This window comes from Coregonus lavaretus (assembly GCF_964263955.1).
Source record: "Coregonus lavaretus genome assembly, chromosome: 33".
In the NCBI taxonomy this organism is placed as follows: Eukaryota; Metazoa; Chordata; class Actinopteri; order Salmoniformes; family Salmonidae; genus Coregonus; species Coregonus lavaretus.
In genome coordinates, this window is record NC_140020.1 from 33528418 (window position 1) to 33647056 (window position 118639).

The window sequence follows — 118639 nt, forward strand, 5'->3', positions numbered from 1 at the left end:
CCATTCCCCAGCACCTCCGACCCTACCCCCATGGAGCTCGGAGGTGCTGCGCTTAGTGAGACCAGGAGAGGGGCCGTCCCCTGCACCAACTGTGGCCGCAGAGGACACACTGCTGGTCGGTGCTGGGGAGGGTCCCCAGGGAGTCGAGGCAGTAGGCAGAGCACTGGTCGACCGTCTCAGGTGAGTAAGCACCCGACTCACCCAGAGCTCCCTGTTGCTCATATGTGTATTGAAGTTGTTTTCCCAGAGTTTTCTCCTCATTCCCAGCATAAATCGCTAGTAAATTCAGGCGCAGCTGGGAATTTTATTGATCGTCAGTATTCACTTAGTTTAGGGATTCCCACTGTACGTGTTGATGTGCCCTTCCCTGTACATGCATTAGACAGTCGCCCGTTAGGGTCAGGCCTAATCAGGGAGGTCACCGCTCCACTCTTATTGAGGACGCAGGGGGGTCATGAGGAGAGGATTAGTCTCTATCTTATTGATTCTCCTGCGTATCCTCATGACCCCACTATTTCATGGCAACAGAGGGCTCTAAAAGGATGGTCCAGTCAGTGCTCAGGGAGGTGTGTAGGGGTTTCCTTAGGGGCTACTACAGTGGAGTGTCCAAACCAGGTCTCCACCATGCACATTCCCTCCGAGTATGCCGATTTGTCTCTCGCCTTCAGTAAAAAGAGGGCGACTAAATTACCACCCCATCGTCCGGGGGATTGTGCAATAAATCTCCAGGTGGGCGCTGCACTTCCCCGGAGTCACGTGTATCCTCTGTCACAGGGGGAAAAGGCGGCTATGGAAACATGTCTCTGAATCTCTGAGACAGGGATACATTCGGCCTTCCACTTCACCTGTTTCCTCAAGTTTCTTTTTCGTGAAGAAGAAGGATGGTGGGTTACGCCCGTGCATTGATTACCGTGGTCTTAATCAGATCACCGTCAAGTACAGCTATCCACTACCTCTGATAGCTTGTATGACGGAGTCAATGCACGGGGCGCGCTTCTTCACGAAATTGGATCTCAGGAGCGCGTACAACCTGGTGCGTATCCGGGAGGGAGATGAGTGGAAAACGGCATTCAGTACCACCTCAGGACACTATGAGTACCTCGTCATGCCATACGGGTTGATGAATGCTCCATCAGTCTTCCAATCCTTTGTCGATGAGATTTTCAGTGACCTGCACGGACAAGGTGTAGTGGTGTATATTGATGACATTCTCATATACTCTGCTACACGGGCTGATCATGTGTCCCTGGTGCGTAAGGTGCTTGGACGACTGTTGGAGCATGACCTGTATGCCAAGGCAGAAAAATGCCTGTTCTTTCAGGAGTCCATCTCCTTCCTAGGGTACCACATGTCCACGTCTGGGGTGAGGATGGAGAGTGACCGCATTTCGGCCGTGCGTAATTGGTCGACTCCAACCACGGTGAAGGAGGTGCAGCGATTCTTGGGGTTTGCCAACTACTACCGGAGGTTTATCCGGGGCTTTGGGCAGGTAGCTGAAGGGGGGACCGGTGCATCTGCGGTGGTCAGCTGAGGCGGACAGGGCTTTTAGTCACCTGAAGAACCTGTTTACCTCGGCTCCAGTGCTGGCTCATCCGGATCCCTCCTTGGCTTTCACGGTTGAGGTGGACGCGTCGGAGGCTAGGATAGGCGCTGTACTTTCCCAGCGCTCGGGCACACCACCCAAACTCCGCCCCTGTGCGTTCTTTTCGAAGAAGCTCAGCCCGGCGGAGCGCAACTATGATGTGGGGGACCGGGAGCTGTTGGCTGTTGTCCAAGCCCTGAAAGCGTGGAGACATTGGCTTGAGGGGGCTAAACACCCTTTTCTCATTTTGACTGACCACCGCAATCTGGAGTACATCCGGGCGGCGAGGAGATTAAACCCTTGCCAGGCAAGGTGGTCCATGTTTCTCACCCATTTTGTTTTCACCCTTTCTTACAGGCCAGGTTCCCAGAACGCTAAGGCAGATGCTCTGTCCCGACTGTATGACACGGAGGAGAGTTCCGTGGAGCCCACTCCCATACTTATGGCGTCGTGTCTGGTGGCACCGGTGGTGTGGGAGGTTGACGTGGACATAGAGCGGGCGTTGTGTAACGAACCCACTCCTTCCCAGTGTCCAGAGGGTCGTGTGTACGTCCCGCTGGAGGTCCACGAACGTTTGATCTATTGGGCTCACACGTCACCCTCCTCTGGTCATCCTGGCATCGGTCGGACAGTGCATTGTCTTAGTGGGAAGTACTGGTGGCCCACCTTAGCTAAGGACGTGAGGGTTTATGTTTCCTACTGTTCGGTGTGCGCCCAGTGTAAGGCTCCTAGACACCTGCCCAGAGGGAAATTGCAACCCCTACCCGTTCCACAACGACCGTGGTCCCACCTATCGGTGGATTTCGTGACGGATCTTTTCCCCTCACAAGGGAACACCACGATCCTGGTCGTTGTGGATCAGTTTTCTAAGTCCTGCTGCCTCATTCCTCTGCCCGGTCTCCCTACGGCCCTACAGACTCCTGAGGCCCTATTTACACACTTCTTCCGGCACTATGGGGTACCTGAGGATATAGTGTCTGATCGGGTTCCCAGTTCACCTCAAGGATCTGGAGGGCGTTCATGGAACGTCTGGGAGTCTCGGTCAGCCTTACCTCAGGGTTTCACCCCGAGAGTAACGGGCAGGTGGAGAGAGTCAACCAGGAGGTGGGTAGGTTTCTAAGGTCGTACTGCCTGGACCGGCGGGGGGAGTGGTCGGTTTTCCTCCCCTGGGCAGAGATGGCCCAGAACTCACTCCGCCACTCCTCCACTAACCTTACTCCATTCCAGTGTGTATTAGGTTATCAGCCGGTTCTGGCACCTTGGCATCAGAGCCAGATCGAGGCACCTGCGGTGGATGAATGGTTTCGGCGCTCGCAGGAGACCTGGAACGCTGCCCATGTGCGCCTGCAGTGGGCCATCGGGCAGCAAAAGGCAAGCGCCGACCGCCACCTCTCGACCCGAAACCTACCCCTTCGCCTGCCCTTCCGGAAGCTGGGTCGGCGGTTTGTGGGGCCATTCAAAGTCCTGAGGAGATTGAACAAGGTATGTTATAGGTTACAGCTTCCTCCTGAGTATCGTATTAACCCCTCGTTCCATGTGTCTCTCCTCAGGCCGGTGGTAGCTGGTCCACTCCAGGAGTCTGAGATACAGGAGGTTCCTCCGCCCCCACTGGACATCGAGGGGGCACCGGCGTACTCGGTCCGTTCCATCCTGGATTCGAGGCATCGGGTGGGGGGCCTGCAGTATCTCGTGGAGTGGGAGGGGTACGGTCCGGAGGAACGGTGCTGGGTCCCTAGGAGGGAGCATCCTCGATACTTCCATGTTGAGGGATTTCCACCGCAGTCATCCGACTCGCCGCGTGTCGGGGGGGGGGGGGGGGGTACTGTCACGGATTCTGCCGAGGCTGCCCCTCCTCCTTGCTCGGGCAGGCTTCGGCGTTCGTCGTCACCGGAGTACTAGCTGCTGCCGATCTATTTTCTATGTTCTACCTGTTGTCTGATTGTCTCACACCTGTTTCCCATTGGGCAATTACTCCTTCCCTATTTAAGCCAGTGGCTCCCATTGTGTTTTGTGCGTGTTTGTTATTTCGTTTCGTGTGTTGTTTGGTGAGCGGGTTTACTCCTCCCTGTGTGGAGGTATTTGTTTCTTTACTTGTTAGTAAAGTACGTTTTCATTGAGTTCTGTGTCCTGCGCCTGACTTCGATCCACCGCCTTACACTGACACACGTGACAAAAGGTTAGACATTTTAGTAACAAGTAGGCTATTGTTACTAAAATAATTTTAGGTGAACAAAAAAAGTCAATACCAGAGGTGGTCAACTTCGCTCCTCTGATACCTGATCTACTGGGTGAGCAGGCTTTTGTTCCAGCCCAGCAAAAGCACACTTGATTATTAACTAATTAGGTTTGACGCATTGAATCAGGTGTGTTAGTACTGGCCTGGAACAGAAGCCTGCACACCCAGCAGGGTTGCCCTGCTCCAGTTGTGCTAAGTCTATACATTGTGTGACTTTTAAACTGTATTTTTGTTAACAACATTTGCTAACATAATCCATGGTATACAATGATGTATCCTTATTCTCTTGGGACATTCATTGGGACCTCTTCATCTTCAGACAGGGTTTGATGGCTCTCTGTATCTGAGGACAGAAAACACAAAGAAACAGGCTGCATTATACTCAAGTTAGACAGCCCTGAATATTATGTTGCAATATCTCTCTGTCCTCTGTTTTTCTCACAAGGGACTGGAACTGGAGAATAGTTTCATGACATCCTCCCACAAAGTTACTTGCCCTATCCAGAGTAGACTACTCTCTCTTCTCTGACAGCTGGAGGTGCTAGCTAATCATTTCACCCTCTTCCATGGCTGTTAGCTAGCTGCCAACCTAGCTACAAATGCATTTGGAGTTACAATAATGAATACATCAAGATAGCTAACTAGCTAATATGAAGTTAGCAAGTTGGTGATATTTAATTCACGTAGCTAGCTAGCTATACAGTATGTATAGTTAGCTAACTAGCGAACATTACGTTAGCAGCTCATTTGAGTTAGCCTGCATGCTAGCTACGTTTCTGTACATGCTAGCTAATAACACATTGTTTTTGTTATCACTTTCAACATATTTACTTACTTGAATAGGTTCTCCCATTGCCTCCTTTTTCTGGGTCTTTAGAAAAACAAAATAATGGGCAATCTTCCCAAAGTTTCTGGTGGTAGCAAAATGCAGCCAGCCATGTGGACGATTGGAGGAATTTCAACAGACTGAGTCTGGTCTTCCAACATGGCACTGAGTCTGGTCTTCCAACATGGTCTTCCAACAAGGCTTTTTTCCATGGCGACCTTTGTGCCGCTAAAAAGCAGGGAGGTAATATTTCTCTAACCCGCTTTTCCCTATACCTGCAAAGTGACTGAGTGGGTCAGCACACTGTTCGTGCCTTCAGTTTGCCCCGGGGTCCTCCTGGGTACCTTGGTACCCAAACCCCACCTTTATGCCTAGGGTCAGCGGCAACTGTGTTGTTGCGCCCTGGAGCTTGTGGTTACACTCCACCGTTTGTGTCCAGCATGCGCCTTGCACAGTTGCTTGGATGAAAGCAAGAGTATTGTGCTAGAGCGGCAATGACCCCTGCATTTTTTGGGAGGCCCCATAACTCGTTAATGGCTATCTTTGTGAGGGGAGGCCCCCTACCTCGTTAATGGCTATTTTTGGATAGTGGAGGCTATTGTATTGGAAAATATAATAGCAAGGGTTACAGCCCTGAAGGGCTCGTTCCACCAGAGGTATGGCTACCTCTTGGGCACTGTTCTAAGGCATCTCCTAATGGGAGATTTGCATTTTGGCTTGTGGGGCCACCCGTCATACTCTTATGAGGTTTTTACCGACTGGTTGTCCCTGCACCTTTTATTGGGGCATACTCAATTAGTGTCAGAGCCTCTGTTGTGTGATGCTGTTGGAACTACCCTGGCCTCAGAGAGCATGTCTGCGTTACGGGAGTTGGCCATATCCCAGAGTGAGACATCGAAACGAGTATTTGAAATAGAACTGAAATAGAACCAGTTCTATGAGAATATGAGTGAGAGCGCAAGGAAGAGAGGCATGCTCGAGAAGGACCAGTTGGCGAGCGAGTGGCTCCCTTTATGGAGGAGAGGGGCTCACCTCATTCGCTACTCAACCTGTGTGATTGGTTACTTTGAGCTTGTGGATTCGCCCAGGTGTATCCAATAGTAATACATCTCACTCATATTCTCATAAAAGTTTCATGCAGTCAACAGAAATTATTACTGTGCAAAATCAAAAGATACTTCACTGCATGTTAATTCAAACATGCTTTATTGCTGTGTGAGGAATGTTAATTTTAACATAATTATGCATTATCCAGTTATGGGTTTATTTAAGTAAATAAGACTGAATTGGAAGCAAGCATACCTGATGTGTGAATTTACCTACTAATTTGTTAACTTACATTATTATTTTACTCCCCTGAAATTCAGCAGTTAGTTAGTTAGTTAACTAGGAGTTATCTGTAAAGAAGGCTCTGATTTGCAAAAGGATGATGGCGGTGCAGGGTGTGTTCTGAGGAAAGCCTCTCCCAGATCTGCAAAAGAAAAGGACTTGGCCCAGATGCAGGCAACAATGTTAACTTTGAGTGGCCCCTGTGCCTTGAGCGTGGTGCGCCCCCCTACGACCCTCACACACCCATGCTGCCCCCTCCTCCCTTCTCCCTCTTCCCAAGCCCCCAGGTTGCCTTTGCATGACATCATCGTAAAAGTATGCCCCCCATACCCATGTGAATCTGAGCTGTCACAATCGGCGGCTCCCCCCATTAAACTGTACCGCACTTATTTTTCTTCTCCCTTTTTTTCCTTCTCTCTTTCACGCTCTCTCTCTTTCTCTCTCTCCTCCAACCCTATCAATCTCCTCCCTTCTTCTTCTTCTTCTTCTTCTTCTTCTTCTTCTTCTTCTTCTTCTTCTTCTTCTTCTTCTTCTTCTTCTTCTTCTTCTTCTTCTTCTTCTTCTTCTTCTTCTTCTTCTTCTTCTTCTTCTTCTTCTTCTTCTTCTTCTTCTTTAACCCCCAGAAAAAGCATTGTTTGAGGAAGGGCTTGATCAAAAAACTGTTGCCCTCCAACTGCCGTGCTTTCTGTAAATTCAATAAGGCCATCTTAAAGATTTTCCTAATTAATGGATGACATCTTTAGCTGGGGGAGAGGCAAGGCATTCTGCTCCGGCTCGCTCTTTGTTAACCTCCTAATTAACTTTCGTAGGTCACTCAGGTCCCAGAAACCTGAGAGTGAAGAGCCCCCATTGAGGAGGGAGTTGTAAACTTACTTTTTTCCCTCTCTGCACTTAAAAGGGGAAAGCAACTATAGGGAACAGAAAATATCCTATTTAAGTCCTTTGTGACTGAACTGCCTGCACATGTTCCATTAAAGGAAGTCTTCTAAATAAGCTGGCGTCTTGCTCTCCTCCGCTCCCCCTCACCTCCCTCTCTCTCTCTCTCTCTCTCTCTCTCTCTCTCACTCTCTCTCTCTTTCTCGCTCTCTCTTTACTGCACCTCTTTCTCTCAGGCCACAGAAAGGTTATGAATCATAGTTCTTGGTTGAGGCAGGGGCATAAGGGCTAAAGGACAGCATTTGTGTGTTGTTTGATTGTTTGCATCTGAAACTTTAGTGGGGGAATTAAAGGATGGGAAAGACACTGCATGACCTGAAAAAAGAGGTGAACTTTAGAAAGAAAGACGTACCTATTTGCCAACATTATTGTTTAGAATTTTTAAAAGGACGAAGCCCACCCAATCCCTTACCCCCTGCCCCATTCCTCCTTCCTATAAAAAAATGTGAAGTAGTCGTAAAACAAATCATCATCACAGTGCTTTCGCTCTAAAAAAATGCTGGATTAAAAACAACCCAGTTTGGGTTATTTTGACCCAGCCAGTTGGGTTGAGTGAATAACCCAACATGTTGGGTTGTTTGGATTACCCAAACTGGTTAATTTAACCATCAATTGGGTTTTTATTCACTTTCATGGGTTGACACAACAGCTGTTTAAAATTTTTTTTTAAATACATAAATCATTTTCAGGAGGCGTAGCTTTCAGATAGTTATTTTTGGTCACCCGTGTAAGTAAATGTCATTCCTGTTCATTATGTTTTTTTGATTTAACCTTTATTTAACTAGGCAAGTCAGTTAAGAACAAATTCTTATTTACAATGATGGCCTACACCAGCCAAACCCGGACGACGCTGGGCCAATTGTGCGCCGCCCTATGGGACTCCCAATCACTGCCGATTGTGATACAGCCTGGAATCGAACCAGGGGGTCTGTAGTGACGCCTCAAGCACTGAGATGTGGTGCCTTAGACCGCGGCGCCACTCGGGAGCCCAAATGTTACATTTGTACACTGCAAATTTCAATTTTCCTTGAATATGTTTGCACATTACATATTTTATTATAAAAAGAATAACATTATTATTTTATTGCAACAAAGGGGTAACTATCCCAACATTGGGATATGCATAGCCTGTTGAGGAACTCATACACTTGTTTAAGCCTTATTAAAACTACAAAAGTGTAAGTGTTCAATCTTAACTTGTGATAAAAAAATACAACAGAACAGATTACTTTTACTCTCGCGGGTGACCAAAAAGAACTAGCTAAAAGCCACACCCCTACTAAGCCATGCCTCCACTCTTCTGATCTGACCCGCTGGGTCATATCTCAACAACCCAGCATCAATAAACCAGAATCAAAAACCCAACCTTGCTCTTTTTAAAGAAAACAACCCAACTAAGTGACCCAATGCCTGCAACCCAGCAGTTGGGTCATCCAAACAACCCATCAATTTTTTTAGTGTAGTGCAGACGACACCACACTCCATAATTGAAAAGGCACCACACTCCATGATCTCTGTTGCCTGCAGTTATTGCAAATGTCTCCATTTTTCTTGGAGGTTGCATTGGCCTAACAACATACCGGTCAAAGAGAGGACAGTCCTGAGTCCCCACAACAACACAACCAGTGTGTTTCTTTTCTGAAAGACAATAGCATTAACCTCACTATCCCTACTGACCCTGTGGCCCCCTAGTCAGACAATAAGCCTCCCTCACATAATGACCGGGGTGTGATCTTCCCACATTAGCCTACACACATCGTCAACAACACAGAGCCCACGTCACAATGTCACGATTCATCTTTCACTATCGAAAAGATTTGAATTCAATATGCTTTTTACCTCATCCTTTATTGTTTTAACAGTATCTAGAATATACATTTTTGGTTGAAATGTATGTGGTTTATGAGTTATTTTTTATTTATTTAATTGTTATATAATATTGATTTGCATAATTGCACACATGGGTTGTGGAAATTATAATTTAATGTTGAGTAAAGGGATGGGGTGGAGTTAAAATAACAACACAACAAAATGACTTTACTGTATGCTGATGAATTTGTAGGTAACTTAAAAGAGTGACTACGTTTTGTGCTTTTGAAATGAAATCTCATTTTCTATTTCCTCAGATTTAGACCAGCAATCACTGAGCATCCAGCAGCGAGAATCTAGGCAAGGTAAGGACTGTTTGATGCTGTAATATTTAAAAAAAGAATAGTTCACACATGTAGCAACCAAAAAAGTGTTAAACAAATCAAAAAGTATTTTATATTTGAGATTCTTCAAATAGCCACCCTTTGCCTTGATTTACATTTTAGTCATTTAGCAGACGCTCTTATCCAGAGCGACTTACAGTTAGTGAGTGCATACATAAAAAATTAAAATAAAATCATACTGGTCCCCCGTGGGAAACTAACCCACAACCCTGGCGTTGCAAACGCCATGCTCTACCAACTGAGCTACACGGGACTTGATGACATTCTCTCAACCAGCTTCATGAGGTAGTCACCTGGAATGCATTTCAATTAACAGGTGTGCCTTCTTAAAAGTTAATTTGTGGAATTTCTTTCCTTCTTAATGCGTTTGAGCCAACCAGTTGTGTTGTGACAAGGTAGGGGTGGTATACAGAAGATAGCCCTATTTTGTAAAAGACCAAGTCCATATTATGGCAAGAACAGCTCAAATAAGCAAAGAGAAACGACAGTCCATCATTACTTTAAGGTCAGTCAATATGGAACATTTCAAGAACTTTGAAAGTTTCTTCAAGTGCAGTTGCAAAAACCATCAAGCGCCACAGGAATGGAAGACACAGTAAATGCTTTGGAGAGTTCAAGTCACAGACACATCTCAACATCAACTGTTCAGAGGGGACTGTGTGAATCAGGCCTTCATGGTCGAATTGCTGCTCCTTTGGTCTGGAGTCCAAATTGGAGATTTTTGGTTCCAACCACCGTGTCTTTGTGAGACGTGGTGTGGGTGAACGCATAATCTCTGCATGTGTATTTCCCACCGTAAAGCACGGAGGAGGAGGTGTTATGGTGTGGGGGAGCTTTGCTGGTGACACTGTCTGTGATTTATTTAGAGTTCAAGGCACACTAACCAGCATGGTTACCACAGCATTCTGCAGCGATACGCCATCCTATCTGGTTTGGGCTTAGTGGGACTATCATTTGTTTTTCAACAGGACAATGACCCAACACACCTCCAGGCTGTGTAAGGGCTATTTTACCAAGAAGGAGAGTGATGGAGTGCTGCATCAGATGACCTGGCCTCCACAATCCCCTGACCTCAACCCAATTGAGATGGTTTGGGATGAGTCGGACGGCAGAGTGAAGGAAAGCAGCCAACAAGTGCTCAGCATATGTGGGAACTGCTTCAAGACTGTTTGAAAAGCTTTCCAGGTGAAGCTGGTTGAGAGAATGCCAAGACTTTGCAAAGCTGTCATCAAGGCAAAGGGTGGCTATTTGAAGAATCTCAAATATACAATACATTTTGATTTGTTTAATACTTTTTCGGTTACTACATGATTCCATATGTGTTATTTCATAGTTTTGATGTCTTCACTATTATTCTACAATGTAGAAAATAGTAAAAATTATGAAAAACCCTTGAATGAGTAGGTGTGTCCAAACTTTTGACGGGTACTGTATAGCGTAGTTCCATGCATGGTGGAAAACAAATATTTGAAAAAGAAGATACTCCAGCACACTGGTATTTCTAGACTACTCCACAAGCGATGGAATGGATCTTGTTTGTGAGTATTCAAGAAAACCAGTGTGCAGGAGCTTTTTCTTTTTCAGAACCTTTCACATCCCCAGCAATAGTAAGAGGAGGAACAGCAACAGCAGTGATTGTCTGTCTGCAGAGCCCAGACCCCAGTAACACCCAGCCATCTGGTCTGCTCTGTATTAAGACACACTAAGTGTCTTAATACAATGCTGTAGGGTTAAATGGGGTTAATGACAGGCAGGATCAGGACCCCAAGTTATGACAGTTTAATCTGGGCAGTGTCCGAAATGGCAGACTATTTACTATACTGTATAGTGCACTACCTGTGGGCCCTGGTCAAAAGTAGTGCACTATACAGTATAGGGACTAGGATGCCATTTCGTACGCAGGCCTGGTCAGCCAAGTTGGGCATGGACCTCTGCTGCACCTGAGGGTCGACCGTGACTTTAAACTGATTGTCTGAGGACTGCAACCACAACAAAATGAGTGGTTTGAGTATAATGATTCTCACTCTACCATGATGACTGCAGATGAACTCAGAGATGACCGCAACCATTGTTGTGGTCAAACCTAATGATAACCATTGTTTAACTAATCCACAGACATGATAGAACGGCAGTGATGGCATTTAGACTGTGTGTGTGTGTGTGTGTGTGTGTGTGTGTGTGTGTGTGTGTGTGTGTGTGTGTGTGTGTATATGTGTGTATATATGTTTGTGTTTCATTGTACACTTTTCTTTAATGCTATTTTGTCTTGAGCCTGAAATTAATTTTCAGATACTGTGCAACTACTCAATATAGTTATTGTACTTCTTTAGAATATAGTATTTCACCCTGCTTTTATTAAAGACTTTGAACTCAGAACATTAAGGAATCCAAAATGTATAACATAAGCCTCTGCTTAGTGTCAATTCTACTTATCATAATCATAACCAAATGCCTCATTGTATAGTTTTAGCAGGCTCTATAACTGTGTATATACAGTAGACAGATTGTTGTGTACACAGTAGATGTGTGGATGGACGTATAGATAGATAGATCAATGAAGTCATGCAGCAGCTATAAGCAGCCAGCCCAACAGTGCTCCCTGCTCTGCTATACTGCAGCCTGCTCTCCTGCCTCCTGGGCTCTGACGTGTTTGTCTTTGCAGTGTGAACGGCCTAAGCCTCTCTACTCAGCTGTCATGATTTGTTAACGAGCGAAGACGGGAAAAAATTAAGAAGGGGTTCTTCACAAGTGACTGAAAGCAAAGGTCGGTCCAGAGGGAACCCAGGGGCGACATCAGACCGATTTCAGAGCGGCCCGTGATGGCATCTCTGTAGCTATATATTAATATTAATGGACCGTGGGCCGCAAAGCTGCAGGCTGCAGGCCTAAGCCTCCAACAGGTGCCTTACAGCTCCACTTCACTCTGAAAACCCCAGCTGAGAGTCCTTCAGATCAGGGAGGGGGTATAGAACCTTCCCACTACCCACCATGGACCTTCAGATAGACACCCTAAATAAAGAAGAGAGAGAAGAAGAAGGGGGAAAAATTAGAAAAGTTGAAGAAGTTAGCGGAGTTAGTCATTCCTGGCAAATAATGTTTTGAGTCACTTTCTGGAGTGGAGAGGGTAACACGGCCCGGGTCGATATTTTTTTCCCCCTTGAGAAAGAGATTGACTTTTGTTTGGAGTTTGTGAGAAGTGGGAATCAGGAGGTGGACAATGGGACTCCCCACAGTTAGGGCCCGAGAGGAGCCATCTCAAATCAGTCAGCCAGGGGACGGACTAATCCGCCCATTGTCCCTCCCCAGCCACCGGCCGCACATCAACACATTCAACCCCATTGTCCCCACCCTCATGCAGCAGGATTTGCTCTCCTCAACAGCCAGTTTTGTCTGAGGCAGTTCGAGCGGAAGTTTCTCACTGACAATTTGCCCTAAATAGATTTGTCAGAGAATCCTATCGCACCGACCACACCACACGGTACCGACTTGTGGCAGGTTTGGGTTCTGGCATGATGAGCTGTTTGAAGGTGCCTTTTAGGTGAATTTGATGTGTCTGGGGGAGAGGAGATGTGCCTGTGTGTGCTGTGTGCATGTGTGTTCGACCAGGGAGTCTATGAGAGGCTGGGTGTTTCTTCCTCTTTGTACCAATCCCAAAGACCCAGACAGAGAGAGGGATGCCCTGGGTTGACCCCCTGACAGGCCAGGTTTGGTGGAGGGAGGTGGGTGGAGTGGTGGTTCAGGGATGGTTGGGTGGAGAGGGGTAGGGGGGAGGAATGGAGGGTGGTGGGCCAAGGATGGCAGTCTGGCCACCCATCATTCAACAGGTCAAGGGGGCCATCCCTCTGGCTGTCTGGGATCAGTAGTGGTAAGGAAACTGGGACACTGGCATGGACTAGTGATAGCAGAATAGTAGCAGAGCCAGTGGTAAGCCCAGACCAATGCCCTAAAATGTAACAATGGCACCCATCCATAGGGGCATGTTAATGTAGCGCCACAAATATGGGTGGGGCAAAAATGTGGGGCCACAGGACTATAGTGGATGGTAAATGTATGATGACGTTTTGAGGTTGCTGTTTATTAAAAAATGTTAATCATTCCAACTTTGTTTTCCAGGTAAGACCTTCAAGACAATGAATACAGTCCCCCACACTTCACTAAATCAACATTGTGAACACAGGACAAGGTCTGGGTGATTTCCCCTACCCTCAGCCCTCATCCCAACCCAAAGTCCGTCCTCAACGCCAGGTATCTGTTTCTCATGTTTTGTCAACTCTTCACCGTCCATGGTGATGAAATTTGACCTGTTTACTACTGTAGTCTATGTTAGCCATCCGTTATTGACTCTAATTTGTGATGCTGATTGTACAATTTGAGATTTGCATATTTCAAAACTAGAAAATTAGAACTTATTCACCTTTAATTAATGTTTAATAGCCCATACCTTTTTCACAGACTTTTGTTTCCTGTTCATGATTTATTTAGTCATGTTTATGCCTACACTCAAAAAATTAGGGGTTCAACAAGGGTTTTTCTAAGATCCTCAAAGTTCTTTGAAGAACCGTAGGGTTCTTGGCACTGGAAATTGCCCCCAAAAGGTTCTTCCAAGAACCCTATAGGAGGTGGGGTTCATCAAGGTTCTTTCAGGAACCTAACTGCCCAACTGAAACATCTGGATTAGAATTTGAAAGGACAGCAGGTGCAGGCACTTAACTGAACATTTTTAAGATCTCCTCAATTTAAGGTAATGTTTGTGTCACGGATCCCCTCGGTACTGCTGCTCAGTCCGTTCACCAGTTCCGGAGGTCTACGTCACCGGCTTTCTAGGCGTCACTGACATGGATCATTACCACCAACACCGGACTGTCTTGTCCTCTGTAGTGGTCCTCTGTAGCTCAATTGGTAGAGCATGGCGCTTGTAACGCCAGGGTAGTGGGTTCAATCCCTGGGACCACCCATACGTAAAAATGTATGCACACATGACTGTAAGTCGCTTTGGATAAAAGCGTCTGCTAAATGGCATATTATTATTGTCTCATTACGCACACCTGGTTCCCATTCCCCCTGATTAGTATGTGTCTATATGTGCCCTCTGTTCCCCATTGTCCTTGTCAATTATTGTCCCATGTCCGTTGGTCTCGTGAGTACTGTGTATTGTGCTCTGGTTGTTTACGGGTCTTGTCCCGTGTATTGTGAAGAGGTTACACCTCGCTCTTTGTTTGGGTTACATCCCTTTCGTATATACAGTGAGGGAAAAAAGTATTTGATCCCCTGCTGATTTTGTACGTTTGCCCACTGACAAAGAAATGATCAGTCTTCAATTTTAATGGTAGGTTTATTTGAACAGTGAGAGACAGAAGAACAACTAAAAAATCCAGAAAAACACATGTCAAAAATGTTATAAATTGATTTGCATTTTAATGAGGGAAATAAGTATTTGACCCCTCTGCAAAACATGACTTAGTATTTGGTGGCAAAACCCTTGTTGGCAATCACAGAGGTCAGACATTTCTTGTAGATGGCCACCAGGTTTGCACACATCTCAGGAGGGATTTTGTCCCACTGCTCTTTGTAGATCTTCTCCAAGTCATTAAGGTTTCGAGGCTGACGTTTGGCAACTCGAACCTTCAGCTCCCTCCACAGATTTTCTATGGGATTAAGGTCTGGAGACTGGCTAGGCCACTCCAGGACCTTAATGTGCTTCTTCTTGAGCCACTCCTTTGATGCCTTGGCCATGTGTTTTGGGTCATTGTCATGCTGGAATACCCATTCACGACCAATTTTCAATGCCCTGGCTGAGGGAAGGAGGTTCTCACCCAAGATTTGACGGTACATGCCCCCGTCCATCGTCCCTTTGATGCGGTGAAGTTGTCCTGTCCCCTTAGCAGAAAAACACCCCCAAAGCATAATGTTTCCACCTCCATGTTTGACGGTGGGGATGGTGTTCTTGAGGTCATAGGCAGCATTCCTCCTACTCCAAACACGGCGAGTTGAGTTGATGCCAAAGAGCTCGATTTTGGTCTCATCTCACCACAACACTTTCACCCATTTCTCCTCTGAATCATTCAGATGTTCATTGGCAAACTTCAGATGGCCCTGTATATGTGCTTTCTTGAGCAGGGGGACCTTGCGGCGCTGCAGGATTCCAGTCCTTCACGGCATAGTGTGTTACCAATTGTTTTCTTGGTGACTATGGTCCAGCTGCCTTGAGATCATTGACAAGATCCTCCCGTGTAGTTCTGGGCTGATTCCTCACTGTTCTCATGATCATTGCAACTCCACGAGGTGAGATCTTGGATGGAGCCCCAGGCCGAGGAAGATTGACAGGTCTTTTGTGTTTCTTCCATTTGCGAATAATCACACCAACTGTTGTCACCTTCTCACCAAGCTGCTTGGCGATGGTCTTGTAGCCCATTCCAGCCTTGTGTAGGTCTACAATCTTGTCCCTGACATCCTTGGAGAGCTCTTTGGTCTTGGCCATGGTGGAGAGTTTGGAATCTGATTGATTGATTGCTTCTGTGGACAGGTGTCTTTTATACAGGTAACAAACTGAGATTAGGAGCACTCCCTTTAAGAGTGTGCTCCTAATCTCAGCTCATTACCTGTATAAAAGACACCTGGGAGCCAGAAATCTTTCTGATTGAGAGGGGGTCAAATACTTATTTCCCTCATTAAAATGCAAATCAATTTATAACATGCGCTTTTCTAGATTTTTTTGTTGTTATTCTGTCTCTCACTGTTCAAATAAACCTACCATTAAAATTATAGACTAATCATTTCTTTGTCAGTGGGCAAACGTACAAAATCAGCAGGGGATCAAATACTTTTTTCCCTCACTGTATATATACGTGTTTGTGTTGGGTGGAGTAATAAAACCCCTAATACGTATTCCTGTGCCTGTCTTCTAATCATTAGACAACGTGAAAGAATAATCGACCCATAAATATGGAGACAGCAGGAAAGGCTGAACTGGCGACCATCGTAGAGACAGTCCAGCATCACGAGGACTATCTCTCCAGACTCGGCAGTGCCATGGATAGCGTGCTGGCAACCATCCTGCAGTTGGAGGGGAAAGTGCAGTCCAGTCTCCAGCACTGGTTCCGGCACCAGCCCCCACACCACCACTACCTGCCTCCATTCCATCTGAGCCGGTCAGCGGAATACCCCTGTCCCTCCCGGAGCACTTTGACGGTGCGCCAGCGAGATGCAAGGGATTAATTTTGCAATGCAACCTGTACCTCGCTCGCTACGCCAAGGCTGTCTCCGGGAGAGACAAGGTTGTCACAGTCATCTCGGCACTGACCGGACGGGCCATGGACTGGGGTGCAGCGGTTTGGGAAACGGGCGGACCCGAGGTCGAGTCCTACGAGCGCTTCACCCTCCTATTCCGCTCGGTGTTTGATCATCCTGTGGAAGGCAGAGAGGGGAGTGAGCGTCTACTCCGACTACACCAGGGATCTAGAACCGCCTCGGAGTTCGCCCTGGAGTTCCGGACCATAGCGGCCTCCACCGGATGGAATGAGTTGGCTCTGGTCACCGTGTTCCGCAGCGGATTGCAGGAGGAGGTACAGATGGAGTTAGCCTGCCGTGATGACAACCTGTCACTCGACCAGCTCATCAGAATGGCGGTCCAGTTGGACAACCTCCTGCGGTCCCGACGAAGACCTGGTGGAATCCAGAGGCCATGGCTACACCTGCTCCGTGGTCAGAGCCGATGGAGGTGGCCTTTGCACGTTTGCCCGAGGCAGAGCGTAGGAGAAGGAGGAATCTGGGCCTCTGCTCCTATGGTGGAGAAAGGGGTCATTTCTCACCGTCCTGCCCTCTATCCACTAATAGGCGAGGAGGAGACATGCCAGGGAATTCCCCTGCTTCAACCAAGGCAGATGAGGCATGAAGAGGAGACACTCATCATCCCTCCGTTCCGTATCATCACACCAGTGGTGTGGGACGTGGACGCCGACATACGGCAGGCCCTGCGTACGGAACCCGCACCTGCACAGTGCCCGGAGAACCGCGCCTACGTGCCCACGGGTGTGCGGGACCGCCTCCTTTCCTGGACGTACACACCGCCTGTGTCGGGTCATCCTTGGATAGGCCATACCATTACCTGCATGACGGAGAAGTACTGGTCATGACTGAGAAGTACTGGTAGCCCACCTTGGCTAGGGACGTCCGGGTTTACGTCTCTTCCTGCTCCATCTGTGCCCAGCCTAAGACAGCCAGACATCTCCCTTATGGAAAGCTCCTTCCCCTGCAGGTTCCACAACGACCCTGGTCTCACCTCTCGGTGGACCTTGTCACTGACCTTCCCCCCTCCCAGGGGAACACCACTGTTCTCGTCGTTGTGGACCGGTTTTCCAAAGCTTGTCGCCTCCTTCTTATGCTTGGGCTCCCGTCGGCCATGCAAACCGCGGAGGCTCTTTTTACGCACATCTTCCGTCACTACGGGATCCCAGAGGACATTGTGTCAGACTGTGGTCTTTAGTTCACCTCACGCGTATGGAAAGCGTTCATGGAACGCCTGGGGGTCACGGTCAGTCTCACCTCTGGGTACTGTCCTGAAGCTAATGGGCAGGTGGAGAGGGTCAATCAGGAAGTGGGCAGGTTCCTGAGATGTTACTGTCAGGACCGGCCGGAGGAGTGTGCGGATTTTCTACCTTGGGCTGAGTATACGCAGAATTCCCTCCGCCACTCCGTCACTAACCTCACTCCTTTCCAGTGCGTGTTGGGGTATCAGCCGGCCCTGGCACCTTGACATCCGAGCCAGACCGAGGCCCCTGTGGTGGACGAGTGGTTTCGGTGCGCTGAGGAGATCTGGAACGCTGCACACACTCGTCTCCAGCGGGCCATGCATCGGCACAAGGAGGCGCCTGTTTTCTCTCCAGGGGACCGGATCTGGCTCTCCACCCGGAAATTGTCACGGATCCCCCCGGTACTGCTGCTCAGTCCGTTCACCAGTTCCATGTCCCATGTCCGTTGGTCTCGTGAGTACCGTGTATTATGCTCTGGTTGTTTACGGGTCTCGTCCCGTGTATTGTGTAGAGGTTACACCTCGCTCTTTGTTTGGGTTACATCCCTTTTGTGTATATATATATACAGTGGGGGAAAAAAGTATTTAGTCAGCCACCAATTGTGCAAGTTCTCCCACTTAAAAAGATGAGAGAGGCCTGTAATTTTCATCATAGGTACACGTCAACTATGACAGACAAATTGAGAAAAGAAATTCCAGAAAATCACATTGTAGGATTTTTTATGAATTTATTTGCAAATTATGGTGGAAAATAAGTATTTGGTCACCTACAAACAAGCAAGATTTCTGGCTCTCACAGACCTGTAACTTCTTCTTTAAGAGGCTCCTCTGTCCTCCACTCATTACCTGTATTAATGGCACCTGTTTGAACTTGTTATCAGTATAAAAGACACCTGTCCACAACCTCAAACAGTCACACTCCAAACTCCATTATGGCCAAGACCAAAGAGCTGTCAAAGGACACCAGAAACAAAATTGTAGACCTGCACCAGGCTGGGAAGACTGAATCTGCAATATGTAAGCAGCTTGGTTTGAAGAAATCAAATGTGGGAGCAATTATTAGGAAATGGAAGACATACAAGACCACTGATAATCTCCCTCGATCTGGGGCTCCACGCAAGATCTCACTCCGTGGGGTCAAAATGATCACAAGAACGGTGAGCAAAAATCCCAGAACCACACGGGGGGACCTAGTGAATGACCTGCAGAGAGCTGGGACCAAAGTAATAAAGCCTACCATCAGTAACACACTACGCCGCCAGGGACTCAAATCCTGCAGTGCCAGACGTGTCCCCCTGCTTAAGCCAGTACATTTCCAGGCCCGTCTGAAGTTTGCTAGAGTGCATTTGGATGATCCAGAAGAGGATTGGGAGAATGTCATATGGTCAGATGAAACCAAAATAGAACTTTTGGGTAAAAACTCAACTTGTCGTGTTTGGAGGACAAAGAATGCTGAGTTGCATCCAAAGAACACCATACCTACTGTGAAGCATGGTGGTGGAAACATCATGCTTTGGGGCTGTTTTTCTGCAAAGGGACCAGGACGACTGATCCGTGTAAAGGAAAGAATGAATGGGGCCATGTATCGTGAGATTTTGAGTGAAAACCTCCTTCCATCAGCAAGGGCATTGAAGATGAAACGTGGCTGGGTCTTTCAGCATGACAATGATCCCAAACACATCGCCCGGGCAATGAAGGAGTGGCTTCGTAAGAAGCATTTCAAGGTCCTGGAGTGGCCTAGTGTCACGCCCTGGCTCTGGGGACTCTTATATGTTGAGCCAGGGTGTGTAGGGTCTATGTTTTGTGTTCTATGTTCAGTTTCTAGTTCATGTGTTTTCTAGGTTGGCCGGGGTGGTTCTCAATCAGAGGCAACGAGAATCAGCTGTTGCTTGTTGTCTCTGATTGGGAACCATACTTAGGCAGCCTGTTGTGCACTTGTGTTTTGTGGGATCTTGTTCCGTGTTGGTTGTGTTGTTAACCGAGGACTGCACGTTTCGTTTGGTTGTTTTGTATTTTGTATCGTGTTGCCAGTAGACTATTAAAAAGATGTACACATATCACGCTGCGCCTTGGTCCAATCATTATGATGATCGTGACAGAAGATCCCACCAATACAGGACCAAGCAGCGTGTCCAGGAGCAAACGCCGGAGGTAACGTTAGTGGATGTCCTCCTCGGTTGGGGGCAGATCACGGAGGAGGAGGCCGTCCGTTACCGGAGGGCGATGAAGGGGGAGACCCAGGCAGGAGAGGAGAAGCGGCGCCAACCGGGCCGTCGTCGGACAGGCGAGAGGCACCCCCAATAAAAAAATTTGGGGGGCACACGGCATGGACGACGGGGCTGCTGGAGGCAGATAAAGGGCGAGTTTGTGGACGAGGAGAGAAGGCCACCAGGTTACGGGGGCCATTAGTCAGTAGAGGGAAGGAGAGTGTAGAGGCACGGCGAGAGGTACTGAGGTGTGTTACCAGTCCGGTCCAGCCCGTTCCTGATCCCCACACAAGGCCAGTGGTGTGTGTTCACAGTACGGTCCGGCCTGTTCCTGTCCCTCGCACCAAGCCTGTGATGCACGTCGCCAGCCCGGCCCGGCCTGTTCCTGCCCCTCGCACCAAGCCTGTGGTGCGCGTCACTAGCCCGGCCAGGCCTGTTCCTGCTCCCCGCACCAAGCCTGTGGTGCGCGTCGCCAGCCCGGTCCGGCCTGTTCCTGCCCCTCGCACCAAGCCTGTGATGCGCGTCGCCAGCCCGGCCCGGCCTGTTCCTGCCCCTCGCACCAACCTGTGGTGCGCGTCGCCAGCCCGGCCCGGCCTGTTCCTGCCCCTCGCACCAAGCCTGTGGTGCGCGTCGCCAGCCCGGCCCGGCCTGTTCCTGCCCCTCGCACCAAGCCAATGGTGCGCGTCGCCAGCCCGGCCCGGCCTGTTCCTGCTCCCCGCACCAAGCCTATGGTGCGCGTCGCCAGCCTGGCCCGGCCTGTTCCTGCTCCCCGCACCAAGCCAATGGTGCGCGTCGCCAGCCCGGCCCGGCCTGTTCCTGCTCCCTGCACCAAGCGAGTGGTGCGCTTCGTCAGCCCGGTCCGGCCCATTCCTGCTCCCCGCACCAAGCCAATGGTGCGCGTCGTCAGCCCGGCCCGGCCTGTTCCTGCTCCCCGCACCAAGCCTGTGGTGCGCGTCGCCAGCCCGGTCCGGCCTGTTCCTGCCCCTCGCACCAAGCCTGTGATGCGCGTCGCCAGCCCGGCCCGGCCTGTTCCTGCCCCTCGCACCAACCTGTGGTGCGCGTCGCCAGCCCAGTCCGGCCTGTTCCTGCTCCCCGCACCAAGCCTGTGGTGCGCGTCGCCAGCGCTCCGGCCCGTCCCTGCTCCCCGCACCAAGCCTGTGGTGCGCGTCGTCAGTCCGGCACAGCCCGTGCCTGTTTCACCGGTGCCTGGTCAGGTACCGGTCAGCTGCTCCACACCGGAGCCTAAGCAATCCGCTCCACTGATGTCCAGTCCAGCTCCAGCCAGCGGGACCAGACCAGGGGCGCTACGGGGGGGTTGTTAGATGGTGGTGGTCACGCCCGGAGCCGGATCCGCCTCCAAGGCGGAATGCCCACCCGGCCCCTCCCCTTTTGGGTTTATGTTGGCGCGGTCGCAGTCCGCGCCTTTGGGGGGGGGGGGTACTTTCACGCCCTGGCTCTGGGGACTCTTATATGTTGAGCCAGGGTGTGTAGGGTCTATGTTTTGTGTTCTATGTTCAGTTTCTAGTTCATGTGTTTTCTAGGTTGGCCGGGGTGGTTCTCAATCAGAGGCAACGAGAATCAGATGTTGCTTGTTGTCTCTGATTGGGAACCATACTTAGGCAGCCTGTTGTGCACTTGTGTTTTGTGGGATCTTGTTCCGTGTTGGTTGTGTTGTTAACCGAGGACTGCACGTTTCGTTTGGTTGTTTTGTATTTTGTATTGTGTTGCCAGTACACTATTAAAAAGATGTATGCATATCACGCTGCGCCTTGGTCCAATCATTATGACGATCGTGACACCTAGCCAGTCTCCAGAGCTCAACCCCATAGAAAATCTTTGGAGGGAGTTGAACGTCCGTGTTGCCCAGCGACAGCCCCAAAACATCACTGCTCTAGAGGAGATCTGCATGGAGGAATGGGCCAAAATACCAGCAACAGTGTGTGAAAACCTTGCGAAGACTTACAGAAAACGTTTGACCTGTGTCATTGCCAACAAAGGGTATATAACAAAGTATTGAGAAACTTTTGTTATTGACCAAATACCTATTTTCCACCATAATTTGCAAATAAATTCATTAAAAATCCTACAATGTGATTTTCTGGATTTTTTTTCCTCATTTTGTCTGTCATAGTTGACGTGTACCTATGATGAAAAATACAGGCCTCTCTCATCTTTTTAAGTGGGAAAACTTGCACAATTGGTGGCTGACTAAATACCTTTTTCCCCCACTGTATATATATATACGTGTTTGTGTTGGGTGGAGTAATAAAACCCCTAATATGTATTCCTGCGCCTGTCTTCTAATCAATATACAATGTGACAGTTTGTCCCTTGTATGATCTAAATTGATATTGTTTTATGATGATACCATCTATCTTTTCATATTTGTGCAAATCTTTCTAAGACAGAAAATGGACACAATTCAATGGATTTCAATGTTGTTGAAGGCTATCTGTATTGGGTGCAGATGACTGAACTGCTCACTTTTGTGTCTGTGTCTGCAGGTATACAGATGAGGAGGCATACAAATGAATGTAAATTGGTATTGGTATGTTATGTAGATCACATTTACCATCCTCCTCCCTTACCTCTTCAGTGAATATCCCATAGGCCTCTACATTATGGACAAGGTATGTGTATGAAAACCTTTATCAAAACAGTATTTTTTCATTCACATTTACCACAAAAACCAAGGTAGGAATACTGTCGTCTGCATGTTTTGTTAATCATCTGTATAATTACTATTTTGGAGATTCACAGACTTTACCCTCCCTACACCTCTGATGAATATAACAGGAAACCTAGTTGATCACCATGCACTGAAAAATAATTCTGGCTATGGATACAGAGAACATCAACACATTAATATCAACACGCCAGAGGACATACCCATTGGACTTGCGGCTCTGCTGGGAGTTTACCTCATATTTAGATTTTTTAATTCTGCTTTGCCATTAAAATCATAATAAAAACTGACAACTAAAATAATGTGTTATTGTTGTTATTGTTATGCAAATTATTATTATTAATAATAATAATAGGGGAGGGGGGTAGTTCAAAAATGAACCCCAAAAGGTTCTACAAAAGGTTATTTGAGGACCCATTAAAAGGGGTTCCCACACAGTTTCAATTTGAAGAACCCCTAAAGGATACTCCAGGAACCTTTTCTTTTTAGAGTGTATTTAGATCGGTTGCGACATAAACTGTTCGTCCTCGTCCTTGGTTTTCATAGTGGAACAATTCACGGTGGTAATATCTGCATTCTATAGCACATAGGGTTATTATGACTTCCAATAAGTCTCTCGAATTTTTTAAGACTAGTTACAGTAAATATAGTTGCATACTGATGCCGTCAAGCCAAAAATCAGATAGGCCTAGACAATCCACTGTTCCTTTGTTAACGATTTATCATTGACTGCTGGAGAAGAAGGGAGTCGCTAATACAAAAAGTTAAAGCAAGCAATCGGGGTTATATTTGTGTAAAGGCTATCAGTGAATGAGGAGGATTAGAAAGAGTTAAGGAGATTATCTCGCACATTCACAAACCCCCCCCCCCCCCCCCCCCCCCCCCCCCCCCCCCCCCCCCACACGCAATTATTTCCTTTATATGTAAGAAACGTTTAATAAAATACGTTTTATTTTTTTATACAGTATCTGTTTCTCCAGGCCCATCCTTCAGCTTTTACCAAAACCAAAACAGAGTCAGATACCCGCTTTGTGTCACGGTTCAGACAGACGACCAGAGGACCACAATTGCGTCACACCAGAAAGTTTATTAAAACTTAAGGGAAAAGGGAAGTAGGGAGTGAATGAAGGCTCCAGGGGTAACAGGGATCCCGTCCAATGTGCTGGGTCTGTGCCCCCCCCAGTGGCAGCGATGCGTCCTATGAAGCCGGTGGCGGGTGGTCCAGAAGTCCTGGGGGGGGGAGACACAGACACAACAGGGCGGAATGAAACAAGGCAGCAGTACAGTTCCAGGGAAATCCAAAATACGTAGTAGCAAGGCAGAAGGCTGGTCAGAGTTACCGGGATTGAAGAGTAGTCAGGAGTCGTTATGGCAGAAGCAGGTCTGGATCTCCTGGGGCAGAAGAGTATCCAAAAATCAGGCAGGTCCGGGGTCACAAAACCAGGGTGAGCCAGAAGCGCGAGCAAACAGGTACCGGGTGTGAGCTTTGCAGACGATCTGACACCGGAGAGCTGAAAGACAGGGCCTTAAATACTGGGAGAGGTAGTGGGTAATGCAGCGCAGCTGGCAGAGTAATTAGAGCAGAGCAGAGCAGGGACAGGTGGAGCTAGTTAGGCTGAGTAGAGAGAGTGGTGAGCAGAGTGGAAGAAAATTAAGGTGGTAACCCGGTGGAGTGAGAGGCTCATGACAGAACCCCCCCCCCAAGGGACGGCCCCAGAAGTCCCAAGAGCAACACCACGCCGGGCGGGAGGAGGGGAGCCGGAGGAGGGCTAGAACTCCTCCGAACGGTCCGAGTGAACGTCCTCATCCTCGGAGGAAGCCGGAGGGCCGTGGTCGGGAGATGGGACAGGTCCCGAGACAGGATCAGGCACAGGACAGGAAGCCGAGCGGGCAGGACGGTTAGGGACCCCTCTGGGGCGGCCCCTACGGATTGCAGGTTGATCAGGATGCCGTTGGTGGAAAGCGGTGATGAGAGTCCTATCCACAATCCGACTAGCTGGCACCCAGGTCCTTTCCTCAGGTCCATAGCCCTCCCAGTCAATGAGGTACTGGAGACCCCTACCCCTCCGTCTGGACCGAAGCAGGCGGCGGACGGTGTAAACCAGACCACCATCGACGAGCCGTGGAGGAGGAGGACAAGGCGCAGCAGGGACCAGCGGACTCTCATGGATGGGCTTAATCTTAGACACATGGAAAGTGGGGTGCACCCTCAGGGAATTAGGCAGTTGGAGCCGGACAGCAGTTGGGCTAATCACTCTTATGATAGGGAATGGGCCAATGAACCGAGGTGCCAGCTTCTGCGACTCCACCCTGAGTGGCAGGTTCTTCGATGACAACCACACCCTTTGACCAACATGGTAGGTGGGAGCAGGAATTCTCCGACGGTTGGCCCCGGTAGTGTAGCTGGCAACGGATCTGAGGAGTGTGGCTCGGGCTTGTGACCAGGTGCGGCGACATCGACGGGCAAAAGCAAGTGCAGATGGGCAAGTAACCTCCTCTTCCTGGCTGGCAAATAGAGGAGGCTGGTATCCATAAACACATTGGAAAGGGGACATACCGATGGCAGAGCAGGTCAGAGAATTGTGTGCGTACTCCACCCATGTCAATTGCTGCGACCAGGAGTGGGGGTTGCGTGAAGTCATGCATCGCAGTGCCTTCTCGAGCTCCTGATTAGCCCGCTCTGACTGCCCATTGGATTGGGGATGGAATCCGGAAGTCAGACTGACTGTGGCTCCCAGCAGGTGACAGAACTCCTTCCAAAAAGCGGAGGAGAATTGTGGACCACGGTCAGAAACTACATCCTTTGGCAGTCCGTGGATCCGGAAGACGTGTTCCAGGACCACCTGGGCGGTCTCCTTGGCGGTTGGGAGCTTGGGGAGGGGAATGAAGTGTGCCATCTTGCTGAAACGGTCAACTATGGTGAGAATGACGGTCATGCCACTTGAAGGGGGCAGCCCCGTGACAAAGTCAAGGGCGATGTGAGACCAGGGACGTCTGGGCACAGGCAGGGGCTGCAGCAATCCGGCTGGGGGCTGGCAGGACGACTTGTGTTGGTTGCAGATGGGGCAGGCTTGGACGAATTCCCGTACATCCTTTCTCAGAGAGGGCCACCAGAACCTCTGGGCGAGCAGGTTGTAAGTGCGGGTGGAGCCAGGGTGACAAGCTAGGCGGGAGTCATGTCCCCACTGAACGACCTGGGACCTCAGGTCTTCGGGGACAAAAAGGCGGTCAGCTGGGCAAGTGCTGGGACCTGGCTGGTTACGGAGAGCCTCCAGCACCTGTTCCTCAACAGCCCAGGTCAGAGCTGCAACGATGCAGGGACTTGGCAGAATCGACACAGGGTCCTTGGAGGGGGTGTCATCCTTCTGGAATTGACGGGAGAGGGCGTCTGGCTTGGTGTTGCGTGATCCAGGCCGGTATGACAGAGTGAAATTAAACCTGGTGAAGAACAGGGCCCAGCGGGACTGCCTGGAGTTCAACCGTTTGGCCGTGCGGATGTACTCCAAGTTCTTATGATCGGTCCAAACGAGAAATGGAATGGTGGACCCCTCCAGCCAGTGACGCCACTCCTCCAAGGCAAGCTTCACAGCCAGCAGCTCACGGTTCCCTATGTCGTAATTGCACTCAGAGGGGGACAACCGACGTGAGAAAAAGGCACAGGGATGGAGCTTCCTATCCTCCGCAGCCCACTGAGAAATCACAGCACCAACTCCCACATCCGAGGCGTCCACCTCCACAATGAATTGCCGGTCCACATCAGGCATCTGGAGGATGGGAGCGGAGGTGAACCTCACCTTGAGGGTACTGAAGGCTTTGTCGGCTGCTGGGGTCCAGGTGAAGGGTTGCTTGGTGCTGGTTAGAGCAGTGAGAGGGGCAGCAACGGTACTGTAGTTCCGGATAAACTTTCTATAGAAGTTAGCAAACCCCAGAAACTGTTGCAGCTTCTTTCTGTTCTCCGGAACTGGCCATGAAGTGACTGCTGATACTTTGGCAGGATCCATTTGGATACTTCCCTCTGCCACTATGTACCCCAGGAAGGCCACTGTCTTGACGTGAAACTCACATTTCTCTGCCTTGGCGTAGAGGGAATTCTCCAGAAGACGCTGAAGGACTTGCTGGACATGGCGGGTGTGTTCAGACAGGTTTCTGGAGTAGATTAAGATGTCATCCAGGTAAACGAAGACAAACTTGTTTAACATGTCCCGCAGTACATCATTCACTAGAGCCTGGAACACAGCAGGAGCATTGGTGAGGCCAAAAGGCATAACCAGATACTCGTAGTGGCCTGTTGGCGTATTGAATGCGGTTTTCCATTCATCTCCCTCCCGGATCCGCACTAGGTGGTAAGCGTTTCTGAGATCCAACTTGGTAAAAACAGTGGCTCCCTGGAGTAACTCAAAAGCAGAGGTGAGCAGAGGCAGAGGGTAACGGTTTTTCACTGTGATGTCGTTGAGTCCCCTGTAGTCGATGCAGGGGCGAAGAGATCCGTCCTTCTTCCCCACAAAGAAGAAGCCAGCACCAGCAGGAGATGAAGATGAACGGATTAATCCTGCGGACAGAGAGCCATTGATGTAGTCCTCCATGGACTTTCTTTCAGGAGCAGACAACGAATAAAGACGACCCTTTGGAGGGGCTGTTCCAGGGAGGAGGTCGATGGCACAGTCGTACGGTCGGTGAGGGGGCAGAGATGTGGCTCTTGCTTTGTTAAACACCTCTCTGAGACCATGGTAGCATTCTGGGACATTGGAGAGGTCAGGAGCGGAGTTAGTAGGTACTGGCCGAGGGGGTAGTGCGGCAGCAAGCAGGCAGGTACGGTGGCAGTCCTCTCCCCACTCCCTGATCACCCCGGTCACCCAGTCGAGCTGAGGGTTGTGCCGGCGGAGCCATGGGTAACCCAGGATGAGGGGTTGGCCTGGAGAGGGGAGCAGGTGAAACTGGATAGTTTCTTGATGGTTTCCGGACAGACCCATCGAGACCGGGGCCGTGACATGAGTGACCGATCCGAGTAAGTGTCCGTCCAGTGCCCGGGCAGGAATAGGAGGTGTCAAACGGAGGTTCTCCAGTCCCAGTTGGCGTGCCAGCTTGATGTCCATTATGTTGGCTTCGGCGCCAGAATCCACCAGAGCAGCCAGGGTGTGAGTTGAGTCAGAGAGGCGGAGGTGAACTTGCAGCAGGGGTTTGCGGTCGGAGGACTGGATGGTCATTGAACTCAACCGGACTCCCCCTATGCCCGGTGAGCTTCGGCCCTTTAAAGGGCAGGTTACCACACGATGTCCATCACCTCCACAATAGAGGCAGAGGTTTGAGGTGAAGCGGCGCTGGCGCTCTGCAGGAGTGAGAGAGGCTCGCCCAATCTCCATAGGCTCAGACTGATCAAGCTGACCTGGGTGAGTGGCAGTAGATGACAGGAGCCCAGTCGGATCTCTCCGAATGCCGGTAGTAGGTGGACCTTGGCGCCCCCTCTCACGACGACGGGTCTGTATCCTTCTGTCGATCCTGACAGTCAGTGCGATGGCTTCATCAAGAGTGGAAGGCAGTTCATGGGAGACCAACTCGTCCTTGATATAGTCAGCCAAACTATGGAAGAACGCGTCCACCAACGATGGTGTGTTCCAAGAACTTCGTCTAGCCAGGGTTCGGAAGTCGATGGAATGGTCTGCGACTGTACGTCTGCCTTGTCGAATACTGAACAGTTCACGAGACGCCTCTGCGGTTGGTGAATCCAGGTCAAACACCTTCAGCATCTCCTCAGCAAACAGGTCGAAGGTTGCACATGCGGGGGTTTGACGTTCGAACTCTGCTGTTCCCCAGAGTCGAGCTCGGCCCGTCAGGTGAGTGATGGCATACCCAACTTTAGCCCCCTCCGTGGCGAAGGTCCTTGGCTGCAAGGAGAACTGAAGTCGGCAGCTAGTCAGGAATGGCCGGACCTGGGTTGAATCGCCGTTGAACCGCTCGGGGTTTCCAATCTTGGGTTCCGGAGCAGCGGCTGCAATGACTGGGGCAGGTAACTCGGGGGCAGGGCTGGTGGGCAGACTGGCTGGGGTAAGGTTGGTGAGGAGTTGAATGATCATGGCGAGTTGTTGTTGCTGCTGCTGGAACTGCTGCTCATGCTCATCGGTTTCCATGTCGGGGAAAGTGTGCGCTGAGTCCATAATGGTCAGATCGTACTGTCACGGTTCAGACAGACGACCAGAGGACCACAATTGCGTCACACCAGAAAGTTTATTAAAACTTAAGGGAAAAGGGAAGTAGGGAGTGAATGAAGGCTCCAGGGGTAACAGGGATCCCGTCCAATGTGCTGGGTCTGTGCCCCCCCCAGTGGCAGCGATGCGTCCTATGAAGCCGGTGGCGGGTGGTCCAGAAGTCCTGGGGGGGGGAGACACAGACACAACAGGGCGGAATGAAACAAGGCAGCAGTACAGTTCCAGGGAAATCCAAAATACGTAGTAGCAAGGCAGAAGGCTGGTCAGAGTTACCGGGATTGAAGAGTAGTCAGGAGTCGTTATGGCAGAAGCAGGTCTGGATCTCCTGGGGCAGAAGAGTATCCAAAAATCAGGCAGGTCCGGGGTCACAAAACCAGGGTGAGCCAGAAGCGCGAGCAAACAGGTACCGGGTGTGAGCTTTGCAGACGATCTGACACCGGAGAGCTGAAAGACAGGGCCTTAAATACTGGGAGAGGTAGTGGGTAATGCAGCGCAGCTGGCAGAGTAATTAGAGCAGAGCAGAGCAGGGACAGGTGGAGCTAGTTAGGCTGAGTAGAGAGAGTGGTGAGCAGAGTGGAAGAAAATTAAGGTGGTAACCCGGTGGAGTGAGAGGCTCATGACACTTTGTTATTGTTTTAGTTAAGGATTCTAGCTTTAACACATTCGTTTTATTTATCTATAACATACTTAGAGAAGTTAGTACTTGGACCAGCTCGAGCATGCTCAAAACTGACTAAACCAAGCAAGCCATGATGAAGGCATTTTTAACGGTGAAAGACATGACAACGACTAATTGCAATTAACTACGCCATTGTACCACGCCCTTGTCCGTTTAAATCGACACTTTAAACGTCCATATGATATCTGGGCTACCGTGGGAATGCTCAGAATTAAAAACAGAATTATGGATTTCTGGAGTTACCGGGCGAAAGCGTCGCAAGCTGTCAAGGTCAGGGTGTCAATGATGGGTCTACGGGTGTGGATCCCTCGCCCCGGCTCCCCGGCACACCCTGCTCCTCAGACGAAGAGGAGAGGCTGCATCTTTCCGCCCCGGCAAGTGGGCACAGGGGGCGAAGGAGAGACCACCACACTGCTCTAGTTTAGGCTACATTAGCGTGTGCTAATGACCCAGAACCCCTACATCGTTGCGGACTACAAAAGGTCTATGGGAACCGCCGTCTCTGTCTTTCACACATAGCCCTGGAGGGATGCCCAAACGGTCTACCGTTGACAAAATCCATAACTCACCCTCTCTCAATGATAATCGATCGACATTCGTTTTAGGCAATACTAGTAACAACTCACTTTCAAGTTAATGCACCATGCACATATGCGCAACAGGTGCACATTCAATCGTGCTCAAAGTTCTATCCAAATAACATTTGGATAAGGCTATGTGGAGTTGCCTAAAGCAGCTAAATTTAACCAAACCTATGAAACACGTTACAAATATGTTAACTAGCCTTTGAAGAGAAGGTTGCACCTATTAAAACATTTGCACACAAATATTATAGACGCAGCAGTCAGATAGAATGGTGAGAAATAGAGAGAACCGTTCAATAGCAATGCACAACACTCCTTAATATTAATTCACCGAAAGCCGCATCTATACAGCCCAGTGTTTTCTTTCCCACTTCACTTGCCTCGGAGCCAGCCCCTGTGAGCCGGGTGACGTCATGCTGGCACACAGAAGATGGGAGTAGAAAGCATGGAAAAGCTAAGTGGGTGAAGCAAGTGGAGTTCTCCACCTTCCGCCTTTTCTGACACTTCTAATAAATATTACTAAGCTAAAGACTCGCATCAGAAAGTCACATAGGCTTCGGGTTTGAACAATAATTATTTTACCAGTCCTTGTTTATCAGTTAAGAAGAGCCTTGTTTTTTGTTGGTTTAGACTGTACTCGCTGGGTAGTCCGTCTGTTCTGGAGCGCCGATCCGGCAGTTTTCTAAACAACTTTGTGCGCGGTGTTGCGCTTGGAGCAACTGAGGATTTGTTGCCACTCGCCCCTTGTAGACGGCTCTCTATCCGGCTTTCGCGCTGCTGTCCACACGGCCTGGACCTTGTGTGACTCAACGTCCAAGACTTGCAAATTCTCCCAAATCCATCTTGGTACCTGGAATTTGGTAATCCTGGGAAAATATAGAGTTGGGCGACATTACAGAAATCGAATTGTTTTAGGGGAAGCTGTAGGCTATATTTCATGTTTTGATATTCTTCAGCTGATACTTTTGCACCGACAGTGGATTTTGATTCTTAAAATATAAAATAGTGTAGAACGACACTGTCCACGATGAGCAAACCCGCCTGTTCAACAAGTGGTTGTTTGGATATTCTGAATGTTAAATCAAGTAAGTAGGCTACAGTTCCTATTTGTTCTTCACCTACAATTAGGTATTCATATCTTTAGAATTGTATTAATTCAAACATGTATTAATAAAAAAAGTAATAAGATATTATGTGAAAAGCGTTGAAACATTCCGAAATTACAATTTGCGTTTACCTTGGAGTTGCTGTATCTGCTAACCCGTTTTATAACGGATTTATAATTATGAAGTCAATTTTGTTAAATAATTGTGCAAGTTCTAGGCCTACTCCCCACAAATATGACTAATTGAGCACTGGACAAGATTATGCGCTGTATATAGGCCTAGGCTTATACTTCTTATTTTTCCTGTTTAATTCTAGTTATTTGTTGCTTATCTAGCTTATTCTCTCATGGAAAAGTACACTGCATCATTCTGCTCGGGATGTGATGTTTATTTCTAAAAAGAAGAGTTACAAGACTGAGGAGGTGAGAGAAAGAATAGAGGTAAAACATGTCAAATGGGTTAGGGTTAGAATGTTCCTGAAATAGTGTGCGAAAGACACATACTATCTAGGCCTACATGGCTGAAAGAGAACACAAACTATAGGCTATAGCTTCTTGCTGTTTCCAATTTAAAGTCCGGCACTTGGAAAGACTATAGTGAGGTTTATCGAGGTAGGACAATGGGCCAATGTGCTTCCATGGGATGATAGCCCAGTCAGCTAATTTATTGATAAACAACTTTGTCTTGATGATGTCTATTTGTCAATATGTGTGTGTGTGTGTGTGTGTGTGTGTGTGTGTGTGTGTGTGTGTGTGTGTGTGCGTGCGCGCGCACGCGCATGTTGAAATACAGAATGTGTGTGCAAAAAACTGAAATAATGAGACAACAATTAGCCATATATTATGTATTCTGTACTAGCTTACATTAATTTTTATTCTTACATTAAGTGTTGCTAAACTTTATGCACGTCCAAACGAAATATGCCTAAAACGCATAGGTTATTATTCGTTTCACCAATGCCTGCTGGCTGGTTGCTATTTTGGCCTATTCGCATAGGCCTTGGCAAATCTCAGGCAGTAGCCTAATCTACAAGTATTCACTTTCATATAAATTTTTAATTAGAATAATTTACATCAACATCACAATCATTATTGTAGCCTAATATTGCTTTCCTCCAAGTTCATTGCACACCTTGTGTGTGGGTGGTCACGAAAACCTTTCGCTCAGTCAGTAAAACTCAGTCTAACTTATTTCAGCAGGTTTTGGGACTGATGGTAATTAGGGTAATGGAATATGCCATATATCTTTAAGCAATTACCGCACACAATGGCGACGACTGGGACCCCCATTGAGAGAAGTTAAAGACGTGTTCCCCCGCACACCAAAATCAAGTGTCATTCTTATTTTATTTTCCTCCAACAACAGCATTATATTAATTCTGCCCTTTATTAGTGCGTAGGCCTAATTATAATTGTTCAGTGAGGACAACATTGTGATATTGGATTAATTCGTTATATGAGACCTATTAGAGTTTCAGATGCACAATTAGGCTATTGCCAACTTGTGTTGATTGTTTCAAAGGTTATACAGTCATTATTTTTTTAACGAATAGTTTGAGTAACTTCGTTTAAGCCTATTTATTTGTTTTTGTTGTAGCCATGGCATCAAATCTTTTTTCAAAATCTTTTCACCCCGTGATATAGAAATGTAGCCTAATAGACAACCACTCTCGACACGTTGCATAATTGGTGTATTGAAGTCCCAACTCTTCGCCGAAATCGATTGTTTTTGCTGCTCTGTCGTTATGGGGTCGTATCCGAATTCCCATGCTACCCTTTTTGATGGGTGAATCAATGAGCAGGTGGCAAAACGTCAGTGAAATTACATAGCCGGCGTGTCCCGTCATAAAAATACTCCCTCATATACATACAAATATAATTATTTTAAATAGATTTGAATACAAATCAGAAATACAGAAATCAATTTTTTTTCATTTACTCCCGGGTCGATTTACATACACTTCATTTGAGTTGGTGCGCATTATTCTCTGTGCCGTCTCACTCCCTAATCCACAGGCCTATAGACCTGCGGGATAAAGCAGCTGTCGATTCCCATTATGAGGGGGAGTTGGCAGCTTGTCGAGATCGGGGCAGTCAGACGAGGTTCAATGGGGAAAATCATTAAGTTAACACTTTCCCTAATGTCTCCATTGTGTGCCCCCCGGCATTGTCTTTAGAGACCTCAGATATGACGCTTCCCACGAACTCAAAAGAAACGCGCGCGCGGGTACATGCCCATGGCCGGGCGACCTATTAAGGCACAGGACACTGCCCATTGTCACGTTGTGTATTTTGTTTTGTCGTCCCTCATTAACAGGGAGGGAGGGGGGTGATGAGGTGGAGGGGGTACAGTGCATGATTTTGGATGCAGAATTTATTATGATGGGTGCTCTTCCAAGCCTTTTATGACGCGTAAAACACCTTTCTGATTCTTGATTTTGAGCCACAAAATACATTAACTATCAAAAGGAATAAAGATTAATTAATTAATTTGTATTTATTTTTACCCAGGTCGTATCTTGGATATCCCGTGTAAAGTGTGTGGGGACCGGAGCTCTGGGAAACACTATGGCGTGTATGCGTGTGACGGCTGCTCTGGCTTCTTCAAGAGGAGCATCCGCAGAAACAGAACATACGTCTGTAAATCAGGCTCTCAGGTAATAGGCCTAACTACAGTGTTTCTCCATTTCATGTTAAATCTATTTTCAATTCAGGCTGTGACTTTCTCCTAAATGTATGCAAATATTACCTGTAGTTTTGGTGCACACATTACACATTTTACGCGTCTTAAGTTATTGGCCAGCCTTGAGTCTGCAGGGTTCAATCTCCCCTGAGATGTGTCTCTGAGAGGGCCCAGCAATCCAGGGCACGGCAAGGCCTAATTGCATCGCCTACCATGGCCATTGACTGGCGTTAAACACAGTCCTGCTTTAATTTATCAGGTGTAATCCAATCTAATGTAATGACACTAACCCGAGGATTTAGCCAACAGTGGGCAGGATATCCCTACTTATCCTCGGGGATAAGACCGCTGCTGAGCCGCGGGGGATCGAGTCAATAGCTATGATAATAACACATCCTTCACCTGTAGATTTTCCTCTCCCTCAAACAACGTGTTGATTTTCTTGTTCACTCACTGTGCCAGAGCAATTAAACTGAACTGTGATTCTCTCTCTCTCTCTCTCTCTCTCTCTCTCTCTCTCTCTCTCTCTCTCTCTCTCTCTCTCTCTCTCTCTCTCTCTCTCTCTCTCTCTCTCTCTCTCTCTCTCTCTCTCTCTCTCTCTCTCTCTCTCCCTCCCTCCCTCCCTCCCTCCCTCCCTCCCTCCCTCCCCCCCTCACGCTTTCTGTCTTTCTCCCTCTCTCTCTCTTTTCCAAAATAGGGAGGATGCCCCGTGGACAAAACGCACAGAAACCAATGCCGAGCGTGCCGCTTGAAAAAGTGTCTCGAAGTGAACATGAATAAAGATGGTAAACAGGCTTAATTGAATTATTATTTTGGCTATGGCAGTGACATTTCGGTTTAAAGTGGCCAAATCGGATGGAAACTGTATTTAACAGAATCAGCTGAGAGCGGGGTAAACAGAGGACGTATTCATAAATTTCTCATGAGAGGCAAAGCCTTTTACCTCAACAAGCTTCGAACAAAATAAAAAAGTTTATAAATAAGGCATTCACAGACCATTATTTTACTAAATTATTGTCCCTGCTCTCCAATTTCACAGCCGTTCAACACGAGAGGGGTCCCAGGACGTCTACCATACGCAAGCAGGTCGCCCTATATTTCCGGGGGCACAAAGAGGTGAACGGTTCTTCGACCCACTTCCCGGGCTCGAGCCTACCGGGGCCGCCTTTTTTCACTACGGTCACGCAACTGGAGCCACATAAATTGGAGATGAGCACAGTAGCCTGCACCCCGGAGAGGCAGGCCATCGTGGGACTGGCCCAGCCCACCCCGAAGGTAAACTCCTGTCCACTTCTCACCCTTCACTCATGGAGCAGCGCTATGTGGGCAAGGAGTCAACGAGGCCAAGCACGTTGTAAAGTGATTAATTTTTTCCACTTTTCAGCGCTTTAGAAGTTGATATTCTGGTCCTGATTCAGCAGCTTCGAGTCACATAATCTGTCATTCATATTTTCACCTAAATCCAATGCAGGCAACATGAGTTTATAGTCTACATCTTAGTCTAGTGTTGGTGCTTAGAGTTTTATGAGATACACACATAGGCCTATTTGTCACCAACGTGCAGCATGTTATTTATTAGTCCTATACCAAATTATTTTTATTTTATTCAAATGGAACCCAAAGGCGCTATTTGTTTATTGACCTCTTGCATTGTAGTACCCTCACGAGGTCAGCAGCACGCCCATGTACCTCTATGAGGTCGCTACTGAGTCCGTCTGTGAGTCAGCCGCGCGCCTGCTGTTCATGAGCATTAAGTGGGCCAAGAGCGTGCCTGCCTTCTCCACGCTCCCCTTACCTGACCAGGTAAGCCACTATATTCAGTATATGGATATTATAGGCTAGATATTAGCCAATTAGCGACATTATTAAGCTATCCCTTTCCAAAGAGAACAGTTACAATTCCATAGCCCTATATTCATTAATCAAATAATATGACTAATGTGTGCAAATCATAAATCCCTATCTACATTTTCTTAAAAGTATATTACCTATACTCATGGGGCGCTGACTGAGGTTTGTAATCCGTTTTGCAGCTGATCCTCCTGGAGGACGCCTGGAGGGAACTTTTTGTTCTGGGCATAGCGCAGTGGGCCATTCCGGTGGACTCCAACACCCTGCTCGCTGTTTCCGGTATGTAATCCAAATGATCAACAGCTTAACTCTATTTATTAGACTTAGGCTACTTACTATCATGTTTTGTTTAGATTATTTCTGTTTCAGTTCCCTAAAATTTAAATGTGGCGTTGGAAAGAAAACGAAAATGGAGACAGATTTTCCATTCATTTTCTGTTTTTAGAAATATTCACATTATCCTCAATACAATGTAACTAAACTTTGTAAATGTTTGTGCATATGTTTTGTAGCTAATATCGTTATTGTCCCCCCCTCCATATTTGAAGGTATGAATATAGACAACACAGAATCCCAGCGGATGAATAAAATAATCTCAGAAATACAAACCCTGCAAGAGGTAGTTACCTGCTTCAGACAGCTGCGTCTGGACGCAACTGAGTTCGCCTGTTTGAAGTGCATCGTCACGTTTAAAGCTGGTGAGTTAAAGAGGGGGTACTCAAAAATTATTTTAAAGGAAATTATCCTCACTAAAGTCATAAGAAGGCAGGGTTGGGGTCAATGTCATTTGAATTCAGTAAAATAGCCAGACATTCGTTGGTGGGGGGACAGCAATTCTACACATTTTGCCATTGGGCAAAGAGAAAAATTTGCAGCTTTATAGCTAATCTCATGCTATTCTACACATTTCGCCATTAGGCTGAGAGAAAACGTTGGTATACAGAAGATAGCCCTATTTGGTAAAATACCAAGTCCATATTATGGCAAGAACAGCCCAAATAAGCAAAGAGAAACGACAGTCCATCATTACTTTAAGACATGAAGGTCATCAATACAGAACATTTCAAGAACTTTGAAAGTTTCTTCAAGTGTAGTCGCAAAACACATCAAGCGCTATGATGAAACTGGCTCTCATAAGGACCGCCACAGGAATGGAAGACCCAGAGTTACCTCTGCTGCAGAGGATAAGTTCATTAGAGTTACCAGCCTCAGAAATTGCAGCCCAAATAAATGCTTCACAGAGTTCAAGTCACAGACACATCTCAACATCAACTGTTCAGAGGGGACTGTGTGAATCAGGCCTTCATGGTCGAATTTCTGCTAAGAAACCACTACTAAAGGACACCAATAAGAAGAAGAGACCTGCTTGGGCCAAGAAACACGAGCAATGGACATTAGACCGGTGGAAATTTGTCCTTTGGTCTGGAGTCCAAATTTGAGATTTTTGGTTCCAACTGCCGTGTCTTTGTGAGATGCGGTGTGGGTGAACGGATTATCTCCGCATGTGTAGTTCCCACCGTAAAGCATGGAGGAGGAGGTGTTATGGTGTGGGGTTGCTTTGCTGGTGACACTGTCTGTGATTTATTTAGAATTCAAGGCACACTTAACCAGCATGCCTACCACAGCATTCTGCAGTGATACGCCATCCCAGCTGGTTTGGGCTTAGTGGGACTATCATTTGTTTTTCAACAGGACAATGACCCAACACGCCTCAAGGCTGTGCAAGGGCTATTTTACCAAGAAGGAGAGTGATGGAGTGCTGCATCAGATGACCTGGCCTCCACAATCCCCAAACCTCAACCCAATTGAGATGGTTTGGGATGACGGCAGAGTGAAGGAAAAGCAGCCAACAAGTGCTCAGCATATGTGGGAACTCCTTCAAGACTGTTGGAAAAGCATTCCAGGTGAAGCTGGTTGAGAGAATGCCAAAAGTGTGCAAAGCTGTGATTAAGGCAAAGGGTGGCTATTTGAAGAATCTCAAATATTGTCACGCTCTGGCTCCGGGACTGTGTAGTTTGAGCCAGGGTGTATTCATTTGGTTGTGTTGGGTATAGGGTGTGTTCATTTGGTTGTGTTTTGGTTTTGGTTGTAGTGTCTTGTCTCGTCATGTGACTCCCAATCGGAGGTAACGAGTGTCAGCTGTCGGCTCGTTATCTCTGATTGGGAGCCATATTTAAACTGTCAGTGTTCACCTTAGGGTTGTGGGTTTTTGTTCCTTGTCAGTCTTTGTTACTGTGGACTTTACGATTCGTCTATTTGTTTTGGTACTTTAATTAATAAAGTCTATCATGTTCGCTCAACGCGCTGCGCTTTGGTCTCCCTCATTTGACGATCGTGACGGAAAAACCCACCAAAAAAGGACCAAGCAGCGTGTCCAGGAGCAAGGAGACTGGACATGGGAGGAAGCGCCGGGTAAGGAGATCGAGAGGCTGGCGATGGCCCAGGTGGGCAAATCGTGGTCCTGGGAGGACATGCTCGGGGGCAAGGGACCTTGGGGGAGGATCAAGGCCCTGGCGAGAGAGGAGCAACGGCGTCAGCAGGGCCATCGTCGGAGGGACGAGAGGCAACCCCAAAAAGTTTTTTGGGGGGGGCACATGGCTTGGGCGGCTGGGCAGCAGGAGGCTGCCACAGGGAGACGTGGAGAGAAGGCTACCGGATTACGGGAGCCATTGGCGAGTAGAGGGAGGGAAGTAGTGGAGGCACGGCGTGAGAGACTGAGGTGTGTTACCAGTCCGGTCCGGCCCGTTCCTGATCCCCGGTTAAGGCCAGTGGTGTGTGTTCCCAGTATGGACCGGCCTGTTCCTACTCCACGCACCAAGTCCACGGTGTGCGTCGCCAGCCCAGCCCGGCCTGTTCCTGCTCCACGTACCAGACCTACGGTGTGCGTCGCCAGCCCGGCCCGGCCTGTTCCTGCTCCACGCACTAAACCTACGGTGTGCGTCGCCAGCCCAGCCCGGCCTGTTCCTGCTCCACGCACTAAACCTACGGTGTGCGTCGCCAGCCCAGCCCGGCCTGTTCCTGCTTCTCGCATCAAGCCTACGGTGTGCGTCGCCAGCCCAGCCCGGCCTGTTCCTGCTCCACGCACAGAGCCTACGGTGTGCGTCGCCAGCCCAGCCCGGCCTGTTCCTGCTCCACGCACAAGACCTACGGTGTGCGTCGCCAGCCCAGCCCGGCCTGTTCCTGCCACCCGCACCAAGCCTACGGTGTGCGTCGCCAGCCCGACCCGGCCTGTTCCTGCCACTCGCACCAAACCTACGGTGCGCGTCGCCAGCCCGGTCCGGCCTGTTCCTGCCACCCGCACCAAGTCTACGGTGCGCGTCGCCAGCCCGACCCGGCCTGTTCCTGCCACTCGCACCAAACCTACGGTGCGCGTCGCCAGCCCGGTCCGGCCTGTTCCTGTTCCACGCACAGAACCTACGGTGTGCGTCGCCAGCCCGAACCGGCCTGTTCCTGCCACTCGCACCAAGCCAAGGGTGCGAGTCGTCAGCCTGGTTCAGCTCGTCCCTGCTACTCGCACCAAGCCAAGGGTGCGAGCCGTCAGCCTGATCCAGCCCACTCCTGCTACTCGCACCAAGCCAGGGATGCGAGTCGTCAGCCTGGGGAGGCCCGTTCCGGCTCCACGCATCAAGCCTAGGGTGCGTTTCGTCGGCCCTGTCCGGCCCGTTCCTGCTCCCCGCACCAAGTCTGTGGTGCGTTTCGTCAGCCCTGTCCGGCCCGGTCCCGCTCTCCGCACCAAGTCAAGGGTGCGCTTCGTCAGCCCGGTCCGGCCCATTCCTGCTCCCCGCGCCAAGGCAGTGGTGCGCGTCGTCAGCCTGGTAAGGCCCGTTCGTCCTCCACGCACCAAGCCAGGGGAGCGTGTCGTCAGTCCGGCTCCGGCCAGCGGGGCTAGACAGGACCAGGGGTACTTTGGGGGGTTGGAGAGGAGGTGGGGATCAAGGCCGGAGCCAGAGCCACCGCCGAGGAGGTATGCCCGCCCAGCCCTCCCTTGTTTAGCCCGTATTGAGGCGCGGTCGCAGTCCGCGCCTTTAGGGGGGGGTACTGTCACGCTCTGGCTCCGGGACTGTGTAGTTTGAGCCAGGGTGTATTCATTTGGTTGTGTTGGGTATAGGGTGTGTTCATTTGGTTGTGTTTTGGTTTTGGTTGTAGTGTCTTGTCTCGTCATGTGACTCCCAATCGGAGGTAACGAGTGTCAGCTGTCGGCTCGTTATCTCTGATTGGGAGCCATATTTAAACTGTCAGTGTTCACCTTAGGGTTGTGGGTTTTTGTTCCTTGTCAGTCTTTGTTACTGTGGACTTTACGATTCGTCTATTTGTTTTGGTACTTTAATTAATAAAGTCTATCATGTTCGCTCAACGCGCTGCGCTTTGGTCTCCCTCATTTGACGATCGTGACAAATATAAAATATATTTTGATTTGTTTAACACTTTTTTGGTTACTACATTATTCCATATGTGTTATTTCATAGTTGTGATGTCTTCACTATTATTTTACAATGTAGAAAATAGTAAAAAATAAAGAAAAACCCTAGAATGAGAAGGTGCTTCCAAACGTTTGACTGGTACTGTAGAGTGAGCTCCAAAAGTATTGGGAAAGTGACACATTTTTTGTTGTTTTAGCTCTGTACTCCAGCAATTTGGATTTGAAATGATACAATGACTCTGATGTTAAAGTGCAGACTGTCAGCTTTAATTTGAGGGTATGTTCATCCATATCGGGTAAACCGTTTAGAAATTACAGCACTTTTTGTACATAGTCCCACTATTTAATTGGGACAAATTCACGTGTTGTAAAAAGTCAAGGATTTGGTCCCATATTCATAGCACACAATGACTACATTAAGCTTGTGACTCTACAAATTTGTTGGATGCATTTGCTGTTTGTTTTGGTTGTGTTTCAGATTATTTTGTGCCCAATATAAATGAATGGTAAATAATGTATTGTGTCTTTTTGGAGTCACTTTTATTGTAAATAAGAAAATAATATGTTTCTAAACACGTCTACATTAATGTGGATGCTACCATGATTACGGATAATCCTGACTGAATCGTGAATAATGATGAGTGAGGAAGTTACAGAGACATAAATATGATACCCCCCCCATCCCCTGTTATTGTAATGGTGAGAGGTTTGCATGTTTTGTGGGTGTGATATTTGTGCGTCTATGAATTCTATTTGATGTTGTTTGCATGTTTAGGTAAAAATACAAATAATGTTCCGTTTGGAACTCTGACAAGTAGAGAGCATTTTTGTTGTTGTTGCTCAATCTGATTGGGTGGACCTGGCTCCCCGGTGGGTTGGCCTGGGCCCATCCAGGCCCATCCGTGCCTACACAACGTTTTGAATTCCAGTCAATTCAGGAAGTACACTGAAATTCCAATTCCAATTCTCTTCAATGCTTTTCAATTATGAACATTTGGAATTGGAATTTGGTGTACATTCTGAAATTGATTGGAATTTAAATGGAATTGACCCCAACCCTGCAAGAAGGTCATCAATAGGTCAGAAAAAAAGAAAATAAATTGAATAGCTAAGGATGTTAAAGCCAAATAACATGTTTTTTTTTAACATTACAATGCAGATGTCTGAAGTACTTTGGCCAACACGTATGAACATTTCAATTGAAAGCAATGCATTTGTCTGGTGCAGCGTGAATATAATGGCAGTCAGTAACCATGCTGTCTATGCCTTTTCCCTTCAAGCAGTGCCAACACATGACGGGTCGGAGTTGAGGAGTTTCCGCAACGCCAGTGCCATTGCTGCTCTACAGGACGAGGCCCAGCTCACCCTAAACAGTTACATACACACCAGGTGAGACATTTGATCTAAACAAACAGTTGCTCAATCTTTTTTCCTTAACAGATATGCTCTTGTTTAATTCAGCTATTTGTTCCATTTACCAAAATACTTGGCACACAGGTGGCCAATATGGCCATATTTACTGTATCTACAATAGGCTATTTTGCAGCAAGATAGGTTACCCTGCAAACAAAATGAGTCGTTAGGCCGTCCCCAGAATGTCACGAAATGGACATCAGGACATTGTGCCATTTCTCAATTCTCAATATTGAGCAAATGGCAACACTTTACAACCCAGTATGTAGGCTAATATGGTTTTGAAATGATGCGCCCGCAGAGTGTAGCGCACCATTTGCATTGAACACATCAGGTAGCCTAGGGCTACAGACAGAACATTTTTGAAAGGACATTAAATGTACTGATAGATTCATCAACTACATGGCTATTTAGCAACAATATCATACTTAGAGATAGCAATCTAGCTACATTCTTAGAAAAAAGGTTCCTTATAGAACCAAAAAGTGTTCGCTTGCTTCATATATGGAACCTCTAAAAGTTCTATATAGAACCCTTTATAGGGTTCTTTGATCAGAACCCCAAAGGTTCTTCTTCACTGAACCAAAATTGGTTCCATATAGAATCCTGTATGGTGCCATTTATGAATTATGTTTACTACTAATAAATAGTAATATTTTTTGCTAAGAATATAACATAATAAACAATTAAATAATCGACAAAAGAATACCAAACATAGTTTGGAAATATGCACTGGTGGCCAGGGAGTCATCTCTTTGTTTGAATGATGGCCCACGTCAATCTTGGTACCAACTCTGGCTGACTTCTTTATGGAACAAGTACAGTATGGGTTGGTGCCTGGCTGGTTCGTGAGAAAAAAAAAAAATGAATAAATAAATAAGCATGAGTTAATCTGCCAAAATGAAGACAAGTAGCTATGCAGACATATAATTATTATGACGTAGAAGAACAACTTACATGCAGCTGTTGTCAGCAGTAGCCAAAGAGAGATCATCTGCCTCTGATAGTTGGGTTACTGCCATACTTTGCAAATAAATACATATTGTGTTAAAGTCCCAGTGCAGTCAAAAACGTGATTGTCCTGTGTTTTATATATATTTCCACACTATGAGGTTGGAATAACACTGTGAAATTGTAAAATGATGATGATTCCCTTTTAGTGTACTAAAACTGTTTGAAAAGACCGCCTGAAATTTCAGCCTGTTTTGGTGGGATGGAGTTTTGGCCTGCCTGGTGACATAAATGAGTTAATAAACCAATAAGAAAGAGAGTTCCAAACCTCTCTGCCAATAACAGCTAGTTTTCAGTTTTCCCCTCCCCACTCAGACCACTCCCAGACAGTCCTAGCAAAATTCTTGCTTCAGTCATTGCTCTTTGCTAACAACCATGGAAACCATTTCATGAAGCTCCCGACGAACAGATCTTGTGCTGACGTTGCTTCCAGAGGCAGTTTGGAACTTGGTAGTGAGTGCTGCAACTGAGGACAGACGATTTTTACGCGCTATGTGCTTCAGCATTTGGTGGTCCCGCTCTGTGAGCTTGTGTGTCCTACCACTTCGCGGCTGAGCCGTTGTTGCTCCTAGATGTTTCCACTTCACAATAACAGCACTTACAGTTGACAGGCACAGCTCTAGCAGGGCAGAAATTTGACGAACTGACTTGGAAAGGAGGCATCCTATGACGGCGCCACATTGAAAGTCACTGCGCTCTTCAGTAAGGCCATTCTACTGCCAATGTTTGTCTATGGAGATTGCATGGCTGTGTGCTCGATTTTATACACCTGTCAGCAACGGGTGTGGCTGAAATAGCCGAATCCACTAATTTGAAGGGGTGTCCACATACTTTTGTATATGTAGTGTATTACTTTTTGTCCATATCATCCAGCTCTATGAGAATGTCCTAAAAACGTCCTTGATGACATCCCCGGAACGTACTGGGAACTAGACAGAGCCCTCTTGGACCATGACAACGTACTAACGTGAGCAAACTAGGACCTGTATGAAACATTCCTGTGTGGTCGTTGAATGTCATGAGGAGAACGTCCTGTCAGAGCCAAAAGGGGACGCTCCCTAATGGTCATGAAAATACTTTATTGTAATGTTCTGTCGGTAGCAAGCCAGGACCTGTTTTCATATTTATTCAAAATTCCTGTTCTTCTTGAAGATTTCTCAAGGAGCACTAAAGCTTATACCAAGCTTTCTATTTTCAAAGCCTTTTATATTTAATTCAGCTCATGTCATGCTAATTTTGCTTTTTGCGACCTGCGGAAACAACTTTGAAGACAACGACCACAAAATGTAAAATCCTCAAAGTTGTTACAGAAACCTGCACCACCTGGATATAATGTTAGAGAAAGACCCCACTGAACGATCCAGAACATGAATAATCATAGTTTGGTCAAATGCATTTTAAGACATAGGGAAGTGAAATTTCATCACCAAAGCGAGTTTTTGGCCACTCTGGGCAGAGTGGAATATTTGCATCTTTCTTGTTTTTGTTATTTGCAGATATCCAACTCAGCCCTGCCGCTTTGGGAAGCTGCTCCTACTTCTACCAGCTCTGCGGTCAGTCAGCCCATCCACCATAGAAGAAGTATTTTTCAAGAAGACCATCGGGAACGTGCCCATCACAAGACTCCTCTCTGACATGTACAAATCAAGCGATATATGAGTTTATTTCCACCACATCAACATTACGCGCACTAGCCAAGAGTGTCTGATAAGGCTCACAGACACAAACATTTGAATGAGCACGTGGCAAATTGAACTTGAAGAACATAAAAACCTTGATTTGACCAATCTTTGGGTTAGCCTTACGTTTTGAGGATGTATACTGAACAAAAATATAAACAGAACATGTGTTGGTACCATATTTCATGAGCTGACATAAAAGATCCCAGAATTTTTCCATACGCTCAAAAAGCTTATTTCTCTCAAATTTTGAACACAAATTTGTTTGCATCCCTGTTAGTGAGCAAGTTAATCCACTTTTCCAAGTTAATCCACCCACATGACTGGTGTGGCATATCAAGAAGCTGATTAAACAGCATGTTCATTAAACAGGTGCACCTTGTGCTGGGGACAATAAAAATACACTCTACAATGTGCAGTTTTGTCACACAACACAATGCCACAGATGTCTCAAGTTCTGAGGGAGCGTGCAATTGGCGTGTTGACTGCAGAAATGTCAACCAGAGCTGTTGCCAGATAATTAAATGTTTATTTCTCTACCATAAGCCGCCTCCAACGTCATTTTAGAGAATTTGGCAGTACGTCCAACCGGCTTCACAACCACAGACCACATGTAACCACGCCAGCCCAGGACCTCCATATCCGGCTTCTTCACCTGTGGGATCGTCTGAGACCAGCCACTCAGACAGCTGATGAAACTGAGGAGTAGTTCTGTCTGTAAAAAAAAAACTCATTCTGATTGGCTGGGCCTGGCTTCCCAGTGGGTGGGCCTATGCCCTCCCAGGCCCACCCATGGCTGCGGTCCTGCCCAGTCATGTGAAATCCATATATTAGGGCCTAATGAATTCATTTCAATTGACTGATTTCTTTATATGAACTGTGACTCAGTAAAATCGTTGAAATTGTCGCATTTATATTTTTGTTCAGTATAATGTCCCTAATAGAATTGCCTAGCCAATTTAAGTAGGCTACAATTTCACAAAATACTGCAATCTCTGGTTTACACAAAATAAGGACATTCTTTAGTTGAAATCAGCCATCTGTGCGCAATTGATGAACCTTTAAAATGTAGAGATGTTTTTGAGTGTCTCTAAGACCAATGAGCTTTACGACCAATGCCCTTTCAATCTTTTATTGCAATGTTCAATCTGATCGAATGGAAGAAACCAAAAAAGATGATTCGCAGCACGAGCCACGGTCAGATGTGCAATGGGTTGCTGTCCCTTTGACTCAATGCTGAAACCAAAGGCCGTGAAGCGTCACAACTGCCTCCATGAATATGAGGGGCCACCTCCTCAAGGTAGGACAACGCTGACTGTCCTCTATTAGCTTGTGTGATGATCCCATACAAGAGAGGATTGAGAGGTACGAGTACTTGACAAATGCTACCCTAGAATGGAGAAATAAAACAACTAATTGGTATGTGCAGGTTTCAGTGTTCAAGGCTGAGTGAAATGTTGCCTGTTTGCGTTTGTGTGTCAGTGTGTGGGGAAGCATTAAAATGATTAGGCCTACTTTCTGTGAAGTTAGACACTAACACTGGAAAAAAATATTCAGCACTTGGATTTGAGGATTTTGTTGTTGGCTGTAAATATTTTTCTCTGTTGTACAAAGTGGGAGTTTTAATCTTGTGAGAGTTGTACTGAAATATATTAGAAGAATAAATGATATTCAAATATGGGTGTCCCAAATTGTCATTTAGTTACCCTATACCACAATGTTTGTGAAATTGATTTACATTTCTTTTTTGACTAAATATGCTTCCCAGCTCTCTCAGGTACAGTGCCTTCAGAAAGTATTCATAACCCTTGACTTATTCCACATTTTGTTGTGTTACAGTCGGAATTCAAAATGGATTAAATATATACCCCATATAACACCCCATATAATGAAAAAGTGAAAACATGTTTTTAGAAATGTTTGCAAATGTCTTGAGCATACATAAATATCTCATTTACATACAGTACCATTGTTTCTCTTTGCTTATTTAAGCTGTTCTTGCCATAATATGGACTTGGTCTTTTACCAAATAGGGATATCTTCTGTATACCACCCCTACCTTGTCACAACACAACTGATTGGCTCAAACGCATTAAGAAGGAAAGAAATTCCACAAATTAACTTTTAAGAAGGCACACCTGTTAATTGAAATGCATTCCAGGTGACTATCTCATGAAGCTGGTTGAGAGAATGCCAAGAGCTGTCGTCAAGACAAAGCGTGGCTATTTGAAGAAAAACAAATATAAAATATATTTAGATTTGTTTAACACTTTCTTGGTTACTACATGATTCCATAGGTCCTTTCCGGTGACAAGCATATCCATAACATGATGCAGTATGAAAAATGTATGCACTCACTAACTGTACGTCGCTCTGGATAAGAGCGTCTGCTAAATGACTAAAATGTAAAAATGTAAATGTGTTATTTCATAGTTTTGATGTCTTCACTATTATTCTACAATGTAGAAAATAGTAAAAATAAAGAAAAACCCTTGAATGAGTAGGTGTCCAAACATTTGACTGGTACTGTAAGTATTCACAACCCTTTTGCGGCGATTACAGCTGTGAGTCTTTTTGGGTAAGTCTCTAAGAGCTTTGCACATCTGGATTGTACAATATTTGCCAATTATTCTTCAAGCTCTTTCTAGTTGATTGTTGATCATTGCTAGACAGACATTTTCAAGTCTTGCCATAGATTTTTAAGCCGATTTAAGTCAGAACTGTAACTAGGCCACTTAAGAACATTCAATGTCGTCTTGGCAAGCAACTGCAGTGTAGATTTGGCCTTGTGTTTTAGGTTATTGTCCTGCTGAAAAGTGAATTCGTCTCCCAGTGTCTGTTGGAAAGCAGACCGAACCAGGTTTTCCTCTAGGATCTTGCTTGTGCGTATAGCTGTATTCCATTTATTTTTATCAAAAAAAAAACTCCCTGGTCCTTTCCGGTGACAAGCATACCCATAACATTATGCAGCCACCACCATGCTTGAAAATATGAAGAGTGGTACTCAGTGATTGAATTTGCCCCAGACATAACGCTTTGTATTCAGCATAAAAAGTTAATTTCTTTGCCACATTTTTGCAGTATTACTTAAGCACCTTGCTGTAAACAGGATGCATGTTTTGGAATATTTTTATTATGTACAGGTTTCCTTCTTTTCACTCTGTCATTTAGGTTAGTATTGTGGTTATGTTGTTGATCCATCCTCAGTTCTCATATCACAACTGTTAAACTCTGTAACTATTTTAAAATCACCATTGGCCACATCGTGAAATCCCTGAGCAGTTTCCTTCCTCTCCGGCAACTGAGTTAGGAAGGACGCCTGTATCTTTGTAGTGACTGGGTGCATTATTACACCATCCAAAGCCTAATTAATAACTTCACCATGTTCAAAGGGACATTCAGTGTCTGCTTTTTTTTATTTTTTTTACATATCTACCAATCGGTGCCCTTCTTTGCGAGGCATTGAAAAACCTTCCTGGTCTTTGAGGTTGAATCTGTGCTTGAAATTCACTACAGGATTGAGGGACCTTACAGATAGTTATGTGTGGGGTACAGAGATGGGGTAGTAATTCAAAAATCTGGTTAACCACTATTATTGAATACATAATGAGTCCATGCAACTTATGCGATTTGTTAAACACATTTTTACTCCTGAACTTATTTAGGCTTGCCATAACAAAAGGGTTGAAAACTTATTGACTCAAGACATTTCAGCTTTTAATTTAAAAAAATGTCTGCAAACAAAATTTTACTTTGACATTATGGAGTATATTGTGTAGATCAGTGACACAAAATCTAAATTTAATCTAGTTTAAATTCAAGCTGTCACACAACAAAATATGGAAAAAGTAAAGGCACTTTACAAGGCAGTTTTGGAATCCAAAATCACTTGAGCATGACCCACAATGAAGGTTACAATTCCCTGAAACTCCAGTGAGAACAAATGCCATTGGTTTTAAAGCTAGGCTGCAGTAAAGTGCACATTGAGCCATGACCAATGCAATGCCCCAGATGCAATAATACATTTGCTCAGGGGTTTCAAGTGTTGTCTGATGAATCAAGGGCTTTACCTTTAATTGCGTTTCATATTCAGTATAATGATTGAAAAAACCTCAAGCACAATTAAAAACATCATTAGTAGCAGTCAATGTCGTTCAATCCAATTAAAGTGAAGCAAAACAGGGTTCAGCAGGCTATCTACCATGGTTGCCATTGACAGGGGGATCTAACCTCTGTATATCAGAAGCAGCATGGACCAATGTGTGTGTCTATTCACTGAAATCTTTACTCAGGAAAAACATGACAACGCATCACCTCATGCGTATGAGTGAGTTTGACCTGTTTTATTGGAAAATGTTCTAAATAAACTAAATGGCACAGCAGTATACACATTTCATAAACGCACAGTCAGTTGGTAGAAATGCTGTGGGGTTCCCCTCTCTGGTGCATTTTCTCATTATAAAATAATTTACAGGCTAACTAAAAGGGGAAGTGCTGGCTGGTAGTACACACAGAGACACACATGCTTCAGTTTATGGTAGGGATGGACCGTCTACAAAGTGTGATTTTCAGAGTCAGGGACAAAGTGTGCCAAGTCACAGTTATGGTGGTGAGGACAATCATTCCAATTGGACATTGAATAGAAACAACAGTGTGTAATGTATGGGGTTTCAACATGAGGATTGCATACATGGAAACTTGAAAGGTATTTTTTTATATATTTCTTTAAAAATGAAAATATCCAAGACATACCTCACTGATAAATATAGATAACATACTGTAAAACACCCAAGTTCGTGGCATTGAGACAACAAAAACGATATATTATTTTCAACCACAGTTATTACACGTAGACCATTTCCTAGTTTGATCCAATTGAGAGTTGAAAACGAGCACTACATGAGATCACTAATCAAAACGGAGATAAAAGACAAAGAAAGAAGAAAAGTGATTGCAAACAAAAGAAGAGTGAAGAAGATCTTACAAGTGTTTGTGGTCGGAGCAGAGCAGGACCGTTAGCAGTAGAGAGAGCCGGGGCCTGGCTGAGGATAGACCAGGGCCGAGAGTGGCCCGGGGCTGGCCCGTGTGGTGGCCCTTGTCTTAGGCTTGTCGTATTTTGGAGGGGGTATAGGTTTTGTCCACAGACTCATCCTGTAGAAACATGTGCAGACAGCGCTCGTTCTGGGCCAAGGGGTGACCAGCCACTCTGAAACACAAAACAGGGAGAGACACAGAGGTTACAAGTGGTTATGAATACATGTTGTTACAGTCCGTCTGACATGGCCACAAAGTACATGGTAACAAAGAACACATTTTGTACATTCTTTTTTTTCCTGGAGAAAAATCTCTAAATACATTCTTTACCATAATGACTTCCTTACTTAATCCTCTTTGTTCCTATGTGGAACATAGGGCTTCCATGAGAGAGTGCCATGAGAGAGATTGACCATAATAGGACAGTATTAAAGTACTGTGTAAAGTGTTGTCAAAAGTTAAGCAAAATGTGCCCACATTTTCAGCAGGTTTGTTTTGTCCAAATGGTCAGATCAGGTGTATTTAGAAGACCACTGACCTATGTATGATGGAATTGAGAGGGGAACAGGGAACACCTTTACTAAATGTTATTTTACATTCATAATGTCCCCATGTCACATCTGGAGCAGGAGGCAGAGAATTTGATAGAGAGGAAAGTATTCTGGGAAGCTGCTCATAATTACCATCAAGGTCAGGGAGAGGGATGGAGAGAGAGAGAAAGAAAGAAAGATGGAGGGGGGAAGCAAAGGAGAACAAGGGAGCAAAAACGTGAAAGGGCACCTGAGACCAAAAATAAATCTACTTCCTCTTAACAGACCAATTTCCCATGACAGACATACTCTCATCATCCTATGTACTCAGCTACATTCTTAAATGGGAAATATTTCTGAAGGGCAAGCATGACCCCAAGGGTTCATGTACAGCAGAAACATTGTGGAGGATTTGAGGAGGCTTCCATTTGCCATTAGATGAGCATGTTGAGCCCCCCCTCCCGACACTCCATGCATGACTCAATCAAAACTGACATTTTTTTATGGGGTTCAATTAAACTGTAAATAAGCTGGCCCCTGGTCACACACAACCCTGTCCCCACTCCTCCATCCTAACTCTGACCGTATTCACACATTTTGTTTTTGAACAATATGGCCAGCGAACTTCCCTTGTGCTGTTCTCTCCCCTCTGCTGGGTTGTTTAGAAGTGATAACCATGTTTACCTCTAGGTAAAAGGTTCTCTCCACAATATACTCAATCACAGTTCATAACAGCAGAGCGAACCAACTCCACTCCGCTGTGCAGCTATTAAGTCTGAACAATGCCATGATCAACAGCAGTGTTTAATTTGAGGGAAAAAAATATTAATTACCAACACATTCTTCGCTCTTTCGAATAAAAAACAATTTTTTCTCTCTCGCCACAGTCTTTTAGCGTACTTAATATTCTAACAGGTATAATTTGCACATGAAACAAAGATAATAGCCAAGTCTGCAATCAAAGCAAATAATAACAGCCCCACTGTAACTTTTATTGTTCTCTACGTGGGGGTGAGAACACCTTGGGTAAAAAATAAGCAGGGGTGCACACACCATCCATCAAGGAACCGCTCGCTGTAATTTGAGACTCAATTATCATAAATTACACATATAAGATAAAACTAATTTATGAAAAAAACAAGTACTAAGGGACGCACTTGCAGCCTCTTGTTCCTTTAACAGGCAATTATGAAGGAGAATGAAGGAGTAGAGATGGGGAGATGTCCTGCTGTATGTGTACAGTCTTAACGATGCCAAGAAAGATGAGAGAAAATCTGATTTATGTTAAATGTTTCATAGGCTCCTAAGGTTAAGATTGAGCCAAGAGTGACTGCATTGAAATGTTTAACAAACACACACGCCTACATGTACGCTCCCACACACACCTGACATCAATCAAAAAGTAGTAATAAATCGCAACACAGCACAACATCCAGGTTCTGTCTGTGTAGGATCTTGTCTGTGTAGACTCACTTGTTGAGGAACTGCTCCAGCCCAGCTCTCCGCTCCTCGATGAAAGAATCGTCAAATATCCCATCGTCCCCTCGGAACGGCAGCTGTCTGAACAGAGCCTTCCCTGGGAGAGGGGGTACCACCACCTGAGAGGGACACACACATGTTAACAAGTTCAAATCTTGTATCAGTTATATTGTTGTCTTTATCTCTTGGGTTTGATTAAATTATTCCTGTGTAAAGTGTATTGAGACTTGTAAACCCCCAGAGGGCTCACCTTGCTGTCTCTCTCCAGCTCCCCTCTGAGCCACTCAAAGTCGCTGTACCGTCTCCGCACACGAGACTCCTTCAGCTTGAAGATGGGCAGGTTGGTCTGAAACAGAGAGAAATCAGGCTTAGGGGAACCAGAGCTAACATACTGTATAAGGGTAGCATAAATTGAAGGGTAACGAAAGACTGAGGTCAGAGAGTTCGAGTATAAAGAACACTAGGGATCAGTCCAAGAGAGTTTGAACTAAACCATGATCTTATCGAGTGGAAAGTTGGCTACATTGTCGATTGAGTCAGTGATAGATTATATTGATACTAAACATGTATAAAGCTTTTTTCACTAGGTCTCATAGCACACTGTATGTTACCATCAACCCATCCACCACCAATGAGTAGTTCAGACAGAAAACACCACGTATTCGTTTAACCATTTATTAGAAAGTAAATGATAATAGCTATACCAGTCCCCCCCGACTGAAACAAAAGCAGAGGCAAACAGGTGGAGGCTGGGGTGGCGGCGGGCTAGCAGAAAACAGACATGCATAGTGAGTAACACGTTACAGCAACAGCATGTCACCAAGAAACACCAACACATAACTTGCACGTGGCAACCATCAGAGGATGTGCAGAAATTGGTCAACTAAATATAGTGCCATATTAAGGTAGAGTGATGAATCACTCAGGTTTCCTGTCTGAACTGGCTACGCTTCATTAACCTGAGTGAATCACAGCCACCATTTTGTACCAGAGACACTCACCACACACTAGCTATGAGAGTGGAGAGTAGATGCGGAGTGAATGACCCACGCTTGCCATTGTGGCGTTTGGGCCTATCCTTGTGTGAAGCCCTCTGTGGCAAATGACTTAAGAGCCATACAAATAGAAATTCAATTGGAAATACTGTATTGAGGACTGAAAAATAAAAAAAAGTTATCATACTGCTCACCAAGCTCTGATGCACTTTGGATTACCTTAGAGATAGAGAGAAAGTGGACAGTAGGTGTGGTGACCGGACTCTTAAAGAAATGTAAGTTGCTGTTTAAAGAGCACTGGAGAGTAGATTTCATTAAATGTTTCACTGAAGCGAACTGCAGCACATTAGAATACAATGCCAAAGCTCTTCACCTGTCAAGAAACCAGCATCCGGCGGCCATTCTAGCAACAATACACAGCCGGGAGGAAAGAAAATAAATTTCCTCATAGATGGACGACAATCACAGAAGGTCAGAATTCATGGAGAGCCACAAGAGCAGAACCATTGAGCAGTTGGTATTGGTATTTATTAGGATCCTCATTAGTCACTGCAAAAGCAGCAGCTACTCTTCCTGGGGTCCACATGAAACATGACATAATACATAGTACAGAAAATTATTAGTAAAGGACTGAACTACACTGAACAAAAATATAAACGCAACATGTAAAGTGTTGGTCCCATGTTTCACGGGCTGAAATACAACATCCCAGACATTTTCCATATGCACAAAAAGCTTATTTATCTCAAATTTGTTTACATCCTTGTTAGTGAGCATTTCTCCTTTGCCAAGATAATCCATCCCCCTGACAGGTGTGGCATATCAAGAATCTGATTAAACAGCATGATCATTACACAGGTGCACCTTGTGCTGGAGACAATAAAATGACACAAAAATGTGGATGTTTTGTCACACAACACAATGCCACAGATGTCTCATGTTTTGAGGGAGCGTGCAATTGGCATGTTGACTGCAGAAATGTCAACCAGAGCTGTTGCCAGAGAATTAAATGTTTATTTCTCTACCATAAGCCACCTCCAACGTCGTTTTAGAGCATTTCGACGTTTTAGAGAATGTGGCAGTACGTCCAACCGTCCTCACAACCGCAGACCACGTGTATGGCGTCGTGTGGGCGAGCGGTTTGCTGATGTCAACTTTGTGAACAGAGTGCCCCATGGTGGCGGTGGGGTTATGGTATGGGCAGACATAAGCTACGGACAACTAACACAATTGCATTTTATTGATGGCAATTTGAATGCACAAAAATACCATTACGACATGCTGAGGCTCATTGTGAGGCCCATTTTTTTATGGTATCTGTGACCAACAGATGCATATCTGTATTCCCAGTCATGTGAAATCCATTGATTAGGGCCTAATGAATTTATTTCAATTGACTGATTTCCTCATATGAACTGTAACTCAGTAAAATCAATGAAATTGTTGCATGTTGCATTTATATTTTTGTTCAGTATACATTTCAAATGTCACACATAGCTTACATATCAGCACATACACGTGATATCTAGGTCTAATCTATAATACAGTGCTAATTAAAATACAAGATATATAAAATGGCTGTGTCTCTTCACAGTCCCTTTTGTGCAGTAAGGTATTCTTTTATCTGGTTTTATTGCTAGCTTGAGTTACCTGGGTGGCAGAGAGTTCCATGTAGTCATGGCTCTATTTAATACTGTGCGTTTCCCAGCCTCTGTTCTGGACCTGGGGACTGTGAAGAGACCTCTGGTTGCATGTCTTGTGTTGTACCGATGAGTGTCCGAACTGTGTGCCAACTGCTTGAACAGACAGTTCGGTAACTTCTACACATCAATACTTCGCACAAAGACCAATAGTGATGCAGTCAATCTCTCCTCAACTTTGAGCCAGGAGAGATTGACATGCATGTTACTGACATTTCCCTCCGTGTACATCTAAGTGTGATACGTGCTGCTTTGTTCTGGACCAACTGCAATTTACCTATGTCCCTCTTTGCTGCACATGACCACACAGCTGGGCAGTAGTCCAGGTGCGACAAAACTACGGCCTGTAGGACCTGTCTGGTCAACTGAGATGTCAAGAATGCAAAGCATGGACAGACCTCTTCCCATTTTAGCAACCATTGAGTCTAAATGTTTTGACCATGACAGCTTGCTATCTAGTTGGATGGATGCGGGGCGATGTGTGTGAGCAGAGGCGAACTGATTGATGAGCAGGAGAATGAAGGAGTGTGTGATAAAAAGATGGATAGGTAACTGGCGGGCAGAGCAAATGGATGAATAAATGGGGGTATGAGGGGGGTACGGACTGTGGGGGACTAATTGAGCAGACATGGCCTTTTGGTCCTCATGGTCTCCCTCTCTCCCTCCTCTTCATATTTTCCCTCTCTCTCCTAGAATAAGTCAGTGTTTTGCCCTTGAAACCCCTCTTGAGTCTTTTCACTGTGAAAAACACAGGCCTCTCCTCTTCTGTCCTCTCTTCTCCGCTTGGTCCTCTCTCTATCCCCCCCCCCTCCCTTTTAACTCCCTCGGTCCTCCCTTCTCCTCTCTTTAAAATTATGGATGTTTCTCCTCTATGGTAATGAGAAGTAGAAGAGAGAGACATCTTTTGGCAGGCTTAACAACAAATTAAAGTTATTTGACAATAACAATAGCTTCTTTTTTTTAAGATGCACTATGCAGAAATCTCTTCACCATTTCCTGGCTGCTAAAATTCAAATAGTTTTCCTAATTTCATGTGACAAAACGAGGAAGTATAATGTAGAGAATCATTGTACCATCTAAACCGCTGTGAAATATATTTTCCATAATAAAAAATATTGTATTTTCAGCTGTTTGAAGCTGGTGTACAAAACCAAAAGTTAAGACACAAAAACGAAAAGCATAGAAATAGCGCACATAGAACAGATCGACCACTTCTTAGACATGCTTTCAATGATAATGACAGATCTAACACACATTTCTATGTGAATTTGGTCAGCTCGCTCAAAAAGTTACATATTGCAGCTTTAATAGGCCATTGCTGCAAATAGAGAGTTTTCACCCCCACCCACCCCTCCAGAAACCTCTTTCTCAAAGCTAAGGATCCGGATCATGTTCTGCGCATGTCTTATTTTACACACACATACGTAGTTGCTGTTCACAATCCCCCTCCCTTCACGCACCGCTCTTTACTCACCCTCTTCTGAACTACGATGTAGCCTGTCTCTGCCTAATATTTCTGATCAGCAAAAATAAAAACCCTGCGGCGATTTGAACAAACATTCCAAGAAATGGCTATACAACCTTCTCTGTCTGTTGCTCAAGCAGGACGCAGTCCCTAAACATTGCATTGTAGCAAAAATATTCAGCATTTTGTGTGATGATGTAGGCTAATCTTTATAGTTGCTGCCATATCGTAGCCACTAGCGACTAGTTTCGGAAAAAATAACACTACTACTTTGACTGCTTGTGTGCCTCCTGCTTAGCCAATGCTTGCAATGATGATGAGGAAATAACATTAATTCGCTAATTAGATTGCGTGTGTCGTATCGGGTGAATGGTGGCAATTATTGCTGATAAACAAAGGAGTCCGCTCATACTGAACTTTGATCATAAGGTTTATTCAGATCACAAGCTTCAGCATAAGTGACAGATGTCATGACATCCGGAGAGCGACGCCTCAGAATGGCCGCTCTGCCTCTCTTTGTCTAGCCCCTTACTTATAAACAATGCAAAAAGATGGGTGGCTCCCTCTTCTGGCCAATCACCAGTCTCCCCTGGGGCGTCACCCTCCAAACGGCTACATTCAAACTTAAGATAAACAGTTCTTCTTTGTCCCTCAAGACTAGTCATAATCGTCATACACGACACGTGTCTGTGTCTTGCTTGTGTTTAATATGCTGCCTAGATAGCTGCATTTAACTCGCCACTTGAGTTTTGCATTGGGGCAAAAAACGATCTGCGTTTTAACCACACACAGGGCCTACTAAATGCTATTTTGCTTCTTAATGATCATGCAAGCACCGCACGAATATGATACCTAGCTATTCCTCTGGGCAGCCAAACCTTCTAGGCAGCCGAACGTGTATCTGGACCGGTAACCACAGTCTGACAATGGGCGAGTTTGTTTTGCGTCGTCCGGTGCGCTATTATTCCTTACGTCGTTTGTCAACTACTGCATTAGATTGCTTACTATTTGTGATCATAATCTTCATAGAGTTATGATGCAATATCGTAGTAAGAGTTGCTGAAAAAAATAACTAGCCAATGTTTGCAATGATCATGAGAAAATAACATTAAATCGCTATTTTGACTGCCTGTCTGTGTCTTGCTTGTGTTTGATATGCTTGCTTAAATATGTTTGCCGAAAACCAGCCCTAGGCAATACAGGCTGCGGCCCAGTCGCGTTATTGTTACCCCCTCAAACCTCACGCTAGCCACTTTCCCTCGGGGGAATCCCTGTCAAAACCAGACGCAGTTTGATTGCCATATTAAGTGGCGGTCCAATTCACAAATGTTACCCCCTCGGCCCTCGATTGAGCTTGAGGGAGTGAGTGAACAACTTTGATCACTTGCGGGGTTGATATAGCCCACAATTCAATGCAAACTGTAGTCACGTGTCAAACTCTGGTTGCTGCGAAATGTCAAATTTACTCAACACCGCTGGATGAAAAAACAACATAACATTGATTTTAGTGTTGGCAAAGCGGAATGACGCTCAAAGTGTCTGGGACTCGTAGTGAGGAGCCAATAAAGCGTAGCTAGCTAGCTTTCTAAACATATTTTTGGGAATTCTGAAAATGTATTGGAATAAATGAACTATAAAACTAGCTAGCCAGCTAAAGGTAACAGTAGCTAGCTACCTGACAGGAGTGCTAGCTACATTAGCTTGCTAGGTGCATCAATAGCTTTAGGTTGGTTGTTTTTAAGCTCAACTTCAATATTTCCACCAAGGACGTTGCCACTACGTTCATCACCCTCCCTCGATTGGATTTAGGGCCGAGGGATGTCTACTTCACGGTTGGACCGCAGGCAGTGACTAGGATCTGGTTCCAATTATGGACTCTTTTGGCATTGAGGAACTACGTCACTGCCTACGTCGATAAGGGAAAAAAATATTCTGGGGACTCTCCCAACAAATCACAAGGCAGACATGCCAGAACGTTGTGATTCAAAACCAAAGTTTGCTGACAAAACCTTTGCAGTGGCTTTCGTTAAAGAGATTCTCCAGTACTTTTGTATACTTTTTAGCCAGTAGTTCTGAAAGTAGCACTTGCAAGCAAAAGTGGTCCCTGAAAATTGCATACTACATCATATACAGTGGGGAGAACAAGTATTTGATACACTGCCGATTTTGCAGGTTTTCCTACTTACAAAGCATGTAGAGGTCTGTAATTTTTATCATAGGTACACTTCAACTGTGAGAGACGGAATCTAAAACAAAAATCCAGAAAATCACATTGTATGGTTTTTAAGTAATCATTTGCATTTTATTGCATGACATAAGTATTTGATACATCAGAAAAGCAGAACTTAATATTTGGTACAGAAACCTTTGTTTGCAATTACAGAGATCATACGTTTCCTGTAGGTCTGGACCAGGTTTGCACACACTGCAGCAGGGATTTTGGCCCACTCCTCCATACAGACCTTCTCCAGATCCTTCAGGTTTCGGGGCTGTCGCTGGGCAATACGGACTTTCAGCTCCCTCCAAAGATGTTCTATTGGGTTCAGGTCTGGAGACTGGCTAGGCCACTCCAGGACCTCGAGATGTTTCTTACGGAGCCACTCCTTAGTTGCCCTGGCTGTGTGTTTCGAGTCGTTGTCATGCTGGAAGACCCAGCCACGACCCATCTTCAATGCTCTTACTGAGGGAAGGAGGTTGTTGGCCAAGATCTCGCGATACATGGCTCCATCCATCCTCCCCTCAATACGGTGCAGTCGTCCTGTCCCCTTTGCAGAAAAGCATCCCCAAAGAATGCTGTTTCCACTTCCATGCTTCACGGTTGGGATGGTGTTCTTGGGGTTGTACTCATCCTTCTTCTTCCTCCAAACACGGCGAGTGGAGTTTAGACCAAAAAGCTCTATTTTTGTCTCATCAGACCACATTACCTTATCCCATTCCTCCTCTGGATCATCCAGATGGTCATTGGCAAACTTCAGACGGGCCTGGACATGCGCTGGCTTGAGCAGGGGGACCTTGCGTGCGCTGCAGGATTTTAATCCATGACGGCGTAGTGTGTTACTAATGGTTTTCTTTGAGACTGTGGTCCCAGCTCTCTTCAGGTCATTGACCAGGTCCTGCCGTGTAGTTCTGGGCTGATCCCTCACCTTCCTCATGATCATTGATGCCCCACGAGGTGAGATCTTGCATGGATCCCCAGACCGAAGGTGATTGACCGTCATCTTGAACTTCTTCCATTTTCTAATAATTGCGCCAACAGTTGTTGCCTTCTCACCAAGCTGCTTGCCTATTGTCCTGTAGCCCATCCCAGCCTTGTGCAGGTCTACAATTGTATCCCTGATGTCCTTACACAGCTCTCTGGTCTTGGCCATTGTGGAGAGGTTGGAGTCTGTTTGATTGAGTGTGTGGACAGGTGTCTTTTATACAGGTAACGAGTTCAAACAGATGCAGTTAATACAGGTAATGAGTGGAGAACAGGAGGGCTTCTTAAAGAAAAACTAACAGGTCTGTGAGAGCCGGAATTCTTACTGGTTGGTAGGTGATAAAATACTTATGTCATGCAATAAAATGCAAATTATTACTTAAAAATCATACAATGTGATTTTCTGGATTTTTGTTTTAGATTCCGTCTCTCACAGTTGAAGTGTATCTATGATAAAAATTACAGACCTCTACATGCTTTGTAAGTAGGAAAACCTGCAAAATCGGCAGTGTATCAAATACTTGTTCTCCCCACTGTATGTGCACCACATCAATGCTCTCTCTCGATCTCTCTCTGCTGTGTCCACTGAGCTGTTGGGCCTGCCCTGCATCCTCATTGGATAATGCTGGGCAGACATCTTGTTAGCTGTCACTCAAATGTGAGGGGCTGGAGCTCATTTGCTAGAACTCAAATTGCTAGGGGGCAGGCCCATGTGGGGGGAAATGTAGGGAAAATGGCGTAGCACAGCTTCAAGAAAACAGTCAAATCAAATCGTATTTGCCACATGCGCCGAATACAACAGGTATTTTACCTTACAGTGAAATTCTTACTTACAAGCCCTTAACCAACAATGCAGTTTTAAGAAAAGTAAGTGTTAAGTAAAAAATAGATAAGTAAAAAAATTAAAATAACTAATAATTAAAGAGCAGCAGTAAAATAAAATAACAGTAGGGAGGCTATATACAGGGGGTACAGGTACAGAGTCAATGTGCGGGGGCACAGGTTAGTCGAGGTAATTGAGGTAATATGTACATGTGGGTAGAGTTGAAGTGACTATGCATAGATAATAAACAGAGTAGCATCAGCGTAAAGAGTGGGTGGGGTGGGGGCAATGCAAATAGTCCAGGTAGCCATGATTAGCTGTTCAGGAGTCTTATGGCTTGCTGGTAGAAGCTGTTAAGAAGCCTTTTGGACCTATAATTTTTTTATTTTAATAGGACTGATGGAAGAGGCAGATTACTCGCTCGCCGTCGGATCCTTACAAGGCAACCCGACCTACGTCCACGATATCTCCGTCTCTTTCTCATGCAAATAACGGGGATTTGGGCCTTGTCGGGTGTCTGTAGAAAATCCTTCGGGTCCAACTCGTTGAAGAAAAAATCTTCGTCCAATACGAGGTGAGTAATCGCTGTCCTGATATCCAGAAGCTCTTTTTGGTCATAAGAGATGGTGCAGAAACATTATGTACAGAATAAATTACAAATAACACGAAAAAAACACATAATAGTACAATTGGTAGGGGGCCGTAAAACGCCAGCCATCTCCTCCGGCGCCATCTTGTCGCTTTCAAACAAGGGATTTAAAACAAGGGATTTCGTGGCTAATTGAGTTAAGACAGTAATTCTGCTCATAGATTATGTATGTATGAGCTACACATTGACACATCCAGCCCAAAGCGGGAGGTTTAAAAAATACTTTGGTCGCCCAAGTACCAAAGCACGTCTTTAAGGTAGTTGATGCAAACTAGCCACTTGCGAAATGCACTCATTAAAAATACCCGCCGTGATCTCCATCTTGCTAGCTAATATTCAGTATTTTATTCATGCGGATAAAGTAGTGACGTAGGCAGTGACGTAGTTCCTCTATGCCAAAAGAGTCTATCATTGAAACCAGACCCTAGTCACTGTGTTGCCTAGGGTCAGGTTTTTGAGACTACATGCAACTCAGCAGCTACGAAGAACATGAAATCGCTAGAGTGCCTTTGTGTCATGCTAATATTTGCAAAGTTTGTACGAACATGTTGATCATGTCGCTTGTGTTCAACATGATAGCTGCATGTAGCCTAACACCTATTCTGAAAAAAGAACATGAAATCGCGACACGTAATGCATAGTTTGAACATGTCAACCATGTCTTTAGCATAGACTGTAAGAAATAGGTATTTAGTGTACAACTTGAAGTTTCCCCTCCATGTCAAGGAAAACGACGCGGCAGTGAAGCACTGAGTAGAAGCTACGTAGGCAGCGGAGTGGGCAGCAGCTACATAAAAAAAATCCTGCACACGCACAGAAATCTCCGTATCATTAGCCACGGAAAGCCGGGTACCAGAAAATCCAGAACCGCAGCCACTCAGTTTTTAATACCACAAAAACTACAATGAAGTAAATTGGTAATATCAGAAAATGAATTAAAAGTAACCATGTGGCTCAGTTGGTAGAGCATGGCGCTTGCAACGCCAGGGTTGTGGGTTCGATTCCCACAGGGGACCAGTTTGAAAAAAATAAATGAAAATCTATGTACTCACTACTGTAAGTCGCTCTGGATAAGAGCGTCTGCCAAATTACTAAAATGTAAATGTAAAATGAAAGAGAAGATAGAACCCCCACATTAGGCAATGTTTTCTGACAGTTGAAAACTGAGGAAAATAACCTATAAAGAGCAAGGTTGAGAGGAAAAAGTTCTAGAATTTGTCTGAGGGGCTCTAGAACACTACAACGAGAACTAAAGGAATGGTTTTTTTCTTCTCTTGCTCCTCCTTTCTTTCCCCTCTCATCCTTCACCTCTCAGTACCCCCTTTCTTCTTACCTCCTTTCTGAAGTAGTAGGCTTCCTCTCTTGTTTGTCTATCCAGCCATTCTCTCTCCTCTTTATTTCCTTCCCCATTTCCCTCTCTCGCCAGGTGAGGTTGTCAGCACCCTCCTCCTCCTCCTCCTTCCTCTCAGGTCACAGGAGAAGGGGATTAGCCTAACTTTAGCGCCCCTCAGTGTTCTGGTACTTCACAGCATGGAGCGCTACACGGAACGCTGGGAAGTTAATCCCCACGACAACAGATCATGGTTACAGGTAATCTGCCACCGCCGAGACGCTAATCTCATCAGGCCCAGCCCTGATGCTCCCACACACACACACACACACACGCAGGAGCATAACCCTGTATGTGGACACACATGTGCTAGAGTTGAACAACACATTTAAAAAGGTTGCACAACAATACACACACACTTGACAATTAGACAATTCTAGTTAACTCAAACTAAGCCTTCCAAATGTTCAATCTTGGGCTTCTGATATACACCCCTGCCTGGACCTCACTGCTCAGGACAAAAGAGAGAGAAAATGAAAGTCACCTGCTCTTTCAAACACCATCCCATCACACCCTATGATTAAGAGATTGGTATTTCAGGTGAGAGGGAAGAGAAGAGGAGAGGACAAGTCAGTGGAAGGTGAGTAGTGTCTCACACAAACACCACTTATTGACACACACACACACAACGCCCCTTGTGCCCCTGGTCACCACAAACAACTTAAATGACTGCAGTCTCAGACTAAAGTACTGTGAGGGAAAAAAGTATTTGATCCCCTGCTGATTTTGTACGTTTGCCCACTGACTAAAGAAATGATCAGTCTAGAATTTTAATGGTAGGTTTATTTGAACAGTGAGAGACAGAATAACAACAAAAAAATCCAGAAAAACGCATGTAAAAAATGTTATAAATTGATTTGCATTTTAATGAGGGAAATAAGTATTTGACCCCCTCTCAATCAGAAAGATTTCTGGCTCCCAGGTGTCTTTTATACAGGTAACGAGCTGAGATTAGGAGCACACTCTTAAAGGGAGTCCACAGAAGCAATCAATCAATCAGATTCCAAACTCTCCACCATGGCCAAGACTAAAGAGCTCTCCAAGGATGTCAGGGACAAGATTGTAGACCTACACGAGGCTGGAATGGGCTACAAGACCATCACCAAGCAGCTTGGTGAGAAGGTGACAACAGTTGGTGCGATTATTCGCAAATGGAAGAAACACAAAAGAACTGTCAATCTCCCTCGGCCTGGGGCTCCATGCAAGATCTCACCTCGTGGAGTTGCAATGATCATGAGAACGGTGAGGAATCAGCCCAGAACTACACGGGAGGATCTTGTCAATGATCTCAAGGCAGCTGGGACCATAGTCACCAAGAAAACAATTGGTAACACACTACGCCGTGAAGGACTGAAATCCTGCAGCGCCCGCAAGGTCCCCCTGCTCAAGAAAGCACATATACAGGGCCGTCTGAAGTTTGCCAATGAACATCTGAATGATTCAGAGGAGAACTGGGTGAAAGTGTTGTGGTCAGATGAGACCAAAATCGAGCTCTTTGGCATCAACTCAACTCGCCGTGTTTGGAGGAGGAGGAATGCTGCCTATGACCCCAAGAACACCATCCCCACCGTCAAACATGGAGGTGGAAACATTATGCTTTGGGGGTGTTTTTCTGCTAAGGGGACAGGACAACTTCACCGCATCAAAGGGACGATGGACGGGGCCATGTACCATCAAATCTTGGGTGAGAACCTCCTTCCCTCAGCCAGGGCATTGAAAATGGGTCGTGGATGGGTATTCCAGCAGACGGCCAAGGCAACAAAGGAGTGGCTCAAGAAGAAGCACATGAAGGTCCTGTAGTGGCCTAGCCAGTCTCCAGACCTTAATACCATAGAAAATCTGTGGAGGGAGCTGAAGGTTCGAGTTGCCAAACGTCAGACTCGAAACCTTAATGACTTGGAGAAGATCTGCAAAGAGGAGTGAGACAAAATCCCTCCTGAGATGTGTGCAAACCTGGTCGCCAACTACAAGAATAGTCTTACCTCTGTGATTGCCAACAAGGGTTTTGCCACCAAGTACTAAGTAATGTTTTGCAGAGGGGTCAAATACTTATTTCCCTCATTAAAATGCAAATCAATTTATAACATTTTTGACATGCGTTTTTCTGGATTTTTTTGTTGTTATTTTGTCTCTCACTGTTCAAATAAACCTACCATTAAAATTATAGACTGATCATTTCTTTGTCAGTGGGCAAACGTACAAAATCAGCAGGGGATCAAATACTTTTTTCCCCTCACTGTATGTAGCGAACGACAGAGCAGCGGAAGAATTTAGTTTGAGTCGTCAGGCTACGGTACTCTGCCCCTGCAACTTAGAGACTGCTGCCCCATGTATATAGAGACATCGAACACTGGTAACTTAATGATTGCATATTGTTTTACCAACTTTATCTATATTTACTGTAATCTAGTCATGGTTCATCCTATATAACTACTGATGTACAGTCGTGGTCAAAAGGTTTGAGAATGACACAAGTATTGGTCTTCACAAAGTTCGCTGCTTCAGTGTTATGAGATATTTTTGTCAGATGTTACTATGGTATACTGAAGTATAATTACAAGCATTCCATAAGTCAAAGGCTTTTATTGACAATTACATTAAGTTTATGCAAAGTGTCAATATTTGCAGACCCTTCTTTTTCAAGACCTCCGCAATCCGCCCTGGCATGCTGTCAATTAAATTCTGGGCCACATCCTGACTGATGGCAGCCCATTCTTGCATTATCAATGCTTGGGAGTTTGTCAGAATTTGTGGGTTGTTTGTCTGTCCACCCGCCTCTTGAGGATCGACCACAAGTTCTCAACGGGATTAAGGTCTGGGGAGTTCTGGCCATGGACCCAAAATGTCGATGTTTTGTTCCCCGAGCCACTTAGTTATCACTTTTGCCTTATGGCAAGGTGTTCCATCATGCTGGAAAAGGCATTGGTCGTCACCAAACTGTTCTTGGATGGTTGGGAGAAGTTGCTCTCGGAGGATGTGTTGGTACCATTCTTTATTCATGGCTGTGTTCTTAGGCAAAATTGTGAGTGAGCCCACTCCCTTGGCTGAGAAGCAACCCCACACATGAATGGTCTCAGGATGCTTTACTGTTGGCATGACACAGGACTGATGGTAGCGCTCACCTTGTCTTCTCTGGACAAGGTGTTTTCCGGATGCCCCAAACAATCGGAAAGGGGATTCCTCAGAGAAAATGACTTTACCCCAGTCCTCAGCAGTCCAATCCCTGTACCTTTTGCAGAATATCAGTCTGTCCCTGATGTTTTTCCTGGAGAGAAGTGGCTTCTTTGCTGCCCTTCTTGACACCAGGCCATCCTCCAAAAGTCTTCGCCTCACTGAGCGTGCAGATGCACTCACACCTGCCTGCTGCCATTCCTGAGCAAGCTCTGCACTGGTGGTGCCCCGATCCCGCAGCTGAATCAACTTTAGGAGACGGTCCTGGCGCTTACTGGACTTTCTTGGGCGGCCTGACGCCTTCTTCTCAACAATTGAACCTCTCTCCTTGAAGTTCTTGATGATCTGATAAATGGTTGATTTAGGTGCAATCTTACAAGCAGCAATATCCTTGCCTGTGAAGCCCTTTTTGTGCAAAGCAATGATGACGGCACGTGTTTCCTTGCAGGTAACCATGGTTAACAGAGGAAGAACAATGATTTCAAGCACCACCCTCCTTTTAAAGCTTCCAGTCTGTTATTCTAACTCAATCAGCATGACAGAGTGATCTCCAGCCTTGTCCTCGTCAACACTCTCACCTGTGTTAATGAGAGAATCACTGACATGATGGCAGCTGGTCCTTTTGTGGCAGGGCTGAAATGCAGTGGAAATGTTTTTTGGGGATTAAGCTCATTTTCATGGCAAAGAGGGACTTTGCAATTAATTGCAATTTATCTGATCACTCTTCATGACATTCTGAAGTATATGCAAATTGCCATCATCAAAACTGAGGCAGCAGACTTTGTGAAAATTAGTATTTGTGTCATTCTCAAAACTTTTGACCACGACTGTACACACATGTTCTACTCATATATAGTCTGGGGCGGCAGGTAGCTTAGTGGGTAAGAGCGTTGTGCCAGTAACCGAAAGGTCGCTGGTTCTAATCCCCGAGCCGACTAGGTGAAAAATCTGTCGATGTGCCCTTAAGCAAGGCACTTAACCCTAATTGCTCCTGTAAGTCGCTCTGGATAAGAGCGTCTGCTAAATGACTAAAATGTAAATGTAATAGTCTACAGTATACACACAATTTACAGTGCCTTCAGAAAGAATACACATTTTGTTGTGTTAAAGCCAGAATTTTCTCACTCATCTACACACATTACCCCAATATGACAAAGTGAAAACATGTTTTAGAAATGTTTGAAAACGTATTGAAAATGAAATACAGAAATTCCATTTGCATGTGACCGACTGGCTCGATTCGGTCTTATGTAGCAACATTTGAAATTGTGTTTTTTACATTGGATAAAAGTAGAGACAGAGCTAGAAAATGGTATATCTTACACTACAGTTGAGGAACAATGGGAAAGTAACTCTGCTTTGAAAGTTGATAAATTTGTAACCTCACTTTTGAGAAATTGGCCTTTGAATGTTTTGGTACACCTACTGGAGAGCTGTTCTTTGTCTAAACCCATTCAGCATTGCTCACACCCTCTTAAGCTTTAGCCCCACCCATCTCTTTAAGTGTTGATCCCAGCGCTCCATCCTAACAACAGCAGTCAAGCACCCAAGCTAACTGGCTAACGTTGGCTAGCTTGCTAGCTACTTCCAGACACAAATGAACAGCTCACTCTGACCATTTTATTCGCCCTAGCAGAGCAGGTTAGGCTGTTTCTATGCTATGCAGAGCGTTGGTGACTGCAACTGTACTGCTGGCAACCATTTAATTATGCTTTTTTGCCAATGTTTACTGACACCGGCCATATTCAGCAGGTGTTGAGCATTCGTAAATTTGTCAGTTATTCTGCGCTCTGGCACACTCAGACGAGAGTGCTCTGAAATCGGAGTAGATAGCCAGAGCGAATTTACCAGCTACATCTATCAACAGTTATCGCATTGACATCATTAACATTCTATTGAAATTTTTACTTGCATAGTGGAGTCTTTTGTTAAGACAGGTAGCTAGCTAGCTAGCTAGCTAAACAATGAATCATAATCCCAACTCATGACGTTACTACCCTGCATGAATCTGCAGGTAGCTAACCAACCAGGTTCAATGTTAGCTAGCTAACATTAGGCTATAACTAGCAAAGCAAATGGCTCTGAGATACGAATAATATTACTACACAGATCATACAAGTAACGTTAGCTAGCGAGCCTTCCAGCTAACATTAGCTAGCTAGCTAACAGCACACTAACTTGAAATGAAAACGACTTTCTGACAAAATTAGAAACATGTAATATCTGAAAATGTAGCTAGCTAGACTATCTTACCCATATACATGGATGGACGCTTCTCCCTCTCTGTCACAGATGCCATGGTTGCCCTTAGTTTGAACATGTAATCTGGAGAAAGGTTTTTTCTCCTTCTCTTTAGCCATCATAGTCTAATTCCACTGATTTCAAAACTCGGTCCTCCAGAAAGTGGAGAGCAACACTCATTCAGTTCTACTACGTGATATATATATAAAAAAGCCGCGTTAGACAGGATTACCTACACATACTGACCAGCTCACATAGACAGAAGCGTGCTACATGGCACACCAATCCGAACTAATCTCTCAGCATGTCCAGCCCACTCATTATTTTAGCTAATTAACGCTAGCGGGAAGGTTGCTGTCTTTTTCTGTGGCTAAACCAACTAGGCTTGTAATTTAACAATTTTATTCGTATTTACAGATGGCATACAAGTTTGTTATTCTCATGTTCCAGAAAGCATTTCTGGCAAAAACCGCATTTTGATTAAAAAAGTTTACGTTCAAATGGCTCTCGTGTGAAGTAGTGACGCGCGACATACACCTAGTTTCCTGAAACGAATCACATATGCATTTACAGCCCTTTGATATGACACTCCAAATTAAGCTCAGGTGCATCCAATTTCCTTTGATCATCCTTGAGATGTCATTACAACTTGATTGGAGTCCACCTGTGGCCAATTCAATTGTTTGGACATGATTAAGAAAGAAACACACCTGTCCATATAAGGTCCCACAGGTGACAGTGCATGTCAGAGCAGAAACTATACCATTAAGTCCAAGGAACTGTCCGTATATCTCAGAGACATAATTGTGATGAGGCATATATATCTGGGGAAGGGTATAAAACTATTTCTAGAGTGTTGAACGTTTTCAAGAGCACAGTGGTCTCCATCATTGGGAAATAGAAAAAATATGGAACTACCCAGACTCTGCCTAGAGCTGGCCATCCGACCAAACTGAGCAACCGGGCAAGAAGGACCTTGGTCAGGGAGGTGACCAAATACCCAATGACCACTCTGACAGAACTACAGAGTTCCTTGACTGAGATGGGAGAACCTGCCAGAAGGACAACAGTCTCTACAGCACTTCACCAATCTGGGCTTTATGGGTGAGTGGCCTGACGGAAGCCCCTCCTGAGAAAAAGGCACATGACAGCACGCCTGGAGTTTGCAAAAAGGCACGTGAAAGACTGAGATCATAAGGCAAATGATGCTGTGGTCGGATGAGACAAAAATGTAACACTTTGGCCTGAATGCAAAGCGCTATGTCTGGAGAAAACCAGGCACAGTTCATCACCCGTCTAACACCATCCCTACCGTGAAGCATGGTGGTGGCAGCATCATGCTATGTGGATGTTTTTCAGCGGCAGAGACTGGGAGACTGGTAAGGATAAATGAATGGAGTTAAATACAGGCAAATACTTGATGAGAACCTGCTTCAGAGTGCAAATGACCTTTTACGTTCCAACAGGACAATGACCCCAAGCATACAGCCAAAGCAAAGCTGGAAATACTTCCGAAGTCCTTGAGCGACCCAGCCAAAGCCCAAACTTGAATCCCATTGAAAATCTGTGAAAAGACTTGAAGATTGCTGTTCACCGATGCTCCCCCATTTAATTTAACAGAGCTTGAGAAAACCTGCATGGAAAAATGGGAGACAATTCCCGAATCCAGATGTGCAAAGCTGATACAGACATTCCCAAGAGAATTCAAAGCTGTTATCACCGCCAAATGTGCTTCCACAAGTAATGACTCAGGGGTATTTGTATTTATTATGGATCCCCATACTCTTCCTGGGGTCCAGCAAAATTAAGGCAGTTATACAATTTAAAAAACATTACTATACATTCACAACACATTAAGTATGTGCCCTCAGGCCCCTACTCTACTATCACATATCTACAACAAAACATTTATGTGTACGTGTGTGTATGCATGTGTCTGTGCCTATGTTTGTGTTGCTTCACAGTCCCCGCTGTTCCATAAGGTGTATTTATATCTGTTCTTTAAATTTAATTTTACTTCTTGCATGAGTTACTTGATGTGGAATAGAGTTCCATGTAGTCATGGCTCTACGTATTACTGTGCGCCTCCCATTGTCTGTTCTCGACTTGGGGGACAGTGAAGAGACCTCCGGTGGCATGTCTTGTGAGGTATGCATAGGTGTCCGAGCTGTGTGCCAGTAGTTCAAACAGACAGCTCGGTGCATTCAACATGTCAATATCACTCACAAATACAAGTAGTGATGAAGTCAATCTGTCCTCCACTTTGAGCCAGGAAAGATTGACATGCATATAGCTCTCTGTGTACATCCAAGGGCCAGCCGTGCTGCCCTGTTCTGAGCCAATTGTAATTTTCCTAAGTCTCTCTTTGTGGCACCTGACCACACAACTGAACAGTAGTCCAGGTGCGACAAAACTAGGGCCTGTAGGACCTGCCTTGATAGTGCTGTTACGGCAGAGGAGCGCTTTATTATTAACAGAATTCTCCCCATCTTAGCTACGGTTGTATCAATATGTTTGACCATGACAGTTTACAATCCAGGGTTACATTTACATTTACATTTACATTTTAGTCATTTAGCAGACGCTCTTATCCAGAGCGACTTACAGTTAGTGAGTGCATACATTTTTTTATTTTATTTGTTATACTGGAATCGAACCCACAACCCTGGCGTTGCAAATGCCATGCTCTACCAACTGAGCTACATCCCTGCCGGCCATTCCCTCCCCTACCCTGGACGACGCTGGGCCAATTGTGCGCCGCCCCATGGTTCTCCCGGTCGCGGCCAGCTACGACAGAGCCTGGATTCGAACCAGGATCTCTAGTGGCACAGCTAGCACTGCGATGCAGTGCCTTAGACCACTGCACCACTCAGGAGGACACAATGGGTTCCTGCTTTGGTTACCCCAAGCAGTTGTCACCTCAACTTGCTCAATTTCCACATTATTCATTACAAGATTTAGTTGCATGACAATGGGCCTCAGGATTTCGTCACGGTATCTCTGTGTATTCAAATTGCAACTGTGTTCGTTGTCCGTAGCTTATGCCTGCCAATACCATTGCCCCATGGTGGCGGTGGGGTTCTCTGTTCACAACGCTGACCACACGACGCCTGTCTGCCATCTGCCCGGTACAGTTGAAACCAGGATTCATCCATGCAGAGTACACTTCTCCAGCGTGCCAATGGCCATCGAAGGTGAGCATTTGCCCACTGAAGTCGGTTACAACGCCAAACTGTAGTCAGGTCAAGACCCTGGTGAGGACGACGAGCATGCAGATGAGCTTCCCTGAGACAGTTTCTGACAGTTTGTACAGAAATTATTTCGTTGTTTAATCCCACAGTTTTATCAGCTGTCCGGGTGGCTGGCCTCAGACGATCCCACAGGTGAACAGGTCCTGGGTTGGCGTGGTTACACGTGGTCTGCGGTTGTGAGGCCGGTTGGACGTACTGCCAAATTCTCTAAAACGGCATTGGAGGCCAATTGCACGCTCCCTCAGAACTTGAGACATCTGTGACATTGTTTTGTGTGACAAAACTGCACATTTTAGAGTGGCCTTTTATTGTCCCCAGCACAAGGTGCAACTGTGTAATGATCATGCTGTTTAATCAACTTCTTGATATGCCACACCTGTCAGGTGGATGGATTATCTTGGCAAAGGAGAATTGCTCACTAACAGGGATGTAAAGAAATGTGTACCCAACATTTGAGAGAAATAAGGTTTGTGTGTATATGGAACATTTCTGGGATCTTTTATTTCAGCTCATGAAACATTGGACCAACACTTTACATTTTTGTTCAGTATAATTACTGTGTAAGTCTATGGAAGGGGGTGAGAGCCATGAGTCTCCTAGGTTTTGTATTCAAGTCAAATGTACCCAGAGGAGGACGGAAAATAGCTGTCCTCCGGCTATACCCTGGTGCTATCCCAAAGAGTGCTGTTGAGGCTACTGCAGACCTTCATTGCAAAACAGTAGGTTTAAAACAGTTATTTGGAGACGTGAATATATTCAGTATAGTTTTATCTAAAAAGGATAACTTTAATGTTTCACTATATTTATTTTTCTAAAAATAACTGAGTAGGATGGTCCTCCCCTTCCTGCTCTGAGGAGCCTCCGCTGTAGTCATGGCACACTTTTTGTAAGAGCTATTGAAGACTGAAAACCGGAAGAAAATAAACTACAATCAAAAATCCCACCCCCAAAAAGCAGTGGATTTTTGTCCATCCTGCCCTGATTCAGAATGTCATTATCACAAGCTATGTTTCCATCCAATTGGCGACAGAGTTTCATGCGAATATTCTAAAATCTGCATAAAAACAATATGCACTTTGTCCCACCAGAGATGTGTTTCCATCAAATTGACTTGTTGGGGATAAAAGGCTGTGCGTGATGACGCAGTGCACATAAAAATACCTTTTGTGGTAAAATTCCCATATACCAAATAAAACATACAAGTTAAATGGGTTTCAATCGCATTTTCAACTAATGCTTTTCTCACAAAAAAAGTGTGTTACATAGCGAGTGTGCCACATAGCGAGTGTGCCCACGCTGGTAATGACACGTACACTCTAGTCTAGCCAACAGTTGGCAGATACAGTGCAGGTAGGCCTATAGCCTACATGATGAGATTATTACGGACAAAAATGCAAGTTTATTTTTATTTGTCAAACGGCAGCCAAGCATCGATTATCATGTCACCAGAATAAGACCCTCAATATTTATTGGAAAGGAGCATCTCAAGCTCATTACCTTGCACTTGCACCACCCTGTGAAGTTGATCATAATTGATTTCATCTGTAGCCTAGTCGTAGTGGGAGGACCACACAACATGTCATCACGTGACTCCAAGTTTACTTCGATATGATGGTTATTATATCAATATTTGCACATAGAAGCGTTTCCACCGACATTTCTCGCATTATTAATTTTACCGACACAAAAAGATCCCACCTTGTCTAGTGTATTTTGTTTTGTCGACATTTGGAAAGTTTACCGACAAATGTTCTGTTTCCATCAGGCCTGTCATTTATATTTTTATCCGACATGTACTTTACCTGCATAAAAAAGTTTAATGGAAACCTGGTTACAGTCATTGCACGCTTTGTGTAAGAGCTACTGAAGATTGAAATCCGAAATCTTATTTACTTATTCTTTTTTTGTTCTCCATCCACCCGATTCAGAATATACCATCTTCATAGTCATGGCATGCTTGGTTCAATATCTATTGACAAGAGAAAACCGAATATCCACCGAATATTCAATGTTTTTTTTTTTTTTTTTTTAGCTTTTAGCAGGATGGATTAAGTCAAGTTCGAGAGTGCCACATCCCTAACCCCCTTGCACCCTTCTTACCTAGCTCTCCCTTTTAAAAATACAAAGTATGAAAAATGGCAAAACAATACCATCTCATCGCATCTTATTCCAAAAGGGAAAGAGAGGGGGGAACAATGGCGTTGGGTCTGTCGGTCTCTCTCTATCGTTTTCTCTGTGCACGCTCACTTTCTCTCTCTCGCCCCTACAGCCTTCCCTCTCTCCTCTCCGACTCGCCTAGCTGGCAGAAAGCTGCTTTGTTGCCATAGTATCAACTCCCACTTTTGATACTGTCATTTCAAGTAGGACATGGTAGCCTTGATACATTATGTTCCCATTTCCATTAAAATAGTTGTCAGAGAGGATGCTGTAGAGTTTGGATTACAGTTGACAAGGCCTGACAACCCCCCGCACCCCCACCTATTTTATTAATGACCAAAAAGGTTCCAAGAAGAAAGAAAGAAAGAAAGAAAGAAAGAAAGAAAGAAAGAAAGAAAGAAAGAAAGAAAGAAAGAAAGAAAGAAAGAAAGAAGAAAGAAAGAAAGAAAGAAAGAAAGAAAGAAAGAAAGAAAGAAAGAAAGAAAGAAAGAAAGAAAAGAAAGAAAGAAAGAAGAAAGAAAGAAAGAAAGAAAGAAAGAAAGAAAGAAAGAAAGAAGAAAGAAAGAAAGAAAAGAAAGAAAGAAAGAAAGAAAGAAAGAAAGAAAGAAAGAAAGAAAGAAAGAAAGAAAGAAAGAAAGAAAGAAAGAAAGAAAGAAAGAAGAAAGAAAGAAAGAAAGGAAAGAAAGAAAGAAAGAAAGAAAGAAAGAAAGAAAGAAAGAAAGAAAGAAGAAAGAAAGAAAGAAAGAAAGGAAAGAAAGGAAAGAAAGGAAAGAAAGGAAAGAAAGAAAGAAAGAAAGAAAGAAAGAAAGAAAGGAAAGAAAGGAAAGAAAGAAAAGAAAGAAAAGAAAGAAAGAAGCTATGGGAGTGGAGAGGTGGAGGACACGAGAGAGAGCTGTAAGAGTCCTTTTTATATGCTCCAGTCTGTCCATAAATAAAGTGAGATCCCAAAGTCCATTTTCTCCAGTGTGTGCTCTCTGAAGGGGGAGATGGAGGCTACCAAAGGCAAGGTCTAATGTTGGTGGCAAAGCTTCCACCCCCCTCCCCTGTTTGTTGAGTTTAAAAAACAAATACACTACTCTGCTGAGAGAGAGATAGAGATGGAGAAAAGTCCTTTCACCCTCACATCAAACTGAAAACCATTTGAGAGACATCAGGACTATGTTGCATCTCCTCAGCATTCAATACCATTTTTTATTTTTTAAATACCCACAACTAAAGCCTGTGGATGAACTAACTGAAAAGCGAACTAAAATTAGGCGCTCCAACCTGTTGTCCACAAATGTAGGCCTATAACCAATAGCCTTCTATTCTCAGGGGGCTTATTTAAACGGCATATTATAGGCAGAAGGCACACTTCAAATATAACAAATGAAAAGACCAAAGGCAACATTCCATTGTTTTTTGCAACACCATATTTCTCAGGTTTACAAGTCTGCACATGTGAATTCTAGGTTAACTTGAGGACATGACACTGGTTTTAGCAGAGAAACTGTCACCATCTGCACAACGCAGTTTCTGATATTCAATCGATAGGCCTAAACGACCACTGACTGACCACACACGCTCTCACCGTGGCTTTTGTCATGTGACCATAATAAGTCACCTTTCATCATGAAATGCACCACGTGAGTGACCATAAAATGACCACTGCACTGACCATGAAAAAAATGTCATATGACTATATCAGCGAATACCGTAATGACAATAAATGTATACTACCAAACCAAGACATTGCATGATTGTTATTTAGGCTACAGTAGGCATACTACTTGTTTAAAGAGTTGTGCAACAGTTACTGAAGTTGGGAGAAAGTATAGGCGCTAGCCTATAGGCATTGCAGGGAAGAGTTGACCTGCCTGACCCCCGACTCTGCTGCTGCAGGTACAGCACACATTTCACCTGTTAAAAGGTCAGGTGTCATATCAGTAGACTTTAAAGAGTCATCGTGGGCCAAGGTGACTATTCTCTCAACTGGGATGGGTGGGCGAGGGACGTTGGAGACGGAGGGATATGGTAGATGAAGAGCAAGGCAGTGCCTTTGTGGTCTCCCAGGGGGGGCCTTCCCCTACCCACCGGCCTGATCCATTCTTCTCCCCCTCAATGAGGGGATTAAGAAGACTCTCTCAGTACGGCCGTATTGGGGGAGGTTGATTTGGGACGGATGAATGGGACCGGGAAAGAGGAGACGGGGGGCTGATCAACTAATATTTTATGGCATAATTACAGAAAAACAAAAATCTAAATCAGTTCCAAATATTATAGCTAAGTGGTGAGGGAACCTGAAACACTAACTCTGCAAAGCATTCCAAGCTGGCCAAGGTACCAGGCAGGCCTTTCGCTATAGCTGAAACGCCTTTAGAATCGGGAGTAAAGTTTCTAAAGAAAGGGAAAAGAAAGGAATGAGGAGAGAAGCGAAGCAAAGTTGAGGCCACGTTTGTTGAGAAGTGAGGGATGTTCCTCTTATTCCAGGCTCTTATGCAAAGCAGGGTCAAGGAGGGCTACGAGGCGCACAATAATGCTGATTACACGCATATGCTCATTACTGCACGCTAATCAAGTACAGTAGCCTTATATTCAGCTCTAATGCCTAGACTGGCTTCTCTTGCTCTGGCTTCTTTAGGTAGGGAAAAGCTATAAATACTATAGGACTGCTAGGCGCTAAACCACCACGCTACTGATAACCACGGGGGACGTCAGTCAAGGCTTCAGACAGACACAGAGGCAAACAACAACAGAGAGACAGCCCAGACAATCAGACAGGGTTGATGGTCGTACGGTGATAACATGCTTAGCTCTTGATGTACTGCTTCAAATGCAATAAATCTGGTCATTTGACATTTGTTTTGTATTTTCTGCACATTGTGTAGGTGGCGGAAAGAGTCGTGTGAAACATATAGCATAAAAGCAGAGGATGAAAAACAGAGTATTCTCAAAAAAAGTGTTGTTGCGTTGGTAACCATATTCAGTTGGTTTGCTTTAGTTTTCATAAAAACATGAGAACAAGCACCAGACATGTAAATAAATATATTTCTTTAAATTGTGTTATACCCCATGCATTATGTCTGTCCTCATCTTAATTGTCATGATGATACTTTTAGTAACTTTCTTTTCTTTACAAGCACTCAAGAGCACCTTAAGCTGATTTGAGGGTTCAACAGTTGATGAAGAGTGACTTTCATAGTGCAGTTTATAAAACATGGATGAAACCAAAGGTGAATCTCAAAAATCCATCTTCGATTCCAATCCAACTGTCCTTTCCCCACCAGAGGGAAGCAAGGAGAGAATTGGAGGACCCAATGTCTGGCTTTGTGAGGACATGCATTTTGTCCTGTTTAACCCCCCAGCCCATCCTCTCCTCAGCAGAGCAGGAAGGAAATGCATGGGGTGAGTGAGTGGTCTGTGGGGCTCGCTGATGCTGAGCCTGCTCAACATCCTGCCTTCCTTCCAGAGAAGCTGACCAGTACAGTTTCAATACATCAACGTGACATAGAACTGAACTTTACACAGTGCCCCTTCACTGGAATAGTATTACTCTGACTAAGAGGGGGAGGGACAAACACTGGGGTAATCTGTATTGCTCAATATCTGAGTTGGGGCATAAGAGAGCAGACATTTCTTTACTGAGTGAGGGAGCTGGTCTCTGAGCTCTGGCTCTGTTTCTAGGTAGAGATTTGGAATTAAAGTCTAATTTACTGTGTTTAAATACGCCCTTGTCAAGCTCTTTACTTTTGTTGGGGTGTGTGTGACAAATACCATTATCTACCCTTTACACCCGATGACAGGGGTGTGGCTGGAACAAAACAAGCGTTTGTTAACGGTTCGTAGGACAGTTACTTTGGTAAATATAGCCTAGCAAGTAGATAATACAAATTAGCTACTGTAGCTAACCACATGGCTCCCTGAAGTTTTAACATAGAGCTCTTGCAAACAAAACACAAAACAAGTTCCCTACCTTCAACAACATTTTTGCAACTTGCCATTGACGTCACATTCCTTAAGTAAGAGAACATCTAGCTAGCTAGCTAACAATTAGCAAGCAAGTTGGCTAGGCTATCGACAATAACTGGAGGCCCATGCAATGATACAATGCATCAATACTTTGACAACCTCACCAGATTTAGTTTATTTGTTTTAATACACATCTGATTTGGTAAAATGTCACTATAACGACGCGTTAGTTTATTTCAACTAAACCCACCAGGTAGTTGGCTAACTATTATGCTAACGTTAGCTAGTTACCCCGTGTCTAAAAGCTGGTTGGCTAACTAGCTGTTAGTTAGCTACTGTAACTGATTTGACAGCTTGAATATTATTAACATCTGACTGGTACACATCTCTTAGTGTGACCCTAGCTAAACTCAATTCCCTTTATCAAGATGACCAGGTTCATTGCCCTAAAGAGCAAGCTAGCTGGTCTGCTCACCTTCAGTCTGATTTCATAAGTGGTAAACCTGGTCCTGCCGACACCGACCGTCTCAGGGTTGCTCACGTCAATCTCTAGAAAGTTACTAGGTGGTCCATACGCGTCGTTCAAGTTCTGTGGCTTGGAGAATAGCCTCCTTGTATCAGCTATGGTATCAGCCATTTCTCCCCCACTAGCTAGCTAAGTTAGCCTCAATCGTTTCGCGTTGCGCGCTCCACTTCCGATCAGCTGAAATGCAGCTGACGCTTGGCAGCTTCCTTGTGTTTTGTTTACAACCGATGTCTCAACGCATTTGAATTTTCTTGGTTGATAATTGTACTATCTCAAATATTGACCAATCAGAGTTATATGCGCTGTGTCAAGTGTTGCATTTCATTCCCCACAAACTAAACAAAAAACCTACATACGTATACCAAAATACACTTTACAGAAGACATATTACATGTAAACCCTTTTGATGGGCATTATAACTCGTCCATAATGTAGTTTATTACAAAGAAAATGACTTGCGTTATTTCTTCTTCTTTGGTATAATGGCGTTCGCAACAATTATATGTGCATTCTGCCACCTACTGTACAGGTGGATAAAAAGGATCTAAAAAAGGAAGAAAAAAAAAACATTTAAAAACTTCCATACAAATTATCAGTAACGAAATGTTAATTAAACTAAATCAGCCTGCTTTTCTGTTTTAATCAGGACCCTACACAGGCTCAGAAGGATCCTGTGATGGCGGGACGTTTCCAGGCGACAGTAGTCCTTGCAGTGCTTCTGCTGTTACGTCTTGGAGGCCCAAAAACTTCTCATATGAAGATATAATGATGTCCAGCTGCTTCTTGGACTTCTTGGACACTTGTGCAGTACAGTTAATAACTGTGGCTATTAAAGCTACAAAATCCACCTTTTCCACAATAAGTGTATCCAGATTACTTGATTGAAGTATAACATTTGCAACTGGTTGTGGTGCATCCACCGCCATATCTTCTTCAGAAATGTGGCCTCTTGTCCCTTCAATGCTCTTCACCGCGTCCACATAGGAGATTTGCTGTACAGCCCTGATCCTTGACACCTCAACCTCTTTCACCCTAACAAGGCGCTCAGGGAATTCGAAAATATGATCCCCACCACAGTTGCAACATTTTACATTCACAGACTCTTCAATAACATATTCCTTCCGTCTGCAAACACTTGACACATGGCCAAACTTTTTACACTTCTTGCATTGCATCGGGTTTTGCATGAACGCTCTTACAGCGTATCTTATATATCCCAACTTTACATAGGGTGGTAAATACTCATCAAACATCAATAACACAGATAAACTTTACTCCTTTTTCCCATTCTCCATGCGGGTCAAGTGACGTGCATTAACTACTCCTGGAATTTTGTGCCTAAGATATTGATTATTAATGTCCAACCGGACGCCAGAAATAACACCTTTTACCGGTGCCCTGCTCTGAAAATCAAAACTGTACACTTCATGCGTCGATATTTTTCCGAGCCACAATGCACTCTCCTTTTGCTCTTTAGATACACACGATATCAACACCACACCACTCCTGGTTACTTTGACTGCATCCACTTTTCCCAACGCCATCTTCACCATCCTTGTGACTTCAAAAGGGTTTCCCAAATAAACATCTTTATCCAAAAAACGTACTCCAACAAGGAACGATTCATCAGACTCATTTTCCACAACAATTTTAGCCCTTTTTGTTCCATTCTTGGACTTCACTGTTGTCCACTCATCTTTCTCGCTAACTGTACTTGACACGCTTTCAGCTTCAAACGACACTTCTGTTTCTGCCATCTCACCGTCCTACGGTGACAACCTCCTCTCTAGCTAACTCCTAGATAAACAATCCCCCACTTCTCGCTCCGCACGTGAGCTGCACTTCAAGAACAGCACTGGTCCAGTCGACTTGTGTCATTACTGTTCAGTGAAGAGTAGAAAAAACTGTGAAGATAGAAAAAACTATAAATGGCGATGGGTTGTGGTACATGGAAAACATTATTTTTTGCAAGTTGCAATTTTTCGGGAATAAAGTCGAAATAACATTTTGTGAATAAAGTACAAAACCTTTGGATATTTTTTACATTAGGCTACAGATCTTTTTCACAGCCATAATCACATGCGACTGCTGGCATCAGCACAGATCATGGTAGTACCGTCGGTACACCACCACTGGCAGCCCAGCCAGCCGGTACACAGCTGAGTTGTAAATCTAGTTTGTTTATTACAGTGGCTTGGAAAAATGACATTTCAAAAGGAGGCAAATAATTATTAGGAAAAAAACGTCATCATTTTTATGTCGCCAGATTGACTTTAGATGCAGTTTAATGTTAGCTAGCTAGATTGAGGGGAGACCAGCGGATTTTAGATAGCTAGCTAACATTAGCATTGCTAGCTATTTTTGATTAACTTTGTTCGCTAATGACAACATTGTCACATCTAAAGTACATTTGACGACCTGATAATGATGGCAAAGTTGTTTCCAACTAAATATTTGCCTACTTTAGCAATGTCATCGTATTTCCAGGTCACTATTGTGTAATTTAGACGGAACAGTCTCCGTTCAAAATGACTGGGTTCATCACCACTATTTACATAGTCCAGTTTGTAGCTAGCGGTCCAGCTTCTTGAAGATGTCAATCATCACCATGTCGAATTTCCTGCGCAACCGTGGGGTTGCAGAAGAGGTCCTCTCAAAGTTGGAGGAGCAAAAGGGGGGGGTTGTGGTAGGGGTCCTGACTTGATGCATCCTCACACCGATGGCAACCAAATTCGTGACCCAGATTGTAGCCCTCTGTAGCTCAGTTGGTAGAGCATGGCGTTTGCAATGCCAGGGTTGTGAGTTCGATTCCCACAGGGGGGTCAGTATGAAAATGTATGCACTCACTAACTTTAAGTTGCTCTGGATAAGAGCGTCTGCTAAATGACTAAAATGTAAAATGATTACAGGTTCATAACTAGTCTACAAGTTATGGATCAGGTAACAGTAGAAGTAGTCTAACACTTCAGGCTTATATGTCAGTGATTAGGTGCTACATTGGTGACCTATGTTTGCATGGACATGGAGTACTCTCTCAACAATAATTCCAGCAAATTGGCTATTAGTGTATTCCTGCTGTTGTTCATCACCAGCATACACTACTGGTGTTATTTACAATCTGCATTTCCACTATTCTATGCTCCAAATGCAACTCATATTTATTCTAATTTTACATAGGAACATTCAGTTGGTCTTTGTAAGATAAACACTCATACATGCATCATTGCTTCTCAACAATGATCTTTCATATTTGAAGGGTCATTATCTTCAGTTGTGAACAAAAAAATATTGCATGCACAAAATGTGTGTCTTCTAAATAGGCACCCCCCCTACAAGGTGTCGAAAGCGTTCCACAAGGATGTTGGCCCATGTAGACTCCAATGCTTCAGAAAGTCTGCTAGCACAGACTGGAACATGTTCCGGGATTCTTCAGATAGCATTGAGGCGTACACCACATCAGTCACTGGCTTCATCAATAAGTGCATCGATGATGTCGTCCCCACAGTGACCGTACGTACATACCCCAACCAAAAGCCATGGATTACAGGAAACATCCACACTGAGCTAAAGGGTAGAGCTGCCGCTTTCAAGGAGCGGGACTCTAACCCGGACGCTTATAAGAAATCCCGCTATGCCCTCCGACGAACCATCAAACAGGCAAAGAGTCAATACAGGACTAAGATTGAATCATACTACACCGGCTCTGACGCTCATCGGATGTGGCAGGGCTTGAAAACTATTACAGACTACAAAGGGAAGCACAGCCGCGAGCTGCCCAGTGATACAAGACTTCCTGACGAGCTAAACCACTTCTATGCTCGCTTCGAGGCAAGCAACACTGAAGCATGCATGAGAGCACCAGCTGTTCCGGATGACTATGTGATCACACTCTCTGTAGCCGATGTGAGTAAGACTTTTAAGCAGGTCAACATTCACAAGACCGCAGGGCCAGACGGATTACCAGGACGTGTACTCCGAGCATGTGCTGACCAACTGGCAAGCGTCTTCACTGACATTTTCAACATGTCCCTGACTGAGTCTGTAATGCCAACATGTTTCAAGCAGACCACCATAGTCCCCGTGCCCAAGGACACTAAGATAACCTGCCTAAATGACTACCGACCCGTAGCACTCACGTCTGTAGCCATGAAGTGCTTTGAAAGGCTGGTCATGGCTCACATCAACACCATTATCTCAGAAACACTAGACCCACTCCAATTTGCATACTGCCCCAACCGATCCACAGATGATGCAATCTCTATTGCACTCCACACTGCCCTTTCCCACCTGGACAAGAGGAACACCTACGTGAGAATGCTATTCATTGACTACAGCTCAGCATTCAACACCATAGTGCCCTCAAAGCTCATCACTAAGCTAAGGATCCTGGAACTAAACACCTCCCTCTGCAACTGGATCCTGGACTTCCTGACGGGCCGCCCCCAGGTGGTAAGGGTAGGTAACAACACATCTGCCACACTGATCCTCAACACAGGGGCCCCTCAGGGGTGCGTGCTCAGTCCCCTCCTGTACTCCCTGTTCACTCATGACTGCATGGCCAGTTTGCCACCGACAACGATGAGACAGCCTATAGGGAGGAGGTCAGAGACCTGGCCGTGTGGTGCCAGGATAACAACCTCTCCCTCAACATGACCAAGACAAAGGAGATGATTGTGGACTACAGGAAAGAAAAGAGGACTGAGCACGCCCCCATTCTCAATGACGGGGCTGTAGTAGAACAGGTTGAGAGCTTCAAGTTCCTTGGTGTCCACATCACCAACGAACTATCATGGTCCAAACACACCAAGACAGTCGTGAAGAGGGCACGACAAAGCCTATTCCCCCTCAGGAGACTGAAAAGATTTGGCATGGGTCCTCAGATCCTCAAAATATTCTACAGCTGCACCATCGAGAGCATCCTGACTGGTTGCATCACCGCCTGGTATGGCAACTGCTTGGCCTCCGACCGCAAGGCACTACAGAGGGAAGTGAGTACGGCCCAGTACATCACTGGGGCCAAGCTTCCTGCCATCCAGGACCTCTATACCAGGCGGGGTCAGAGGAAGGCCCTCAAAATTGTCAAAGACTCCAGCCACCATAGTCATAGACTGTTCTCTCTGCTACCGCATGGCAAGCGGTACCGGAGTGCCAAGTCTAGGTCCAAAAGACTTCTTAACAGCTTCTACCCCCAAGCCATAAGACTCCTGAACAGCTAATTATGGCTACCCGGACTATTTGCACTGCCCCCCACTCCCACCCCCCACCCCATCTTTTTACGCTGCTGCTACTCTGTTAATTATTTATGCATAGTCACTTTAACTCTACCCACATGTACATATTACTTCAACTACCTCAACTAGCCGGTGCCCCCGCACATTGACTCTGCACCGGTACCCCCCTGTATATATAGCCTCCCTACTGTTATTTTACTTCTGCTCTTTTATTCAACACTTTTTGTTGAGGTTTTATTTTACTTTTTCATTTAAAATAAATGCACTGTTGGTTAAGGGCTGTAAGTAAGCATTTCACTGTAATGTCTGCACCTGTTGTATTCGGCGCATGTGGCCAATAAAATTTGATTTGATTTGATTTGACATACACCTTCCAACAGCACAACAACCCTAAGCACACGGCCAAGACAATGCAGGAGTGGCTTAGCGACCAGTCTCTGAATGTCCTTGAGTGGCCCAGCCAGAGCCCGGACTTGAACCTGATCGAACATCTCTGGACAGACCTGAAGATAACTGTGCAGCGACGCTCCCCATCCAACATGACAGAGCTTGAGAGGATCTGCAGAGAAGAATGGGAGAAACTCTCCAAATACAGGTGTGCCAAGCTTGTAGCGTCATACCCAAGAAGACTCGAGGCTGTAATCGCTGCCAAAAGTGCTTCAACAAAGTACTGAGTAAAGGGTCTGAATAATTATGTAACTGTGATATTTCTGTTTTTGATTTGTAAAAATTTCTAAAAAACTGTTTTTGCTTTGTCACTATGGGGTATTGTGTGTAGATTGATGAGGGGGGAAAACAATTTAATCAATTTTAGAATAAGGCTGTAACCTAACAAAATGTGGAAAAAGTCAAGGGGTCTGAATACTTTTCGAAGGCATTGTATATATGTGTGTGTGTGTTTATACAACGGGTGGGTCAAATCCTGAATGCTTATTGGTTAAAACCGCATTCCAGCCGGTGTCTATTCCATAAGTTACCACCGGCTAAATCTATGAACGTTTCCAGCGCTGTAGAAGCTGTGTTTATTATGCTCTTGTCAGGGACAATATTGACAATCCGGAGTTCCAATGCGGCAATTCTTTGCTAGTGAGGATTACAGGAATGAGGTGGCTATACTTAGCAAGCAAATCTCAATTCTGCACGAACTTATGGGGAAAACGCAAATTGGAACTTTCTCGTTCTCAACTCCTATGGCTGGATGCCGCTTGGGCCTGATGGATGTTTCCCCGCCTTGTCATCTGTCCCTATCTGAATGGCCTGCGCTACCTGGAACTTGCCTGCCAAGGAAGTCGTCTCCATCTGCTTCTCCTTCTCCATCCTGTAGTGAAGTAGACAGAGAACAGCAAGAAGATTGTTCCAATCAGCGCTGGTCCCATGTCACCGAAGGTAGTGGCATGCTGCTAAGCGGACGGGAGTGACTGTGAGAAGTTCGGAGCAGATTGACATAATCAAATCAAATCAAACTGTATTTGTCACATGTGCAGAATACAACAGGTGTAGACCTCACAGTGGAATGCTTACTTACAAGCCTTTAACCAACAATGCAATTTTAAGAACAATAAGTGTGAAGTAAAAAATTGATAAGTAAAAATGTAAAAAGAAGACAAATCGAATAATAACAAATAATTAAAGAGCAGCAGTACGCACTACCCTCTGTAGTGCCTTGCGGTCGGAGGCAGAGTAATTGTCATACCAGGCGGTGATGCAACCAGTCAGGATGCTGTAGAACTTTTTGAGGATCTTTGTCTTTGCCAGGTGTAACAGTGTTGCTTTTGTCCCTCTCCTCGCCCCTACCTGGGCTTGAACCAGGGACCCTCTGCACACATCGACAACAGTCACCCTCAAAGCACCGTTACCCATCGCTCCACAAAAGCCGCGGCCCTTGCCGAGCAAGGGAAACAACTACTTCAAGGTCTCAGAGCGAGCGACGTCACCGATTGAAATGCTACTAGCGCGCACCGCTAACTAGCTAGCCATTTCACACCGGTTACACAGGCTACACAACAAGCATAGGTAATCCATCCACATCACCATTGACCCCCTTGAACCAAGCCAGCACTACGATAGTCTCATCCACTGTGGCTCGCTAAAGGAGGACACTCAGCAAAGAGATGCTCTACATCAGTTGGGGCAACTGCAGAAAACCCTGCAAAGCTTTTCCAACAGCATCTACCTGACCCCACCCGGACAAAGGTGAAGGAGGCAAAAGACGGTAACGCAAAGCGACAGAAATGAAAAGACCCCAAACTGTGTAAAACGGAAGAGGATGATGATCCCACAGAGGCGGTGTGGATCACTTGACTGATGCACTAATGCAACCAATTTATGCAATACATAATTGTATGCTGAATGGTTGTCCTTATTGTATTGCATGACCATGAGATCTTATATAGCCCTATTTTGCATAGCAATATTGTACCACGGTTATTAAACCTTTCATATAAGTTTTCTCTTCCCTATACTTTTTAAGTTGATGGAAAATGCTGAGTTGTCATTGGGTGACTCATCTGTCACACGGCATTTCTCTCACTAACTGGATCAGTATTCTCCAGTGTTGGCAAGAGACTTGTGTTTTCCCCCTACTGTGTCCCTGTTAGCAAACAGAAGCAATTAGTCACTTTATTATAATGTTCCTGACATTTGCCTTGCCCTCAAAACATTTGGAAAGAATGTTGATGAAATCATAGAAATATACTGAACAAAAATATAAACGCAATGTTGGTCCAATGTTTCATGAGCTGAAATAAAATATCTTTGTTTAGATCCGTGTAAGTGAGCATTTCTCCTTTGCCAAGATAATCCATCCACCTGACAGGTGTGGCATATCAAGAAGCTAATTAAACAGCATGATCATTACACAGGTGCACCTTGTGCTGGGGACAATAAAAGGGCACTCTAAAATGTGCAGTTTTGTCACAAAACACAATGCCACAGATGTCTCAAGTTTTGAGCGAGCGTGCAATTGGCATGCTGACTGCAGGAATGTCCACCAGAGCTGTTGCCAGAGAATTGAATGTTAATTTCTCTACCATAAGCCGCCTCCAACGCCGTTTTAGAGAATTTGGCAGTATGTCCACACAACCACAGACCACGTGTAACCAAGCCAACCCAGGACCTCCACATCCAGCTTTTTCACCTGTGGGATCGTCTGAGACCAGCCATCCGGACAGCTGATGAAACTGTGGGTTTGCACAATCGAAGAATTTCAGCACAAACTGTCAGAAACCATCTCAGGGAAGCTCATCTGCATGCTCGTCATCTTCACCAGGGTCTTGACCTGACTGCAGTTCGGCGTCGTATCTGAGGAGTAGTTCTGTCTGTAATAGAGCCCTTTTGTGGGGAAAAACATATATATATACAGTGGGGAGAACAAGTATTTGATACACTGCCGATTTTGCAGGTTTTCCTACTTACAAAGCATGTAGAGGTCTGTAATTTTTATCATAGGTACATTTCAACTGTGAGAGACGGAATCTAAAACAAACATCCAGAAAATCACATTGTATGATTTTTAAGTAATTAATTTCCATTTTTTTGCATGACATAAGTATTTGATCACCTACCAACCAGTAAGAATTCCGGCTCTCACAGACCTGTTAGTTTTTCTTTTAAGAAGCCCTCCTGTTCTCCACTCATTACCTGTATTAACTGCACCTGTTTGAACTCGTTACCTGTATAAAAGACACCTGTCCACACACTCAATCAAACAGACTCCAACCTCTCCACAATGGCCAAGACCAGAGAGCTGTGTAAGGACATCAGGGATAAAATTGTAGACCTGCACAAGGCTGGGATTGGCTACAGGACAATAGGCAAGCAGCTTGGTGAGAAGGCAACAACTGTTGGCTCAATTATTAGAAAATGGAAGAAGTTCAAGATGACAGTCAATCACCCTCGGTCTGGGGCTCCATGCAAGATCTCACCTCGTGGGGCATCAATGATCATGAGGAAGGTGAGGGATCAGCCCAGAACTACACGGCAGGACCTGGTCAATGACCTGAAGAGAGCTGGGACCACAGTCTCAAAGTAAACCATTAGTAACACACTACGCCGTCATGGATTAAAATCCTGCAGCGCACGCAAGGTCCCCCTGCTCAAGCCAGCGCATGTCCAGGCCCGTCTGAAGTTTGCCAATGACCATCTGGATGATCCAGAGGAGGAATGGGAGAAGGTCATGTGGTCTGATGAGACAAAAATAGAGCTTTTTGGTCTAAACTCCACTCGCCGTGTTTGGAGGAAGAACAAGGAGGAGTACAACCCCAAGAACACCATCCCAACCGTGAAGCATGGAGGTGGAAACATCATTCTTTGGGGATGCTTTTCTGCAAAGGGGACAGGACGACTGCACCGTATTGAGGGGCTGATGGATGGGGCCATGTATCGCGAGATCTTGGCCAACAACCTCCTTCCCTCAGTAAGAGCATTGAAGATGGGTCGTGGCTGGGTCTTCCAGCATGACAACGACCCGAAACACACAGCCAGGGCAACTAAGGAGTGGCTCCGTAAGAAGCATCTCAAGGTCCTGGAGTGGCCTAGCCAGTCTCCAGACCTGAACCCAATAGAAAATCTTTGGAGGGAGCTGAAAGTCCGTATTGCCCAGCGACAGCCCCGAAACCTGAAGGATCTGGAGAAGGTCTGTATGGAGGAGTGGGCCAAAATCCCTGCTGCAGTGTGTGCAAACCTGGTCAAGACCTACAGGAAACGTATGATCTCTGTAATTGCAAACAAAGTTTCTGAACCAAATATTAAGTTCTGCTTTTCTGATGTATCAAATACTTATGTCATGCAATAAAATGCAAATTAATTACTTAAAAATCATACAATGTGATTATCTGGATTTTTGTTTTAGATTCCGTCTCTCACAGTTGAAGTGGACCTATGATAAAAATTACAGACCTCTACATGCTTTGTAAGTAGGAAAACCTGCAAAATCGGCAGTGTATCAAATACTTGTTCTCCCCACTGTATATATATATATATTTTTTTGTCATTTAGCAGACGCTCTTATCCAGAGCGACTTACAGTTAGTGAGTGCATATATTATTATTATATATATATTTTTTCATACTGGCCCCCCATGGGAATCGAACCCACAACCCTGGCGTTGCAAACGCCATGCTATACCAACTGAGCTCATCCCTGCCGGCCATTCCCTCCCCTACCCTGGACGACGCTGGGCCAATTGTGCGCCGCCCCATGGGTCTCCCGGTCGCGGCCGGCTACGACAGAGCCTGGATTCGAACCAGGATCTCTAGTGGCACAGCTAGCACTGCGATGCAGTGCCTTAGACCACTGCGCCACTGCGCCACTTGGCTGGGCCTGGCTCCCTAGTGGGTGGGTCTGGCTCCCAAGTGGGTGGGCCTCCCAAAGCCCACCCATGGCTGCACCTCCCCAGGCCCACCCATGGCTGCACCCCTGTACAGTCATGTGAAATCCATAGATTCGGGCCTAATACATTTATTTAAATTGACTGATTTCCTTATATAAACTGTAACTCAGTAAAATCGTTGAAATTGTTGCATGTTGCATTGATATTTTTGTTAGAACGTGCTTGGAACCTCTAACCACAGATATAGGATGAATTAGTACGGACGTCCCCTTTTAAGTCAATGATGACACAATGGGTGGACTGGCAACCATTTTGAGTGTACCCATTGGAGCAAAGCTAGGTTGAAGATGACAAAGACAAGTGGATTTTAATATTCCATAACTCTTTCCATAAATTAGGATGAATTCTAAACAATGGGACAAGCTATGCTAGTTAGCAAAGGCACTGGTCCCATGAATTTTTTTATTTTCTAAAAGCTTCTACATCGAATCATAACTTGGGAATCTTCAACCTAGGAGCAAAGCAGGAGGTGTACCCATCAATCTCTGCTGTGATTTGTTGATTCAACTCAACCGACATTACAAAAAATGCATTCCATTGCATGAGCCACATCAGTTAGCATCACTTGAATGAACATTCTACATTACCATGGAAATGATTGCATCACAATGCCAGGCAGACATTGCGAGTGTACCCATGAGTTTACCTGTCAAATTGCCAGGGTACAGTATATTATCATTTCTTGATTATTTTATATTTTTTTACTTTAACGTCAATTATCTAAAAACACGTAGCGGATCTAACTTATTTAGGAAAACAGCCCTAATGTTGGAAACAAACATCATAATGTTGTCATCCAGAGTCACACTAATTTATTTTCCAAGCTATAGCACACAATATTTTATATACAGCAGGTTTTTAAAGGACCAAAACGTTTGGTATGCTTCGTGTTTTCATGTTTGGCATGGAAGAAATATTGCAATACAGGTATCGTCCTGGCCCTAGTAAAACATTGATGTCTCATGGTGGGGTGGGGTATGCAAAATGGGTCAACTTTGAGCACCTATATCTCCTAAATGTTTTGGCATTCAGGTCCAAAAAGTAACTTTCTGACCACTTCTACCATGGGAAAATATGTATGGAAAGTGTAGTTCAAATCAAAAGGGGTGTGGTAAAAAAGTGATTGAAATCAAATGGAACTACCCTTGGTTCAATAGTAGTCTAGCTGATCCATAAGGACTATACACGTGACACAACACCATTAATAGGCGTAGTCATACACCATTTAATATTGCCATTTTCCGATCATGAAATAGCTTGATTCTGCTAGATAAGCTTTATAAAGTGAATGGCATCTGGACTCTTACAGTGGGGAAAAAAAGTATTTAGTCAGCCACCAATTGTGCAAGTTCTCCCACTTAAAAAGATGAGAGAGGCCTGTAATTTTCATCATAGGTACACGTCAACTATGACAGACAAATTGAGATTTTTTTTCCAGAAAATCACATTGTAGGATTTTTTATGAATTTATTTGCAAATTATGGTGGAAAATAAGTATTTGGTCACCTACAAACAAGCAAGATTTCTGGCTCTCACAGACCTGTAACTTCTTCTTTAAGAGGCTCCTCTGTCCTCCACTCGTTACCTGTATTAATGGCACCTGTTTGAACTTGTTATCAGTATAAAAGACACCTGTCCACAACCTCAAACAGTCACACTCCAAACTCCACTATGGCCAAGACCAAAGAGCTGTCAAAGGACACCAGAAACAAAATTGTAGACCTGCACCAGGCTGGGAAGACTGAATCTGCAATAGGTAAGCAGCTTGGTTTGAAGAAGTCAACTGTGGGAGCAATTATTAGGAAATGGAAGACATACAAGACCACTGATAATCTCCCTCGATCTGGGGCTCCACGCAAGATCTCACCCCGTGGGGTCAAAATGATCACAATAACGGTGAGCAAAAATCCCAGAACCACACGGGGGGACCTAGTGAATAACCTGCAGAGAGCTGGGACCAAAGTAACAAAGCCTACCATCAGTAACACACTACGCCGCCAGGGACTCAAATCCTGCAGTGCCAGACGTGTCCCCCTGCTTAAGCCAGTACATGTCCAGGCCCGTCTGAAGTTTGCTAGAGTGCATTTGGATGATCCAGAAGAGGATTGGGAGAATGTCATATGGTCAGATGAAACCAAAATATAACTTTTTGGTAAAAACTCAACTCGTCGTGTTTGGAGGACAAAGAATGCTGAGTTGCATCCAAAGAACACCATACCTACTGTGAAGCATGGGGGTGGAAACATCATGCTTTGGGGCTGTTTTTCTGCAAAGGGACCAGGACGACTGATCCGTGTAAAGGAAAGAATGAATGGGGCCATATATCGTGAGATTTTGAGTGAAAACCTCCTTCCATCAGCAAGGGCATTGAAGATGAAACGTGGCTGGGTCTTTCAGCATGACAATGATCCCAAACACACCGCCCGGGCAACGAAGGAGTGGCTTCGTAAGAAGCATTTCAAGGTCCTGCAGTGGCCTAGCCAGTCTCCAGATCTCAACCCCATAGAAAATCTTTGGAAGGAGTTGAAAGTCCGTGTTGCCCAGCGACAGCCCCAAAACATCACTGCTCTAGAGGAGATCTGCATGGAGGAATGGGCCAAAATACCAGCAACAGTGTGTGAAAACCTTGTGAAGACTTACAGAAAACGTTTGACCTGTGTCATTGCCAACAAAGGGTATATAACAAAGTATTGAGAAACTTTTGTTATTGACCAAATACTTATTTTCCACCATAATTTGCAAATAAATTCATAAAAAATCCTACGATGTGATTTTCTGGATTTTTTTTCTCATTTTGTCTGTCATAGTTGACGTGTACCTATGATGAAAATTACAGGCCTCTCTCATCTTTTTAAGTGGGAGAACTTGCACAATTGGTGGCTGACTAAATACTTTTTTCCTCCACTGTATGTTGTTGGAGCCCTGGTCAGAGGGAGGATAGGGGTCTGTGTGTGTGTGTGTACGTGTGTGTGTGTGTGTGTGTTTGTATGTGTTTGTGGCAGTTTTGGTCTGTGTGAAATGAAGTTGTGTTTTTTTAGGTCGGGACGGTGGAGCAGTGTAGGATGAGATGTTTTAGATGGCAGGAGAGAGAGACCTGCTGAGGTGGCCCTGATCCACCCCCATTCAAGTCAGATTGGCCCTCATGGACTGGTTGTCCTTTCCACTAGGCCTTGGTCAGTTTTACCAGTTGTTCCAACCATCATAAAAGTCCTCATTGATGTAAAAACAGGGTATATAACAAAGAGCCCAACCTCTGACACTAACGTGTTGACGTGTACTTTTTGCATGTAAGCTAATCTACGCTCCAGGGCCGGTGCAGGATGAGAGCGGGCCACGTGAAAATAGGTGGCTGAGCTCAGAGCAGAGGGCTGCAGACCTTTCTTGTCCTTCTCCACTCTGCTGTAACATTACAACATGGCCGCCGGCCACCGCCAACAATTACCCACACTGCCCGCGGTGCCAGAGAGCAGCTTGGGAAGTCAGCGAGAAGTCACACACCGTCTTCCAGCATTTCACCCCAATGGAGGACAGGACTGGGAGGGAGGGAGGGAGGGAGGGAGGGAAAGAGGGGAGAGAGAGGGAGAGGACAGGATGAGGAGGGAGGGAGAGGACCGAAAAGGGAGACGGAGGGTGGTAGGAAACGGAGGGAGGGATGTTTTTTTCGCCAGTGAATCAACCATTGTCCTGAGATAGGAGAGTCTGGTGCTTCATGAAGGGCATTGGACACTGACTAATGTTGCTGCTGAATTGCAGACAAAATGAAATCCGCAACAAAACCATTTTTGGGTCAAAACCAACTTTATTTATCTGTGAGGTAGTTTACGGAGGACAACAAAATATATTTTTCCATATATTTTTCCATATATTTTTCCTAGTCAACAAGTAGCAAACAGTGACATCGTGACAAATGAATGATGGGCCGATGACTACGTGATTGTTAGATAAAATCCTGACAATTCAGGATTGACTGAAAACTGCCATCGCCACACCACTTCAACACAGTATCACAATTAGCCAATTCAACACAGTGAGTTTGTTGAAGTCCACTAGACCTCGTATGAACCTCTCTCTACAGTCTACCCTGTTTTGTCTGACAAACCCCCCATTGTTCTGCTGATGCTTTTCTTCATGGGAACCCTGTCTTGTCTTGTTGATTAGATGTCCTTTGTCTTGCTCTGCTGCAGTAGGCTAGTTGTCTAGAGAACTGGAATCCATACTTTAGTAGTCAGTGGCTTGATGCCCTGACTAATTATGGATTAAAACAATGATATGGTAATGAATAGTCTATGTTACATAGGCCTATACTTACTAATGTAATTTGATTCAACAATAATTAATTAATTCATATATTCAGTGATCCCCTTTCTCGATATGACCCTTCTCATTCAAATTCTCATAATAGCTGGATTGTCATGCTTAATGTTAACGATGACAAGCTTACAGTGCATTCGGAAAGTATTCAGACCCCTTGACTTTTTCCACATTTTGTTACGTTACAGCCTTATTCTAAAATGGATTAAATTGTTTTTTTCCCTCATCAATCTACAAACAATACTCCATAATTTATTAAAAATAAAAAACAGAAATATCACAGTTACATAAGTATTCAGACCCTTTACTCAGTACTTTGTTGAAGCACATTTTCTATGCCAGGCGAAATCGCACCTCATTAGCTCATTGTTATGGATGTTTCCAAATAAATGTCACTAGAAAACAACTTAATCAAATGCAAATGTAGCTACTTTGCTGTTATTCTGGCTGTACTGTTTGACGTGACTGTAAGTTAGCCGTAGTTGGCTAGCTAGCAAGCAAGGGACAAGAACGTTGCTAGCCAGTATGGCAATGGAACATTTAGAACGAACGACTGGGTTGCGTCCATGGATACAGAACAAAAAGACTGAGCGACTGGGTCGAGTCTCTGGCAACCGAACCGATAGAACAAACAACCAGCCGGCTTGGGTAGCAATCCTGTATTTGTGTCAGGACTATATATTGTAAAATGATGAAATAGCATGAGTAAATTCATCAAAATAACGTTTTTTATGAAAATATGTAAATCATTATTTGAATATGTTGGTATCCCGTTGTATAAAAGTAATTTTCCCTCAAAGCCGGTGTTTGGAGGATATATTGGCACGGTTTGCCGGACCGGGACGAAACACTTGTTCCAATATATCCACCAAAACACCGGCTTCTCTGGCATTATCACTTAATTATCTGCCAGTTAAAACACTATATGCAGGTTATAACACATTATCCGCAAGTTCTAACACCTTATCGGCCATTTAAAACATTATGTAGAGGTTATAACACATTATTTGACAGTTCTAACACTTACTTACATTCTGTTTGATGTTGACCCTGTGACTACTGACTACTCGTGTAATTGCCATGTTGTTTCATACTTTCTTCGGATATTGTTAGCTATTTGTCATTTTTTTTATTCCAGGGACAGGGAAGACCATGCTCATGGATATGTTCTACTCTCATGTGGATAATGGATGTAAGAAAAGTGTCCATTTCAACGGCTTCATGTTGGACATCCACAAAAGTTTGTATTCTCCTAGTATGTTACATCCTATCTCTTAATATACAGCTATCAGAGGTTCGTTTGCTTGACTTTGAGCAAGTCAAACACCTCCCATACATTCTGTATTCTATAATTACCTCACTCTCTGTTAGTCCTAATGTGATACTAAAATTGTGTAGCATTATGCATATAAGTTAAATTACTGCTGTTACTCCTACTATGCATTGTTTCAGATGCAGGTGTGCTTTAAGATGTTTGTGTCTGAAGTTTATGCAACGTTGGATCCATCGAAGGAAACAAAGCACTCCTCAACAAAGGCTAGGGAAAATGTTCACATATGACCCCATCTAGCCAGTTAGCATGGAGATCAGCAATGAATCCTGCCTCTTGTGTTTTGACGAGTTTCAGGTGAGCGCGCATGTGTGTGTGTGTGGAGGAGGAGGACTTGAGGTGACTCAAGAAGGTGTTTTTGGACACATAACAAGCTATAGGTAACAAACAGCACAACTATGGACTGCACAAACTAATAAAACAGATTGGCAAATTAATCTGCTGAGTTTTATGTGCCATTTATTGGGGATGACGTAGACAGAATTGGCAGATCAACAAAACATGAACATCTCATTTATATTAATGAACAGGAGGCTATCATACTCAGGCTAATGGCTCTAAAGCATGTTTTCATGTTCTCCTGTTGCTTACAGAGCCATCTGAGGGCTTGGTGATGAGTCTCCTCACTCACATAAACAAGTCTGTGGCCACCTAGTGGTTTGTGTGAGATCATACTCAGGCACAGTCAGGCACTGAAACAGAGATGTTTAAAGGTCCAATGCAGCTGTTTTTATCTCAATATCAAATCATTTCTGGGTAACAATGAAGTACCTTACTGTGACTGTTTTCAATTAAAAGGGTAAAAAATATATTCTTAGCAAATATTTTGCCAGGACTGTCTGTGTGTGGTCTGAGAGAGGGGCCTAATTGGAGGAGCCTAATGGGAGGGATGTGTAACCAGAAAACTAGCTGTTATTGGCAGAAAAGAGGGCCAACTTTGTTTTTGGTGTATTAACATTAACAGGTGGTCAAAAACATTTCTGGCAGTGTTTTCAAACAGCTCTTACACTAAAAGTGCATTATTTTAATGTCATAGTGTGGGGGGGGGGGGGGGGGGGGACACAGGAAAATTGTGTATTTGACTGCACTGCCCCTTTAACCTGGCTCTTCATTACATGAAGGAAACTGCAACCGCACACATTCACTGTGGATCATATGCACCTCTTAAAATAACTGTTGTTGCCTTCCCAACAATCCTAACAGTAATGATTTATTCACTGGGACAAATAAGATCACAACTCTGCTCTTTAGCTCTTTGCCATGCTAGCTAGGTGCCATCTACATTGAGAGGCATATAGCCTTGCTTCTCAGTGAGCGACAATAAGACTATTATTATCATTCATCCTTATGGGGGGGTCAAAGGTCACCATAGGCACAGTCTCTCTAATCACTCCCAGGGTGCATCTGTGTGGATCAAGAGCCTCTCCTTTCACTCTGCCACATTTTAAACTGCCGCACATGCAGCTCCTCTCTCTCTCTTCTCTCGCATCCTCATTGATTTGTTTTATTTACGGTTGCCTTGCTGCTTTGCTTTCTTTGCTTGTCGACTGTTGCTACCAGCGAATAGGGACAACGCACACGTGTGTCGTTGTTTGTGATGCATAAACAAGAGGAGGGAGGGAAGGAGTGGGGAACAGGGTGGGGTGGTTGAGGGTCCATACCAATCAGCATCCTCCTCCACTCAGCCATGCAAATGAGGCTATCTGGGTATCAGTCGCACTCTCCTGCTTCCTTAAGTGAGTGGCGCTGGAAAGCGACTGGCAGCGGCAGCGGGTCAGATGGATCTTATCCTCTTAAATGCTAATGACATTTCTCCATTCTCTTCATTAGCACCGCGCCATTATCAGTAATTTGTAGCCTTCCCCCCCTTTTGTCCCCCTCCAAGTCTCCCTAATGAATACTGTCCATTGAGAAGGAAGCCTGAGATGGAGAGAGGGATGGAGAGATGGAGCAAGAGAGACAGAGAAGAGAGACAGAAGAGTGAGAGAGTGGGAAGAAAGCGATTCAGGCTTTCATTGTCTCAGACCCCCAGTCTGAAATGTACTCATAGGTTGTGTTGTTGTGTACGTAAAGGGGTGTAAGATCAAAAGAGGCTTAATTTGGCGCCCGAGTGCGATGTTGCGGTAAACTGACTCCTCGCTAGAGTAATTGGATGCTTATTTGAATATCGACAGTGGTTGCGGCAGCGGTCGCACCGTTTTTGTGTCGCACAAGTGCTGTTTATTAGCCCCCCCTTCTCTTCTTTTTCTCTTGGAAACCTTTCTCTCTTTCTCTCTCTTTCTCTCTCTCTCTCTCTCTCTCTCTCTCTCTCTCTCTCTCTCTCTCTCTCTCTCTCTCTCTCTCTCTCTCTCTCTCTCTCTCTCTCTCTCTCTCTCTCTCTCTCTCTCTCTCTCTCTCACTTGCTCTGTCTCTCTCTCTCTTTTTCTCTCTCTCTCTCTTCATATTCAGCAATCAATATCAGCCCTTGGAGTGTGTGGTGTGTTTATGACCCATGAATAAACAAATAAGGGTTGGATAAAAGGTCATAATTAGATGATTCTTTTGAAATGAAAATAAAAAACAGCGGCTGGAGGAAATTAGGCCTATTCAGTGAGTATATAGGGCCCAGCACCTTTGCTTTATGTGGATGTAACACACACACAGACACACCTTAATTTGCTGTAAGGAGAGTGCCTCTCACTGCCTTGTAGCGAAATCAAGGCTTTAGCTGAGATGCTAATGTAGTATTGGCAGAGGGCAGAGGGGTTAGCATGCGAAAGCGGAAGACACTCCAGGCTAAGGCAGCATATGCTGTGTGTATGGCAGTCATAAGTGTTCGTATGAAACCGGAGAAGTAAAGGAGAGGAAAAGAGAGGGACGGTAAGGAGGGGGAGGGACCATAAGATGACAGGAATACCCTTCCTCTTATCCACGACAAGTTCATCAACACTACTGTACTTCTCTACATGGACTTCTTGATTCCTAATGAAATCCATTAGAGTGGATTTGACCAAGGAGATTGATTATAATGATCATATAAATATTGGGGGGAATGGAAATACAGTACAATTTTACTCTTTGGCAATCAGTTGCTTATGATGTTTGTTAATGTTCTCTTGACATGATGAGTTGATTGATTCACCACTGTACTGCCATGTAGTTTTCAGTGTTGGAGCTGGAAAAGGCAGCTGTTGCATAGTGCTAGTAGATAAAGACTGTAACGCTGTCAGGGCCCTCTTCACAAAGTGACATCCATCACACAATCACATACACTTCACACACCTGTGGAGTTGCTTTGTTTGCCATTGTGGCCCCTGTTCGAATTCATATTGCTTAAATGTTTTAGTTATTCCTTTCTTTCCTTTTTTTTCTCTCATTCTCTCGCTTTCATTGCTGTTATCTTGCTCTGTCTGTTTAATTTATTAGCTCAGCTTCAACGCGTTGGCTTGGCTACTTATCCTCGACAGAAAGCCGCTTTGTGACCAATTGCAGTCAGGTGTAGTGGTGTGTGCGTGTGCGACTCAAGGCTGCCCAAACAACTGATCCATGGCCAACTGGCAGAGGGGACACAAGAACGACAAAAGAAAAGATACAAAGACACCCTGAAAACTAACCTAAATCAATGCAACATAAACACAAACTGGGAACTCCATGCCATTAACAGACCCACCTGGTGACAACTGTGGCTCCAGTATCAGCCTGCTCAGCCACAGCAGGATCCACAACAAGCAAACCACCCAATAAACCTGTGAAGAAGAGATAATCCTCGACCTCGAGGGATTGTAGCTGATGGTTGTGTGTGTGTTTGTGCGTGTGTGTGTGTGTGTGTGTGTGTGTGTGTGTGACCATGACCAGGGTGAGAGAATAGAAATGACTCATGACGCTAATCAGCTCAGGAGACTGAGTGCTCATTTTCAGCTGTCATGTGTTGACCTGTACGCGCACACACACAAACAGAGGTGTAGTAATGACGGACCGTGGAGGAGCGGCTCTCCTTTACATTTTTCAATTTGAGAATACGCTGGTAAAACTATTTCTGGAAAACGTATTTGGATAAATTAAAAAAAAAAATTAAAAAAATAATGACCACAGAAATTCCATGAAAAACAATATAATAATAATAATACATTATTATTATTATTCAACTTATAAAGCGAAAAAAAGGACAAGTAATTTAGAAAAACAACGTCATGAGATGGACAGTCATTAGAAAGGTAATTGCTTGAGTGGTCATCTGTGGGAGGTGGTCAAGCGGGGAGAGAAAGTCTGTAGGCAGGCAGGAAGTGCGGTCCCATCAAGGTGTCTCGCTGTCTCTGGCTTTTCCATAGTAGAACTCAGTCAGACGAAGTTTGAGCTAAGACACTGCTACTCCTTCACTACTAACAAAATGAAGCACCCACTTGGATGATGCTACGGCAGTCACGTGGTGCCAGAAAGTACACATTTACATTACATTTACGTAATTTAGCAGACGCTCTCATCCAGAGCGACTTACAAATAGGTGCATTCACCTTATAGCCAGTGGGATAACCACTTGACAATGGGATTTTTTTTGGGGGGGGAGGGGGTGGGGGTAAGGGGGGGGTAGAAGGATTACTTTATCCTATCCCAGGTATTCCTTAAAGAGGTGGGGTTTCAAATGTCTCCGGAAGGTGGTGAGTGACTCCGCTGTCCTGGCGTCGTGAGGGAGCTTGTTCCACCATTGGGGTGCCAGAGCAGCGAACAGTTTTGACTGGGCTGAGCGGGAACTATGCTTCCGCAGAGGTAGGGGAGCCAGCAGGCCAGAGGTGGATGAACGTAATGCCCTCGTTTGGGTGTAGGGACTGATCAGAGCCTGAAGGTACGGAGGTGCCGTTCCCCTCACAGCTCCGTAGGCAAGCACCATGGTCTTGTAGCAGATGCGAGCTTCAACTGGAAGCCAGTGGAGTGTGCGGAGGAGCGGGGTGACGTGAGAGAACTTGGGAAGGTTGAACACCAGACGGGCTGCGGCATTCTGGATGAGTTGTAGGGGTTTAATGGTACAGGCAGGGAGCCCAGCCAACAGCGAGTTGCAGTAATCCAGACGGGAGATGACAAGTGCCTGGATTAGGATCTGTGCCGCTTCCTGTGTAAGGCAGGGTCGTACTCTCCGAATGTTGTAGAGCATGAACCTACAGGATCGGGTCACCGCCTTGATGTTAGCGGAGAACGACAGGGTGTTGTCCAGGATCACGCCAAGGCTCTTCGCACTCTGGGAGGAGGACACAACGGAGTTGTCAACCGTGATGGCGAGATCATGGAACAGGCAGTCTTTCCCCGGGAGGAAGAGCAGCTCCGTCTTGCCAAGGTTCAGCTTGAGGTGGTGATCCGTCATCCATACTGATATGTCTGCCAGACATGCAGAGATGCGATTCGCCACCTGGTTATCAGAAGGGGGAAAGGAGAAGATTAGTTGTGTATCGTCAGCGTAGCAATGATAGGAGAGGCCATGTGAGGATATGACAGAGCCAAGTGACTTGGTGTATAGCGAGAATAGGAGAGGGCCTAGAACTGAGCCCTGGGGGACACCAGTGGTGAGAGCACGTGGTGCGGAGACAGCTTCTCGCCACGCCACTTGGTAGGAGCAACCGGTCAGGTAGGACGCAATCCAAGAGTGAGCCGCGCCGGAGATGCCCAGCTCGGAGAGGGTGGAGAGGAGGATCTGATGGTTCACAGTATCAAAGGCAGCAGACAGGTCTAGAAGGACAAGAGCAGAGGAGATAGAGTTAGCTTTAGCAGTGCGGAGAGCCTCCATGACACCACATGTCAACAATAATTAAAGAGCACCCTTGTAACTTCTCTTTGATCTTCATCGCTGCACACCTCTGCCGTCTTGCTTCGGCTTCTCTCCATCCTCAACCTCAGGACACTAGCTGGCATTTGAATCTAACATTAGCTAGCTAGCCAAACAAACAAATTACTTGCCAGCTTCAGTCTTAACGCTGTGGTGGATTCTGATGATATTAATTAGCTATATTAATTGTTTGTTCTTAAAAAATATATATTGTATGTAAAAAAAAAAGCCATAAAACTGAATTAATGAAAATAAATATTTACAAAATGTACAGGAGCTCTCTGCTTAGGCTGCTGCTAGGGCACCATGGCAACTGTCTACAATGACAAACCAAATAATTATGCATAGCAGCCTAGAGGTAGGTAAATGGTGGTTTCTTCACTGTCTTCTCTTTGGCAGTGGTGAGAATGATGAAGAACTATATAGGCTACGTGTGTGCACTGCGGAGGCCCGTCGAAGGCTTGACCACTTTGGCCAATCAGAATGTTGAAAAACTATCTAAATTCACTGTGTGTCTGCCATGATGTTCATAAAACTCTACGGACCCCCTCTCTACTCTCTCTACTCTTGCACAGTGGAATCCAGAACAATATGTGACCACTTGGTTACGGCGACACCGTTCTGCCGAGGACACCCAAACCAGAGCGGCCACCACAAAGTCCAAGGGGCCTGACCTTCTCTGGAAGTTACTGTAGCCCTGCTTGGATATTGGATGAGACGCAGAGCCTGTTCTAGCTTGGTATGTCAGGGTGGGCAATTGGAAATGTGAACTGGGCCAAGTTGGAGGTAATAATGCATTTAGGTTATAGTTTATTGAGATTCATGAATACACAACACCAAAAACAAATCCTGCAATTCTACATAGTGATGATTTATGTTCACTACTTGGTCAATTGATTTGATAGCACGTTTAATATATAGTATGCAAATAAATTCTATGAATTGATACTTCACCTCTCTGTTTTCTTTTATTCTGTAATAGAGTATATTGTAACCATGTGTTCAAGCTAATCAACTCAAAGTGTATTTATGATGCAGCGTGTATGCTACACAATACAATGAAATGCCTACTCGCAATAAAGCCTTCCTCGCAGACTGTGCAATGATATTAAGCTATATGTATTTATATTTACATTAGGCTATAGCCTACAAACAGCTATACCACGTAGTCGTTGGCCTATTAGGCTATAGGCCTACTGCAAATTATTGTTGTTTGATCCTGAGCTGGCCAAATGCGCAGAGCTATCCTTTAGCTATCCTTCAACACCACAAGTTGGTTCTACTTCTTTAACATCATTATACAATCCAGGTGCTGTCCTTTCAGCACCACGAAGTGCGCTCCAATCGCTTAAAATAACCTCTCATTAAGATCTGTTGCCTACGCCTAATAGTCCTACTCATCACTTATTATTATTATTACAAAAAGAAGATTATCACTTCTCACAATGATGCTCGTTTAGTAAAGTTAGATCAAAGCTGAATCAATGTCTCGCAAAATCACATAATGATTCATTTTCATTTTACATAACAGAACCTAATATAATATCATAGTTTAGTAGGCCTATAACGTTACTGTTACACCAAAAACACCTCATTTCTAATTACATTTTGGGATGGTTAGCTGAACTTTTTATTTTCTCATGCTACATCTTGTCGGTACAACCTTTGAGGAAATTCTGATATCATAAAAAATAAAGCGCTCTCTCTCCTACACACAAAGACACATATATATACACTATCGGTCAAACGTTTTAGAACACCTACTCATTCAAGGGTTAAGAAGGAAAGAAGGAAAGAAATTCCACAAATTAACTTTTAAGAAGGCACACCTGTTAATTGAAATGCATTCCAGGTGACTACCTCATGAAGCTGGTTGAGAGAATGCCAAGAGTGTGCAAAGCTGTCATCAAGGCAAAGGGTGGTTATTTGAAGAATCTCAAATATAAAATATATTTTGATTTGTTTAACACTTTTTTGGTTACTACATGATTCCATATGTGTTATTTCATAGTGTTGATGTCTTCACTATTATTCTACAATGTAGAAAATAGTAAAAATAAAGAAAAACCCTTGAATGAGTAGGTGTTCTAAAACCTTTGACCGGTAGTGTATATACACACACACACACAACCATATGCTCGTCTGCCATAAGAGCAGGCACATTGTAGTCTGGTTGCCTTTAAATTATCTCTCTCTCTCTCTCTCTCTCTCTCTCTCTCTCTCTCTCTCTCTCTCTCTCTCTCTCTCTCTCTCTCCTATTGCACCTTTTTGATTCACGCAATTCATTTTCAGCTTGTATAGCAATGCAGCTCTCTCCTTTCTCCTATTATGCTCTTGAATAAAGTCACACATGCTACAGCACCTCCCTCTCCAATCACATCCAGTCCAACCTGTTCACTTCACATCGTGTCAAACTTACCTTTCTCTTCCAAACAGCCCACTCTATTGTGTTTTTCTCACGGTTTCTCTCACTTTCACTGTTTCTGGAGGTTATCTGATATCCGTTATAGTGCCCTATCATGTGGATGCATATTTGATCCTTTGGATTCAGTCACAGTGAACTGTAATATGCTGATATTGAAGAGATGTACAGTAAGTCATGGCAGCCAGAGGAGGTCAGTGAGACTGTCGATAGATTGGGTCGTGTTCATTAGTGCACTGTAGCAAAACGCTTGGCAACAGAAAAAACGAAATGCTGTGTTCTTATGGGAAAAGTTCCTCCCTGTTTCATTCCGTTCCAAAACGTTTTCTCCCTACTGAACACAACCCTGATAATGACAGTGAGGGAGAGAGGGTCACAAGGTCATAGTTATGGCAAAACCCTGCCCATTTCTACAATTTATATTCTACAAATTTTAAACCTAACCTTAACACTAACCTTAACCACACTGCTAATCTTATGCCTAACCCTAACCTTAAATTAAGCAAATTTTAGCAGCCAATTTTGGCTTTGTGACTGTGAAGTCTGACTTTGTGGCTGTGATATCTAGTGGAAATCTGGGGTGAACTAGGCCTCTTTCTGTTTGTTGAACTGATGTTGAACTGCTCCCTCCCTGCCTTCTCCATAACACTCTATTACCTGAACCACCTGAACACTAGTGTTGTGTGTTGCCTCTCTGGATCAAATACTATCTGTTTAAAAGTGTTTAATCATAAAAAACGATATGATGCACAAGCCATGTAAACTCTTTCATCTCTCCCTCCATCCTTCTCTCTTTATGACTTTGTTGATTCCACTGCTGTTGTTTTGTCAGGGTAGTGATATTACATTTAATGCTAAGTGAGCAAGGGAAGGAGCGAGGGAGGAAGTGATAAATACATTTACATTTTTGTCATTTAGCAGACGCTCTTATCCAGAGAGACTTACAGTTAGTGAGTGCATACATTTTTCATACTGGCCACCCGTGGGAATCGAACCCACAACCCTGGCGTTGCAAGCGCCATGCTCTACCAACTGAGCTACAGGAGGCTCTCTCCTCATCTCAGGGCTAACTTCATCAATGTCTCGTTGCTCGAGTGGGTTTTGAGTTGATGGCAACCGAGATCGCTCTCTCTCTCATATACACTTGTCTGACATTTACCAGTCATTAAGAACAAAGCGACAGACCACGCAAACTCAAAAGAGACGCTTGTTTGTTTTTTAATTAGACGGCTAATGGAACACTAAGCCCTCAGAGACAACCTGACATGAAAGGAAAGGATTCCTCCTTTATTGATCTCCACATGAGATGGCGCTAGCTAGGCTATCAAAAGCAGCTAAAGTGGGTTATGTGGTTGATAGATGTCGCTAAGCTATCAAACGCAGCTAAAGTGGGTTATATGGTTGATAGATGACGCTAGGCTATCAAACGCAGCTGGAGTGGTTTATATGATTGAAGGGGAACTTGCTTAGAAAAGGACAGGCTGAATGCTTAATTTCAAGGTTGACACACTAGAGATTGTGGTGACCGTGGTGACTCTAGGTTAGCGGTTGCTTGCCTCTTAGGCCCGTTGTTTTTTGTTTTTTATTTTATTTTATTTCACCTTTATTTAACCAGGTAAGCCAGTTGAGAACAAGTTCTCATTTACAACTGCGACCTGGCGAAGATAAAGCAAAGCAGTGCGATAAAAACAACAACACAGAGTTACATATGGGGTAAAACAAAACATAAAGTCAAAAATACCACAGAAAATATATATACAGTGTGTGAAAATGTAGCAAGTTATGGAGGTAAGGCAATAAATAGGCCATAGTGCAAAATAATTACAATTAGTATTAACACTGGAATGATAGATGTGCAAGAGATGATGTGCAAATAGAGATACTGGGGTTTAAATGAGCAAAATAAATAACAATATGGGGATGAGGTAGTTGAGTGGGCTAATTTCAGATGGACTGTGTACAGGTGCAGTGCTCGGTAAGGTGCTCTAACAACTGATGGTTAAAGTTAGTGAGGGAGATAAGAGTCTCCAGCTTCAGAGATTTTTTCAGTTCGTTCCAGTCATTGGCAGCAGAGAACTGGAAGGAATGGCGGCCAAAGGAGGTGTTGGCTTTGGGGATGACCAGTGAGATATACCTGCTGGAGCGCATACTACGATTGGGTGTTGCTATGGTGACCAATGAGCTAAGATAAGGCTTTGGTGACAAAACGGATGGCACTGTGATAGACTACATTCAATTTGCTGAGTAGAGTGTTGGAGGCTATTTTGTAAATGACATCGCCGAAGTCAAGGATCAGTAGGATAGTCAGTTTTACGAGGGCATGTTTGGCAGCATGAGTGAAGGAGGCTTTGTTGTGAAATAGGAAGCCAATTCTAGATTTAACTTTGGATTGGAGATGCTTAATGTGAGTCTGGAAGGAGAGTTTACAGTCTAACCAGACACCTAGGTATTTGTAGTTGTCCACATACTCTAGGTCAGACCCGTCGAGAGTAGTGATTCTAGTCGGGTGGGCGGGTGCCAGCAGCGTTCGATTGAAGAGCATGCATTTAGTTTTAATAGTGTTTAAGAGCAGTTGGAGGCTACGGAAGGAGTGTTGTATGGCATTGAAGCTCGTTTGGAGGTTTGTTAACACAGTGTCCAATGAAGGGCCAGATGTATACAAAATGGTGTCGTCTGCGAAGAGGTGGATCTGAGAGTCACCAGCACCAAGAGCGACATCATTGATATATACGGAGAAAAGAGTCTGCCGAAAAATTTAACCCTGTGGCACCCCCATAGAGACTGCCATAGGTCCAGACAATAGGCCCTCCGATTTGACACATTGAACTCTATCTGAGAAGTAGTTGGTGAACCAGGCGAGGCAGTCATTTGAGAAACCAAGGCTATTTAGTCTGCAAATAAGAATGCGGTGGTTGACAGAGTCGAAAGCCTTGGCCAGGTCGATGAAGACGGCTGCACAGTACTGTCTATTATTGATTGCGGTTATAATATCGTTTAGGACCTTGAGCGTGGCTGAGGTGCACCCATGACCAGCTCGGAAACCGGATTGCATAGCGGAGAAGGTATGGTGGGATTTTTTAATGGTCTGTGATCTGTTTGTTAACTTGGCTTTCAAAAACTTTCGAAAGGCAGGTCAGGATGGATATAGGTCTGTAACAGTTTGGATCTAGAGTGTCACCCCCTTTTAAGAGGGGGATGACCGTGGCAGCTTTCCAATCTCTGGGGATCTCAGACGTTACGAAAGAGAGGTTGAACAGGCTAGTAATAGGTGTTGCGACAATTTCGGCGGCTAGTTTTAGAAAGAAAGGGTCCAGATTGTCTAGCCCAGATGATTTGTAGGGGTCCAGATTTTGCAGCTCTTTCAGAACATCAGCTGTCTGAATTTGTGTGAAGGAGAAGCGGGGGGGGGGCATAGGCAAGTTGCAGCGGAGGGTGCAGAGCTGGTGGCCGGGGTAGTGGTAGCCAGGTGGAAAGCATGGCCAGCCATAGCAAAATGCTTGTTGAAATTCTCGATTATTGTAGATTTATCGGTGGTGATAGTGTTTCCTAGCCTCAGTGCAGTGGGCAGCTGGGAGTAGTGTCCCAAAACTTTTTGGAGTTAGTGCTACAGGATGCAAATTTCTGTTTGAAAAAGCTAGCCTTTGCTTTCCTAACTGCTTGTGTATATTGGTTCCTAACTTCCCTGAAAAGTTGCATATCGCGGGAGCTATTCGATGCTAATGCAGTACGCCACAGGATGTTTTTGTGCTGGTCAAGGGCAGTCAAGTCTGAGGAGAACCAGGGGCTATATCTGTTCTTAGTTCTGAATTTTTTGAATGGGGCATGCTTATTTAAGATTGAGAGAAAAGCACTTTTAAAGGACAACCAGGCATCCTCTACTGACGGAATGAGATCGATATCCATCCAGGATACCTGGGCCAGGTCAATTAAGAAGGCCTGCTCGCTAAAGTGTTTTAGGGAGCGTTTGACAGTGATGAGGGGTGGTCGTTTGACAGCGGACCCGTTACGGACGCAGGCAATAAGGCAGTGATCGCTGAGATCCTGGTTGAAGACAGCGGAGGTGTAAGTTTAGAGGGTAAGTTGGTCAGGATGATATCTATGAGGGTGCCCATGTTTACGGATTTAGGGTTGTACCTGGTAGGTTCCTTTATAATTTGTGTGAGATTGAGGGCATCTAGTTTGGATTGTAGGATGGCCGGGATGTTAAACATATCCCAGTTTAGGTCACCAAGCAGTACGAAGTCTGAGGATAGATGGGGGGCAATCAATTCACATATGGTGTCCAGGGCACAGCTGGGGGCTGAGGGGGGTCTGTAGCAAGCAGCAACAGCGAGATACTTTTTTCTGGAAAGGTGGATTTTTAGAAGTAGGAGCTCAAACTGTTTGGGCACAGACCTGGATAGTATGATAGAGCTCTGCAGGCTATCTCTACAGTAGATTGCAACTCCACCCCCTTTGGCAGTTCTATCTAGACGGAAAATGTTGTAGTTGGTGATGGAAATGTCTGAATTTTTGGTGGCCTTCCTAAGCCAGGATTCAGACACTGCTAGAACATCAGGGTTGGCGGAGTGTGCTAACACAGTGAATAACTCAAACTTAGGAAGGAGGCTTCTGATGTTAACATGCAGAAAACCAAGGCTTTTACAGTTACAGAAGTCAACAAATGATAGCTCCTGGGGAGTAGGAGTGATACTGGGGGCTGCAGGGCCTGGGTTAGCCTCTACATCACCAGAGGAACAGAGGAGGACTAGAATAAGGATATGGCTAACTGGTCTTCTAGTGCGTTGGGTACAGAGAATAAAGGGGGCAGATTTCCGGGCGTTGTAGAATAGATTCAGGGCATTATGTACAGACAAGGATATGGAAGGATATGAGTACAGTGGAGGTAAACCTAAGCGTTGGGTAACAATGAAAGAGATAGCATCACTGGAGGCACCGATTGAGCCGGTCTCGGCGTGTATGGGGGGTGGAACAAAGGAGCTATTTGAGGCAGTTTGAGAATGACTTGGGGTTCTATATTGAAATTGTATAATAAGAACTGACTGGAACAGCAATAGGCAAGGCATATTGACATGGGAGAGAGGCATAAAGCAATCACAGGTGTTATTAGAGAGAGCTAAGACAACAACTGGTAATGGCGATGAAAGTTTGGGCTGAGGCTAAACAGATAAACAGGACAGGGTACTGTGTAAAGGAACAGTCCAGCAGGCATCAGCTGTGCAGCTGAGTGATCAATAAGGTCCAGTGAACAACAATATGTGAGTCCGAGAGCAGTTCGAATTGGTGCTACAGCACAGCGAGCAGGAAGCATGGCTGTTGTTTGCGTGTGCTAGCGGGCCTGGGCTAGCAGATGGATCTTCGTGATCGTTGCAACGGGAAGCCTGTTGAAACCACAGACGATTACATCGGCAGACCAGTCGTGATGGATCGGAGGGGCTCCGTGTCGACTCTAGGAGGTCCCGTCCGGTTGACAGAGAGGTAGATAGCCAGGAGATGTGCCTGACTCGAGGCTAGCTCAAGGCTGATTAGCCAACAACAACATCCATTTGGTTCCAGCTAGCTAGTTGCGATGATCCGGTGTTAAAGGTCCAGTGATTTAGTGATTCCGGCAGAAAATCCGATAAGTTCTGGGTCGATAACGCGCTGTGCAGACAGTGCAGACTGGCCGATAATAGTCCAGGCAAGAGCTGGCTGGTAGGTAGTTCAGGCCACGGACAATGGTGAAAAACCGCTAACGGTGGCTAAGAGCAAGTAGCTAGTTAGCTGGCTAGCTAGTTTCAACTGGAGATTCTAGATAAAGGTGAGTAAATAATAGAATCTGTTCCACATTGAGTGAGGCGGGTTGCAGGAAAGTATATTTAGTAGAAGGATGAAAAGTGTGATAGGGAAATATGTACGAAAAATACAAACATTTTTTTACAAAATACAAAAAACAGGCTATTTACACGGACACACAACAAAGAACAAGACCGCACTGCTACGCCATCTTGGCCAGACCACCATACAGTTCAATGTAATCTAATGTCACATCTCACATACAACCTGGATGTATAGATATGGGCTGTATGCTTTCCATCCACGGTAAAAAAGAAAAAAAAAAAGTTATTCACTTTAATGTGTTGCTTGACTTTTTCCATTGGGAAACAATTACCACATTGATAGGAGTGTCACTTGAAGAGCCTCCTCAGAACAACAAACATTGTTATGCGTAGAATAGATCCAATTGTTGTTCTCCTCACTAAGGTACTTTAACAACGTTTTAAAGTCTTACTTCATTGTCAGCTGCTACTTCTGTACGCTTAAACCAAACATCAACAACAACAACACCTACTTGTTTGCATCTGTGTGTGTGTGTGTGTGTGTGTGTGTGTGTGTGTGTGTGTGTGTGTGTGTGTGTGTGTGTGTGTGTGTGTGTGTGTGTGTGTGTGTGTGTGTGTGTGTGTGTGTGTGTGTGTGTGTGTGTGTGTGTGTGTGGTATAACTTTACTATCCTTTGGGTTCCAAAAGTCCTCACAAGGATAGTAAAACAAGGACAATTCTGACAAGTGGGGACATTTCGCCATCCCCCAAAAGGAAAAATGCTATTTTAGGGTTAGGGTTAGGGGTTAGGGTTACACGCTAAAAAGTAAAGGTTCCTGGAGGATCCTTTAGGGGTTCTTCAAATTGAAACTGTGGGTGAACCCCTATAAGTTCTTCGAAGAACTCTTTAAAAGGGTTCTTCAAAGAACACCTTTCAATGGATCGTCAAATAACCTTTTGAAGAACCTTTTGGGGTTAATTTTTGAACTACTCTTCCCTCCCCTATTATTATTGTTAATAATAATACGCTTAACAATAACAACAATAACACAATATTTTAGATGTCAGTGTTTATTAGGATTTTAGTGGCAAAGCAGAATAAAAAAATAAAAATATAAGGTCAACTCCCAGTAGAGCCCGAAGTCCAATGGGTAGATCCTCTGGAATGTTGATGTTAATGTGTTGATGTTCTCCGTATCCATAGCCAGAATGATTTTGCAGTGCATGGTGATCGAACAGGTTTCCTGTTATATTTATCAGAGGTGTAGGGAGGGTGAAGTTGTAAACATTTTAATTATACAGATGATTAACAAAACATGCACACAACAGTATACATACCTTGGCTTTTGTGGTAAATGTGGATGAATAAAACTATTTTGATAATGGTTTTCATACACATACATTACCTTCTCCATAATGTAGAAGCCTATGGGATTTTCCTTGAAGAGGTAAGGGAGGAGGATTGTACATGTGATCTGCATAACATACCAGTACCAATTGACATAACTTTGTATGCCTCCTCATGTGTAAACCTGCAGACACAGACACAAAAGTGAGCAGTTCAGTCATCTGCACCCAATACAGCTAGCCTTCAACATATTCTTATAGCATACATATTCTTACCTCTTTGTTGATTGATATCCATTAAATTGTATCAATTTTCTGTTTTAGAAAGATTTGCACAAATATGAAAAGATAGATGGTATCATCATAAAACAATATCAATTTAGATCATACAAGGGACAAACCTTACCTTCAATTGTGGAGATCTTTAAATTTTTCAGTTAAGTGCCTGCACCTGCTGTCCTTTCAAATTCAAATCCAAATGTTTCAGTTGGGCAGTTAGGTTCCAGCAAGAACCCACACCAACTAACGAGGTTCCTCGATGAACCCCACCTCCTATGGGGTTCTTGGAGAAACCTTTTGGGGGCAATTTTCAGTGCCAAGAACCCTATGGTTCTTCGAAGAACTTTGAGGATCTTAAAAGAACCCTTGTTGAACCCCTAATTTGTAGAGTGTAGGTTAAGGTTTAGGGTTAGGGAAAATCATATTTTGAATGGGAATACATTTTATGGTCCCCACTTGGATAGTAAAACCTATGTGTGTGTGTGTATGTCTGTGTGTGTGTGTGTGTGTGTGTGTGTGTGTGTGTGTGTGTGTGTGTGTGTGTGTGTGTGTGTGTGTGTGTGTTGCATGTGTATTTCTATCTGTGTTTTATCTATCTCTCAGGGATGCTACTTCAGATGTAATTTGTTCCAGCAGAGCTAATTGGAAAGTCTATTCATGGGAGTCTGTCAACATTGTCCGAGCTGAAAAAGCGAGAGTCCTTTCTCCCGCCACAATTGTTTGAGAATATAATACATTTTATGTTGCTGCTGCTAGCTGCTGCTGCCGGTAGAGAAATCAAATTTTCTCCCTCTGCCCTAGTCCCTTTTGTCCTACCTCCCCACCCATCCTTTAGTTCATCAATAGCCACTTTATGTGCCAATCTTTGGCGGGAGAGTGACATTATTAGGGGGCTAAACAGCAGCGCTAACACAGCGCCTCCCTCTCCTTTCAGATCGGACTTCAGAGGGACGCCTTCCTGCCTTTCATCGACGTGTTGAAGGTAAAGACTAAGTCATCCCCTCTTCTCTCCTCTTTTTAATTTATTCATAAATGTACCCTCCACCTCACACCTCATACACACACATACCTCTGTCGCTGTGTCTTTTTAATTTTGCTCTTGTGTGTTTTTTTTAATGGGTTTTCTACCTGAGAAGCACACAGTGTCACAAAGCTGTCTTCGATCATACCTGACGATGGTGAAAGACTCAAACGGACACAGAGAGAGCGGGGGGAAATGGGGAGGGTAAGAGAGAGACACCGAGAGATAGGAAGAGGGTGAATGTTGGCTGTGTGAATGGAAAACGGGCAAGCGAGCGAGTGGAGGGAATGAACCAGCCTGCTTGCATTTCAAAGTGAGGAGAGAAAGGGGGGAGGGAGGGGGTGAGGCGGGTGAGGAGGGGGGTGGGGTGGGGTGGAGGGCAGTACCATGGATGGAAGCTAGCGATGCGCCGAAACTACTTTGCAATTTAATAGCATTATTGTAAGCAGGTAGAACCATTATCCTGGCAACACCAAAGACAATTACGAGGTGTTTGTAGTGTCTATGATAATAAATAATTGCAAAATAATTTTGCATTTTGCAAGAGAGGAGAGCAGGAAAACATTCTTTCACTTTTCATAGGCATTCACCTACACTCTTAGAAAAAAAGGTGCTATCTAGAACCTAAAAGGGTTTTTCAGATGTCCCCATAGGAGAACCGTTTGAAGAACCCTACCTGGTTCCAGGTATAACCCTTTTAGTTCCAGGACTAACCTTTTTGAGTTCCATGTAGAACCCTTTCCACAGAGCTCCTATTTGTGCAGCCGAAGAACCCTTTTGGAACCTTTTATTCTAAGGGTGTAAATAGTAGAGATAAACGTTAGGAAATGGACCCCTCTTCTGAATCTGAGGGTTACGTGGGTGCTGGAACATACACAATGAGGGTTGTTGTACATGCACTTGCACACACACACACACACACACACCAGAGGTACCAATGATGAATTTTCTTGCAATTCTATACATTTTGCCATGTCTAATGTGTATTCATGCGATATTTGAGTCTATGGGCTAAAAGTTGAAAGCCGGACTGAGTTCCACATTTATTTATTTTTTAAACGGAATGCACAGGTTCTCAGGGGATTAATAAGGTTTGGTTTGGGGGTGTTTTAATGAAGAGTTTCAGGGTCACTGGTGCTCTGCTGTGTGTCCCCATCCATTTTGGTCTTTCACCAGGGCCTTAAAGTCACTCTACCCAAAAACGCTCCCCTCTCCAACCCTTGCCCTCGTCCGAATCCAGCCTGTGAATGCCCCTGGCCCCATTCTGCCCTCTCTCTATCTCCTCTCTGCCCCCTCTCTTTCATACTCCCATGTTCCCCTTTGTGAGGCCATCTGGTTTTGGGGTGGGTGGGGGGGAGTTTGGGGGTGCTTCCCTCCACACAGTGGACGTCCTGCCAAGTTAGCCAGGGGTGGTGGGGTGTGATGGGGTTGGTTCCTTGCCCCCACTGGGTGACCCTTGAATGATTCCATCCGTCTGACTCTTGGATGTAGAGTCAGTGTGTGTGGGGTGAAGGTGAAGGGAGGACGGGTGAGAGTAGTGAATGAGTAAGGGTGTGAAAATAGGCCCGAGGGACCCTTGAACCACCCTGCCTCTGCCTCCTGCTAGCTACCCTATCGAGCCCGCTGCTCTCCTCTTGCCTAGCCCCCCCCTAGGTCGCTACCCTCCTACTGCTCTTAGCACTCAAAGGGCTATAGCTATGCTACACTCCCTCTAACATTCTCTTCCTCCCCCTTCTTTCTTTCTCGTTCTCGCCTTCCTCTCTCTTCCTCTCCCTCTGTCCCTCTGTCCCTCTCCCCCAGTCCCTTTTCCTCTATCCCTCCTCCTTCTCTTTACCTCAACCCCTCTTTCTCCTCCTTCTCCCCATGTCACGACTTCCTCCGAAGCTGCCTCCTCTCCTTGTTCGGGCAGTCTTTGGCGTTCGTCGTCACCGGCCTTCTAGCCACTGCCGCATCACATCTCATCATTCCATTTGTTTTGTCTTGTCTATTACACACACCTGGTTCATATCCCCTCATTAGTATGTGTATACGTGTTCCCTCTGCCCCCTTGTCCTTGTGGGTGATTGTTTAATGTGAGGAGAGTGTAGCTCGGTTGAGCTCCGTGTGTTTTGTATTGCCGTGGTATATTTTCCCTGTGTGCCTGTTTTGTTCCAGTGCGCCTGTTTTGCGCGCTGGACAGTTTGACGCTATCCAGCATAACTTTGTACTACGGAATAAACTCTGTATTCTGTGATTTACCCTCCTGCGCCTGACTCCTTCAAATCACCCATCACACCCCAACCCCTCTTTCTCTCCCTCTGTTGCCCCTCTCTGCAGGCCGAAGGTCAGGATTTATTTCCCTGTCCTTTTTTGGTGCCGGAGAAATATGATAACCTTTTATAAAACTTGATTATCTGTCTTCTGTCCTTTGTGGTGGCTAATTGCTATGGCAGCCAGTACTTTTTTGTGAATAAAAAGGAAAGCATTCTCTGCTCCAAGTGGAAAATGAAGCACTGAAATGGTTGTGTTCCTATCTAGTGAAGGCCTTTCGTCTGTTGAGGACCTACGTAGAGGGTTTGAAGAGTTGCCAGCCCACGAGTTCCCAGTACATGAAAATTGATGTTTGATGACTGCTATTGTCCCCCTGGCATTTAGTTACCTAACAATAATGCTCCCTGTACCTCGTGTTTTACATTCACAACAATGAGGGTTCAAATCACGTATTTTCCAATGCAATGCAATAGAATCAAAATAGCCTTGCATTTGTTGCTTTCATGGACATACTATCTGTGAAATGTAATGGTGTTTTTTGTTTAAAAAAAAGCTTTTACTTTTCTGACTGACATTCTGTCTTTGTTTTTTGTCCCTAGAATATTAGTTGTACGTCTGTCTATGTATGTGTGCATGTTTTACATTTGTGTGTGTGTGTGTGTGTGTGTGTGTGTGTGTGTGTGTGTGTGTCGTGTGTGTGTGTGTGTGTGTGTGTGTGTGTGTGTGTGTGTGTGTGTGTGTGTGTGTGTGTGTGTGTGTGTGTGTGTGTGTGTGTGTGTGTGTGTGTGTGTGTGTGTGTGTGTGTGTGTGTGTGTGTGTGTGTGTGTGTGTGTGTGTGTGTGTGTGTGTGTGTGGCGTGCCACCTTGGAGCTCCTGTGACAGGAGCTTTAATCCAATAATGGCTCATTTAGATCATGAAAACTCTACACATCTCTCGTCATCGCATCTCTCTTTTTTCCTCTTTTCCAATTTAATCTAATTTAATTTCTCTCTCCTTCCATTTCCCACAGTTGTTTTCATTCCAGTCTCCCAATCTCTCTATCTCCCTCCCTCCATTGCTCCCTCTTATAGGACTACTGCTGTGAGTGTCTGCTCCTCTCTGGAGGTTTAGTGGAGCCCCAAGGTGCAGTGCAGTTGCATGTCGTGGGGGGTACGAAAGGGAGGTTCCAGCTGGGGGTGGGGGTCTGTTGGAGGGGAGCTGGGGGATCCAGTGGGGTCCTGGATCACCCTGCGCTCAAAATATGTTTTCCCAAGAGGACCAGCCGATGCAGGGGGAGGTTGTGAGAACGACCCTGTGGAACAAACAGCCCAGGACCCAAGGCAGTCACACTTTAAGGGACTAGATCATTAGGTGTAATTAGGGTGCTCACATTGTTATTTCCCCCCATGTAGCCTCACTTGGACTGAATACATTCCCACACACACACACACACACACACACACCACTCCCCTCCCCAGTTAGTGAAAATACTTTGATGTCAGAAGAGTCGTCCAGGACGGGCCAGCATAAAGGCACTGTTTTAAGCTTTCTCTTTTCTCCCTCTCTTTCTCTCAACCCATCTATCCCTCCCTTTTCTTCTCTCCCTCCACACAAGCTGCAAGACACAAATGGATGAATGGACGACAACCTTTGCCCCCCCCCCCATCTCTTTTTCAGCCTTCCCACCCAATGTTCTTGGTCAATTCTCTGGGCCAAACAAAAAAAGCATTAAATGTTTTCTGCTGTTGGTAATGAGGGAGTGGACCTCATCAAGCCGCAGTAGTCAGCTATCCTTGGCTTTTGTTGCCGCTCAATGGCACCGCGCTCTTTGAAAAACTCAAAAGCAACTTTTTGAGGAGCGAGCGACAGAGAAGGGAGGGAGAGAATGAAAAAAACACTCTGTTTTTATGCTAAACAGCTGTCCAGAGAGAGAGAGTGGTGGACAGCTTGGACAATGACATGATTGGAGCTACATGTGTTAGGATGACTTTCTCTAAAGAGACTCTGATTCTCATGTCTGTCATGGCTCTGTAAGAAAACAAGCAAGCAAGAGTTCTCTTTGACCGGTAGCGAGCTATCCTGACAGTGACTGGATTACTACCTGTTTATTGGAAAGGGATGTTCAGAATGTGATGTAGGATTTTGAGTTAGAGGACAGCATAGGATATGATAGTGTGTAATTGGGGGATAAGGTTGTGTGGAGATGTAGTGTGGAGAGGAAGATCCTAGCATGTGGGGCTCAGGGTGGAGAGGAGAATAGAGTATGTAGGTGGATGAAATCAGCGAGGAAGGAGTGAGAACTTACCAAACCCCTCAAGACGGTAATCATGTAATGACCCACAAGGCCTCCTGCTCATCTGATTATAAATAACTGATTGTGTTCCCTTCACGTCTCTCTTCCCACCTCTCTGTCTTTCTCCATCTTATTTCATTTCTCTTTTCCTTCAAGAGATGCTCTGAATAGTAGCTGTACGTGTGTCTGTGTGTGTGTACGTGAATACTGTGTGTGTTACTGTCTGCCTGCGTTTGTGTGTGTGTGTGTGTGTGTATGGCGGGCCACCTTGGAGCTCAGGCGTTTATAGGTAGAGACAAATAAAAGAGACATTAAGAAGGAGAGATAGAGAGAAGAAAATATTAGCATTCGTTTGTGATGTTACGTGGCAGTGGTGGTTGATGCATCGTCGAGGTGTTATGGCGGAGGGATTATTTACCTGTCAGTTGCGGCACTGCTTGGCGAGGTCGCGGCTAGGTTGATGAAATGACATGTCCCTTTTGTGCACGGGGGATGGAGAGTTTGTCAGGTTGTTATTAAGCCTGATTCAACCAATTGGCTCGGAGTGGGAACCCTGTTCATGTGAGCAGGCACGTTGATAAGAAGTTGACAGCGGAGGGAGAAGAATGGAGTATTTCCGTCCCCTTGCTTTGTGGTGATTGCTAATTATCCCACAGCTCAAGGCCGGTGGCACAAATTCACTAATTTCATAATTTGCTCTGAGCTGTCATTGAATACTGATTTGCCTAGCACAGCGATCGCTTGGATCGTTTGATGATATACTTTCTTATTTTCTTTCTTTTTTTTTTCTGAGAATGGACGAGATGAGGATTATAGTTTGTCACGCTCGCTGACATGTATCCTGTTGACGTTTTATACCGGCTGGGAGAGCTTGAAGAAGTTTAAACTCTGCTGTACCACTTGAATAAATAAAGGACGGCAGATCAGCTAGATAAATATGATGGTTGAAACATGACAAAATGCCTTCTGCAAAACAAGTTACATTTGTGCTTACCTGCCATACTTGTATCAGCAGTAGTTTCCTGTGTCGCCCTTCTGTGTTAATGCTGTTGTCCACCTCTCATTCACTCTCTCACTCTCGCTTACACACATTGATTTTGGTGGCAAGGTTGTTTTGTAGGAATACTGCCAGCCCATGGGCTTAGACTCTGGGGTCGATTAGAGAAGACAGCAGGGAACCTCTACTATCTGTAAGTGTGTGTGTGATTGGGCCTGAGTGTGTGCATGAGTGTGTTTACTACATGTGTGTGTATACATATGTATGCTTGGATGTGTGTGCTTTCATTCACAATGTGAAAGAGGATTTATTACCCCCCTCCGTCACTCTGCACATCCATTGCCCTGTGTTGGGCAGGATGGAGGTCACACACACCCACTCGCACTAAGCCCCAGTGCCCCTCTATGGTGGTGGTTGTGTGTCCCTAACCTCTCCCCCCACGCCACTGGAGGGATCAGTGATGAGTGGAGGCTCCTCACTTTGAACACGAGAGGTTCTCATGGGCTGTCTATCCATGGAGTCACACACACACCTCCCGTTTACACAATCCCTGAGATATAACAAAGTACACAGAGTGATGGCAACTATGGTACTTGAACATCAACCTAACAAAACACACACACACACAACTCTTCTGCCAGTTTGCATGCAATATGAGAGAGGCGACAGAAGACAGAGAAGGGGAGAGACGGAGACAGAGAGAGAGACCGAGAAAGGCAGGGGGAGTTAAGAGAAGGTAAGGACAGACAGTAAGGACACTAACCTACAGTGAGAGAGAAATGGACGGATAAGGGAGTAGAGAAATACAGAATGATTAAGTTTGAGCCCTATTCTTCTCATTGCCTGTACACACACACACACACACACACACACACACACACACACAGACACACACACACACACACACACACACACACACACACACACACAGACACACACACACACACACACACACACAGACACACACACACACACACATACACACACACACACACACAGACATACACACACACAGACACACACACACACATATGAATAACGTTGCTCATTGCTGATCATGAGATTTGAAGTGCCTTCGTCTTTCAGTGTATGCAAATAAAACACATCGCACCCCTCTTTACCTGAACAAGAGTTAAAACACACACACAGACTCATTCCGCCTTGCATTCACAGGCTAAGGTTTGTGTTTAGAGCCTAACATCCCATTCTTTGGAGATGGAGTGAAAAGCTAAGCCCCCCCTCCTTCCCCCTCCTCACACCCGTCGTTTGATGTGGCCATTTCAGCCTTATTAAAATTTCATATTTGAATGTCCCCCTCTTTCTCTCTCCTTTCTCTGTGTGTGTGTCTGTGTGTCTCTGTGTCTCTGTGTCTGTGTGTCTCTGTGTCTGTGTGTCTCTGTGTCTGTGTGTCTCTGTGCCTGTGTGTCTCTGTGCCTATGTGTCTCTGTGTCTGTGTGTCTCTGTGTCTGTGTGTCTCTGTGTCTGTGTGTGTGTCTGTGTGTCTCTGTGTCTGTGTGTCTCTGTGTCTGTGTGTCTCTGTGTCTGTGTGTCTCTGTGCCTGTGTGTCTCTGTGCCTGTGTGTCTCTGTGTCTGTGTGTCTCTGTGTCTGTGTGTCTCTATGTCTGTGTGTCTCTGTGTCTGTTTGTCTCTGTGCCTGTGTGTCTCTGTGCCAGTGTGTCTCTGTGCCTGTGTGTCTCTGTGTCTGTGTGTCTCTGTGTCTGTGTGTCTCTATGTCTGTGTGTCTCTGTGTCTGTGTGTCTCTGTGCCTGTGTGTCTCTGTGTCTGTGTGTCTCTGTGCCTTTGTGTCTCTGTGTCTGTGTGTCTCTGTGTCTGTGTGTCTCTGTGCCAGTGTGTCTCTGTGCCTGTGTGTCTCTGTGTCTGTGTGTCTCTGTGTCTGTGTGTCTCTATGTCTGTGTGTCTCTGTGTCTGTGTGTCTCTGTGCCTGTGTGTCTCTGTGCCTGTGTGTCTCTGTGTCTGTGTGTCTCTGTGCCTGTGTGTCTCTGTGTCTGTGTGTCTCTGTGTCTGTGTGTCTCTATGTCTGTGTGTCTCTGTGTCTGTGTGTCTCTGTGCCTGTGTGTCTCTGTGTCTATGTGTATCTGTGTCTGTGTGTCTCTGTGCCTGTGTGTCTCTGTGTCTGTGTGTCTCTGTGCCTGCGTGCGTGTGTGTGTGTGTGTGCAGTACCAGAAAGCCTGATGCAGAAGCCTTCATCGATACACTATTTGACGAGCTGGCCCTGACACAAAACAATGGTAGGGAAGTTAATGTACCTGGTGAAAAAGAGAGAGGAGGATGGGGGAGGGGTTGCGGTAAGAGAGTGGGGGATGAGGGAATGAGAAAGCAAGTAAAAGGGTGAACGGGGAATGGAGTGAGTCAGGAGATAGAAAGAGACGAGGATGGACAATAATCTGTACTTGGCCATTTAGAACTTGCATTACTATAGTAAAGGACGGTGTAGAGTAGGGGCAGTGATATTGAGGCTAAAGGAGTGGCCATTGTTATTTCTGTTTATTAAAAGCTATAACGCTATATGTTGGGTCAATTAATCAATTAAAGTGTGTGTGTGTGTGTGTGTGTGTGTGTGTGTGTGTGTGTGTTTCCGTAGTAACGGGTCCCAGGGTTCTGATGGTGCAGGGCAGAAAGTTGAGACTGTGGAACCATTGCTGACTGTTCCTTCAAAGAACTGTGTGACAGAGTAAGTTACTTACACAACAATCTGCTCTCTATCTTTCTTACTCTCTCTCACCGCTCTCTCTCTCTCTCTTTCTCCCAACTCCATTCTCTCTCCTGCTTGTTGTTGTATCTCTCTCTTCTCTTTTTGTTGACTACTCTCTACTACTTTTTCTCTTTCTAACCAGATCCTTTTATTTTTCCTTATTCTTTCTCTCTTTTTGCCCTCACTTCCCCCTTCTCTCTCTGTCCTCATCTCATCCACTCATTGTACTTTTTCTCTCTTTTTCTACCTCATTCTGTGTCCTTCCGTTTGTGCCTACCTCTTTTTTTCTCTTCCTCATTCTTCTTCCCCCTTCTCTCGTCCATGCTCCCTCCTCCAAACACTCCAATTCTATAATAATTTCTCTGTGCTCTTTTCAATGTCAATGACTACAGGCTATTGTTGACAGTTGTTGTTGAGCAGGGAATAGCATTGGCCTTTAAGTGTTTCTATATACTTGTATGCATGCGCGAGTGGGACCATTAACAACATGAATAGCTGCTCTTTCACCAAGTCATACCACAGTCTAGTGTATGAGTGTACACACATACAAAAATAATTATAATTTGTGACGATTGTGTGTGCACGCGTGTGCGTGTCAGATAGATATAATCCTCCCGTAGCATGACACACACTGGGTAGTAAAATGTATTTGTTAAGGACCGTTCCTGTCACGCCCTGACTCAGGGGACTCTTATATGTTGAGCCAGGGTGTGTATATTCTTTGTTGTGTATGTTCTATGTTGTATTATCTAGTATGTG

The 118639-nt window shown here is 45.0% G+C and overlaps 2 protein-coding genes across 3 annotated transcripts; one reads left to right on the forward strand and one right to left on the reverse strand.

Moving 5' to 3' along the window:
• Positions 1-31035: 31035 nt before the first annotated feature.
• LOC311108244 (nuclear receptor subfamily 2 group E member 1-like) lies at positions 31036-44150 on the forward strand (the record flags this gene model as incomplete). Of its 2 annotated transcripts, none has more annotated exons than XM_084150860.1 (9): positions 31036-31093; positions 33625-33770; positions 34494-34581; positions 34836-35071; positions 35453-35599; positions 35830-35926; positions 36196-36345; positions 41351-41456; positions 43988-44150. In XM_084150860.1, the coding sequence occupies 9 exons, from the start codon at positions 31036-31038 to the stop codon at positions 44148-44150; spliced, it is 1191 nt and encodes a 396-aa protein (XP_084006986.1). The 2 variants fall into 2 exon arrangements, with proteins under 2 accessions (XP_084006986.1, XP_084006987.1); XM_084150861.1 differs by having other exon boundaries at positions 31036-31060.
• A 4348-nt stretch (positions 44151-48498) lies between these two features.
• Positions 48499-77171, reverse strand: LOC311108648 (sorting nexin-3). Its single transcript, XM_084151341.1, has 4 exons — positions 76678-77171; positions 51464-51559; positions 51208-51332; positions 48499-49376 (listed from the first exon to the last, which is right to left on the reverse strand). The coding sequence occupies exons 1-4, from the start codon at positions 76837-76839 to the stop codon at positions 49271-49273; spliced, it is 489 nt and encodes a 162-aa protein (XP_084007467.1). The 5' UTR covers positions 76840-77171; the 3' UTR covers positions 48499-49270.
• Between the last annotated feature and the right edge of the window lie 41468 nt (positions 77172-118639).

Bases quoted from the DNA above. Each gene is read 5' to 3' on its own strand.
- LOC311108648 (XM_084151341.1), bottom strand. From the start codon at position 76,839: ATGGCTGATACCATAGCTGATACAAGGAGGCTATTCTCCAAGCCACAG. The intron at 51,560-76,677 runs GTGAGCAGACCA...TCTCTGTTTCAG, and splicing joins CTTATGAAATCAGACTGAAG to ACCAACCTGCCCATCTTCAA. The intron at 49,377-51,207 runs GTGAGTCTACAC...TTTGTGTTTCAG, and splicing joins CTGGAGCAGTTCCTCAACAA to AGTGGCTGGTCACCCCTTGG.